At 47.9% G+C, this 141,570-nt stretch overlaps 4 protein-coding genes across 16 annotated transcripts in view; 1 reads left to right on the top strand and 3 right to left on the bottom strand.

Annotated features, from left to right (window-relative positions):
* The window catches only part of CRTC1 (CREB regulated transcription coactivator 1), a 47,101-nt gene extending 4,201 nt beyond the window's left edge, over positions 1-42,900 (bottom strand). For 2 of the 6 annotated variants that reach the window (XM_060275397.2, XM_035116961.3), the window contains exons 1-11: positions 42,653-42,900; positions 14,962-15,069; positions 13,859-13,996; positions 13,002-13,063; positions 12,321-12,415; positions 11,860-11,945; positions 11,560-11,603; positions 10,305-10,525; positions 8,660-8,790; positions 7,749-8,009; positions 366-452 (exon numbers count right to left, since the gene is read on the bottom strand). In XM_060275397.2, the coding sequence (XP_060131380.2) occupies positions 366-452; positions 7,749-8,009; positions 8,660-8,790; positions 10,305-10,525; positions 11,560-11,603; positions 11,860-11,945; positions 12,321-12,415; positions 13,002-13,063; positions 13,859-13,996; positions 14,962-15,069; positions 42,653-42,781 (1,362 nt within the window). In that variant the 5' untranslated portion in view covers positions 42,782-42,900. Of the gene's footprint in view, positions 1-365; positions 453-5,038; positions 5,141-7,748; positions 8,010-8,659; positions 8,791-10,304; positions 10,526-11,559; positions 11,604-11,859; positions 11,946-12,320; positions 12,416-13,001; positions 13,064-13,858; positions 13,997-14,961; positions 15,070-42,652 lie in introns of all 6 variants that reach the window. The other 4 variants (XM_060275398.2, XM_088672940.1, XM_035116960.3 and 1 more) reach the window with 3 other exon arrangements.
* A 2,904-nt stretch (positions 42,901-45,804) lies between these two features.
* Positions 45,805-63,027, bottom strand: KLHL26 (kelch like family member 26). 3 transcript variants are annotated; one of them, XM_088672939.1, is made up of 4 exons: positions 62,816-63,027; positions 55,716-55,898; positions 53,378-53,442; positions 45,805-50,102 (listed from the first exon to the last, which is right to left on the bottom strand). In XM_088672939.1, exon 4 carries the CDS (start codon positions 50,096-50,098, stop codon positions 48,521-48,523), a length of 1,578 nt encoding a protein of 525 aa, XP_088529065.1. In that variant the 5' UTR covers positions 50,099-50,102; positions 53,378-53,442; positions 55,716-55,898; positions 62,816-63,027; the 3' UTR covers positions 45,805-48,520. The 3 variants fall into 3 exon arrangements, with proteins under 3 accessions (XP_088529065.1, XP_034976051.3, XP_088529064.1); XM_035120160.3 differs by lacking the exon at positions 53,378-53,442; XM_088672938.1 differs by lacking the exons at positions 53,378-53,442; positions 55,716-55,898; positions 62,816-63,027 and adding an exon at positions 52,080-52,232.
* Positions 63,028-71,220: 8,193 nt separating this feature from the next.
* On the top strand, positions 71,221-113,163 carry CSNK1G2 (casein kinase 1 gamma 2). 2 transcript variants are annotated; one of them, XM_035119450.3, is made up of 12 exons: positions 71,221-71,537; positions 88,761-89,364; positions 98,703-98,743; positions 99,068-99,137; positions 100,756-100,904; positions 102,725-102,959; positions 103,400-103,485; positions 104,717-104,801; positions 105,509-105,657; positions 106,793-106,876; positions 111,836-111,942; positions 112,289-113,163. In XM_035119450.3, the coding sequence occupies exons 2-12, from the start codon at positions 89,178-89,180 to the stop codon at positions 112,341-112,343; spliced, it is 1,248 nt and encodes a 415-aa protein (XP_034975341.1). In that variant the 5' UTR covers positions 71,221-71,537; positions 88,761-89,177; the 3' UTR covers positions 112,344-113,163. The 2 variants fall into 2 exon arrangements, with proteins under 2 accessions (XP_034975341.1, XP_034975342.1); XM_035119451.3 differs by lacking the exon at positions 71,221-71,537 and adding an exon at positions 86,924-87,088.
* Positions 113,164-117,421: 4,258 nt separating this feature from the next.
* Positions 117,422-138,621, bottom strand: BTBD2 (BTB domain containing 2). 5 transcript variants are annotated; one of them, XM_060275403.2, is made up of 10 exons: positions 138,130-138,620; positions 135,233-135,352; positions 131,697-131,853; positions 130,764-130,869; positions 128,634-128,831; positions 124,340-124,532; positions 122,934-123,021; positions 121,697-121,843; positions 121,003-121,091; positions 117,819-119,860 (listed from the first exon to the last, which is right to left on the bottom strand). In XM_060275403.2, the coding sequence occupies exons 1-10, from the start codon at positions 138,585-138,587 to the stop codon at positions 119,818-119,820; spliced, it is 1,599 nt and encodes a 532-aa protein (XP_060131386.1). In that variant the 5' UTR covers positions 138,588-138,620; the 3' UTR covers positions 117,819-119,817. The 5 variants fall into 5 exon arrangements, with proteins under 5 accessions (XP_060131384.1, XP_060131385.1, XP_088529068.1 ...); XM_060275401.2 differs by lacking the exon at positions 121,003-121,091 and having other exon boundaries at positions 117,422-119,860; positions 138,130-138,621; XM_060275402.2 differs by lacking the exon at positions 121,003-121,091 and having other exon boundaries at positions 117,422-119,860; positions 122,946-123,021; positions 138,130-138,618.
* Positions 138,622-141,570: the final 2,949 nt, after the last annotated feature.

Here is a 141,570-nt window from a genome sequence, read left to right as displayed (position 1 = left end):
ACATAACAGCTTGGGAACCCCAAAGCGCCTCCTTTTCGCCCTACGGGGTGCCGTGCGCCTCAATTCAGGCATCGGGGGGGGGGGGGGGAAGGGTCGTCCTTCTGACTGCTCTCCCGTCATTTCCTCCCTAGCTGCTTCCTTCTCTACTCAGTGTTGAGGCTCTCTCATGCTGTCCGAGCCTCTTCCCTCCCTTCTCTACTTCCTGATTCCTGTAATCTGATCCGCTACTGGACTTGCTGCTCTGAGAGGAACTCGACCTGATGAGGGGCGGGGGGCTGTTCCCTATAAGCCCTCCCCCTTACACCACCAATCCCATTTGAACCTCCAGTCAAGGGGGGATTGGGAGTCACAGAAAGCACTCTCACCTGATGAGATAAAGCGTTTGCCTGCCTGGCCGTCAACTGCTGGTCGTAACAGGAATCCCCAAAGACGCTCCCGAGGATAGATGTTTGCTGCAAGGAGGAGGAGGAGGAGGAGGAGGAGGAGGAGGAGGAGGAGGAGGAGGAGGAGGAGGAGGAAGAGGTGGATCAGTGCAGAGAAGAGCCCTTTGATGAAATCCAGAGTGGGGGCAGCAGACAGTCTGCCAAGACCGCCCTTGAGGACGCTGAATGATGCCAGCTCCAGGCTGCTTGGTGAAATCCCCCACCCCACCCTACCCTGCTGGCTAACTACCAACCAGCCCCAGAATGATGAATTCAAGAGCAGAGCAGAGCTCTAGAGGAGAAGATGGGACTCGGAGGGGGGGGGGGAGAAGATGACGGTAACCTGGTTTCCACCTTAGATGAGGGCTATGCCGCTGCCACCACCATGCCAGAAACACACAAGCCAGAAAGGGGGAGAGAAGGGGACAAAAGTGAACGGGTTGCACATGGTTTGAAGAAGCATGTTGGCTCCAGAGGGTGGGAGAGGCGTAGAAAGGCTTTGATGGATGAGATAGTTTGCAAACTGTCCTGACCAACATGACTGCATGCCAGCAGAGCAATGGAGAGAATAAGGGGCTGTGCTACCCAAAACAGCAGCAACTGAGGTGCCCCCCTCCCCCTTTGGTTAGGGAGTTTGCTTGGAATGACAACAATATTTTTATTCCTACTACCACTGCGCTTATGACTCGTTGTATCCAATGCTCATCAGACACTAATGAGATTTGCTTGGTTGCGGCCCAATAATATTTTTATTTGTACTCCTACTCCTACAGCTGTTATTACTATTTCCATCCAACGCTAGTCATGCACAGATTAGATCAGCTTGGCAAAGCCTGATTGAGAAGCTCCCGAATGCTACAATTCCCCAAATTGCTTCAAAATGAAGAAGGCAAAGCAAAGCAAATCTTTCGAGTTCCTTTTACCCAGCCTTCTAGAGTCCCGGTCTCACAAGGCCTCTTACAAAGTAGGAAAGGCCTAAAGGGGGTTTTTTGGCACAAAAAAAAATCCAGCCAAGTTGATTCTGCAAGCCTCGTCCTGCGCTTAAAAAAACAGCCGAGATAGGCAGCAGCGAGTGAGCCTCCTCCCCCACTATCGACCTAAATTCAGGAATCCCTCTGCTCGCTTGCCCTAACCTTTCTCTGCTGGGCTATTATAATCCGACCACCTCCTCCCCACCAGCCGGTCTATGAGAAACCACTCTCATTTTACAACTGTGCAGCAGTGTGAAGTGATACAGATGCATTTTTTTATTATTAAAAAGTGCTCCCCTTGAGGATCCTTAACTGCACTGTTTTTAATAACTTTGCCAGCAGAGACCCGGGTGCGTGGGGGTGGAGGAGACGTGATTAAATGGGACGGGCTTTTTTTCATCACTTCAGCACTTTGGGATCCAAGACCTGGCCGCTTCCGCTGGCTGAGGAAGCCAAAGGCTCTCTCTGCAGAACCGCAGAGGGAGAGGGGCTTGCTAGCTTTCGTTAGCTGAATGGCTGAGCGCTGCGGCAAGGAAGGCCAGGAATTCCCCTGAATGCCCAGAGGTCCAGCATTTTGTGTGAGGGAGAAAAATGTTTTCTCTGTCCACTTTCTCATTTTGTATAGGCTTCTATCCCATCGCCTGTTGCTTGTCTTTTCTCTAAACTGAAAAAGAAGAAGACAAATGCACACACTGGAACCTTTCCTCATAAGGTTGGCTCACAGCTTTGTTCTTCCTGCATGAACCTGTCCCCTGCAAACTGTGTTCCAAGTCTTCTCGGCCTTCTGAATCGAGGCAGGCAGAGAGAGGGGGACGAGGCCACATGGCCTGGCACCCTCCTTTCTGCAGATGCCCCCTAACCCTGGCAGGAAGGAAATGGCAGCAGCCACCTGTCGCCACCACCTGGTGTTTGGTGGCAGCGAACAAGGGTTCCGTTTTGCTATGATGGCCGACAGCCGCTGGTGCTCTCTCCACCACACCAGCAGCAGGTGGCATTCAGAGGTAGAGTGTGCCTGAGCAGGGAGGCCCCACATAGCTAATGTGGCTAGGTGCCGATGCTCAGTCTACTCCTCCCCTCTGTAAAAACCAAGGGCTGTAGCCAGCATTCAGTCATCCTCAGAGCAGACCTGGGGAAATCAAATGGGCATGACTCACTTCGGTATACCCGATTTCAGTAGGTTGTGCTCAGAGGAAAACTTGCTTGGACACGATCCCGATTTATTTACAAGGCTATCGAATCAAGTGGCCAGATCCGTACATTAAATTTAACGTAGGGATGGGGGAAAGGCGGTGGCCCTCCAAGGCGCTGCTGGACCTCAACTCCCACCTCCCCTTGCTGTTGCCTATACAGTATGGGCAAGGGGATGATGGGAACTGTAGTCCAGGAACTTCTGGAGGGCGAAAGCTTGGCCTTCCCTGATTTAAGTTGCACTGATGGCTTCAAGTTATAAGAAAGGAGGTTCGGACTCAACATCAGGAAGAACTTTCTGACAGTGAGAGTTGTTTGACAGTGGAACAGTCTCCCTTTTTCTCCTTCCTTGGGAGGTTTTTAAGTAGAGGTTGGATGACCCTCTGTCATGGATGCTTTTGGTTGAGATTCCTGCATTGTGCGGGTTGCACTACATGACCCTCAGGGTCCCTTCCAACTCTACAATGGAGGGCGTGAAAGGTTGGCCACCCCTGATTTTCCCACCAAGAAGAAGAAGCACCCAAGACTGCCTGAGGTCTCCCGCTCTGTGCTGCTTTACCCTGCTTTAAAACCCTTTCTAACTGCTGCTGATTGTTTTAACTACTCCCACATTGTGGGATGAGAGCTGGGAACGAGCGGTGCTTTGCTTTCCCTGAATACGAAGGTACTAAAAGGTTTCATGTGCTCCGGCTGCCGTCAGCTGTGTGGGCAATTAACATGACGCCTACGGCAGGTCTTTGCTGTGCGCTGACTTAGCCGACTCGTTCCGGGTGTGTTAGCAGGCCTCCAAACCCACTATTTGCCGTTTGGGTCTGATTATCTTCCAAGGGACCAGTGGGACAACAAAGTCTTTATACACACATGTAAGTCTCACAATTTGATTCTTCTTTTGGTCTTTCAATACAATTTTTAACTAACCCTCTTCTTCCTATGGATTTCTGAAACCCACTTTTGGAACTCGGACTGTGTGTGAGGGATTAAGAGCTCTGAGTTAAGGGCTGGAGATTCTTTCCCCTCTTTTTGTTACTTGGCCTGTTTTAAACCTAGCAAACATGCTTATTTGGTGTGTGGGGGTTTTTTCCGTTGTTTTTTTTTAAGAACCTACGCTCTCCAGCCCAGCCACCACGGGGCAGCTGTGAGTTTTAGCCCAAACCATCTGTATACATGTCTACTCAAAAGTAGGTGTCACAGGTGCGGTAGCGGCTACTCTAGAGTAACGACTCCTCACAGCGTTGCATTTTCATGCTTTTATTAAGTGCACACTATTTACAGTGCAGAGTCATTACTATGTACATGTTGTCAGTCTAGGTCAGAACCTCCGAATGGAGATTTGCGCGTCTTTTTCCAGCAAAGTAGTCTGGGAATACTGAATCTCCGCCCCCGTCGCTTATTGTGCAATTCCGGGACCGGCGGGAGCGGTCTTCTTGCCGCGCTTTCCCTGCTTCCCCCTTCCTTTCCTAAGCGGAGCAGTGGCTCCGCTACTCTGCCTGAGCCATGCCCTCTACTTCCTGATTCCCCGCTGGAGACATCCCCCTCCCCGCTCCCACTGGCGCTGGGAGAAGAGCTTGTGCTTAAGATGGGAGGAGGCTGTCTGTAGCTTCTGTCCCTCACAGTAGGTCTCTGTGTGTTTAATGTAGGACAAAGTGCAGGAAATTCATGGCACTAATAATATTAATAGTTATTATACAACAGGCACCCCCAAACTGCAGCCCTCCAGATGTTTTGGCCTACAACTCCCATGATGCCTAGCTAACAGGACCAGTGGTTGGGGAAGATGGGAATTGTAGTCCAAAACATCTGGAGGGCCGAAGTCTGGGGATGCCTGTTATACAATATTGCTTCCAGTGACCACTGAGAAGCCGAGTAAGATTCGTACTTAGTGCAGAAAACAGTGCTGGACGATACTGAAGAAAACCAGAAGCTGCACCTTCTACTCTGAAGTGTGTTGTTTACAACTTAACAGCAGAAAGTTGCCACCCTTCAACTTATGTCATCTGAAACCCACTTATATAAATCAGTGTGTGCTTTAAGGGGGGGAACCCGCTTGGATTATCAAAACAGTCTGCACATTTAGAAAAACCTATGCAATAGCTGAAGCAGTATGAATCTACCCGCATTGTATAGGTTCAGTGCAAACCCTATTTTTACACCTTATTTAAAAACAGGCAAGCACTCATCTAGACCTAGCTGGAAGTGAGGGGGGTATTGTTTTTGTCTGTTACTATGTTATGTATATTTGCGTTTTTATATCATAAACGGCCCTGGGCTCCTCAGACGAAGGCCTGGTATAGAAATTCAATAAATAAAGATATATATATTTAAAAATTGGACAATGTGAAATTAAGAGGGAGTGGGGAGAGAGAGAAAATAAGACGGACCCATTGAGAAGCATGGAAGCGAAAGGCAGAGAGAGAGAGAGAGAGAGCCACACACACATAGATGCAGTCAGTCCCTTACTTGAGGGGAGCTGCCAGGAGAGAAAGCTTGATTGGAGACAGGAGAGGTGGGAGACTGGTTGGCCGGGGAGCCAGCATTGTTGCGGTACTGCTGGAGTGAACCCTACAGAAGGACATAGAGTTAGAGAAAGAGAGAGAGAATAGGGTAGGGGGGAGGAGAGAAGGCAGATGAAATCACAGGGTTCTTTCATGGAGAGAGAGAGAGAGAGAGAGAGAGAGAGAGAGAGAGAGAGAGAGAGAGAGAGAGAGAGAGAGAGAGATGGGAGGGAAGAAAAGCCCTTGTATGAACACCCAGGGAGTCAGCTAGTACCGGTTAAACAATGCCCCGAGAGATCATGGACAGAAAAAAAGTGGGGGGGGGTTTACAATCATTTCTGGACTTCCTCCCCAGCTTCCTGGAGAGCAAGGTGCAGCCAGGAACCATACACTGTATTCCAAATGCCTCTGCTCCTTAGAATGACAGGAAAGGCATTGGAGAGACACTGCTGGTTTTTAAACATCCCTTTCCTAGTCAGGCTTCCCCCAAAACTCCTGGAGGGAAAGGACCCACATGGATGTAAGAAGAGCGCTGCCGCTGGGTCAGGCCAAAAGCCCATCTAGCTCAGCCTCCTGTTCTCACAGGGGCCAACCAGAAGCCATTGTGTCGGGTGGGGTGGGGAGAGTTGCCATTTTGTTCAGGTCATGCTTGCTGGTTTCCCATGGGGGCATCTGAGTGGCCACTGTGAGTACAGGAAGCTGGGCTAAGTGGGCCCCCTTTGGCCTGATCCCGCAAGCCGGACCTGAGCACAAGACCACCTTCCCCTCCTGTAGTTTCTCCCAGCCACAGGTATTTCTATGCATTTACATTGGAATAAATAAGCATACATTTATCTATGCAGGGCTTAATTTCAGCGCTGCCACCGCCCCATCTACTGATGAACATAAGAGCAGCCTGCTGGATCAGGCCATTGGCCTATCTAGTTCAGCATCCTGATCCTCAAACAGGGTCTGAGCACCAGGTCTCCCCTCCCATAGTTTCCAGCAATGGGGATTTAGCAGCATGGCTGCCTCCAACTGCGGAGGGAGAACACTGCCAGCATGGCTAGTGGCCATCAGTAAGTCCTCTCCTCCACAGATCCCACTTAAGAGGAGTGGCTAGCACACTGCTTTTGGACCTGGCTCAGCCCACTCCGGAGAATGCAGCCCCTTCTTTCGCTTTCTCACACCTGCATCTAAAATTGGGGAGATCTGTGCTCAGTGAACTCTCCATTCCTGTCTTGCAGCAAGGTGCTTCTCCCCCGCCCACCCGACCCAACTTGTCCAGGGGGTGTAACAACAACAACAACAACAACGTTGCTGGATGTGGATGCATGCACTGAAATCCCAGGGAAAAAAGGACAGGGTGTGTGTGTGCGATTTCGGACTTCCTGGGAACCTCAGTGTCAAACGTTAAACACACAGACCTCACTGGTGCAAAGGGTTGCTTGGAACAGTGTGTGACCCTAAGAAGAACCTGCCAGTTCAGGCCAGTGACCCATCTAGTCCAGCGTCCTGTTCTCACAGTGGCCAAGCAGATGTCCCCAAGCGAAACCTGCAAGCAGGATCCGAGCACAAGAGCAACTCTCTCCTCCTGTGGGTTAGACCCCCCCAGGCCTGAGGGTTGGGGCTGGGGAGAACCCCATGCCAATTCAGAAGCAGGGTGTCAAGAAGTTGGCATCATTTAGAAAGGCTGCAGAATTTTCTGGTCCCCTGCCTTTAAAGAAGAAAGAAAAGCCACACATACACAAGCTCTGCTTCGTAACACTAAAAAGAGCCAACGCTTCCGCCCCACCACTCCAACGCATGAAGAGGAGTTTGGGAAAGATAGAAAGGGAGCAGAAGGGGAGGGTTGCAAGCTCAAGCCTTAGCCAAGCCGCTCCTGCCTCCTCTAGGGTCAGTGGGGGCTCAGGGGGAACCCTGAGGCTCGAAGCCAGGAACTAAGACCAGCCTTTGCCATTCGCTGGACAGCGACTCCCCAAACCACCCCACCCTCCCAGCTAGCACAACTGTAGGATGCCAGATCAGTGAGAGGGCCTGGTGTTGGCAGAGGCTGAAGTGGGAGGCTCCCCAGGAGAAGCTGTCTTTGATCAAGCCAAAAGCCTGGAGTAGAAGGCATGAGAGTTTCCTGTACAGACTGACAACCCACTCAGGCGGATGTCCTGAGAAGCTAGCATGCCCATTTCCTTTTGCCAAGGCAAGGAAATATACGGGCACTGGCAGCTCTCAGGGGCTCCCCGAAAGTCACCCTGAGCAGAACGACAGAGCGCACGGCCGGACTTGGGAGGCAGGCCTGTCCTCTGCCTTGAAGCGGTTACCTAAAAGTCTGCTTAGGAACGCCCAACGCAGACCCCTTGGAATTGCAGTCCTTTCTCCTAACACGCGCCCTTTTGGAGAAGTCTCTGTAGCGACCCATTTCCCAGAGGCAGGAGCGGTGACTGCCAAAATGGGCTTGGAAGCCATCTGCTTTGTCTACAGAGAAGCAGTTCAAGTTCTAAAGAGGTTAGACACCTGCGAAGGAGATGGCAGACCAACGCTTCTACAAAGGTGGTTGTGCACCAACTTCTCGCTGCCCTATTCCTGCATGACCCAGGAGATCTTGCAAGTCTTCCGCATGCACACCTACCCAAACCTAGACCCACCCCCACACAGGGCTCCCTACCTTGCCCGCCCAGCCCTTCCCCAGTCCAGCTTACCGAACTGATGTCTATCCCCATGGAGGTCTGGGTCTGGCTTCCTGGCGGAGACTGTGGGATTGTGGAAGGGACGGTGACGGAGAGCGGGGGCAGCTGCACCCCTCGCTGCAGGCCGGACGTCTGCATCAGGGAGGCATTGGGTGGGAGAGCGCTGGCGACCTGTGTCTGCTGCTGTTGCTGCTGCTGCTGCGCGCTCGTCTGGGTAAAGAAGGGGTAGGGCGGGAGCTGCTGCTCCAGGGAGAGGGCGTCCATTGCCACAGCCTGGGGAGGGGGACAGGGCAGGAGAGGGCAGTGAGGAATAGCCTCCCCTGGGTCACAGGACAGGCAGGGAGGCCAGGGCGCTCTCCTTCAAATGACCCAATCCGAGAGCAGGGGTCCCTACTAGTGGTCTGTGGAAACAGCCAGCACCTGGCAGAAATAAGTGATGCTCAAACGTATGTGTGCTTGTGTGTTTAAAATGTTCCAAAGTGCCCAGAGGTCTCACTGGGCCACTTAATAAACTTTGAGAGTCTTAATCTCAGGGTCGTGGGCTGGAACCCCACGTTGGGCAAAAGATTCCTGCATTGCAGGGGGTTGGTCTAGATGACTCTCGGGGTTCCTTCCCATTCTACAATTCAACGATTCTAAAGCTAGGATATCAAGAGCTGGGATATGAGACAGCCAGCAGTGGCACATTGGTTGGAATGTTGGACTGGGACCTGGGAGACCAGGGTTCAAGTCCCCACTCAGCCACAAAGTTCGCTGGCACCAGTAACTCAGAACAACATCAGATCTTTTCTGCCACCCCTCTTCAGTGCCAGCGTTTCTGTCAAAACTAGCACTGGATTATGGAAACCCCAGACCCAAGCCTCGTCCGCCTACCCCACAACATGCTCCAAATAAAAGCGTTCCCCATCTCATCCCTTGCGTACCTGAGTGATTGGCGACAGAGGCGAGAGCGTGGGGGAGACCTGCTGGGGCTGGTTTCTCCTGGAGTCTGCGTTCAGCGAAAGGGAGGGTGGCTGTCGGTGCTGCTGGGAAGAGGCCTGCGTCGTCGTCATCCCTGCAGCAAACAGAGGGAAACATCAGCACACGGGCTCCCGCGGGGGGTCTTCCCATCACTCGTTCCCATGCCAAAGGGTAGTTATGGCAAGGCTAACCCTGAAGACGCTTCAAAATACACAATCTGGACTCCCTCGGAAGGCGGTGGACTCTGTCATTGGAGGTTTGGGTGGCCATCCGTCAGGGATTCTTCAGCTGCGATTTCTGCATTGCAGGAAGTTGGGCTGGATGACCCTTGGGAGTCCCTTCCAACTCCTAAAGGTTCTACGATTCTATGGGCTCTGTATAAGGCAGCTTCTTCAGGATTGTCTACAGTGACAGATATTCTAAGACTCTTGGCCACCGTCCACATCAACTGTGGCTGAGTCCAATGACTTCTAGAGGGCAGCAGGTTCCCCCAGGCCTGGTCTGCAATGACCGGCAGCAACTCTACGATCTCTCTCCACCCACATGGACCGAGAACTATTACCATGCTCAGCTGTCCTGGCAACCTAAGAAACTCAACTCCCAAACAAGATGACCCCCTGGGCAGCAGGAGAGGGGCTAAGTCAGGTTACATCTGAGGCTGCAGCTGCTTTTCCTGCTGCATGCTGAATGTGCCAGGTGTAGACAGGGCATCCTACGCATTCTGAGATGATCTCAGGGTTTCCATCCTATGTTATACTCCATTATATCCTAACACCCTGAAACCTGCATGCATTAGTGGCTCTCAGTATGTTTCCAAGCACAATTCAAAGTGTTGGTACTGACCTTTAAAGTCCTAAATGGCCTCGGCCCAGTATACCTGAAGGAGCATCTCCACCCCTATCGTTCTGCCTGGACACTGAGGTCCAGCTTCGAGGCGGTTCCCTCCCTGCGAGGTTACAGGGAACCAAGCAGAGGGTCTTCTCAGTAGTGGTGCCCACCCTGTGGAACGCCCTCCCATCAGATGTCAAGGAAATAAAGAACTATCTCACTTTTAGAAGACATCTGAAAGCAGCCCTGTTTAGGGAAGTTTTTTAATGTTTGAAGTTTTATTCAGTTTTTAGTCCTCTGTTGGGAGCCGCCCAGACTGGCTGGGGAGACCCGGCTGGATGGGCGGGGTATTATTATTATTATTATTATTATTATTATTATTATTATTATTAGTTTTGGAAGGACTAGCCAACTCCTCCAATAGCTGATTGGATGAAGGGCCTTTCCTATCTTGCACTGTATGAAAAAGCTACATTTGCCCAGCATCATCCCAGGGGGTTGGACTAGATGACCCTCTAGGTCCCTTCCAACTCTATGATTCTGTGGGCCTCCGTCTGCTAACTGCCACTCCCCATCGCCTGATACACTTGGCTTCCTGTAAAATGGAATTACTTCACAAAGACAGGGTTTGGTTTTCAGATCTCCCTCCACCCAGAATCACAGACTAGACAAAGGAGGTTTGCAACAGTGAACCGCGAGCTTAGACAGAAAGTGGCATTGCAGCACAGTAAGTGAAGTCACGCTGTCATTCTGGGCAGCTGCAGCCGCAACACCCCTTACCCTGATTGGCTGTGCTGATGCCCATATGCGTCAAGTTGGCCGCAAGGTTCCCGGTGCTGTTGGAACTGCTGAGGGATGGGAATGGGGATTCTTCTGGGTCCAGCGGCGTTGGGAGAGGAGAGGGGAAGTGGATGTTCGTCAGGTCCGGCAGGGAGCCACCCGTGTTGTGAGTGGCGGGGATAAGTGTGGTAGTGTTTTCCTGGTCAGCTGACGGAAAGATGCTGTGCTCAAGAAGAAACCAGAAGGGGAGGGGGACAGAAAACTGAACCTTTTGACAGACAAAAATACCCCAAGACCACATAGTTATCTCAGTTCAAGCACCGTGCCACACGACAGTTAGGCTTTCCCATGGTGTCTCAACTAAGCCTTGCCTCCCATTGTTCTTGGGACTCCCCAATGAGTTGCAACTACAGTGATATTTCTGGATATGTATACCTCCGGTTGCGTATCCTTCAGGATGCAAATGTGGGAAACCCAGAAGTATTTTTTCGGGTTTCGCTGCGTGCGCATGCGCAGAAGCACTCTACCACACTGCGCGCATGCGCAGAAGCGGTGCCCCCAGTTGCGGAAACCTCAGGATCCGACCGGAGCTCCGGAATGGATCCCATCCACAACCGGAGGTACCACTGTACCTGTTTCCAAGAGTTGCAAAAGCAATGACACTGAACTTTCTTTGTTGTCAGTTACACAGGAGACACAATAACCATCTTCCAAAATCTAAATGGGCTGTCACATGGAAGACGGAGCAAGCTTGTTTTCTCTTGCTCCGGAGGGTAGGGACCCAACCCATGGCTTCAAGTTGCGAGAAAGAGGAGATTCCGATTAAACATTAGAAAGAGCTTTCTGATGGACAGTGGGACAGACTCTCTTGGAAGGTGGCAGACTCTCCTTCCTTGGAGGTTTTTAAGCAGAGGCTGGATGGTCATCCATCTGGGATGCTTTAGCTGAGATTCCTGCCTTGCAGGGGGTTACGCTAGAATGCTAGATGACCCTTGGGGTCCCTTCCAACTCCATGATTTGATATGATTCTTCCCAGCACACCCACAGGAAGGGACAGCAGACCACGGGGAAGGATCCAACTAAGTTATACTCACAGCAGACCTCTCTGAATTTAATTCAGCTTAGGATGTTCACCAATTACAGTGGGTCTGCTCAGAGTATGACCAACGGGGGATATAACCCTTTGTTTCTACAAAAAGCCAGCCCAAGTGTCCTACCAATGCAGAAACCAAACAACCCCAACTCTTTCACGTACTTGATTCCTGGAACCTCACAGGATTTAGGCCTTGAGGATCCGGTCTGAAGGGGAGAGAGAGAGAGAGAGAGAAACAGAGTCATTCCTTTTCTGCATCATTTATATAGGCTGCAGAATCTAATCATGAGCTGTCTGGAAGCCTTGTTTTCAAAAGAGAGCTCTGGCTTATAAGTCAAAAGGTATCACCACCCTGAACACTCTTAATTAAGCCTTAGAAGCAAACCCGACTTTCCCCAGGGGTTGGAACAAGTTTATGCAGCTGTGCAGCATGTCACACTGGGGCAGAATCAGCGCCTTTACCTTCTTAGCTTCCCACCCTTGCTTCGAGAGGTTCTTCTCTGTATCCGCTGTGTCTTCCTCCATGCCTGGGACGGCCAATAGTAAGACTACAAGAAATTAATTGAAAGGTGGGGGGGGGATCTCATTATGGATCAGCAAAAGATGCCCTGAAAAAGAGACTCCGTTGGACTCAAGCGGGTAAAACTAAACTGCATTTTAAAAATGAACATGAAAGTCTATGCATATTTGTTGCTTTCCCTTGTTCTTCCTTTTTCCTAAAGAAAGGTCATTTATGGGTACTGACCTGACTTTCGATATGTCTATTTTTAGGACCAACCTTATTTCTATGGTTGCAATTTGCATTGTGTAATTTACAGCTTTTATTGTTTTATTGTTTTTGTTTCAGTCTATTCACTAAAAGCCCTTTCTGCCTCCCTCCCATGTTCAAAGACAAAACAGATATATATATATATATACTTCACCTCTTTTTTGCTGCATGTCCTGTGACCCAGCTAAGAAAGGCTCCGCCTGAGTGGGAGTCATCGTACTCTGGTGCAGGGCAGAATCTGAATTGGTCCTAGTTGAGAAAGGGCAGACAAAAACTATCAGAGCTGGAAAGTGGCCAACCTCCCACCCGGTTTTGAAAAGGAGTGGGGGAAATCACTAGCAAAGTAGCTTGACGTCTGTCTGGATTTTGGCTTAATGTTAGGGGAAATTTCCTAATGAAAGGAGTTGTTCGACAACAGGACAGAGGCTGCCTTGTGGGCTCTCTGTGGTTGGAGATATATAAGGAGCAGCTGGGCAGAAATTTGATGAAGGGAGCTCAGAGCAGGATCTTGCCAACGCCAGCATCCCTAACTGGCATTTTTTCTGAACACCAGTTGCTGGAAACCACCAGAGTGTGTGAACCTGTGCTCAGGTCCTGCTTGTGGGTTTCCCATTGGGGCCTCTGGTTGGCCCCTGTGAGAAGAGGATGCTGGACTCAATGGGCCAGTGGCCTGATCCAGCAGGCTCCCTGTTTGCAGTTCTCTCTCCCTGCCTGCCCACCCCTGTCCCGACAAAGAATTGCAGTTTTTAAAGCAGGACTGTGATAGACAGGAGGAGCATTAAAGGGACATTTTGCAAACGGAATACCCCGAGTTCAAAAATCAGCGCTTACGTACCTCCTCCAGCTTGTGTCTGAAGGAGGCGATAGATAGACGGTACCATACGGACAGCTGTCCACGTGAGTCGGGCAGTCAAGGAAGAAGGGAAGGTATCCAGAGCTTCTTGGGAAAGTTTCAGCAATAAAAGTTTTAAGTGTTCGACGGAAAGGAACAAAACCCAGAAACAGGCCTTATTGGGCATCATATATTTACACACAGACACCTCGTGGTGTTTGATCAGCACAGGGCTAGAGGAAATGCCTACTTCACCAAGCTCGCAGTTTTGCAAAGAAACCCACTGCACTTAATGGGGAAGAGCTACAAAACAGTGTTCGGACGGTGTTTGCTTTCTGTTCTCTCTCCCTCTCTCAATGCCTTGCTTCTTCTTTCCTTTCACCTGACATTTCCCTTCACCTCTGGCTAAAGCTGATCTCAAAGCACTGCTTCATCCTTCTCTTACGAATGGCTTCATGGCCTTTCAGATGAAAATTAACTAGGGCCACGCCACATCCCACCTCAGAATGAAAGGGGGGCTTCTAGCGGGGCCCTAAATGTGGGAGAAATGGGAAGCAGGGCACGTTAAGTTGCCTCTGCCGAAAGACCAGCTTCATCAATTGCCTCCTGCCCCCGGGCTGCTTCTAGGCCAGATAGCCATTCTCAGAACTACTTTTTAAAGTACTGAGGCCTGAGCTTGCTTTCCCCCCTCTTCCTTCCTGGTCTCTCTTTCCTTGTGCGCAGTGTATTTTTAATGTGTTACCAATTCAGGTTTTTGTGTGTTCCCAGCACCTACTGATAAGCTGCACCTTCCTAAACATCTCCCAAGCACATGCATCCCCTCCTATGCTCTAGTGCCACAATGCTGAGCTAAAGGATATCTGCCTGCCGTGCTTATCCACGGATAGCGGGCGCCGGTGGGGCGAGCCAAGGCGGTTCCGGTCGCGATACACCCTGTCCACCAGGCCATGGTGCCGGGTCGTCCTGCTGGTGTCCAATCCTGATGACTGAAACGGAGTCTAAAGAGAAAGGCAAATGGGCATTAAAAGGACGGAGAAAACAATCCTGTGATAACATTGTAGGGGATTTGACCAGATGACCTCAGGGGGTCTCTTCCAATTCTACCAGTGTGGCAACTTGCCTTCATGCATATGGTTAGCGAAGTTTAACCTGGCTTCATAGGAATAATGGTGCACTTGCAGTCCATCAGTTTCAAGGATACTACAAACGCTTTCAAATCTTTTATATAGTCTTTCAAAATTGAGAAACAGGCTTGGCCTCTCTCCTGTATAATAGCTAATAATTTCCGACAGACCAAGCAAGAATATTTGTGGGGTATTATTCATAGAATCAAAGAGTTGGAAGATATCCCCAAGGGTCATGTAGTCCAACCCCCTGCAATACAGGAATCTCAGCTAAAGCATCAGGACAGGTGGCCATTCAAAACTGAATTACTCATATTACTAGTAATATTTGCATATTGCACGCACGCACGCACGCACGCACACACACACACACACACACACACAAAACAGAAAACAAAACAAAACACCTTTGCAGTCTGATATCTATTTATGGAACCTGAATATAGGTGTCTGAACCAATTAGGGAGGTTTATAACATTGGAGGGTTTTTTTGTTTTGATATTTTGTTGGAAGCTACCTAGAGCGGCTGGGGCAACCCAGTCAGGTGGGTGGCTTATAAATAATAACTATACAGTATTATATTATATTATTGTTGTTGGTATATAAATAATAACTTTATTATATTATGTTGTTGCTGCTGTTGTTGTTGTTGTTGTTGTTGTTGTACACGATGCCCTGGGTTCCTTTGGAGGAAGGTGCAGGATTCATATATATATACGAAAGACAAAATAATGTATACAGCTCCTTTTAATGTAGCGTTTGGATACTGCTTTTTAGATGGAGGGGGGGAAAGAAATTAAGAGAAATATCTGCTATCGGGCAGAAAGGGCAACCCTCACCTGGAAAGGCAGGTCCATAGCACTGCTCCCAATCTGATTGACATTTGGCAGGGATCCTCCATAGTACTGGCCACGGGTCTGCAAATACTGGTTTTTCTGTAGCTGTAGCTGGAAAACAGAGAAAGAGGAAGATTAATTAAGCTGTGCAGGTTCCAGATGGAGAAGGAACAATCCTGGGCTGGCCAGGAGATATGGAACCCAAGCACCTGGCAAGGTTTGTACCCAACTAACCTCACGACTGGATTTCTGCAATAGATTTGCCTTTGGGGTTAGTTCAGAGGATTCAACTGGTGCAGAACGCAGGGGCTAGGTTGCTTGTAATGCCCTGCTGGCACTGACTGCCAATCCACTACTGGGCCAGGTTCAATGTGTTGATACTCAAGACCCTACATAACTGAAAGACCAGATTGCTTGAGAGACCGTCTTGTCTCTTACACAAGCAGTAGATCACTGAGGACTGCTGGAAAGCTTCTCCTGTGTGCTCCAAAGGTCTGAGAAGCCTGCTCCATAGTAACTTGCAGCAGGGCTTTTAGTGCTGCTGCTCCTGCCCTGTGGAATAGCATGCCCGTTGAGATACAGCAGGTGCCCATTGGCTGTACTTTCTGGAAGTGACTGCATTTCTTTGCCTTGGAATCTTGTAAACATCTTATTGCAATCAAGTGGCATATAAACTATGTTAAATGACTGAGTAGCAGATTTACATATTTATTTTTAAAAAAGCAAGGCCAATTTGAAGAACACATGCCCGTGGGTATCTGCTCGCCATGAGGGCTGGTGCAGATGCAAGAGCCACATTTCCGAGGCAGCTTGACTCTGAATGCCCATTTAAAGAGAGAAGGTGGAGTCCTTTCTTCTGGTCCCTGAGTTTGTGTGGAGGCATCCAATTGGGCAGAGCAGGGAAAAGAGGGTGCTGGTCTAGACATCCACCTCTGGCCTGACCCAGTGCGGCTCTGGCATGAACAGGAAGGACGGGAGCAAGGAGGAATTTTCAGTGTGTCCCCGTGGTTCCTCAACTTTTGGGGGGTCCTACCCCCTCAGCTCCACAAACTCATCTCCAGTGACCCCCTACCCTACACAAAGCATAATTAAGAATAGCAGTTTGCACAACACACTAAGGAAGATAAGAATACAATAAAATTCAAAACCGTAACAATCAATTGCACATGTATTCAATATCCAATCAAAACTATTTCATTTTATTAATTCAACAAAACTGATGAACTTGATCCAGCTTTTCAAAGTATGATAGGCATTTACACCCCACAGAGCCCCCTGCCTCTTAGGGTCCCCCTAGATAACCCCACTTGCCCCCCAGGGGACGAACCACCCATTTTGGGAAACACTAGCCAATGCTGAAAGAAGCATCACCATTCCTTACAACCAAATCCTGACGCCAAGTTCCTGACTAGCTGGACAAAAAAAGGAAGGGGAGGGGATATTATACATTATTAAGATTTATACCACGACCCATTTTAAACACATAATGAGGGCAGCTTCCAATAAGGTATTTTTCAACACACCAGTACGCAAATATAAGCTCGTGATAACACAGGTCAGTCTTTCCTGGTGCCTTGCAGAAGTCTTGGATTACAGTTCCCAACAGCCCTGGGGACACATGGCCATGCTGGCTGATGGGAGCTGTAGTCCAAAACAGATTTCACATACTAACCACCCAATGAATATCAGACAACCAGTGAACACAGAATGGTTACCATATTAGCTTTGTGGCCCCCACAGATGCAAAGAGGAGTTTTGAGATTGTCTTGGGATTTAATCCACAAATTAAACCACACAAACACCATTCCTAAAGTCTCAAAAGGTTTAGGAAGCATTTTGCTTCCCCTCCTTAAAATAGGGCCAGTTGGTAACATTATCATTATGATGATAAATTGTAAGCTGCCTTTAGGGTAAAGGGCAGGCAAATAATAATAATAATAATAATAATAATAATAATAATAATAATAATAATAATAGAAAGAAAGAAAGAAAGAAAGAAAGAGTTGTAAGCTGCCTCCTTTACAGTAAAGGGCAGGATGTAGTAATAAATAATAATAATAATAATAATAATAATAATAATAATAATAATATCCAGCCCTGCTTGAAGATGCCAGGGACTGAACTGGGACCATTTGCATGCAAAGCTTGTGCTCTGCAACTGAGCGACGGCCCTTCCATATGGAACATGCTGAAATCAGCAGACCATTTTTACGCAGGAGCTGTAAGCAAGCCATTTAAGCAGACATAACCAGGAGCTCTATTAAAACAAACACGCACAGACCAGCAGCCCCCTGCCAATTACACCCAGAGCCTAGAAACGTCCTAAGAGCTTTTACATTATTAATGCAGCTTAGTTGAAAAAGAAAAAAGAAATGAAATGTAATCAATACAGGCCGCTGGAAGTCAGGTCGGAATGGACCAGGAGCCAGAAACATTTTATCAATCAGCAGATGCGCTGCTCTTGCCAGGCCGGGCCCTGGACCTAATGAGGCAGCCGTGGCACACCTTCCCATCCCAGAACAAACATAAGACTCCCGCTGCCCCATCGATCTGCACAGCCCATTGCTGAGGGCTAGGTGGCGCAGAGAACCCTGTAGGCGGATGAGAACAGCAGCCCGTTGCTGGCTCAGGCCGGCCTGTTCCAGCAATCTGCTTCTAAGAGCCAAAGAAAAGAAGGCATTCTCTTTTTGCTGGGGCCCAACACCTGTAACTCCCCAAGGTAAACTGCCTTGGGAGGAGGAGGTTCTGCTTATGGGTGGTTTTGCTGCAACACTTAGGGAGTGGCAGAGCACATTCACGACCTGCCTCTCTTATTACGGTATTGCTGTTGTTGTTATTTATTGCATTTAAATATCACTTATTTTATCCAAGGAGATCTAGGTGGCGTGCATGGTCCTCCCCCGCCTCACTGACCCACGCGGCAACCCTGTGAGGTAGGTTAGGCTGAGAGAAGCCTTTAGGATCATTACCCAGAGAGCTGCATGGCCAAGTGGAGATTTGAACCCTCATTTCCCAGGTCCTAGTCTGGCACTGTAAACCCTACCTCAGTGCTGGCTCTCTTCTGTGATAGGAGTGCAGACAGTGCCCCTCCAGGCATGGAGTGTACACAGGTCTGCTTGGCTCCGGCAAAAAATGGATGCATCTCAGGCCTTCAGGCTATGCCCTGGGGCTTCGGCGTAGAGAAGGTCCCAGGCCCTCCTATCGCAGAAAGAGATGATAGCAGGGGAGGGCCACATTCTCTCAAAGGGAAGCCTCTAAGGGCTGTATTGCAGTGACAGGCAGGAAGGGAATAAAAAAAATTCCTTCAGTAGCACCTTAAAGACCAACTAAGTTTTTATTTTGGTATGAGCTTTCGTGTGCATGCACACTTCTTCAGATACAGGAAGGGCTGAGGAAAAGGAGACAGAACAATGCATGAGACTCTTATCTGTGCATCTGAGGCTGCACTCCAAGCATGCAAAAGACCAAAGTGTCTATGCATCCCTTCAATCCAGGCAACCAAGAGGCATCATCAGAGACCAGGGACACAGTCTAATCAGGCAAAAGCCCTCAAGGAGAACAGAGAAGAGGGACGGTGACAATCCCAAGGGCCATACAGAGAGTATCGGAGTAGCACATTTGGCCCCCAGGGCCTAAGATTTCCCACTCCTGCCAGTCAGTCGAACAATTTAGGTTAGACAATATGCCGAATATTGATGTGTGTTTTAATCCATTTTAGCTTATTGCCCTGTTTAATTTTTTCCAATGCTTTAAATTGTTGCTTCTGATTGTTTTTATCAACATATTCTTTTTGTAAACCGCTTTGAGGCATTTTGCTTGCTTACTTTTTTTGTTTCACAATCAAGTGACGCATACATTTTATGGTAGAGTTGGAAGGGATGCCAAGGGCCATCTAGTCCAACCCCTTGCAATGCAGGAACCTCAACTCAAGCATCCATGACAAATGAAATAAAATAAATGAATTTAGCTAAACGCCTACTCCTGAGATGAAAGGAGTGACCAAAATAAAGCGTCAACGCACGCACACACACACACACACACACACACGAGAGATGCCCACTGCCGAGCGGGATAAAAATAGCTTTTTCTGTTCCTGGTGTTTTTTTAATTATTTTTAGCTGCAGCCATGAATATGCAGTTATGTAACCGGGCACAGTTCCTGATAAATCAGAAAGCAAACAGGAGGGAATGTTTACATTCTTCGCGGAAAAGCATAGTGGCTGGATGGCAGAAAGGCAGCACGCGCAGGCAGGTAGTGGCGGGGGGCGGGGGAGAAGGAGAGAGAGAGAGGGAGGGAGGGATGCGCCCATCGCCAGTCTGGTGCTGATTGGCAGCCAGCGGGTGTAAGATAAATAAAGCTGCCAGGAAAGCACTCCATTGAGGAGTAGGAAGATGCTGGCCTTGTCAAGTGACCAAAGAGAGCTAAGGTGGGAAAGGACCTTTTAGAGGAGGGGTAATAAGAGGTGGTGCCCTTTCCTTTCCACCAACAAACTCCCCGAAATGTCCCCCCCTCCCACCCTGACATCTGCTGGCTTGCTTGTTTTTCCCCTAGGAAAGGGCCCTTGCCTAACGTTAAAGCAGTGTTGGCAGCCCTGGTGGGCAGCAGCTCAGGCTGAGAGGTCTCACTGGGAGGAGCTGGGGACCTTCTGCATGCAGATGCTATGCAGTGGGGTTCCGGAGAGCGTCTGCCAAAGGGGATTCTTGCATTACTTAAGAAAGGAGGAAGGCTGGCTCTGATACGTGCAGGCCTGCTCCGTGAATGCGTCCATTTCCAGGAAATGAGCCTGTTCAGGAAACTCTCTGCTCTAATCTCTGAAGGCTGAATGAGAAGCAGCCCAAAGCAGTGTTAGAAACTCCAATATATAAGCTAGGTGCCAAATGGCTCCTTAAATCAAGGTTGCAGTCGTCAAAACGTAATGCCTAGTTGCTATTTTGGGGCCAGGCGGCTCTAAAGTCTTATTTTTCAAATGACTGTGATTATTAGTTAAACACTGGCTAGTTCAGATGACAACCTTGAGCCAGGTTAAGAACTTTTGAGAACTGAAAGAAGAAAAATCAACTTTATTCAGGGACAGTCCACGTATCTATTGGCCTATTCCTACCTATTTTTCTTCATGGTGACATGGACCATTCAGAATGTGAGAATATTCTTCACAACTCTAAGCAGGGCAGGGCAGGGCAGGGCAGTGAGGGAAGTGAAGACAACCAATAACCACTCACTATAACATTGTTCACTGCTTCTGCTCAGACTGCATGGGAAAAACATGTTGGTTCCAGAAATTCATTCAGATTGTACAGATAAAATATAACTGATAGAATTCTACAGGAGTGGGCATTAGTGTGTGAAAATAGTCAAGATTCAAGGATCCCCAGATGGTGGGGATTTCAGGCTTCACTTGGTTGCATGTGGCAAGTTGCCGAAAGCCAGGTGCAAAATGTGCCTGGCTGATTTTGAACACTGGCCCAAAGACTGTGCGAAGGAACAAGTAAAGGAACTTTTTCACATCTTAGACCACTCGTCAGCCTGTTCTCTCAACCTGCAGTTCCAAGGCTGTGAGCACCAATCACCAAGGTACCATGCAAAGAAAACTCACGACTATGTCCTTCTAATTATACTGCACCACTGGGAGGCTATCTTGGCTGGAAACTGGGCATAAATCCGATAAATGTAGGCAATCATCCATACAGCTTTGAGAACTTGAGGTCATTCCATTTCCAGTCAGAGACTCAAATTTAGATGTCTGACTCTGCTAACCACACCTCGTTTCTGGAGAGTAACATGCAGGGTGGGTGGATAAATCCATTCACCATGTTCGCTTAATCTGTTCCCTCACTGATCAAGGAAAAGCAAGCAGCCAGGCACCATAAAACAGGAACTCTTTATACGCTCTCGAGTGCTTAAACTGCTATGCTCCGTTTAGTGAAGCGTACATTAAGAGTCTCAAATAAGAAACGCACAGCTCAATTAAGGCAGCCTGTTTAATTCAGTGGGTTTGCCCAAGAAGAACAGCTTGTTCTCAGCCCCACGGAGCTATGGTCCTGCGGCTGAAAAAACACAGCTGGTCCAAGTTCAAGCAAAAGGCAATGAAATTGGTTTCTGGACTAATACGGATCAGAACCCCAGGACCTCAAGGACCACCTCTCCCCATAGGAACTGATCCGAACCTTGCGCTCATCATCTGAGACCTTCTTCACATGACCTCTCCAAGGGAGGTCCCAAAAATGGCAACATGAGAGCGGGTCCTTTCAGTGGTGGCTCCCTGTTTGTGGAATGCTCTCCCCAGGGAGGCTCACCTCCCATTACACAGATTTAGGCGCTAGGCCAAAAGTTGTTTTTCCACTAGGCCTTTCATTACCTGCGGCCTCCCTGAGTGGGTGGAATGCTCCAATCAGTGTCTGAAACTCCCCAAGTTCCAGGCACATTTTGCTACTGTGGAAGTCCAATTGCGACTACATGGAGATTTCTGGGTGCCAGGTTGGCGACTGACCAACCTGACCATCTCCATCAAGACAGCTGACACTCATGAGCAGCTACAAAAGGGCATCCTGTGCTTCTGTGTAGCCACGCAAATCAGGAACCCCTTGCTGGGCACCTTAGCCCTCCATCATCACATCAAGGAAAGTAAGTGCAGGGCTGGGTACAGAGATATTTGACTTGCTGCAGCCCTTCCACAGGCCACCCAAATGGATCTCACAGACCATAGTTTAAAAACCTCTGCTTTAGTCCATAGTTAATGCCATCTCCATTTCCATTGTGCATGTTTCTCCTTCTTGCATATGGGGACAAGTGAATTGTTGTAAGAACAAGCTACAGTCAAACACTGTAGCTGAGATCACATAACCATAGAACTATAGCATTGGAAGGGACCCAGAGGATCATCTACTCCAACCCCTGGGCAAATAACACATTCTGTTGTGGTGACCGTAACCATTTGGCGCCTAGTTTAAATAGCTGAGTTTCTAACACTGTTTTGGACTGCAACTTGCTTTGTTCCCAGAGGTAGCATACAGCCATCGTGACTAGTGGACCCTGACAGCTTTATCCTCCATGAATGAGTTTAATCCCTTTTAATGCCATCTAAATTGGTGGCTGTTGCCACATCTCGTGAGAGTGGGCTTCATAGCTTAGATATGTGCCATGCCAAGTCCTTTCTTTTGCCTGCCCTGAATCTTCCAATATTCAACTTTTCTGGATGGCTCCAAGATCTAGCATTGTATGAGAGAGGGAGAAAAGCTCTTTATTTTCGGACAGTAGTCCAAAACATCTGGGGGCCAGCAAATTGGGGGAGGCTGCAATACAAGGAACCACAGCAGGCCAATTCTGCTCTCCGTTAGCAAATGTATAATGCTAAAGATATATAGCAGCAGCAGCTATTGATATTCCAACAGCTGCTGCAGCGGCCTTCTTGCTCTGAGCAAGCTGCCCTGGACGACAGATTAAAAAGTGGAAGATACAATAAGGCTTCTGGAACAATGAATCTGGGGGGGGGGAGAGAATCTGCCTTTCCTGGTTGCCAACAAAACACTGTTCTTAGCCACTGAGGTGTGAAAGAGTTAGTCATTTCAAGGCAGCAACATACACACACCAGTTCAAAAGGCCTAGCTCAGCACCACCCGACTGCAGAGGACAAAATATCCCTTTAATATTGTGCTTGCAGATCCATTTACAAGGATTTATGGGGAGGAGAAATTCAATCAAGGAGAAAGTAGCCAGTCACAGCACTTAGGAGAAAGTTGACATGTTACTTGCTATTTCTGGACTGTCTGAAGAAGAAGAAAGCCTCTCCATGTCAGCTCACTTGGCACCACAGAATCTAGCTCTAGAACAACACACACACGGATGTTGATGCAGCCCATAACTTAACTGCAGGCTCTGCAATGAGGTAAGTCTTGCCAGGCTCCTATTTGCATACAGTTAAAAGTACATTTTGTTCTCCGCTGGCTTTACAGACAATTGTATCTACACGCGCTCACCTCCTTGGCGGAGATGCACCTCCACTCAAGTTTCATTTCCATCACCCACACGGTGGGCGTTGCTTTCAACCTGCCTGTGCCAACGTTGGGGGAGGGGGAGTTTCCCAGGCTTCACGTAAACCGTATCAACACAAACCCAGTTTACAGTCTGAGCTGCACATGGCAAAGAGTCCACTCTGGGGACAGTTAACATTTTCCTTCGATGACACAGATGTTTTGTAACCCAGCTGAGTTGCCTGGTAGCCGCAGGCGATTCCATGCAGGCGACCGAGGGAGCTGGTGGAGGAAGGAAGGATCGTCCGCACTCAGCATGGAAGTCAAGTAGGTTCGTGGAAGGAGGACAGGGTGGCATGCCCCCCTTCTGCCAGTTCACATGGTAAAGTCTTTTCTTTTTTTAAAAAAACTAGCCTCTTCTAGCCTTCATCTCAAAGCTGACCCATCAAGGATTTCCATTTCTCTGTAGCCAGCATAGAAATTACTTGGTTTTTGTTGTTGCTGTTGTTGTCAGTGGCATAGCGTGGGAGGTGGCAGCAGGACTGTTGCCCCCGGATGCACAATGGGGGGAGCATGAACCAGGCGCCCCCCAAAAAGATCCGCATCGCACCCTGGGGAGCAGAGGGTAAACAGCACCCTCTGTGCCTTGTCCAGCACTCAAGCACCTGCCCATCACTGGCAGGGGTTGGGGAGCACAGAGTATGAAGAGAATCCTCTGCACTCCCCAGCACCCTGCCAGGCAAGCCCTCACACCCTGGATGGGCGCAGAGGGTGCTCTTCACTCTCTCCACCCGGCAGTGAGGGCGAGGACTGGACGAACGCACTCTGCCCCCATCTGTCCCAGGTACCGGCAAATGGCGCTATACCACTGGTTGTTGTAATTTCTTAACTGCAGCAATTTAAAAGGACAATAGTAAAATCAGTTTAAAACAAATTATTGTACAATTAAAAAGAATGGGGTGGGTCCACTGATATAGTGATGTAGAGATATATATCAGGTGTCAAAGACCGGGGCGGGGAGTTGCACATACACATACAACCGCCCCCTAACAAACTAGAAACTAGCAAGTATGTTTGTAGGCTGGCAACTTTTGAAGGCTTACTAGAAAGCTGTTACAGGACCATGTTCATTCCCCAAAGCTGCTTAGAAACTTGGAGAGAAGCTGCCAATCAGCATCATGTTAGGTCCTTGCGCTTCAGACTGCAAATTGCTCAGCACCTTATAGAAACAGTCACCACTGTTTGCCAGCAAGCCGATGCAAATGAATGGCAGCCCCAGCTGAGCCACGGGAGGAATGAACTCAATTCAAAAGTTCTCTCCAGGCCCAAAATGGCATTTCCCAAGGCTAGTAGTAACTCCTAATTGCCATTTCTTTAGTAGTAGTAGTAGTAGTAGTAGTAGTAATACGGTAATAGAAATGATCTGCAATTAAGAGGACATTTGTTGAGGAAGGGGAAGGGGAAGGAAGGAAACACATTCACATAAGAACTTAAGAAGATAGAGTATCTGCTGGATCAGGCCAGTGGCCCATCGAGTCCAGCATCCTGTTCCCATAGTGGCTGACCAGATGCCAATTATGGGAAACCCAAAAGTAGGACCTGAGCACAAGAGCAACACTTTCCTCTCCTGTGGCTTTCAGCAACAGGCATTCAGAAGCATTACTATCTCTGACCGTGGAGGCAGAGCACAGCCATTGTGGGTAGCCGCTGTTGATAGCCCTCTCCTTCATCACACACAAAGGCCTGAATGTTTGACATGGTTGACGGCACAAGCCATGAGACTAGAGAAGGTTTGCATGTGGCTCACACCTGAAGAGGCAGCGCAAAAACTGGGTGGGTGGGACAGGCAGCACTGGAGCAGGGAGGCTCTGCCCAGTGTGGCAAGGCTGGTGAGGACGATGAGGCATGCTATTTCTGAGTGAAATCAGCTCTTCCTCTCACCCCGACTGCTTACAAGCTGTGACGTTCCAATCACAAGGGAACCACTAAGTTGTACTCTGAGTAGGCCTACTGAAATTAATGGGCCTCAGTTAATCATGCCAATTAATTCCAAAGGATCTACTCTGAAGAAGACCAATGCTGGATACAACACCCCTAGAGCCTACTCACCTTAGCGTGTTTAAAAACACCTGATACCCGCCTTTCAGTTCTTCATTTCCCAGGGTGGGCTTGTGATCAAAATTAAAGCAATCAGCGTATCACAGAAACAAAACAAAGGAGAAAACCTTTGCTAACGAATCCTTACTAGCAATTGGCTCCTCCTTCCCACCCCAGATTTCCTCACAGCAAAGCAACTCACCAGTAACTACTGGAGATAGAAAAAGGTGCCTGGCTTCTGGAAGACCTCCACCCCATTCCACTTTGCCAGTCTATCACTTCCTGTCTGGGTGTTGTGGCTTATTAGTGCCAGCCTGCAACAGCCATTCTTGGTTTTGGCATCAAGAGGAGATTCTTCAGGCTTAGGGAAGAAACTCACTGCCTGGGATGTCTCTTTGCCAGGACCATCCAGGGAAACACTCAGGGAGTCTGTTCCACTCTAACACCTCTTACTATCAGACAGTTCTTCCTGATATTTAGTCAGAATCTCCTTTCTTGTAACCTGAATTCATTGGTTCAGCTCCTACCTTCCAGAGCAGGAGAAAATAAGCTGGCTCCATCTTCCATGTGACAGCCCTTTAGATATTTGTAGATGGCTATTATATATCTCTTCTCAGTCTCCTCTTCTCCAAGCTCAACATACCCTCAACCACTGGTTTCCAGACCCTTGATCATCTCAGTCACCCTCCTCTGCATACATTCCAGCTTGTCAACATCCTTCTTAAATTGTGGTGTCCAGAACTGAACACAGTATTCCAGGTGTGATCTGGCCAAGGCAGAATAGAGCGGCACTATTTCTTCCCTTGATCAGGATGCTATACTTCTGTTGATGCAGCCTAGAATAGCATTCACCTTTTTTGCTGATGCATCACCCTGTTGACTCATGTTAAGCTGGTGGTCCATCTAGAACCCTAGATCCTTTTCACATGTACTTTTCTGAATGCTAAACAGAGCTTTAGATTAGGGTGGGGAATCATTTCCAGCCCAGGAGGCCACACTCCATCCTGGGAAACTTTCCCAGGCGGTGGGGCAATGATGGGTGGGACAAAAATTAGGGAGCATCTCTGAGACGCAGCTCTGCATAACAGGCTACATTCCAGCCATGCAGGTAAGTCATCTGTGCACCTCTCTCGATACAAGCAAGCAAGAGAGAATATCACAAATCCAGGATGTGCTCCAGGCTAGGCAAAAGCACTTGAAGACAGCAAGGCCTGTGAGGCATGTGGCTTAGGAAGAGGAGGTGTGGTCTGAAGAGAGTCTGAAGGACTAGCTAGACCAGGCATAGGCAACCTTGGCTCTCCAGATGTTTTGGAACTACAACTCCCATGATCCCTAGCTAACAGGGCCAGTGGTCAGGAATCATGGGAGTTGTAGTTCCAAAACATCTGGAGAGCCAAAGTTGCCTATGCCTGGACTAGACAGAGAATTCTGGAGGGTAGCATGCAGCCCCTTGAGCCTGATTGCTTAACTAAGCTCTGTCACACAAGTAAAAACACTACCACCATTTTATCGTTTACAATTTTTTAAGAGAAGTAGAAAGATGTGAGGGGTGAGAGAATAGGGAAAAGAACAAGGAAGAGGAGGAAGAAAACAGAGACACCTACTCCTAGTTTGCAGATTATAAAACTATTGTTAAAATTAATGATGGTTTAGCAAGAACACCTGGCGTGCTGGTGCATACTGTTCAGAAGTTTGCTAGTGGCTCTTTCCTTTCACACACAGAGGAGGCAGCAAACCAGTGGCTGGCTTGCTGTTGCACACAAAAAAGCCACAATTGTGGTTTGTTTCTCTGCTAGCAAACCACAATGGTAGGCCAAGAACAAACCTTGGTTTACCATCATGGTTAGTTAGGAGAGAAACAAATTGTTATTATTTATTAGATCCCTTACCTGTCCTTGTGGTGAAGACTAGGGCAGATTGCGGCAATGAGAGCAAAAATCGGAACAGTTGACAACTAGAGTAAAAGGGTGGGCACTTTCTTTTTTCTTTCTTTCTTTCAGGGGAAGGGCACACATTAGCTCAGAAAACCAAGTATGCATGAAGCGCTGTATGCAAAGTGCTGTATTAGCTTGCCGTATTAAGTGATGTATCAAACAGCAAATCTCAACACTCCCTTTACTCTGCCATTAACAAAAAAGCTGAAGTTGAAGCACAGCAGGTAGCAGGTGCTGATCAAGCTGGGGCAACTGGCATCATGAACAGAGCAGAAGGTCCCAGGTTCAGCTCCTGGCAGCATATTCAGGTAGGGCAGGGAGAGAATCCTGCCTGGAACCCTGGAGAGCTAATTGCTGCCAGTCAGTGCATACAACAGGGAGCCAGGTGGTATGAGGCAGCTTCCTTTGTTCATTGTGGGGAAGTGGGGGGGGGGAGAGACACTCTCGAAAGCCGTGTTCTCAATATGGGCGATATCACCCCCGGGGGGGGGAAGGCTGGAACGATCCAGGGGGGTGGTAGTCGCCTCAGGTGCAATGGGGGGGGGGGTCTTGAATAGAAATAAGAGGCGGTGGAAGCATAAAGAAGAGAAGAAAAAATTGAGAAACAGTTCATACATGTTTCATCTGTTGTGTTATGCTTATTGCCAGGTCGGGCGCCGTTGTGGGACAGCGAAAATGCCTCCCCAGGATGTGGAAGTGATGCTGGAGGAAAGGGTTCTTTCTGGCCTTGGGTGAACCCTTTTCGGCTCCACCCAGGCCCAGGAAGTGTTAGTGATTTTTATTTTAATACTATCCTTTGCCATCTCAATTTTCTGTGTGCAATGTGAATGCTACTAGGGTTGATTTAAATAAATACTTTTATAATTTCAAGCTTCAAGGTGTCTTATTTACAACAACGGCTTTCTTTACAATGCTGTAGGGCATAGGTAGAAATACAGGTGCATCAAAGAATGCAAATTTCTCACTGCATCTTTCTGTTTGTTCGCTTAAAGAAGGCAGCTTTCGGGGGGGCGGGGGTGCTGAGTAATTTTTTTTTCTGAAAGGGGGTGTAGGCCAAATAAAGTTTGTAAACCTTTGCTCTAAAGGAACAGCCATTTCTCCCTCCTGTTAAGAGCTTCCCCTTTCCCAATTTAAGCAGAATCTTCCACCACCCCAGATTGGCAAGATGGACTCCCCACCACCCTCTCCCACTTAAGAGATGCGCATCACAGAAGCACATCCTTTCAGGCATCTCTGGTGGCACTGCTGCATGGTCCCCTCCATCAACCATCTGCCTCCCACTCTCAGCATTACAGCAGAAATGTCAGAATACTCCCTGCTAACCGCGAAAGGCGCCTCCCCTCCGCCCCCTCAATCAGAGGCTTATTCGCTCTTCACGCTGAAATTGTTTCCAGGGGAGGAGGATCTAAGAGAATAAGAGCTCCGCAAGCTCAGATTAAAAAAAAGGGGGGGGAATAAGGAGGAGGTATCATAGGCCGCCAACACAAGGCTATACACCAAACAATCGTAGGTGTTTATCCATGTGTGCAATTTGGGGGGGGGGGTTGATCACAAGAAAATAAAAAAGGGTTTGACATCTAAGCGGGGGCACAGCCAACAAGCTGTAGAAAAGCAGTGGCTCACAGCCTCTGCTGCAACCAAGGAAGAATGTGAGAGAGCGAACATAACGGTGAAAGCTCCCAAATTTTATGGTGGTGAGGAAGGGGAGGAATTTAGACAAGAGGGGGGGGCACACAATTGCTAATAATGTGGGAGGGGGCATTTTGCCTCCGCAGAAGCAAAGGGATAGCCAAGGTGCTGGTTCCCAAACAAAAATTTTTAAAAAAAAGGAAGGCACAGAAGAGCAGAGGAAAATAAAGCACAAACTCTGTCTAATTTCATATACTGTACAACCAAACAAAACAGGAGGGTGTGGGGGGCAGGGGGGAGAAGTAGCAGCACAATGGCTGGTGGTGCTGTGCACCAAAGATTGCCATTCACCTCTCCATTAACACCATCATGAAAGCTTGGTCCTGTAGGTGCTGCACCATACACAGCAAGAGGGGTGGAACTGCCTTCCCTGGGACACTCAAAAAACGTGCCTGGTGGCACCTGATGTCTCCACCTTCTGGAGGTGCGTGCCTGGGGATCCTTGGGTATGGACTATTTTCACACACTAATACCGCACACCTGTTATATTTTAACTGCACAATCAGAATGAATTTCAAGAACCAAAAGGTTGTATTGAAAAATATAACTTTCGAACCATCTGGCCCCAAAATGGCAACCAGGTATTCCGTTTTGGTGACTATAACCCTGGGTTAAGGAGCCATTTGGTGTCTGGCTTATATTATTTGAGTTTCTAACACTGAGTGTTAGAAAGGACCAGACAGAGGCTTGGAAGGACACAATCAGCCCTCAGTCTCGAGGTTACCCCACAGTGCTTTAAGTCAAATCTCCCTCTCTCAGCTCCCATAAACCAGCATCTTAAATTCTGAGATAACAACAAAAGAAGTTACTTTATACCATGACAGACTACACCTACCTAGGCCAATATTGTCTACTCTGACTGTTAGCCAGGGACACAAGAGGAGGAGAGGAATTCCTCCATCATCATTTACCTGAGAGATCATTTAACTAGAATTGCTAAGGAACTATATTGAAGCTGGAGCCGCCTGTATGCAAAGGCATTGTTCCTACAGCTGAACTACAGGTTCTCCTGAAAAACACTATTGTGTGGCAATGCCTTTGCCAAGCTGGTGTTCTGGTGATCTTTGGCAGGGGGTGATGGGATCCAGGAGCCGAAGACACCTGCAGGGCACCAGGTTAGCAAAGGATGTTGTACAGAAATAAGATCATGTCCATGATATGAGAGCCATCTTCAGATGCCTGAATATCTGCTACACAGAAGATGGAGCCAGACTGTTTTCTGCTGCTCCAGAGGGGAGAACTCGAGGCAATGGATTCAAATGACAAGGAGATTCCGACTCAACATTGGGAAGAACTTTCTGACAGCAAGAGATCTTCAACAACAGAACTGACTACCTGGGAAGGTGGCGAATTCTCCTTCACTGAAGGTTTTAAAGCAGAAGTTGGATGGCCATCTGTCAGGTCAGGGATTCACTAATTGTGATTCCTGGGTTGCAGGGGGGTTCGAATAGGTGAGTCTCTGGGTCCCTCCCAACTCCACGACTCTATGGTTCTATGAAGTGCCCTAGAATCAGTGCTGAGCTGAAATCTGTTGTGTGTGCAGTGCTTTGTGCACTCCCCCCTGCCCCACATGAAAGACACCTCCCCTTTCTCTCTGATATTTTTTTGCACCCTCTTGGCAGAAGTGTACAGAACTGTTCACAAGGCTGTAGCTGTTAAAGAAAATAGAAAGCAACCCTCCCCCTGCACTGCTGAGATAATTGCTGCCAGCCCTCCCAATCCTGCCAGGCAAGAGTCAATAAGAGCTATGGCAGAAGATAGTAATAATAATAATAATAATAATAATAATAATAATAATAATAATAATAATATAATTTTATTTACACCCCGCCCTCCCCGGCCAGGGCCGGGTTCAGGGTGGCTAACACCAAATATAAATTACAATAAAACATAATAGAAAAAACAAACAACAAACAGTTAATTAAAATACGGCTTAAAATAAAGCTTAAAATGCAGTCTCATTTTAGTAGTAGCCCATAAATCAAGACCATAAAGGGAGGAAACATAATATATTCACCCGAGCCAGCTATCCATGTTGGTCCTACATGGGCTAGCAAAAAAAACAAGGGAAATTTTATATACCAAATCCCATATAAGGGGTCAGAGTGAGTCTAAGCCGAAGGCCAGGCGAAACAACTCTGTCTTGCAGGCCCTGCAGAAAGATGTCAAATCCAGCAGGGTCCTAGCCTCTTGTGACAGAGCGTTCCGCCAAGTTGGGGCCAGGGCTGAAAAGGCCCTGGCCCTAGTTGAAACCAATCTAACCTCCTTGAGGCTCGGGACCTCCAAAGTGTTGTTGGAAAGGGGATGCCTAACCCCGAACCTGAGGTAGTCCTGTTCCACGCCCTGTGGAACACCCTCCCACCAGATGTCAAAGAGAAAAACAACTACCAGACTTTTAGAAGACATCTGAAGGCAGTCCTGTTTAGGGAAGCTTTTAATGTTTAATAGATTATTGCATTTTAATGTTCTGTTGGAAGCCGTCCAGAGTGGCTGGGGAAACTCAGCCAGATTGGGGGGGGGGGGTATAATAATAATAATAATAATTGTTGTTGTTGTTTAGTCGTTTAGTCGTGTCCGACTCTTCGTGACCCCATGGACCATAGCACGCCAGGCACTCCTTATTATTAATAATAATAATAATAATAATAATAATAATAATTAATTGGACACGGCTTAGATCACAGCAAGGTAGGGAGCAATAACTTTTCCAAAACAGAGGATTTTCCAGGGCTTTAATTTCCCCATAGAATTTCTACCTTTTTCTAACTTCATGAGTAACAATGGATGGATAGTGCCCACTTCAAAGATGCTATGAGGCAAGCCTGGCGGTTTTGAAGGCCGTAGCTTTCCTTTGCTAAAGACAAGTAAAATAAATGTACTAAGTTAGATTGCCCTCAAGGGCTTCAGGAAAATATTCCAATGCAAATTACTCTATGCAAGTTACTTGGATATGCATGAGAAAGTTTACTAAAAAAAAAAAGCCAGCACATCCCTGGCGAGGAGTGTACCTCAGATGCCTAGACAAAAGGTGTGTAATCTCCTCTTCTTGCGTTCAGAATGAGGTTTTATTTGTCATCAATGGTGCCATCATGTTACAAAATGAATCAAAGCATGGGGGACCCATTTAGTCCAGAATCCTGTTCTCACAGCAGCCAACCTGGTGCCCAAATAGGAAGCCCTCAAGGTAGATGAGCTCAACAGCTGTGCTCACCCCACTTGTAAGTCTCAGCCATTGTGGTTAATAGCTATTGATAGCCTTGTCCTCCATGAACATGTCTAATCTACTTCTAAAGCCACACAAGTTGGTGCCCGCTGCAAGAACAAATTCCATAGTTTAGCGATGAAAAAGTTATCACTTCTTCCAGGAGGCGGGGGGGGGGAGGCAGATTTTTGAATTTTTGAAAACTGAACCTCACATATAATGGCACAGCACTCCTTTCCATAGAATCACAGTTGGAAGGGACCCTGAGGGTCCTCTTGTCCAATGCCCTGCAATGCAGGAATCTCAATCAAAGCATTCGTGAGAGGGCCATCCAACCTCTGCTTGAAAACCTCTAAGGAAGGAGAACGTGGGAGACTGTTCCACTATCTAACAACTCTTACTTTGTCAGAAAGTTTTCCTGATATTTAGTCGGAATCTCCTTTCTTGTACCTTGAAACCATTGGTTTGAATCTTACTCTCCAGAGCAGGATATTTTGACTTGCTAATTACCATTGTTATTGCTTTTTATTATTAGCACACTGATTGGTCATTCTCCGTTGCCCATCATTATTTGATACCATTAAAATATTCCCAGAGTGCTAAAGCGTACGTGGTTGCTCCCTTTTAAATGATTGTTATTATTTTTCTTTAAATTAAGGGCAAAGCTAGCAGCACAGCAAAGCTTCTCCCACTAGCCATCTGCTCTGCCTGCAGACATCTCAAACAGGAACAGAACATAAGCAGTCATCAGTGACAAAGACTATTTTGCCTAGATGAACTGTCCCCGACCAGGTGCCCTCCAGATGTTCCTGGCATTTATTTTGTTTGTTTGTTTGTTTGTGTGTGTGTGTACAAACACACGCATTGGGAAAGGCTACTTTGAAGGGAAAGCAAGCTTCATACTTCATCCATGATGTTTCCACAGGTATCAAGACAAAGAAACCAGCCTCGAGAGTGAAAAGCTAGCTGGAAAATATAAGCAGCTTGGGCAGAATATCTGCAAATAAGGGGTCTGCAATAGGAAGCTACTGTCCCAGAAGAACATAGAGAGCAGTGTTAGAAATGCAGCTATGTATGCTAATTGCTAACTGGCACCTTAAGCCTAGGTTGCAGTCGCCACAATGGAATGTCTAGGCACCTTCTCTTTTTTTGGCAAGGGGAATCATTTTTATTGTTGTTACTAGCTGGCCCTGCCACGCGTTGCTATAGCTCAGTCTGTTAAATGGAGACTCAGAGTCCCCCTTCAGACTCCCCTCACCTTCAGTCCCCCTGTTTTACACGTGTTCTGTTTACGCAGGTGCATCCCTGTGACTCCCCCCACCCTGTCCTGACCCATGATGTATCACGCCCCCTCTTCCCCCCACCCCCCGGCCGATCCCTGTGACTGGTCCCACCGTGTCCTGACCTATGCCGTCCCCTCCCCCCACCCCCACCCAGGCAAGTCAGTACCTCCGTTTGGCCTAGTCTGTAAAGGATTCGGCCTAGTATGTAAACGGGAGCTGAGGTGCTGTTGAAAGGAAAGGTTTTGTAGGTGCAGTACCAGTGTAGCCGCCGCTAGAGGGTGCTGGTTTGCAACCTGGTTCTTTTCCCAGCATGCACTTCCTATCAGTGTTAGGAATTTCCCAGGTGCCAGGAGAAATGAACTGGACAGGGTGGATAAAAATCAATGATTTTTTTTAAAAAATCAAAAAATCGGATTTTTTTGATTTAAATCGATTTTTTTGATTTAAATTGGATTTTTTTAAATAAAATGCTTTTTGAGGAAAATATATATTACCATCCAAAGGTTATTCCATCATGAAATAAAGATTAGTTTTTTAATTATGTAGAATAAGGTTGTATATGTTTAATTTTTTGGGTAAATAAATTCCATTAATCCATTCACAATGTCATGCTCTTCCAGAGGTTTTTGTAAGATTATTGGGCAGTTTCTCTGCCTACAAGATATTATCACAGATACTTGGTTTACTTTTGCAGTTCTCAAAACTGAATTTGACTCAAAAGAGATCACATGCCTCTTCTTCACAGCAAAAATGTTATAACATGAACAGAGTTTAGAAAAAGACCTTAATCCTATTGTTCTACAAACCTATGAATACAGAAACAACCCCTTCAGTGCTAAGTTTCAAGAAGTTCAGTGAATAGAATAGAAACAATATTTTTCTGATTGTTTGGAGTGGACAGTATTTAAGTTTTTCATGTGTAGGCTGGGCTGACAGTCTAAGTTTCTTAAAATATATATATATATTGTTTTTGTTTAGCCAAATTAGTTAACAAACATGGATGTTTGTTTAAGCAAATAACATATGCTGTAATGTTATTGTTTCAGTTGAATAAATCTATTTAAATTGTTATTATTAAGGTAATGATTATTTTTCAGTATTTTTGGACAGTAAAGTTGTCCAAATATGAATAACCCATTAAACTGGGGATAAAAAAACTAATATGAAAAGTTGTTATTCTAAAAATATTCATCTACTTGCATATTAAAGTTATACCAGCAAGAATTAGTCTTTATGTAGAAAACTATGATTTAAATCAAGCCTTACTGACTAGTGATTTAAATCGTGATTTAAATCGTGATTTAAATCAGATTGATTTAAATCAAATCCACCCTGGAACTGGATAATCTTAATCTATGTAAAAATGTAAAAAGAGCATGTGGGTGGGTCTCCACTTTTCTCTGAAACAGCTTGACCGATTGCGTTCAAATTCGGACACAACGTCCCATGCGAATGTCCGAAGGATCTTAGAATGTTTGCAAAGACAAATGTCACACCTGGGCAACCTGGTTCTTTTCCCAGCATGCACTTTTGGCTGAGTGGTGTGTTCTGGAACAGGGTTTTGGGGGGGTCTTAAGTGGCCCAGGTGTCAATCGGTCAAGCGGTTTCGGAGAAAAGTGGAGACCCACCCACATGCTCTTTTTACATTTTTACATAGATTAAGATTATCCAGTTCATTTCTCCTGGCACCTGGGAAATTCCTAACACTGATAGGAAGCTGCCTGATACAGAGTCATCCGTCCCACTCAGTCATGTCTCCACTGACTGGCAGCAGCACATCTCCAGGGTTCCAGGCAGGGAGTGTTTTCCCAGCCCTACCTTAAGATGCTAATGATCAAAGCAGGGAACTTGTGCAAAGCAGATACTCCACTGAGTGGCAGCCTTTCCCCTTCAAGCCTACCAGGATCCCTTCAATTGCCAAACATAACAAGAGCCTGCTGGATCAGACCCCACTGCCCACCTAGTCCAGCCTCCTCTTCTCACAGGGGCCAACCAGGTGACTTTTCTGGGAAACCCACAAGCATGATCTGAGCATAAGAGCAACTCTCCCCTCCTGTGTTTCCCAGCAGCTGGCGTCCAGAAGCATGTTGTTGTTGTCGTTGTTGTTACTGTATTATTATTAGTTATACCCCGCCCATCTGGCTGGGTTTCCCCAGTCATTGGGCGCCTTCCAACAAAAGATTTAAAATACATTAAAACATCAGTCATTTAAAACTTCCCTAGCTCGGGTGGAGAGGAAGTCCACCATGTGACAACTTTGGAGGGGGGCTTGGCCCTCTATGTCCGTACCCCTCCTCAGAGTGTGTCTCTGGCAAAACTAACAGCTGATCAAGACGACTGAACACTCTTCAAAAAGTTCTGCTATCACAGCTTCCAGAATAACAACAGATTCAAAGTCAACAGAAGGGTTAGGCCGCTTCAGTCACCAAACACCTGATACCACCTAGGTCCATCCACAATTTCAGCCAAAGAACCATTGACAAAAATATATAGAAAAAAGTAAAATGTAATCTTTGTTCCTTATCTAGGCTTATCTCCGAACCCCTGAAAAGCAAATATTGACACTATCCCGACACCAGGAAGTCAAAAGAGGAAACTTCTTTTTGACAGATTCAACACTATGCTCAATTGTTCCTGGCCTATTATAATTTCATTTTGCGCTCTCTCTCGCTTTCTCTGTCTCTCTCTCACACACACATGTACAAAAGCACCTGCGTTTCCTTGCACACGTAAGAGAATGGCAGATCAAAGAGGGGTGATTTCGTTTTTTAAACCACCTATGACAGATAGTGCCTCGGTAGAAGACCGGGCCGGAGGCACAACCTCCATAATCACACTATAATTTGTAGTTACGTGTTTTTGCCCAAACCGCAAGAGACTAGGCATAGCTGGAAGAGGTGTGCTTTGGAGCCCTTGGCACCAATTAAGGTGCAGCAGGGACGTTATCCATGGGGTATTTGCAACCACAACCCCCACCTCTTGACTCAATGTGCAGGTGGGAGGAATGAGAACAGATTGCTAGGCAGAAGAGACCCCTGTCACACACTGGTTCTGCAAATGCAGAAGAATTTCACATTTGTAGATGCAAGGGAGAGAGAATACTACAGGCTCAAGGGTGCATGAAAGATATTCTTTCCATGTACTGGCACACTGAAACAGAACATGCACCACTATACTTTCAGCCCACTGTGAAAACATCACACAATAAACACTCACCCCCTGCAACAGAACATCACGCCACAGCTCCTTTTAAAATCTCTTATATCTATCACACCTGCTTTTCTGCTATAGTCTGCCCCAGTGTGAGGGCAGTGAGAAATTCAGAAAGAGCCACCAGCTATTAACTTGTCTGCATCAAGTTCACACCCTCTAGGTGATTTGGACTACAACTGCCATCATCCACAGCTGCACAGCTGATGGGTGCTGCAGTCCCCAAGCAGGAAAAGGCTACTAGGCCGACCCATGGGCCTACGTAGCAAAAGCCCCTTGAACCCAGACCCTCTGAGATGACATGACATTTCCACAAAGCTTTACAAGGCAGCACCTGTGACAGAGACAGCAGCGTTAAAGGGAGCGTGCTTAGACTGCCGAACCTGCCCAGCAGATGAAAATGAATTTAGAGAGAATATGTTAAATGGGTATTACGCTGCATCAGCCGACTAACACATATTCCCAAGGGACACCCCCACACACTCAATCGGCAGCGAAGATTGAGCTTCATTGCTACCCTCACCGTTTCTCCTCCTGCCCCAAAATGTTATCTCCCAAACTCAGTCATCTCATCCTCAGTGCCTTAATCTGGATTGCCCCCCCCCATTTTTTTTTAAAAAAAGATGTAATGATCACCAGCAGCCCAAACAGAACAAAAGCCTGGCTGCCCACCTGACCCCAATACAGGCCAACGATTGTATGCTTGACATGTGGGACCCGGGGAATCCAAGTGACAAATTCATGCTATGATGGCTATGCTGCGCCTCTACAGTTGGAGGCTGAGGAATCCTAATTGCTGAAAACCACTGGAGGGGAGAGGACTTTTGTGCTCGGATCCCGTTTGTGGCCTTCCCACTGAGGCATTTGGTTGGCCACTGTGAGAACAGAATACTGGACTAGTTGGGCCACGAATCTGACCCAGCAGGCTAGTCTCCTGTTCTTAAGAGCCCCGTTTTCTACCCTTAACTGCAAAGATTTGAGATAGCACCCAACCCTGCTGCAGTCAGTCTGTTTTGGGGTGACCCCGAGTAATACAGGGGGTGCCTAGGCATTGGATACTGAAAAGCAAGCCTTGCTTTCCATCAAGAAACAGACCATATGCATAATCAACTGATGATGATCCCTATGCCAACTAGGGTATTGTTAGGGATGAGGGAACCTGTGGTCCTCTAGATGGTGTTGGATTCACGGCAGCCAGTGTGGGAGGCAATGTTAGAAACTCAGATATATAATCTAACTTAGGTTACAGTCACCGCAACGGTATGTCTTGGCACCATTTCCCCCCAATGGTGATTATTATTGGTACAGTGGTACCTCAGGTTACAGATGCTTCAGGTTACGCATTTTCGGGTTGTGCACCGCGCCAAACCTGGACGTACCGGAACGGGTTACTTCTGGATTTTGGGACTCGCGCATGCGCAGAACAACTAAATTGCGCTTTGCACATGCGCAGAAGCACCAAATTGTGACCCCCCATGCGGTGCTGTGGGTTGCGAACGTGCCTCCCGCACAGATCACGTTCGCAACCTGAGGTTCCACTGTATTATTATTCATTTCATTTCTATACCACTTTATATTTTAAAGAACAAATCTCAAAGCAGCTTACAACACATGAAAACATCAAAGCAAACAATCCAGAATAAAACAAATTCAAGCTTCGAGGAAAATCTTTCAGATCCTTCTCTAAGTGGCATTTTGCTTTGCCCAGTCACCATCCTGGCATCCAGAATCTTCACTTGCCCAAAATTGGACCTGCACCAGTCGCAAAACATGCCTGGCACCTGCCTAATTTCTAGCACTGGCGGGAAGTGGTCAGGGTAGACGGACAAAGAAATCTAACACATCTGGAGGAAGGCAAGTTGGTGAAAGCAGCTGTAGGTAGTGAGCTCTCTATTGCAGCTGATATACCTACCTCTCAGGTGATGCCAGCCACTACTGTCATGGTGTGTTGGTGTGTTAACAGTGCCATCAACTTTGCAAGAGCACAGTCGTTAACACACTCTAGTACAACTGACTCTCCTAACCCTAGAGGTAGCTATTAACTTTCCACCGTTCGTAAGAAAATGCCAACAATGCCTTATTACTAAGAGAGAACTTTCTAAAATTAATTATAAGGTGCCAGCTTGTAGGTGCATCATTGCTGTTGTTACTTATTAATAACAGCCACACCACACAAGCTAAATTCAAATTCAACAGCAAAGAAAGCCCACACTAAACCAGACAACTTGGTGCATTAAAGAATTGTGCACACCACACATTTTTAGCAATGCTGAAGTGCTGTGATGAGGAGCCCGTATCGGCCTTCAGCTGCTCTACACACAGAGAAAGGCATGAGGATGTGTAGTAAACAAAACTCCTTTCCCAGTATGAGCTGGGATTTCCCAGCGTGTATTAGCTGTCCGTCCTCTTATAAATACACCCCTTTGATACCTTTGATACAGAATGATTGGCACTAATGGCTCCACATCTGCTCAAATCCAGGCCCCCCACCTGGTCAAATAAAGTGGCATTATTTCAGAAGAAATGTAATGTTTGTGCCCTCCTACTCTTGGATAGAGGCAGCAACTTGATCGCAATCCATGTGCACTCATGGCCATTACGAAAACCGGTCATAGCACAAGCACACAAATCAGAGAAGACACCGAGTCCGCAAAGCACCCCCACCATAACTCCTCAACTATACACAATATTAACTGCAACAGACTCACCCCCACCAACAAAAACATCTATGCTAACAGGAGTCATATGTTATCTCCTCATTCCGACTGAGCTTTCTTTTTTTTTAAAAAAAAAGGTTCATATAGGCTTTACTGGACAGCTGCAAGTTCTCAAATTAGTAAATATTATTAATGATTTCCCCTGTTCTGAACGCATGCACAAAAACATGCTCATAGATTTAGAATCAAACCTTTTGTTTACCGGAGGTGTGGCTAACCCGTGGCCCTCCAGATTCCATCGTTTGGCTGATGGGAGTCGTCGGACTATAACATCTGGAGGGCTACAGGTTAGCCGCTCCCCTCACAACAATTTACACACACATGTTCATAAGCTTTTCTCCTTTTCCTCACATGAGCACAAGGGAACTTTATCAACACCTGATATTCAACTACAATGAGGAGGGGGTTACATAAACTCCCCACTCTCACAATTCCCCATGTTAAATTAGAAATCAGCACACAATCCCCCTGCAAATAAAAACACCCCTTAGGTTCCTTTGGGTGGAAGGGTGGGCTATAAATTTAAATGCAGGAAAACATTATTCATATCCCCATAACAAAACACATAAGCACTGGGAGAATAATTCAGAACCCCTCCCTCACAATTCTCTCCCACACCCTTATAGGGAGAATTGATTCATTTGTTGCTTTTGTATTTTTCACTGTTTTAATTATCTTATGTGTAAATCGCATTGAGCCAATGTTTTAGAAGGTGATTAGGAAATACAGGAAAGCAGAATAAATAACGATAATAGAAATGGGTCATTAAATCCTCAACACAGACATGAACTGGAGAGCTCATTAGCAGTTCCCACTCCCCAAAATAACCCCCCATGGTGACCTCCCCACATGCAAATAAATGGAAAGGGCTCCTTAATCTCCCTTAAGAATTTTCATTATACTGTACAGATAACAAGAAGGGAGTAAATTATCCACTCCCACTCACAGCATAATAATGGGAGAATTTAGTTAACCCCATATATGCAGCATTGGTTTGTTTTCGTCCCCAATTCATAAACTGGAAGGGGGGTTATTAATGCCTCCCCCTATACATCAGGGCAGGAAAGCATCTTCACAACTTTCCCACATTCTTCAAAAGGGAGTGGAAATGAGACCTTCCCTTACCTGTCAAAAAAGAAGGAATGCACCAATAACAGTCACATATTGGAGGGGGGGCAACTAACCTGCTTTCATATTCCCCCACAATTCCTCAAACCTTCAGAGAAGGGAAAGTTATTCAGGTCTCTCTCCCATCAGTTCCCACTTACCTCTACACTATCTTTTTAATGTTTATCTCCCCTGTCCCCCGGGTTAAGAGTTCCATTGAACTGGTGGTGTATTCTGTCCCAGACTTTCTACTGGGGTGCACGGGGGGGGGAGTGGAGTCACCCCACTCTGCTTGCTAGAGTCACCCAACCCATTTCCCCCACAGACAGAAAAAGGAAATGACATAAAGAGCCACCCCCTCTGAAAGTAGTTGGAGGGGTCCTTTCCACTCACTCCCCCCCCCCAGTTTTTATTTATTTCTCTTCTGCTCCCTTTCATTTAGTAATTCCAAAGCACTGGGCGACAGGATGGTCACTGCCCCCCCTTGTTTCCTTCGGAGGAGGTGTCAACCCATTCCTATGGGTCCCCTTCACCTAATTCCCCTCTTTAATTTTTCAAACCCCTCCACTATAATTTGAGAAGGCGGGGTCCTTGACCCTACACACACAACATTTCTGAGCAGGGAGAAAGAGGGGAGACAGCAGTTCTTCCCCTTTTGTGAATTAATCCCCCATTTCAATTCTTGACCCATGGGTTTGAGGAAGGGCAATTCTTGATCCTCCCTCAACCTGGCACACATTTCTGAATTCAGAAAGTGGGGAGAGGGGGTTCTGTTTGCTGCCCCGCTACATTTAGCTACACCCTTCCCCCCCTTCTAATCACACCCATAAATTGGGGCAGCAGTCCTTTAGTCCCTTACTGAAGAATGGGAAGGGGGATATCACACCCTAAATCAGGCATGTCAAACATGCGGCCCTCCAGATGTTTTGGCCTACAACTCCCATGATCCCTAGCTAGCAGGAGCAGTGGTTGGGGAAGATGGGAATTGTAGTCCAAAACATCTGGAGGGCCGCATGTTTGACATGCCTGCCCTAAATTATCTCTCTCTCTCTCTCTGTCACACACACACACACACACACACACACACACGTGTCAATACTGTAACCTCAAACCACCAAACAGGCTTTTAACATCTTTTCTGGGGGGGACAACAGAGGCCACTTAATTCTCTTTCTAAGGAAGTCGAGAAAGAAAGGGGGGACAGAACATCTTGTCACCCCCTTAACCCCGTTTCCCCAAATAGCTAATTTTCCTTCACATCCGCCAATAACCCTTCCCCTCACACCCATAAATGGGGTGTGTTTGTGTGTTGCCTTTAAAAATCCTGAAAAACGAGAGGAAAAATGGGGAACGTAACCAGTTCCCTAAATTCAAAGCACCCCCATTTGCCTCAAATTCCCTTTTTAGGAAGGGGGGAAGGGATAGAGAAAATAGGGATCATGTGTCGACCTCTCAGCAACCTCTAACCTCCCCAATAGGATATAATTGAAAAGGCAGTCCTTCAACTCTCCTTTCTGAAAGGGTATTCTGGGCTTACCTCCCAAAGGGGGTGTCAACCAGTTAGGGCATCACCATGTCCTCCATCTTCCTCCTCAGCCCCCAAAACCCCACTACTACCATTGTCCCCCCTCACACCAGAGACAGAGGAAGGGGCCATTCTGGGCTCCCCTTCCTAAGGAGATGTCAGCTGGGATGCCTGACAACCAGCCAACATCCCCCATCCCTCCCTCTCCCCCCCCTTCTCTCTTTCCTCTATCCTCTTCCTTGCCCCTCAATGACTTCCCCACACCAATCATTTCACCTCTCTCACACACACACCCTTGAAGGCTTCCTAAGTGGGGGGGTATGTCAACTAAGCGCATCCAACCCCCCAACCCCGTTTCTCACCCCCCTCCCTCGGCCTTCCTCCTCCCACAACCTCTCTCCTCTTCCTTCACCCAGTCAGATGGGCAGCATGCGCGTGCGTGTGTATATGTATGCCTGAATGTATGTATACGTTTTCCCTAACACACGCATATGGGGTGATGCTGAGCTTCCCTCTTGGGGGGGGTGTCTTCCTCCCCCTCCTCCCCTCTCTCTCCTCTTCCTCACCCCTCAAAGACCCCCCTCCCAAATACACAAACACATAATATTCCCCTCGCACGCAAACGTATGAAGTGATGCTGAAGCTTCCCTCCCTTCTGTCAGTCAGCCAGGCGCCTCCATCCCATCCCTGCCCTCCTCTAACCTCCTCCCTCTTTCCTTTCTCCTCCTCGCCCCCCACTTCCCCCCCCCCCCGCGCTTAATTTCCCCTTCACGGACCTGAGGCGAGCACAGGCTTCCTTCCCTGAGGGGCTGCCAGCCTTCCCACCGCCTCCATCCCGCGTCCTCCCTCACAGAACTATTCCCCCCTGGCGACCCCTGAGGCAGCCGTGAGGGGCTTCCCTCCTTCCCTGAGGGGGCGTCCGCCCAGCGCCTCCACCCCTCACCCCGCCGCCCGGGGCTCACCCGGTGGGCGCGCGTGAGGCTGAGGTCCTTCATGACCTCCTCGAAGGCCGCCGTCTCCTCGGCCTGCTTCTGGTTGTGCAGCGCGATCTTCTCGCTGAATTTCCGCGGGTTGTTCGACGAGGCCGCCATCTTCCCCCGTCCGCATCCCTCCCGCCGCCGCCGCCCCCTCCCGCTCCGGGCACCAGTGCGCCTGCGCGCCCTCACTCCTTCTCTCCCTCCTCCCCCACCTGGCCGCCGCGCCGCCAACCAAACAAGCAAAATCTGGGCAAAAGCCCCCAACTGCGCAGGCGCGAAGTCAGAGAGGTCTGGCAGGAGAGGCGGCGCAGCCAACTGCGCACGCTCCGCCCACAGGCGCGCAACTGCGCAGGCGTAGGAACGGGCAGAATAGAGGGAGGAGGGGGGAAGGAGGAGGACGGCTTGCGGATCGGAGGCTCGGATTCAGTGCGCATGCGCAAGCGAGAAGGGGGCAGGACGGAGAGAGAAAAGAACTCGGGATGCAACAATGCGCACGCGCAAAATAGAAAGAAAGGGAGGGAGAGGGATGGAAGGGCAGGCTTGCGGGAGGAGGAGGCGCGGCGCACACGCGCAGACTAAAAGGTGGGTAGCGAGGAAGCGAGAGGATCTGTTGGTTTTGCGCACGCGCAAGCTTGGAAATGGGCAGAATAGGTGGGAAACGAGGAGGGGATTGGCTCGCGAGAGACGAGTAGAGCCACAGCGCGCAAACTCGGCGGCGGAGGTGAATGAAACGAGGTGACATTGCGCATGCGTCGGGCTTTCTCATCTCTATCTCCAGCTGCTTTTCGCCGCAGGCGCAGAAAGCTGTTTTTGCCCCTCCCATCTCAAGGAGGCTTAATAGCGCATGCGCAGTGCTTTATCTCCTTTCTCAGCCCCTCCTTGCTTGGTAGGCCGGCTCCCCCCCGCAATAATTAAACCTCCCCCTCTCTCAATTTCTTGATTAGCTTAAGCCTCCAACACACACACACCCTGCTCTTGTTGCTCCATATCTGACAAGAGATAGGCATGCTAAGTTATAATAGTGGAGCCTCCACAGACAGGAGCAGTCTACCCCCCCATGACAGCACTAAAATGAAAAGCCACAGCAGGGGGGCCTGCTTCAGTGACAGGCTGCCTCTGAACATTTTATCATTTTATTTAACAATATATGTTTGTCATTTAGTCAATTAGTTGTGTCCAACTCTTCGTGACCCCATGGACCAGAGTACGCCAGGCACTCCTGTCTTCCATTGCCTCCAGGAGTTTTGTCAAATTTATGTTGGTCACTTCTATTAACACTGTCCAAACATCTCATCCTCTGTTGTCCCCTTCTCCTTGTGCGCTCAATCTTACCCAACATCTGAGGGTTTTTTGCAGTGTCTTCTCTTCTCATGAGGTGGCCAAAGTATTTGAGCCTCAGCTTCAGTATAACAATATAGATATAAATATATGGATTGAAACCACTCATTTCTGCTCAGTCAGACCCATTGAAATGAGTGGACTTAAATTAGTCCTGTCCATTAATCTCTGAGCAGGGCTAGCTCTGGATGCAGCCCAGCATCTCTTAAGTGGTTTACATAACATGGTGCAAAATAGCCATTTTAAAAATAAAAAAGCAATTAGGAACACATATAAAATGATCAAAATACAGATAAATCCTATGAATTCTCTCTGGATATGGAGACTACAGAAATAGACATTTCAGATATCGGTTTCTGGTACCACCATGAATTTCCCATAATCCTCTTTGGGAGACATCTCATTAGAAGAGACCACGGCAACATGCAGTGGCGGAGTTCTGCAAGTCAACCTTTCTGCGTATTTGAAGCAGTTTCCTTCATCGAAGCAAAGCGCACCTTGCGTCTGACTCCAGAGTAGAGATGGTGGGCTAATGCTAAGACGAACTCTAGCCCCAAGTTAATGGACCATTAATGTCAGTGGGTCAGATCCATGGACTTGTTAGCCATGCCAATTCTATTTTAAATGTGTAAACTCCGAGCATGACTAATTTTGGCGACAACCTCATGTTCTTATTTCTAGAAACCTCCCATCTTTTCGCGTTTTGTCATGTTTTGTTTTTCACTCGGAGTCAGTCCTCGGCCAAAATGTCACAGAGGAGGCAGGACAGGCTTTCTCAGTGCCGCAAATGTGACAGAAGCACAATCACACTTTTGTACCCCTTCTGCACTGGGAACTTAAGGAGAGTGCTGTTGGCCCCACCATCACGAACGGAACTCTGGCAGAAAACACCCCAGGCACTTTTCACAGAGCTGTATCAAAACTCATTTTTATTGTAAATAAATACCAATGAGTTGTTGCAGCATGGAGGTTGCAGTTTGAAAGGAGGCAAAGTGGTTGTAGACCCACAATGAGGCCGTTCTCCACGGGCGCAGGCATGCTGTGTGAGAGAGAACAAGCATACTCCTCCTAAACTGACTTAGATCTTATCCTCCCATACTGTTCCCCAAATGCAGGGAAAGAGACCCAGGAAAGCAGGATTGAGGCAGTCACAAAGCTACGTGAGAAGTACCTTACACCTCCAATTTATGTTCCTTTTGATACACTGTTGTCAAGTGCTGCAATTTCCCTGCAGTAACTTCCCTCTCTTTTGCACAGGCCTCCTCAAAGTGGTGTCCACAGGTTGAATTTTTACTAGTCAGCTCCAGTCTGTGCTGGTTGGGTCCAGTGTTTGAAATTCCCCAGAATTTTGAAGTGGGGTGACTTTTACCCATCACAACCATGTGGAGATCTCTGGGTGCCAGACTGGCAACTGACATCTCCCTCTGACTGGCCCCTCCAGCTTTCTTAAGCAGGTCAGCAGAAGAGCTGGGGGGTTTTTCCATTTAATTCCCACCTTTTCCTCCAAGGATTGCATGCTTTAAATACACACACACACACGGTTAACCCCTACAACGACCCTGTGAGGTGGGCTAAGAGGCTGGGGCTGACTCCAAGGTCACCCAGTGACATTCTTGATGGAGTGGGGATTGGAACCCTGATCTCTCAGGTCCTCATACGCCAGCCTGTCTTCCTAGAGTACTTCTGCTATGGGGCAGCTCTATAAATTAAGTAGGTAGGTAGGTAGGTAGGTAGGTAGGTAAATAAATAAATAGAGGGAAAGCAAAATGTCACTTACAGAAGGATCTGAAAAATTTCCCTTGAAGCTTGAATTGATTTAATTCTGGATTGTTTCATTTGCTGTTTTAATGTGTTGCAAACCATTTTAAGATTATTTCTTTAAAATATAAACCAGTATGGAAATGAAATGAACAGTAATAATAAATCTCATTGGAGTACAAAAATTGTGCGTTTTAAAACTCTCAAGTTATAGGGGGCACCACACAAAAAACCAAGTCTGTTGGTTAGAAATCTCATCCCTCTTCAAAGTTCTGGACCACTGATACATGCAGAACACACCCTCTGAAAAAAAAATGCTGCATTTCAAATAAGTAAATCTCTGCATCTCCCCTCCCCCTTACTTTACTTTCCTGTGAGAGGGGAGGGGAGGCCAGCCTGCCACTTGAACATTTTTAAGTGCATCAAAATAATTTGGAACGTCAACACATCAAAACGTGCTTAGAAAAGTCTGCTTTAATTTCGCATCTTGGCAGGGAAGGACGGGAAATGCTCCAGGAGTCCACGAACTGTTAAACAGAAGTGAAAAAGCTGACTAGCAAAAGGCATGAACGGTCAGGGATGCATTCTCGCCTGTTCCAAACGGCTCGCTTTGTTTTGTGGGTTTACAGCTTGTTCCATCCTATAAGCCGTGGCTCAGGCCTGTGCGGTTAAAATGCATAAACAGTCTCAGCTGCACCCAGCAGCAACACTACAGCACAGGGGCTGCTATAGCTCAGGAAGCAACTACAGAGGAGCTGTGCTAACTCCACTCCGTGAAATATAATCATGGCTGGCTTCAGGGATAAGGCAACCTCTGGCCAGCTCCACTATGCAGCAGGACCACTCTAGAGAAATAGCAATCTAAGTACAGAGTAGGACGTTTGGTCCAATTAGGTTGGTATTGTCTACTCTGACCAGCAGCAACAGCTGTCCACGCTTTGAGGCAGGGAGTTTCCCCCAGCCCTACCTGGAGTTGCCATTGGCATTGAACCAGGGACGCTTTAGTGGATACTTCTCCATTGCAGGGGGTTGGACTAGATGACCCACAGGACCCCGCCCAACTCTACAATTCTGTTTTTCTACAACCAATGTGCAAAGCACAAAAATGTTTCCCGTCTTCTGAGCAGCAAGCTTGCCACCAGGCGAAAATGTTCCCATGATACCACAGAGCAGCAGTGCACTATAGGCATTGAGGGAAATTTTAAATGGCAGGTTCAAGGCCAGTTTAAAAATTAAAGGGGAGGTCGGCCCTAGGGTGCGGGGTGGACTTTGCCAGGAGCTGGCAGTTGCCCAGGGGCACTGTGTGGTGGTGCAAGACCTGGCAGAACAGGGTCTTGTCTACAGTGGCTCCCTGTTTGTGGAACACTCTCCCCAGGGAGGCTCACTTGGCACCTTCATTATATAGCTTTAGGCACCAGGCAAAAACGTTCCTCTTAAACCAGGTCTTTGGCTGATTGACAATGCCTTCCCTTTTAAATGTGTTGTGGGAGGGGGGATAATTAGATTGTTATTGTTGTTATTTTTATTAAGTATTTTGTGTTTTTTATATTGTAATTTTACATTGTGAACTGCCTGGAGATCTTCCAGCAGAAGGAAGCATACAAATTTAATAAATAATAATAATAATCTACAACACTTATTCGGAATCAGTCCAACCCAGAAAGCACCTCCTTGGCCCATCTCTGGCCGAGACCAGTGTTACTTCTGCAGCAACAGAGTTAAGGTGTGTTGCCGGGGGGGGGGGCAGCCAGCTGACTTGGGAAAGGCAGCACCAAGCAGCTTAAAACTGGGAAATCTGGGAAAGCATTGCTGTCATGCGAGAACAACATGGGGAAGCAGGGTGGCAGCACCAACTTAAGCTCAATTTCCTTTTCTGCCCATTACCGTGCTGTGCTAGGCGCTGTACAATTGCTAATTGCATTTGAATTGCTTTATTCCTTACATGTTGTTTTGAATATCCCAATTCTAGCTTCCTGTTCCATTTTGCTGCTAACCTCCCCACTCCTCTCAGGTCACTTAAGGCGACAGAGCAGCAGCTTCTCCTGCCGTTCCTTCAGGGACGCACAACGGACCACTGGGATGAACCTTGTGGGCCGCTGGTGGCCCATAGAACGCGGTTTGGGAACTCTCCGGTTTTTGAGAGAGAGAAAGAAGACAACCCAAACTAGTGTGCAATGTACTTGTGTTTAAAATGTGCTTTTCGGGGGGGGGGGGGACAGGCGCACCTGCTAGGATGAGATCACACATTTTCATCTCCTCTTCTGAGTTACCCCACCCCACCCCAGCCAGCTGCCTCATTCTCCTTCATTGCTTTTTCGGAAGTTCAGGCCATCCTTAGTTTTTGTTTGTTTTTTCAAACTGTCCAGACCAAACAAACTCACATGCACCAATGCTTTGGTGTGCAGTAAAAACTCTGCAGTTCATAATTTTGGGGGGTGGAGGGGAGGAAAAAGGAGCTTCTTTTTAAAATAAAAAATACTGCAAGGTGGGGGTAGGAGCTAATGGGGAACACCACCCATCCCTTCTCACACAAACCCCACCACAATCCTAGCTCAGTCTTCCTTATAACCTCCTCCAAACCAGCAGGGACGGAACACAAATTGCCGAAAAGTTACGGAGCACAAGAGGGTAGGGTGGAAGACCTTGCTCGCCTGCCGTGGACACAGAACATTTTATTTTCCAAAATGGGGCAGGCCAGAATGTACATCTTTGATGGCATGCGATGCCTCGGGAGACTGGGCAGAGGTCTCAGGGTGGTCACCTCCGAGCTGTGGTCTGTGGCAGGATGACTGGCACGCAGGCAATGCCAGCGAAAGACTCTGGGAAGTGAAGGTCCCTCTCCCACTCATCCGTCTCCGTGTTGTACACCTGTATGATGCTGGTTACGTTGTTCAGGTGCCAGTTGTAACCCCCGACGATGTAGATCTTCTTCTCCAGCAGGCAGCAGCCCGCCTCGGACTGCCCCGCCCGCATGGGGCTGACCGTTGTCCACTGGTTGGCTTCGGGGACGTAGTACTCCACCGCCAGGACGTCAAAGCAGCGGTCGACATGGTCCATGCGGCCTCCGAGCGAGTAGATCCTGCTGTTGGCGCTGACCATCGCGTGCAGGACTCGTGGCTCGTTCATGGGGGCCTTGAACTCCCACTGGTCCATGGCCGGGTCGTAGCAGTGCAGGGCCTTCTTGTCCTCGACCGAGATCCCGTAGCCACCCGATATGTACAGCCTGCCCCCCACCGCGGCCCCGGCGTGTCCCCACGTCCTGCGCTTGAGCGAGCACACGTAGCTCCACTCGTTGGTCCGCGGGCAGTACCTCTCCACCGAGGCCAAGCTGCCAGAGCGGTTCCTTCCCCCTGTGGCGTAGACCATGCCATGCAGGACATTCAGCTGGAACTGGATCCGGCTCTCCTGCATGGCCTGGATGCGCAGCCACTGGTTCAGGTGCGGGTCGTAGCGGTAGCAGGCGTCGACCGCCCCCTCGCCGCTGCGGTACTGCAGGTGCTGCCCGCCAACCACGTAGACAAAGTTGTCCAGCAGCGCCACGCAGGTGTGGCTGCTGCCCACCTCCATCTCCGTCAGCTCCTTAAACTGCCGGGCACTGCCATCCGGCAGGTAGTAGACCTTGCTGCTCACAGTGCGGTCATTGTCCGTGTAGGGCGTGCCGCCAAAGGTGATGAGGGAGAGCACGTCCGAGCGGATGGCAGTGCGGGGCGATTGCATCTCGTGCTGCCGGAAGGGCAGGATCTGGTAATTGAAAGCCTCCAGGAGGTACTGCCGGCACAGGACGTCTTCCACCATGATGTCCAAAGTCTGGACGTGGTCCACCAGCTCGGAGGACTTCATAAGCGGGAAGCGGATGTGGCAGAGGACCTGGCTGGCATTGCCACGGCGTGCTGGGTCGTACTGCAGCCAGCGGATGGCGGCCCGGAAGAGGTCGATCTCGCTACAACTCTTGAGCTTGTTACTCTGGAGGAAGAAGACGAGGCGCTCGAGGGGCAGGTGGAGGAAGTCCTCCTCCTCGGAAATCTGGAGGAAGTGGCGGAAGGTGAAGGCGTCCACCGACTCCTTCAAGGAGGCAAGACTGAAGGTGGTGGCCATCTGCCCGATGTTGAGGCAGGTCTCGACGCTCATGGCAGACTTGAGGAACTCCTCGCACAGCTCCACCACCGGCACCATCTGCAGGAAGACGGCTGCCCCAAGGACGTCCTGGATGCAGTCCAGGTCCAGCGTCACCTCGGCGCTGTAGGCAAACTCGATGATGTGCTTCAAGCCCTTCGCAGAGACGCCTTTCAGCTCAATCACATCCTGGTTGGCTTCCCGCATTCCGCCAGTGAACATGGCCCTAGATGTGAAAGAGCCCAAGAGAGAAGAGAGTGTTCAGATTCACCATTCCTAGCTGTCAACACAGGCAGCTTCCCCAAAGGCTGCTGAGTGATTCCTGTTTCCATCAAGTAAAAGTTATCCTTTTAACCCAACTGTTGTTGTTGTTGTTATAATTAATTAATTAATTAATTAATTAAACAAATAAGCAATTCAGTAACATTTTAAATTTACCAATCAATTATTCCAGCTATGACTTCCCCTCCCACCCTCCCTGGTTCCCTCAAAATTTGAATTTATGTGGCATATTATAGTTACTCTATATCAGGCATCCCCAAACTGCGGCCCTCCAGATGTTTTGGCCTACAACTCCCATGATCCCTAGCTAGCAGGACCAGTGGTCAGGGAAGATGGGAATTGTAGTCCAAAACTTCTGGAGGGCCGAAGTTTGGGGATGCCTGCTCTATATGTTCACCCTATCTCACAAGAAAAACAAAAAAGTTCACCCACCCTGCTATTCTTACTCATATCCTATTTGCCATTTTAACATCTTTACACTGAGTTTTTAAGTATTCTGCAAGCATCTTCCAATTGTTGCATATTATTTAGGCGCTAGGCAAAAGTATTCCTTTTCTACCTTTTCCTTTGACTTTTAGTTATCCGTAGCCTCTTTGATTTGGCGTGCTATGGTCCATGGGGTCACGAAGAGTCGGACACGACTAAACGACTAAACAACAACAACAACAGCCTCTTTGATTGGGACGTGGGTGGCGCTGTGGTCTAAACCACAGAGCCTAGGGCCTGCTGATCGTGACGGGGTGAGCTCCCGTTGCTCAGTCCCTGTTCCTGCCATAGCTGCCAAGTTATCCCTTTTTTACAGGGATTTTCCCTTATGCTGAATAGGCTTCCTCGCGAGAAAAGTGTAAACTTGGCAGCTATGGTTCCTGCCCACCTAGCAGTCCGAAAGTACGTCAAAGTGCAAGCAGATAAATAGGTACTGTTTCCGTGCGCTGCTCTGGTTCGCCAGAAGCGGCTTAGTCATGCTGGCCACATGACCCGGAAGCTGTCTGTGGACAAACGCCGGCTCCCTCGGCCTGTAAAGTGAGATGAGCGCTGCAACCCCAGAGTCGTCCGTGACTGGACTTAACGGTCAGGGGTCCCTTTAACTTTACCTAGCCTCTTTTGATTGGGTGGGATGTTTCACCCCTGCTTTTTGTGTTTTCTTTTTGTGCTGTACATGTATGTTTTAAGTTACCTTGGTAAAGAAAGTGGCCAATAAATTTAATAAATAATAACAAAAATAAAAATTTTTAAGAATCTTTGCAGCTGCCCCATTGCTAAGGAAACTCCCTCCCTAGAGAAATCTGCCCTGACTCTTCTCTGGTGGCTTTTCACCACTTTCTATTCTGACCAGCATTTGGCTTTTCTGGAGCCCTGACATTGTTGGTCATATTTAGGCGAAATGTCCAAGCATCCTCTTGAGATGCTACCAGATAGAAAAGGGCTGGGCAGACAGGTAAATGAAAAGGGAGATGACTAACAACAGGGGTCTGTGGGAAGAAGAGAATTTGTTGCTCTTTTGTCTAAGGCCAGCCCAGATCTAGGTCAATTTTACTCTGGGAAATCGAAGTGCCGAGTTCCCTCCCCACAAGCTCAGTGACCGGCTAAGCCACTAAATGGTTATTGTTCATCTGGGGCAACAAATGGAAGCTTTATGCATTATGATGCCGGCATATCTTAAGCTGCTCCATTGTTGTGGAGCGGGAGGAAGGCTTTTTATCAACAACGGCAAGCTAAAAGTCTGGGGAGGCACAGTCAAATAATCCTGGTGTTGTTAGAAGACAACACTTCGAAGCCCTGAAATCCAGATTAAAGAAACGAGGCGAAAAGCTTTTCAGAGCCGCCTCTCCCTCGCCCCCTTAATCTGAACCTAAATTGGGGCAAGACGGGGAGACAAAAAAGGAGGAACATGCTACTAGATCCTCCTTCCTCTACATACCCAAGTTATTGAAGAAGCTTTTGATGCACTTATGGCCCAACACCATAAATGCACAAATTCAGTCGGACAAGAGCCATTAGCATCTGCCTCCGATAATCACTCGCCTGTTAGAAAGAGCAATAAACCTCTGGGTTTTGATGTTACTAGGGAAATGGACGCCAATAAAGTTAATAGTAATAATAGTAATAATAAAACCCACACACAAATCTCGCTCGCCAAAAAAGCAAGGAGGGTGTTAGCACCAGCAGCTGCAAGAAGGCGGATAAAGGGTCGTAATTGCCAAATACGGAGTGGCCAGTGTGGGAGATGGGTATTGAGGTTCACCACTTCTGTATGCTCAGAACAACACCCCCACACACACCCAGCAGGGACGTGGCAAAGGCTTTGACCCTAGATCCTCTGCCCCAATGGTGGTGGTAGTTTTCCCCAGACCCCCAGATATCAAGTCTGAAGGGGAATGCAAAGTAAGTCGCCAGGCTCAGAAGCGGGAGCACAGATGAAGGAATAATAATAATAATAATAATAATAATACAGTAATAATAGTAATAATAATAATAATAATAATAATAATAATAATAATAATAATAATATGCTGCCCATCTGACTGGGTTGCCCCACCACTCTGGGATGCTCCCAGCAAAATACTGAAAATACAATAAAACACCAAACATTAAAAACTTCCCTTCAGATGCCTTCTAAAAGTCAAGATAGTTCTTTATTTCCTTGACAATCTGATGGGAGGGCATTCCACTGGGCAGGCGCCACTACCGAGAAGGCCCTCTGCCTGGTGCTTTGTAACTTCACTTCTCAACAGTGAGGGATCCGCCGAAAGGCCCACCGAGATGGACCTCAGTCTCCGGGCTGGACGATGGGGCTGCAGACACTCCTTCAGGGCTTTGAAGGTCAGCACCAACACTTTGACTTGTGCCCAGGAACATGCTGGAAGCCAGTGTAGATTCTTTAGGACCGGTGTTATATGGTCTGACGGCGCCCTGCTAAATCAGAGCAGAGGCCCGTCCGATTCAGCCTTCCCCAGCCTGGTGCCCTCTGAACTACAGTTCCCACTGCAGCAGCCGCACAACTCTATGGAACCCACGGCCTGCCGCTGCAGCGAATCAGGTGCCTCCAGGAAGTTTACACAATGCCGGCAGCCCTCTGCAGAGGCTGGGCCAAAACATTCCTGGCAATGCTCCTAAACATCACAGCCAATAAGCCACAGGTGCCTCTTTGCTCCTCTTCCACAAAACTCTCCAAGCCCCCTTTTTAAAAGCCATCTAAACTCACGTCCATCGCCATACCTCTGTGAAGATGTGTTCTGTGGAACACTTTATTTCGTCTGCTCTTAGTCGGTGCCAATTCAGTTCTTAAAAGGGGATTAGAAAAACAGGGTGTTCAATTCAGTTTTACTTATAGAGTAAACCTGCTGAAACCACAGGGCCTAATTTCAACGGCTACTAGCCAGGATGGCTGTGCTCTGCCTCCACAGTCAGATAGACAGTAATGCTTCAGTTGCTGGCAATTGGGGTGAGGGGAGTTTTTTTGCACTCGGGTCCTGCTTGTAGGTTTTCCTTCCAGATGTTGTAGAACTACAACTTCCATCCAGGGGCGCACCCAGGATCAAAATTAGGGAAGGGCAAGGGGCGGGGGCAAGGGGTGGGAGGGGAGGGGCCACAGTGGGAATGTGGGCGGGGCTACGTTGCCTGCACCGCCCAGCTCTTCCGAGGAGGCGGCCCCAGGCTCCCGCTCCCGGCGCGAAGCTCCAGAGGCGCGCGGGGAACGTGAGCCTGTGGCTGCCTCCTCGGAAGACCGGGGAGGCGCGGAGGAGGCAGCCACAGGCTCGCGTTCCCCGCGCACCTCTTGAGCTTCGCGCCGGGAGCAGGAGCCTGGGGCCGCCTCCTCGGAAGAGCTGGGCGGCGCAGGCAACGTAGCCCCGCCCACATTCTTCCGAGGAGGCGGCCCCAGGCTCCTGCTCCCGGCGCGAAGCTCCAGAGGCGCACGGGGAACGCGAGCCTGTGGCTCCGCTTACGCTCCCCGTTCCTGCTTAGCGCTCCTCCGCTTATGCTCCCCGCGCGCCTCTGGAGCTTCGCGCCGGGAGCGGGAGCCTGGGGCTGCCACGCCTGCGCCCCTCAGCTTCTAGGGGAGGCAATTGCCCCCTCCTGCCCCCCCTGCCTACGCCCATGCTTCCATCATCCCTGGCAATCCCTGGCCACACAGCAGCTCCACATGGGCTCCAGCTGCCTTCTCAAGGACACTGGAAGCTGCCTCACATGGAGTCGGATTATTGGCCCATCTAGCTCAGTAGTGTTCACACTGATTGGCAGAGGCTCTCCGTTTCAAGCAGGAGCCTCTCGCAGCCCTGGAACCTTCCACATGCCCTGCGTACCACAGACTTAGGGGCCATTCTAGGAAGAGATGGTCTCCCTCCCTCCCCAACTTCACCTAACACCAACAGGGACTGTTTCCTGCACTGTTTCCGGAGAAGACAGTCAGCCTCCCCCGGTGGAAGAGCAATGTTTGAACTTCCCCGGGAGCCAGTCACGTGTCCAACTGCGCCAGGGTGGAGATTTCCAGCAACTGACCTCTCCATCAAGACAGCTGACTCATGAGCAGCAACAGACACATGTCCTGCGCTTCTGCTGCACGATTCATGGACCCCTTTTCTGGGCACCTTAGTCCTCAAGCACCACATCAAGGAAAGTAAGTGCAGGGCTGGGTACAGAGATATTTGACTCTGCTGTAGCCTTTTCACAGGCCACCCAAATGGAGCTCACAGACCACAGTTTAAAAAACCTCTGCTTTAGTCCATAGTTAATGCCATCTCCATTTCCATTCCCACTGTGCGTGTTTCTCCTTCTTGCATATTGGGACAAGTGAACTGCTCTAAGAGCAAGCTACAGTCAAGCAGCTGACTGTGGTTGAGATCATAGAATTGGTAGGGAACCGGAGGGCCATCTAGTCCAACCCCCTGTGATAAAGGGTCTTTTTAGTTCTTCTCTCTCTATTCTCTTTTTTTCTTTTTCTCCTTTCCATACAATTGTGTTTTGTATTTTCTTATGTGAATTTTATTGTTTAATATGTTTTAAAACTTTCAATAAAATTGTTTTTTTAAAAAAAATAAAATAAAAAGTATCTCAGTCAGGGTGGGAGACTGGGAGAAGAGGTAGGCACCTAGGTGAGAGCTGGGGGAGCCTGCCTTTCGATGGTAGCCATGTTGGTCTGGATCAAAGTAAAATAAAAAAATTCCTTCAGTAGCACCTTAAAGACCAACTAAGTTTTTATTTTGGTATGAGCTTTCGTGTGCATGCACACTGAAGGAATTTTTTTATTTCGATGTGTGGGTAAATGATAAGATATGCACAATATAAATGTGATAAAGGGTCTTTTCAGTTATTCTTCCAGTCTATTCTTTTTTCCTCTTTCTCTTTTCTGTACAATTGTGTTCTGTATTTTCTTATAAACGAGTTTCAATGTTATTGTTTAATATATTTTAAAAAATGCTTTCAATAAAATTGTTATAAAAAGAAAGAGGCATTCTGTTGTGGCAACCGTAAGCTAGGTTTAAGGTGACATTTGGTGCTTCTATATCTGAGCTCCTAACGATGGCGCAGAGGTGAGGGGGTACTCTGGGTCTCTCACCTGAAGTAGTCACTGCAGGCAGCCAGGACAACTTTGTGGACCTGGAACACCTCGTTGTTGATGGTGAGGATGACATCAAGCAGCTGGGCCTGAGCCCGGAGCGAGGCCAAGCCATGCAGGAGTGTCGCGCTGTGGCCCGGGGCGGAGAAAGTGCATTTCAAAGTGCTGCTCTTGTCTGCCATGCTGCAAGGACGAGGGGTTGATATGGGTGGAAAGAGGAAACAGAGAGAGAGGCTTTCAAACTGCTGACCTGTAAAACTGAAACAATCAGGGCCGTACGAAGGCGAGCAGAGCAGAGCAAGCCAAAGGGTTCAGCCCAGCATCCCCTCTTCCACAAGGTCTATGATGCCCTCCTGGAATCATGGAATTGTAGAGTTGGGAGAGAGCCCCAAGGGTCATCCAGTCCAATATAATAATAATAATAATTTATTATTTATACCCCGCCCATCTGGCCGGGTTCCCCCAGCCACTCTGGGCGGCTTCCAAAAAAACAGAAATTCTAAAATACAGAAATCCATCAAACATTAAAAGCTTCCCTAAACAGGGCTGCCTTGAGATGCCTTCTAAAGGTCTGGTAATTGTTCTCTTTGACCTCTAGTCCAACCCCCTGCAATGCAGGAATCTCAGCTAAACCATCCAGGACAGATGGCCATCCAACCTCTACTTAAAAAACCTACTAGAAAGGAGAGTCCACAAGCGACCCAGGGAGACCATTCCACTGTCAAACAACCCACACTGTCAGGAAGTTTTTCCTGATGCTTATTCAAAATCTCCTTTCTTGTAACTTGAAGCCATGGGTTCAGGTCCAACCCTCCAAAGCAGGAGAAAACAAGCTTGCTCAAACTTCCATCTGACAGCCCTTGAGGCAGTTGAAGATGGCTATCCTATCTCCTCTTAACTCTCCTCTTTTCCATGCTAAACATACCCAGCTCCTTCAACCATTCCTTACAAGGCTTGGTTTCCAGACCCCTGATCATCTCCTCTGCACCACTTCCAGCTTGTCGACATCCTTCCAAAATTGTAGCGCCCAAGACTCCAGGTGTGGTCTGACCAAGGCAGAACAGAGTGGTCTTGCACTCAGAGGGTCGCTGGTTCAATTGCTGGTGTCTCTAGGCACAACTGGCAAAAACTTCTGCCTGAAACCCTGGAGAGCTGCCGCTGCCAGTCAGCGTAGATGACCTTGAGCTAGAGGGACCAATGGTCTCACCTGGTATAGGACAGGTATCCCAATATATTCCTAAGTAGAGCTTGTTTCCCCAAGACTGCTTCAACCAAAGAGCAAGCAGGGACCTTTTCACAATTCAGCCACAACTTCTCAGACTGGCACCTACCTGAACAGTCCAGGACCAGCATTGGGTGCCATGAGAAGCACAAAAGCAAAGTGCAGCTGCCAGCTGAGGCAGATGGATTCCACCTGCTCCCTGACCTGGGCTGAAGTGGCCATTGTGACAGCATCCAGGTGAGGTGCCCTGGCTAGCTCACAGGACCAGGGCTTGGAGGCAGAGAGCAGGGTTCCCAAATCTCTCCCGCTTTGCTTCAGAATATGCTGGAACATCCACAACCCCTTGCATCGGCTAGCTTTTTGTGATCCTTACCAGAAGACTTACCAGAACCTTCTCTCCTAGAAGGTCCATTTGGCTTCCTCTTTTCTGGAGAATTTAGTGCCCAGGGTTTCCCAAACTTGCATCTCCAGCTGTTGTTGTTTTTTTTAAAAAAAACTACAATTCCCATCATCCCTGACCACTGGCCCTGCTAGCTAGGGATGATGGAAGTTGTCGTCCAAAAACAGCTTGAGAAGCATATGTTTGGCAAGCACTGATTTAGGCACATGGTAAACATCTTTTCTGGATTGTTTTAATTCAGTGATGGGGAACTATTTTTTTCTGGGGAAGGCCACATTTCCGTGGGATAACTGAGGGGGAGAGTAAAAAAAAAAAAGGCAGGACACCCAGTTCTCTCTCACACACACTCACACTCTCTGCTACCCCATGTCCCTTCCTAGTGCCCAGAATGAAATTTGACGCCCTGTTAATTGGGGGGGACCGGGGGACTTTTAAATGAAGTTTTCAAAAACACAGTAAAAGAAACAAACCAATTACAGAAAAGAAAGAAAAGAAACTAAAGTAAGAAGAAACAGAAGAAGAAAGGACCAGATCTCCCTTATCACTATACAGTGGTACCTCGGTTTATGAACACAATTGGTTCCGGAAGTCTGTTCATAAACTGAAGCGTTCATAAACTGAAGCAAACTTTCCCATTGAAAGTAATGGAACGTGGATTAATCCGTTCCAGACGGTCCGCGGAGTAACCGTTCATAAACTGAAGCAAACTTTTCCATTGAAAGTAATGGAAAGTGGATTAATCCGTTCCAGACGGGTCCGTGAAGTACTTAAACTGAAGCGTTCATAAACTGAAACATGGGTGTAATTGGTTCCGGAAGTCTGTTCATAAAATGAAGCGTTCATAAACTGAAGCAAACTTTCCCATTAAAAGTAATGGAAAGTGAATTAATCCGTTCCAGATGGGTCCGCGGTGTTCATAAACCGAAAATTCATAAACCGAGGTTCCACTGTATCTTAACTTTCATCCCCTACAGAGGAATGGCCCACACCATTTCAATTAACTCTTTCTTCCCTGCTGCTTTTGGATGGTATTAGTGACGTTATCCACTTTCCCCTCCCAGTTATTAATCGTGTTCTATTGATTTTACTGTACTCTGCATTGCTTACTGTTTTGGGTTTCCCCCACAGGGCCTTTGTGGCTGAAAGGAGGCAGAGAAAATCCTAAACAGAACAAGTTCAACGAACAAACTCATAAGACAGATCAGTACCGAAATGATCCCATTAAGATACAACAAAGCTATGATGACGTTTGTGAACAAGCTATCGTAAATTTTCTTTCCAACTCCTTTTGATTGGAGATGTGCGGAAGCAGTTAGAAGACTAAGGGAAATTGTTTATAGAATGATAGAATTAGAAGGCACCACTAGAGTCGTCTAGTCCAACCCTCTGCAACTCAGGAATCTTTTGCCCAAGGTGGTGCTTGAGCCCACGACCCCGAGATTAAGAATCACAAGCTCTACTGACTGAGCTCTCCCAGCTGCTCAGTAGAATGAACTGTGGCTTGGTTTAATGCACATTTCGTGTGCATGTGGAAAATAATCCTAATCCTACCCCACAACCCTTAACTTTTTTTCCTTCAGATGCTTTGATGAGCACAAGATGCATCATTTGTGAAGAAGAAGAAGAAGAAGAAGAAGAAGAAGAAGAAGAAGAAGAAGAAGAAGAAGAAGAAGAAGAAGAAGAAGAAGTCGTCTTAAACTTTATCCCAAGCATACAAACCGGAAAATAAAGGAGGGAAGCATTAAGCATACAGTACTTAAAATCTAATGCTGTTCTACTAAAGGCTGCTCACTTAGTGCCTCAAGTTACATGCCTGTACAGAAGGCACATTTTCCATTTCTAAAATGGCAATTTGAATTTTTTTTTAAAAAAGCATATATACATATAATACAGTCAGCCTCCTTCAGATAAATTAGCAGTATCCATGGTTACTGAAACAATTCAGATCTTTCACCACCGTACAAAACAAGAGCACAACACCTCTCTTGAGCAAGTGCACGGAGGGGGGAGATTCTTAAATCTGGAAAGGATCTTAGAAGCCCAGTGGTGGGTTAAAACTTAAGTTTAAGCACAGAGTCTCTCCTTTGGCAGGTGTGTGTTTTTTTTAACGTCCACCAATATGTTTTAAATTGACAAATCGAGAATGCAGGACACTCGGGAACTCTTAAGAGCTAAAGCACAACTGACCTGTGTTAGGAGGCTGCAGGTTTTCACTCTTGCTTAGGAGCGTAAGAAATTCCTCGCTCCATAGATCAGATCAGACCCATCTACTCTGGTATGTGCCCTAGCTATCCTCCCACTCGGACTACTGCAATGCGCTCTCCGTGGGGCTACCTTTGAAGGTGACTCAGAAGTGACAACTACGGTAATCCAAAATGCGCCAGCCAGACTGGTTCCTGGAAGCGGCTGCTGGGACCATATAGCACCGGTCCAAAAGGATCTATACTGGTTCCCAGTACTTTTCAGAGCACAACTCAGTGTTGTGCTGACCTTAAAGCCTTAAACGGCCTCAGCCCTGTATACCTGAAGAAGTGTCTCCACCCCGTCGTCGATCCCGGACAATGAGGTCCCTATCTGAGGGTCTTTTGGCAGTTCTCTCACTTTGAGAAGTGAGGTTACAGGGAACCAGGCAGAGGGCCTTCTTGGTAGTGGCGCCCGCACAGTGGAATGTCCTCCCATCAGATGTCAAGGACATAAAGATCTACAGTGGTACCTTGGATTAAGAACTCAATTTGTTCCGGAGGTCCGTTCTTAACCTGAGGTACCACTTTAGCTAATGGGGCCTCCCGCTGCCACCGCGTCGCCGGAGCACAATTTCTGTTCTCATCCTGAAGCAAAGTTCTTAACCCGAGGTACTATATCTGGGTTAGCGGAATCTGTAACCTGAAGCGTCTGTAACCCGAGGTACCACTGTACCAGACTCCTAGAAGGCATCTGAAGGCAGCCCTGTAGTAGGAAGTTTTTTAATGTGTAATGTTTTATTATGTTTTTATAAATGTTGCAAGTGTGGCTGGACAACCCAGTTGGATGGGCAGGGTGCAATTATTAATTATTATTATTATTATTATTATTATTATTATTATACAAAACTTATATACCACTTGATCATTTGTTTAAAAAAACTAAGAAGCTCTAAGCAGTTTGCAACAATATAAAAGAAAACATTAAACATTGTCAATTTTTTTAAAAAAAGCAGGTGTTAAAAATATTCAAACAATGATTAAAACAAATGGTAGTACGTTCTCTCTTTAAGTCATAATCTACTTGTCTAGATAGGCTAGCCTAGAATAAAATGTTTTAAGCAGGTGCCGGAAAGAATACAGGGAAGGCGTCGGCCTGATGTCAACAGTCCAGCTTCCGGTCAACACACAGCAGGCAATACCCTGAGTGAAATCGACTCATTATCTGACCTGGGATATAAAAGGTCATTTCCTGTGTTGTCTCTCAAGGAGCCGACTGGGGCTTTTGCAACATGGTGGAGAACAACTATCTCCACCTCCAACATCCAGCCTGAAGTACTCTGTGAAACCAGAAAGCTTGCTCATTTTTTAGCAAAATACAACAAAGCGACCTACCACTGAACTTACCTACAACAAAGGGGGGTAGGGGAGGGGGGTAGCTCAGTTGGTAGAGCATGAAACTTTGAATCTCAGGGTTGTGGGTTTGAATCCCATGTTGAGCAAACGATTCCTGCATGGCAGAGGGTTGGACTAGATGACCCTAGGTCCAGTATACCTGAAGGAGCGTCTCTACCCCCATCGTTCTGCTCGGACACTGAGGTCCAGCACCGAGGGCCTTCTGGCGGTTCCCTCGTTGCGAGAAGCCAAGTTACAGGGAACCAGGCAGAGGGCCTTCTCGGTAGTGGCCCCCTCCCTGTGGAACGCCCTCCCATCAGATGTCAAAGAGAAAAACAACTACCAGATTTTTAAAAGACATCTGAGCGCAGCCTTGTTTAGGGAGGCTTTTAATTTTTAATAGATTATTGGATTTTATTTTTCTTTTGGAAGCTGCCCAGAGTGGCTGGGGAAACCCAGCCAGATGGGTGGGGTATAAATATTATTATTATAGGGATCCCTTCTAATTCTACAATTATATGACTCTATGCTGTTTGATGGGCTGTGTTTTAGGAAGGGAGAGTTTATTTACTGTATTATTATTATTATTATTACTACAACACCTACTACTACTACTATTCTGTGGTTAAGACAATCACGATGGTCAAGATGACAACAATAAATGTAACATACGGTACTAAAATAAAAGACTAGTAGTAGTAGTAATTATTAATAATAGTAATAATTTATTTATATGCTGCCCCATCTGACTGGGTTGCCCCAACCACAAATTAAACACAGAAAGACACAGTAAGTAACAACAACACAACACAATAAAAATATATTGTGATGAAATAATAAATAATATAAAGTAATAATGATAGGAATAGAATAAAGCAGTAACAATGATATGATGATAAGGATAATAAATGTAAAATAACAGTGATAGGGACACAATAAAATTTTATAACAATATAAAACAGGCATCCCCAAACTGCGGCCCTCCAGATGTTTTGGCCTACAGCTCCCATGATCCCTAGCTAACAAGACCAGTGGTCAGGGATGATGGGCATTGTAGTCCAAAACATCTGGAGGGCCGAAGTTTGGGGATGCCTGATATAAAATAATTAGGCAAGGCATATGATAAAATAAAGCCGTGAGAATGATATAAATGTAATAATGATAAGTGATATAAAATAGTAATGAGAGTAACAGGATAAATTCAGAATAGTAGCGATATAATAAATTGTAGAATTGTAGGATCGTTGAGTTGGAAGGGATCATGGGGATCATCTAGTCCCACCCCATGTAATGCAGAAATATGCAGCTGCCCCATACGGGGACTGAAACTACAACTCTGACATTAGCAGCACCAGGCTCTAACCAACAACATCAAGTACTGCAAAATGATGATATGCATGTGATAAAATAAAACAGCAGCAATGGTATCCCAAAGACTGGGATAGCTCACCACAGCACCCCAGGGTTGTGGGTTGGAGCCCCACATTACCCTCGTGGTCCCTCCCACTTCTACAAGTCTATGGTTCTATGATATACTGTACTAAATACGATGATAGTATGAGGATAACAACAAATAATGCAGAATAATAGCGATAGAACAGCAACAACGATATGCTAAATGCGATAACGACTATAATAACAAAAAATGTAAAATGAAAATAAAGCAACAACTAACCGATGCACTAAGTATGACAATAATAGCAATGCGATAGAGCAAAAACAGCCGCATGAATGCAATGCGCTAAAAAAAATATAAAGAAAAATCTTAATAAATGATGTACTGCAACGAAAGCAAAGCTGCAAGAACAACGGGTATCAAATAGTAAAAGTGCAGGGAGTTCCCTCATAAAGAGCGGGCGCCCCTCTTATTCTTCCTCCTCCCTCCTCCTCCCTCTTTCCTCACCTGCTGCTTCCGCCGCCGCCGCCGCCGCTCCCTCCGCCTCCCCCGGCGATGCTGGGCGTGGGCGGCCGCTCGGCGGAGGCGAAAGCTTCGGCCCCTCCGGACTCCGCCATCTTGCCCGCCGACGCCGCCTCAGCGCGAGGCCAGGCCCGGCCTTAGGCCTTCGCGAGGCCCGGCTTCCCCTTCCAGGCGACGCCGACGCTGCGCCTCAGAGTAGGCCGGCCGGGAGGCGGGAGGACGACGACGAAGACGCGGCGGAGGGGGCGGGGCGAGAGGCGAGAGGCGGGGAAAGGGGCGGAGTCGAGGCCAGCCCTCCTTTTTCTCGTGTTCCCTCAGGAGAAGAGAAGGCTGCAAAGGTCCCGTAAGGCACAGGCCGCCTTCCCCCCCTCTCTTTATATAAATATCAGTTAAAAAACACACAGGCGCAGACTTGCCTGTCCCTCTCTCTAATATAAAATATAATATCTCATGTCTCTAGATACACTATATCAGGGGTCAGCAAACGTTTTCAGCAGGGGGCCGGTCCACTGTCCCTCAGACTTTGTGGGGGGGCCGGACGATATATTGAAAAAAATATATGAATTAATTCTTATGCCCCACAAATAACCCAGAGATGCATTTTAAATAAAAGGACACATTCTACTCATGTAAAAACATGCTGATTCCCGGACCATCCGCGGGCCGGATTTAGAAGGCAATTGGGCCGCATCCGGCCCCTGGGCCTTAGTTTGGGGGACCCTGCACTATAATCCAGCATCGCCTGAACTCTGCAAGTGCGGCTTTCTCCCGATTGAAGTGCAGAGTGTTTGAGGACTGGGACATTCGCAGGGAAACCAAAACGCTCGTTTACAAAGCTACTGTACTACCAACCTTACTACCGGTATATGCTTGTGAAACATGGACCACTTATAAACGCCATCTCCAACTCCTCGAAATATTCCATCATCTCCAAACAAAATTTCATGTCACTTGGGAAGACAGGCGAACTAATATCAGTGAACTGGAATAAGCAAAGATCACCAGTGTTGAAGCAATGATTCTTCAACATCAACTTTGTTGGACTGGTCATGTTGTGCGGATGCTTGATTATTGTCTTCCAAAGCAACTACTCTATTCCAAACTTAAAAATGGAAAGCATAATGCTGGTGGTCACCAAAAGAGGTTTAACGACTGTCTCAAGGCAAATCTCAAATCTTTAAAAATGTAGTATAAACACTGACAACTGGGAAACTCTGGCCTGCGAACGCTCCAGTTGGAGAACAGCCTTTACCAAAGGTGTCATGGGCTTTGAAGAAATTGGATCTCAGGACCCAAGGGAGAAACGTGCTAAGAGGAAGGCACGCTTGGCAAATCCACACCATGATCAACTCCCACCTGGAAACCAATGTCCCCACTGTGGAAGGACTTGTGGGTCCAGAATTGGCCTCCACAGTCACTTACTGTTACGTTTCCAAGCACAATTCAAAGTGTTGGTGTTGACCTTTAAAGCCCTAAATGGCCTCAGTCCAGTATACTTGAAGGAGCGTCTCCACCTCCATCACTCTGCCCGGACACTGAGGTCCAGCACCGAAGGCCTTCTGGCGGTTCCCTTGTTGCGAGAAGCCAGGTTGCAGGGAACTAGGCAGAGGGCCTTCTTGGTGGTGGCGCCTGCCCTGTGGAACACCCTCCCAACAGATGTCAAAGAGGAAAACAACTACCAGACTTTTAGAAGACATCTGAAGGTAGCCCTGTTCAGGGAGGCTTTTAATGTTTAATAGATTACTGTGTTTTATTTTTCTGTTGGAAGCCGCCCAGAGTGGCTGGGGTATAAATAATTTATTATTATTATTATTATTATTATTATTATTATTATTATTATTATATCGTGTTTATGGAATACAATCTTACTTGGCTACGAGTGATCGCCAAAGAAGAAGAAGAAATATCAGTTTAAAAGCACACAGACACAGACTTTCTATCTACTATATAAAATATAAATGTTAAGTTTGAAAGCACACAAACACAGACTTGCCCATCTATACACAATATATAATATGTAAATATCCATTTGAAAGCACACAGGGGCATTGCCTTTCTCTCATAATCTATATATAAAAATGTAAAATGTCCATGTTTGTGTGCGGCCATTTTTCTCCGAAACCTCTTGACCAATTGCGTTGAAATTTTGACACAACGTTCCATTCCAATACGCGAGTGTTTGCATGAACTTAGATTACATAGATGTCACACCTGTCACAGGTAAAAGCATGGTTTGTGTAAAAAATAGCGCCCTCGGTTGGACGTCAAAGACACCTCGGGAACCCGGGGGGGGGGAGAGAAAACAATGTTTCCACACTCCTGCCCCCCTCCTCTTCTCTCGCCACCGAGGCCTCTGGAGATCCATAGCCGCTGGGGGGGGGGGGAGAGGGAGGCCAGCAGGCAGCCCAGGAGGCCAGCCGGGCCTTATCGCTCCTCAACTCCCATGCTGACACCACGAGAGCCGGGCCAGGCCGGGCCTCGCCTATCCTCACCCCTGCCGCGGGGGGAGGGGGGAGAGGGAGGCTGGCAAGCAGCCCAGGAGGCAGGCCAGGCCTCACCGCCCCTTACCTCCCACCACCCGCAGCTGCTGCCTTATGTGAGGGGGAAACAGAGAGGGGTCAGGGTGGAGGGTGACATCTTCCCCCTGTCCTAGGAAACGGGGACCCTGACTGAGCAACAGCAACGCGTGGCCGGGTACAGCTAGTATGAAATATAAATGCCAGTTTGAAAGCACACAGGCTTGTCCATTCTCCCTACACAGCAATATATAAAATATAAGTGTCTGTTTAAAAGCACATCTACTTGCCCATCTCTCTTAAAATATACATGTGCATTTTTTATAATCTTATCTATCTATATCTCTCGTCGCAATTAGCAGCGCAAATGCCAAATGTTTCCTATAAAACGCAATAAGCACGCAAACGGCACTATTCACAAAGGGCCACCTTCTTTTTATTGCAATCTCCTTGCATTTTACTTCTGTTGAGAACAATTCAGTCTGTTTCAGTGTTGCTGTTGTTATTGTTGTTTGGCATGTATTTAAATGAGGGTTGTGAATTAATTCATTGAGTAGAAGAAGAAAGGAAGAGGAGGAGGAGATGATGATAATGGAAAACGCTTCCTGGGTGAAATAGTTATATTATAGACAGCTTACCTTATAAATGAGTTATATATTATAGTATCTATCTATAGCACAAGTTACATGCACAGTATACATGAAGGAGCGTCTCCACCTCCATCATTCTGCCCGGACACTGAGGTCCAGCACCGAGGGCCTTCTGGCGGTTCCCTCGTTGCGAGAAGCCAAGTTGCAGGAAACTAGGCAGAGGGCCTTCTCAGTGGTGGCGCCTGCCCTATGGAACGCCTTCCCAACAGATGTCAAAGAGGAAAACAACTACCAGACTTTTAGAAGACATCTGAAGGCAGCCCTGTTCAGGGAGGCTTTTAATGTTTAATAGATCACTGTGCTTTATTTTTTCTGTTGGAAGCCGCCCAGAGTGGCTGGGGAAACCCAGCCAGATGGGCGGGGTATAAATATATTATTATTATTATTATTATTATTATTATTATTATTATTATTATTATTACATAAGTGCTATAAGCAGAGACTGTATCACAAGGGTAGGCAGAATGCACAATATATATTTTCCATTCAACATAAAGCATGCTATCTTACCTTGATGTTCTTCTTTATTTGCATCAGCCACTAGCCCTAGCAATAAAATAAATAAAACGATAGAGGTAAAAACTTAACTATAGAAAATACATATAATCTATTTATTTATAGCCAAATAGAGAGAGCACATAAACTAAATAGTATAAATTATTGCTTCATTTAAACATACGCTATCTTATATATAGTATAGTTTATCTTACAAACCACTCCTGTGAATATGTAGATAAATATATTGGGGGTGTGCAGTGTAAATAAATGTTTGCTTTAAAAGCGCTGTTTCCTAGCTAGGTAGAGTTCATAAGGTAAATAAAATAAGATATAGTGCTTTAAAAAAGATTATTCCATACCATGTGGCAGCTCGATAAAATTAATGTAATGTTTTCGAGAGGGGTATTTATGGTTTATTTAAAAATGTTTGTCTCAGGGTCATGGGTTCAAGCCCCAGGTGGGGCGAAATATTACTGCATTTGCAGGGAGGACTGGATGACCCTTGTGGTCCCTTCCAACTCTACAATTCTTTGATTCTATGATTCTTTATCCATGAAAAGTCTTTTGAGGGAAGGATACATGAAACAACATTTCCCATACTTTTAAAAAAACAACAGGTGTGAAGTATGAATGGACCAAATGTGATTTTGCTTAAAAATAAAACAACCACAAAGTTAGTTTTGAGGGGGCAGGCAAAAATAATGGGGGGGGGCATTTGATATGTTCACATGAACACTGAAAAGGGGTTGAAAGTGGGGAGGCTTTGAGTGGCCTCATTCAGAGAATGTGGATCTATGGGGATAGAGACACCCAGAGTTTGGAAGGTATGTATCCCTTTGTGGGGTGGATCAATAGGGTTAGATATGCACCCTTCTGCACACAGGGAACCCCTGAATTATGGGTCTCCCAGCAACACCAGTCCTCTAGATCCTGACAGCCCACCCACACCGTATGCATACTTATAGAATCATAAAATTATAGGGTTGGAAGGGACCCCTAGGGCCATCCAGCTCAACCCTCTGCAATGCAGGACTCTTTGGCCCAACATGGAGCTCGAATCCTGGCCCTGATATTCAGATCCTCATGCTCTACTGACTGAGCTTCCAAGGCGGAAGTGCTCCCTGTTTCTAGGATACTCTCCCCAGGGAGGTTCTCCTGGCGCCTTCATTACATATGTTTAGGCACCAGGTGAAAATGTTCCTCTTCAACCAGGCCTTGGGCTGATTAATATTAATATTGGGCTGATTAATAAAGTGAGGTTATAGGGAACCAGGCACAGGGCCTTCTCAGTGTTGGCAACCGCCTTGCTGAACACCCTCCTGTCAGATGTAAAGGAAATATACAATTATACAACTTTTAGAAGACATATGAAGTTTTTTTATGTTTGATGTCTCACTGTTTTTAATATATGTCGGAAGCTGCCCAGAGTGGCTGGGACAACCCAGCCATATGGATGGAGTATAAATAAGAAGATTGTTGTTGTTGTGGCTTTATAGATCAAAACCAGCACTTTGAAGACGAAAGGCAGCCAGTGCAATTGGTCAGGATCACTGCAATATGCTCAGACTGTCTTGCCACCAAATTCTGCAACAGCTGAAGCTTCCAAACTGTCATGAGATCTAATCTCAGGGTCGTGGGTTCGAGCCCCAGCTTGGGCTAAAAATTCCTGCGTTGCGGGGGGGGTTGGACTAGATGACCCTAGGGGTCCCTTCCAACTCTGTGATTCTGTAATTCAGAGGCAGCCCCACGTATAGCGTGTTGCAGTAATCTAACCTAGAGGATTCCTAAATCAATAGAATAACAAACTGCTGTAGGAAGTAGCTGGTAAAATCAACTGGAAAGGAAAGTGTTAACGAGCTGCCGTAAGTCCCGACACTGTCGCAACCACCCTCCCACGCTTTGTTGCCGCAAAAACCTTATTTCCTTCCCAGCGCCTCCCACTTTACGTCGTCTCTTCCGCCCATTCCTCAAAAAGAAAGAGATAAAGAAGAAGCGAGAATTTCCAAGCAGCCATTACACCGGGATTCGATGGGACGCCTCCCATACGAGAGTGGAGAATGCAAAATTTTGCCTAGCAGGCAGAATAACTTTTTGTTGCAGACATTAAACCGAAACACACCGTCTAGCTTTTTTGGCAGGGCGGCAACTGTTTCTAATTCCCTCTTTCGTTTTTCCGCCCGGCGTTGAAGAGCTGTGAATGGGGGGGGGTGAGGGGGCTGGGCGGCCCCCTCCCTGACTGGGGCCTGCTTCTGACTCAACTTCTCCCTCTTCCTCTTCCTCTGAGGAGTGCCTCCAACCAGTCTTCCCCTGGCATGAATTCCTCACATTCCTCTGTGGGTGCCCCTTCGGCAGGGGGGCTGTGCCACCACTCTTCCCCCTCATCTGTCTCAACCCTGACATATACGTATTATGTCCCAGATCTTAAGAGTCTTTATCTTTAAGTGACATGACCACAGTTCAGTGCTGCAGAGCACGTGTTTTGCAGGCAGAATATCCTAGACTGAACGTCCCCAATCTCTAGATATGGCTGCGAGAGACCCCAGGGTCCGGAACCCTGGCAGTCCATTCTAGACAATACTGAGCCAAAGGGGACCAACTCTGTATGATATAGCTTTACAAAACTATGCACAGAGTGGAGAAGAAAGTGGGTCCAGTGAAGTTTTCCTCCCTCTTATGTTAGAAGGATTCTAAGGTGTTCTAAATAAAATGAATGTTCATAAGTGCACAAAGTATACATATAAGTACATAATCCACTCAGACCCACCAGGTGTCCTTATTTTCCAGGGACAGATTTGCAGAAGCCATCCTGGTTTCTGATTTGATCCTGGAAAGTCTCACTTTTCCTTAGGATGTCCCTATTTTCATTGGATAAATGTTGGAGGGTATGGAGTTAATTGACCCCTGAACCAAGGAGATAAGTAACTAGACAACCATTAGATGACATTTGAAGGCAGCCCTGGATAGGGAAGTTAAAAAAAAAAAGTTTAATGTTTTATTATGTTTTCATATGTGTTGGAAGCCGCTCATAGTTCGTTGTTGATATGGAATAGGATGCCCCTATTTTCATCAGATAAGTATTGGAGGGTCTTCTTCATCATCAACATCTTCTTCTTCTTCTTCTTCTTCTTCTTCTTCTTCTTCTTCTTCTTCTTCTTCTTCTTCTTCTTCTTCTTCTTCTTCTTCTTCTTCACCATTTCAAAAGATGGCCCAGACTGGGCAAGATAATTCTATCAACAAGAGTTATCAGGTATCTTGACGAACCGGAGACAAGCAACACACTCAAATTTTTGCTGTAGGTAGTCTACTCTTGATGTTCCTGCCAAACTAGCAGTTCGAAAGCACATCAAAGTGCAAGCAGATAAATAGGTACCGCTACATCGGGAAGGTAAACGGCGTTTCCATGTGCTGCTCTGGTTTGCCAGAAGCGGCTTTGTCATTCTGGCCACATGACCTGGAAGCTGTATGCTGGCTCCCTCGGCCAATAACGTGAGATGAGCGCCGCAACCCCAGAGTCGGTCACGACTGGACCTAATGGTCAGGGGTACCTTTACCTCTTGATGTGACGCTTGTATGATGCTTTTGGGTGGTCTTTGGCTAAGGAGCTTGGCAATTTCTAAAGTCTGTAAAATCTGCTACACACCTTTGTTTTTTGGGGGGGGGGTGTCCCTTCTCACTTCCTAGCAAAGGTGGGGGGACTCTGTTGCAACTGGAGAAAAAGATCTGCCTTGCTTCGACTGTTTCCTGCCTCCATCCATTCTTCTCTGACCGATAATGGATTTCAGGGGATGCTGAATCCCTTGGTGAAGGGTTGTGCTGTAAAAGCCAACCCCAGTTTTACATATAATACCTAACACCGGAACTCGTAGACACCCAAGGAAGCTGCATGTTGGGAGACACAGAACAGAGAAAAAGAAACAGCTTATTCACGCGGCGCAGAGTTAATCTGCAGAACTCCCTTCCATAGGAGGCAGTGGTGACCACCAACTTAGATGGCTTTACAAAAGGTTTAGAATTTATTACTATTCCTTGGCGGAGTGATCATTTTTATTTATTCTTACACCCATGGCTTTTTTTTCTTTTTTGGTAAATGCTTTTTAATTTCATTTTATCGGTTATTAAAATTTTTTTTTCTTAGGTTACAAAAGTACGCGCTTTGTCATTTTTTTCAGGTTGCAGGGTCTTTTATACAGATCAGTTACGTTTGATGTGAGACATTTTATCGCTTATATAAAACAACTATATGTAACATGAGAAAACATATATATAAAACTACATAGAGAGAGAGGTGGGGGAGAGAGATAACTATAAATAACTGAAGAAGTGTGCATGCACACATACCAATTACAAACTTAGTTGGTCTCTAAAGTGCTACTGGAACTAATTTTTTTATTTTATAAATAACAAGAGACACTTATTTATTTATTTTCAGGTTTATACATTTCAATAATTTTACAGTCATTTTAACATTTCAAAACCCATAAGATTAGGCGCGTAAAATAAGCAGAGTTTCATATGGGTTAAGTTCTGGTCATGGAATTATTCCAAAGGCCGAATATTACTCGATGGTACAGATTTTGCCCCGCACATGGACGATTCCCCCCTTCACCGTCCATCGGGAATCCGGAAGTGTCTCTCAGAGAACCACCGATCTCTCACCCACCCTCTTTGCTCGCCGGCCTCTTCCTCTTCCCATCCCGCCCCGTGCCCTGCCTCCCGCCCGCTCCTTTCTGCGCCTGCGCGTAACACCCTTACGGGAGGGCCCCCCTTGAGGGCCAGGGAGAGAGCGAGCGAGAGTCGCCTAAGCCAGCTCCAGAGCGGAGCCCCGTATTCACCAAGGCGGGTTGCGCCGGCGGCGTGACGTCAGCGCCATAGAGCGCCGCGAGGCCTTACGCCGCTGGCGCCCCGGGCGTCCCTTCCCTGCTTTTCTTGCTCAGAAGGCGAAAGAGGTTTAAAGAGACCAGAGCAGAAAATGGGGCGCCTGGAGGGGGGCAGGCCCGTGGGCCCCCACCCCTGAAGAGCCAGGGGGAGGGGGAAGAAAGCCAGGTGAGTCTTTTAATTTGGAGGGGGGTTAATTTTGGAAGGGCTTAATTGTTGCTTTGGAGGGGGGGCTTCTGCCCAATCCCCCCCATTTGCATTGCTTTATATAGGTGCAAATTGGGGGGGCGCGCGACAACGACAGAAAAAGAGCCAGCAATGCAAGGCTCTTTTGAGGGGGTAGGAAAGAGAAAGGTGCATTTTGGACCAAGGGGGTCTTAATCTTTTTGCACATTGAACTAGCCCTACTGCAACACTTTGCCTCACATTTATAGACATTTTATTAGAAATTTGTTGGTGGGGGGCTGCTGGCGGGAGGGGGGAGAAAGAAGGAGGCTTAGCTGGGTGTGAGTTAAACTTGAAAACGGGGAGAGAGAGAGGCCTGCCGGCCCTGTTGCTGTTCTCTCCTCCACACACACCAATTTCTCTCTTCCACCCTAGGAATAAATAAAGCACCATAGCAGCATTCCTTTTTTTGTAGGGTGGATTTTCATTTAGGTTGGAGGGAATTTCATAAAATACCCACCTCCTTTCCACAAGCCTTTCCAACTTTAAAGGGGGGGGGGACCGGTTTTTTAAAAAGTGGATTTTGGTTGTGTGAGACAGAGACATGTGTTTGTGTGAATTGGAAGAGGCTTGTTCTTCGTTTTTTACCCCCCAAAAGAAGTAACTGTGACCTGGGCCTACTTATTTGTTTTGCTCTTAACTTTCCTTGTCTTCTTTCTTTTGTTTTGCAAAACGAAACAAAGAGCTGTTTTATATTTTCAGTGCAGAGACCCCGCCCCCCAAAAAAAAACTTTTAAAATTTTCTTCTCCAATTTGAAGAGCAGACGAAAGTGGCTCCTGAACTGTGGTGGTTTCTAACTTGGAGGGTTATCTTTTGAAACAGCAATGATACGATGATGATGATGATTGCAACTGAAAGGAAAGAATTCCACGTAAACAGTTGTTATTCTGGGATTCTGGTTTTATCATTTTCCCCCTTTCCTCCGTTGGGAACTGGGCCTCTTTCTCAACACCCCCCCCCCTTTTCCCTTTTTCCAAAACAGTAGGTTAGCAACATCCATAGCTTGGGTGTGTTCATGGAAAAGGAAGGGAAAAAGAGAGGTGAGGGGGAGAGGAGACAAAAGGAGGAAATGAAAGGAACCTTTAACAAAAAATGTAGTTTTTTTGGGGGGTGGGGGATGAGGGTCAGTGCAGCTGTAGCTGAGTGCCTTTGAAACCCCCCCCCCCAGGTTGGGGAATCCACCTCATTTTCCTTTCCACTCATCTCAGACCAGGCCTTGTCTTTTCTCTTCCTCCGTCCTCATTTATAGTTTCTCTTTCATCCCTCCTTAGTAGCAAAGCAACCCCCCCTCCTTGCATAAAGAAAAAGTGAAAATCTAACTGTTGCAGTAACTGGTTTGTTTTCCTCCCCCGAACCTTCTGTTATCTGTAGCAAGTCTTTTGTTTTGTTATCAAAGCAAAGAAATGCTTCTTTATTGGTATCTTTCCTTCATCTTGCCACTTCCCAACCTCCCAAAAAGAACCCCCCCCCAAAGTGTTTTGATGTGGAACACATAAAGTGATTTGGAATCCTTGGGGTTTTTTATGCAGGGGACATTTCTTCTTTCTCTCTCTTTCTCTGCTTGTCGTCCTAAATTGCCCCCAGACAGACAAAAATGAAAATGTCTCATGGGTTTTGGAGATGGGGGAATAGGGAAGAATTCCTTCTGGTGGCAGGCCTGTGGCGCTCCGAGCGAAGGGGACCACCCATTTGGAGGGATTCTTGCGCTCTCTATAATTTTATTTTCCGAGCACTAACCTGTTATGTTTCTGCTTCTGTGTGTGCGTGCAAAGTGTATTCGTGGCAGGTTTATAAAGCAATCTGTTAGGCAGGCTGTATATAAAAACCCTGATTTATTTGCCCGGAACTGTGTTTGCAAAGTCACTATCTTGGGTCTTGTTATATTCTGGCGAGGCCTTTCTGGAACAGATAAACTAAAGCGTGCGAATCCGTCTGGCAATAGAACATTTGACCAGGAAATACATCAGATTCCCCTCCTCCTCCTCCTCCTCCTCCTAGCAAGTGAAATGCTGAGAAACAGCTTCAAAAATAAAATGTGGGGTTTAGGAACTTCTGAAACAAGGGGTTGGCTTATGAGGCCAGTTGTGCTCAGTTAGGATTTTTTTTTTCCCCTGAACAGCTTGACAAGACACTGGAAAGGTTTTGTTTTCTTCCCATGCAGACTAAGGGAAATTGTTTATAGTATCATAGAGTTGGAAGGGACCACAAGGGTCCTCTAGTAGTCCAACCCTCGGCAATGCGGGAATCTTTTTGCCCAATGTGGGACTCGAACCCACAATCCTGAGCTTCAACATTTGCATTACACAGAAGAATAGAAATCTGCCTTGGACAGAGTCGAACCATTCACCTGCTGCACTGACTGGCAGCCGCCCTCTGGGGTTTTAGGCAAGGGACCTCTGCCCGCTGTGCCTGGAAATGCCCTTTTACATGCAAAGCAAGTGCTCTACCCCTGAGGTACACCACTTCCTTTGAAAATAAGTTTAAGACTCTAGTCCTCAGGGTTTTTGAGGTTTTAAGCAGGAAGGTGGGGGCTGAACTTGCCACCCTGTCACAGAGTTACAGCCTTTCCCATCAGCAAAGCCTCTCCCCACTGCTTATGTTTCGCCGTAGTTCTTAAATCTCCTGATAAGCCTGCGAGGTAGGCTCTGTTGGAGAGGCGCATTTGAATCTCCTGCTCCACAGCGGTTAGAGCTTAAAAGCACTTGCACGTGGGAAACAGTGACTTGGTTCTAGTGCTGTGGTATCAGCTGATACAGGGTTGGAAACGCAATATACAGTATTAGCTTATCCCAAAATGGCACCTTAAACTTAGCTTGTGGTCGCCACGACAGAATGTCCAGGCACCATCTCTTTTTTTGCAATCTTTTTTTGCAGCAGCTAAAAAAGCCAATGCAATTCTGGGCTGCATCAATAGGAGTATAGCATCTAGATCTAGGGAAGTAATAGTACCACTGTATTCTGCTCTGGTCAGACCTCACCTGGAGTACTGTGTCTAGTTCTGGGCACCGCAGTTCAAGAAGGATCCTGACAAGCTGGAACGTGTCCAGAAGAGGGCAACCAAAATGGCCAAAGGCCTGGAAACTATGCCTTATGAGGAACGGCTTAGGGAGCTGGGCATGTTTAGCCTGGAGAAGAGAAGGTTAAGGGGTGATATGATAGCCATGTTCAAATATATAAAAGGATGTCATATAGAGGAGGGAGAAAGGTTGTTTTCTGCTGCTCCAGAGAAGTGGACACGGAACAATGGATTCAAACTACAAGAAAGAAGATTCCACCTAAACATTAGGAAGAACTTCCTGACAGTAAGAGCTGTTTGACAGTGGAATTTGCTGCCAAGGAGTGTGGTGGAGTCTCCTTCTTTGGAGGTCTTTAAGCAGAGGCTTGACAGGCATATGTCAATAATGCTTTGATGGTGTTTCCTGCTTGGCAGGGGGTTGGACTGCCAACTCTATGATTCTAGTTTCATTTCTATACCGCTTTATATTGTAAAAAGAAAAATCTGTGTGGTTGACAACACATTAAAACATTAAACCGCATGGAGATCTTTCGGGGCGCCAGGCCGGCGACTGACATCTCCCTCTGGCTGCCCCCCCCCAGCTTTCTTAAACAGGTCAGCTGAAGTGCTTATTGGTTGCCCTTATCTCCCACATTTTTCTCCACCCCCTCCCTCAGTTAATCCCTACACTGACCCTGTGAGGTGGGCCAAGAGACTGTGACCGACTCCAAGGTTGCCCAGTGAGCTTCATGACTGAGTGGGGACTCAAACTCTGATCTCCCAGGTCCTCGTCTGACACTCTAACCACTACACCACCCTGCCTTCCTAGAGGAGTCCTGCTATGGGGCAGTTCTATAAATTAAGTATGTAAATCAATTGGGGGGGGGAACCAAATGTCCCTGAGAGAAGGATCTGAAATATTTTCCTGGAAGTTTGGATTTGTTTTATTCTGGGTTTGTTTGATTTGACGTTTTAATTAATGTGTTGTCAACCGCTTTGGGATTTCCCCCCTTTAATATAAAAAGTGTTTTACGGTTCACTATTATATTATAATGGGTTGCTGAATATTGCTTTATTTGACATTGCTTTGTTTTCTATAAGTTGCTTATTCTGTAAAGTTGCTGTGATTTTGTCTCGGATCAGGTGCTTATTAGGTGTGTGATCTTTGCTGCCTGTTCTGTGGTTTCTTCAGCTCACAAACCACTTTCTGTATAGTAATATAGAAAGGAGGTACAGTGGAACCTCTGGTTGCGAACGTGATCCGTGCGGGAGGCACGTTCACAACCCACAGCGTTCACAAGCTGTAGAGCCGCTTCTGTGCATGCGTGGGTCGCGCTTCTGCGCATGCGCAAAGCACCATTTAGTGCCTTTGCGCATGCACGAGCGCCGAAACCCAAAAATAACCCGTTCCGGTACTTCCCGGATTGGCGCAGGGCGCAACCTAAAAACACATAATCTGAAGTGCCTGTAACCCGAGGTACCACTGTATACAAATTTCAATGAAAGCAGTATAGAAATGGAATTTTATTATTGCAGTGGTACCTTGGAAGTCAAACGGAATCCGTTCCGGAAGCTCGTTCGACTTCCAAAACGTTTGGAAACCAAAACGCGGCTTCTGATTGGCTGCAGGAAGCTCCTGCAGCCAATCAGAAGCTGCGGAAGCCACGTTGGACGTTCAGGTTCCAAAGAATGTTCTCAAACTGCAACACTCGCTTCCGGGTTTGTGGTGTTCGGGAGCCAAAACGTTCGACTCGCAAGGCGTTCGGGATCCAAGGTACAACTGTAGTTGTAGTAGTAGTAGTATCAGTGCTTTTTTTCTGGGGAGGACAGAGGGGTACGCATACCCCTAAACATTTTGTGAATCTTAAGTTTGGCCACATTGAGGGACAGTATTTCAATATGAGTAGGAAAATGAGAGTTCCCCTAAACATTTTTTTTAGAAAAAAAAGAGCACTGATTAGTATTAATTCATTGGGGGGAGAATGATGCCTAGCCAGTTCAGTGTGGCGACTTTAGCCTAGATTTGAGGTGCCATTTGGTGGTTAGCTTATATATCTGAGTTTCTAACCCTGTCCAGAAGGTCCCATTTATCTCCCCAGGTAGCGCTGGAAGGTCCCCTGCCTAAAACTCTAGAGAGAGCTGCTGCCGGTCAGTGTTGACAATATTGAATTAGATGGTTTTCTCCTGGTTTGTTAGAACTGCCAGGCCTGGATCCTTACAGTGCCGTTGGTGAGAATAATACAGTCGTACATTGGAAGTTGAATGGAATCCATTCCAGAAGTCAGTTCGACTTCAAAAATGTTTGGAAACCAAAGTGCGGCTTCTGATTGGCTGCAGGAAGCTCCTGCAGCCAATCGGAAGCTGCGTCAGGCGTTCGGGTTCCAAAGAATGTTCACAAACAGGGACTTCTGGGTTTGCGGTGTTTGGGAGCCAAAACAACTTGCAAGTCGAACGTTTTGGCTCCCAAACACCACAAAAGTGAGTGTTCCGGTTTCCGAACATTCTTTGATAAGATATCTTTATTGTCATTGTCCCCTTGCGGGAGCAATGAAATTACTCGATTGCTACATCCACTCAGATAAAGCATTCCGCATAATCCAAAATTACAAAACCTAATTAAAAACAGTAAATATAATACAAATAACAAATAAAATAAGATGACTTCAAAGTCCAGGCTTTCCATTTAGGGCCAAAATCGCTCTAGAGAAGAAACTGTTCCTGAGACGGCTCGTTCCTGCCTGCATAGTTCTATATCTCCGTCTCGATGGCAGGAGCTCAAAGAAATGGTGACCAGGGTGCGTTGGATCTCTTGATATGTCTAGAGCTTTTCTACGGCACCTGGTGGTGTAGATTTGTTCTAAGGTGGAGAGTGAGCAGCCAATAATGCTCTCTGCTGTTTTAATAATTCTGCACAGCTCTGCTCTATCCTGAGAAGTACAGCTTCCGTACATAGGTGCCAAGTCTCCTGTATTCCCCGGGAAACCCCCATTTTTCCAGCTGTCCCCAGCCGAAAAAACTGATTTTTTGTTTGTTTTCCCATGGTTTATTATGGCGCGGTGGCCATTTTGGAACTGGGCGGAGCATGCTCAGAAGTGACTTTTGATGCTGCTCTGCCCAGTTCCAAAATGGCTGCAGCGCGACTTCTGGTGCGGCGGCCATTTTGGAACTGGGCAAAGCAGCATCAAAAGTCACTTCTGGGCATGTTCCGCCCAGTTCCAAAATGGCGGCAGCGCTACTTCCGGTCCTCTACTTCCGGTCCGGTCCCTTATTTTTCAAGAAGGAACTTGGCAGGTATGCTTCCATACCACACACATAAACCATTCGTGAGCATGCTCTGTATGGCACAGTGATAGAAGGCCTTATAAAACAGAGTCAGACCCTTCTTTGGAACCCGAGCTTCCTGATACAGGGCTATGTCCGATGCCTACTCAGACTCAGTCAGTGCAGACAGTACAGAGGGTCTGACTCTGTTTTATAAGGCAGCTTCCTGGGAGCAGGTGGCTTTGCAGCAGAGACTCCTTGGCAGAAAGTTTGAAAGCCTCTCCACGCCTCCAGCCAGCTGCCCCGCACACGCCGAGTTTCGTAAAGCCGTCTTGGCGAAGTTTGTTTATTTTTTTTTTAAAAATATTTTTATTAGATTTTATACAGAAAAGAAAAAAAAGATATAAAATATAAAAAACAAAAAAAACAAAAAACAAAAAACATTTCTTTAACAATATCCATTATAAATCTTAATCTGTTGACTTCCTCCTTCCCCCCCTTCCACGTTTCTATTCTTGACTAGTACAGCACTCTCTACTTCTTAAATCATCTCTTTTTCTAAAATACACATTGTCACTGTTAATCACTTATTCCTAATATTCAATATTTCATCATATTCTAAAAATCTTGTTGCTCATTTTACAATTAAACTTGTTCCCTTCTTATTATATCTTATTGCTTCTTCAGCCTCTTTGTACTTCCACTTCCCTTATTGTCTATTTTTAATTTTATAATTCTTTTCCAAATAAGTCTTAAACTTCTTCCAGTCTTCCTCCTCCGCCTCCTTTCTCCTGTCACGGATTCTCCCAGTCAGTTCAGACAGTTCCACGAATTCTATCAGCTTCATCTGCCAGTCGTCCACCGTCGGCAAATCTTCAGTTTTCCAGTTCCTCGCTAGTACAATTCGAGCTGCTGCTGTGGCATACAGAAAAAAAGTAACATCTTTCTTTGGCAGTTCTTTCCCTATAATTCAAAGTTTAATAAATGAAGTGGCCCAGATGAATTTTTAAAAATTACAATCACCGAAAAGCTGAAAAACCAGGTTAAAGCACATGTCAGCGTTGCCTAAACAAAACTGTTTTAGCAAGTGAAGGCGTCAATAGGCAGGGAGTTCCAAAAGTGGGGAAGGCACCACACTAGAAGATGAATTTATGTTGTCAACAAATAGCAACTGAAAGGCTTTTCCAAAAAGCTTCCAAAAGCCTTTCTCCACTCCTCTCCATTGGTGGCTTGCTTAGTGGTTCTTGGTGAATCTGTTCCTTCAAATACTTTTGCAGTTGTACCTGAAATCAAGCCAGGAAAGGAGGGGAAACCCAGTCGTCATGGCCAAGTTCCTGTGTTCAGAGCCCTTGTCTTAGAATCATAGAGTTGGAAGGGACCCCGAGGGTCATCCAGTCCAACTCTTTGCAATGCTGGAATCTCAACTAAAGCATCCACGGCAGATGGCCATCTAACCTCTGCTTTGAAACCTCCAAGGAAGGAGAGCCCACCACCTGCCAAGGGAACCCGTTCCACTGTCAAACAGCTGGTACTCTCAGAAAGTTCTCCCTGATATTTAGTCAGAATCTCCTTTCTTGTAAATCGAAGCCGTTGGTTTGGGTCCTACCTTCCAGAGCAGGAGAAAACAAGCTGGCTCCATCTTCCATGCAGCAGCTGGCTCTCCTATCTCCTCTCAGTCTCCTCTTTTGCAGGCTAATCATCCCCAGCTCCTTCAACCGTTCCTCATCAGGCCTGGTTTCCAGACCCTTGAGCATCTTGGTCTGCACACCTTCCAGCTTGTCAACATCCTTCTTAAACTGAACCATCTGGAATTTGCAGACACTCTCCAAGGGCTGCCCCACACAGTGCAGTGATCAAGCTTGACAAAGAATGGCAGAAGTATTTCTTGGGCTGATTTTTTTTTTAAAAAAAGATTCTTTTAGGGACAGGGTGGGAGCAACCGAGCAACCTCCTCGCCCGCACAAACCTAAAATGTTTTATGCCGCGTCAAGAGCTTAGAAAAGAAATGGGAGTGCCACTCTTCTTCCAACTTCAAGGTTGCCTAGAGGTAGACCTGACATGCCGCAAGGCAGACAGTTAATAATAATAATAATAATAATAATAATAATAATAATAATAATAATAATAATAATTTATTATTTATACCCCGCCCATCTGGCTGGGTTTCCCCAGCCCCTCTGGGCGGCTTCCAACCGAATATTAAAACAGTACAGCATTAAACATTAAAAACTTCCCTAAACAGGGCCGCCTTCAGTTGTCTTCTAAAAGTAAAATAGTTACTTATTGCCTTGACATCTGCTGGGAGAGCATTCCACAGGGCGGGTGCCACTACCGAGAAGGCCCTCTGTCTGGTTATAAACCTGGTCTAGGAAAACTTAGTGCAGAAAGAGAGAAAAGAGAAGTGGAATGTGTGCAGGGGTTTTTTTGGGGGGTGCGGAGGGCAGGTAAGACATTCACAGGAAACACCTGGAGGTCTCCACCTGTTTGCAATTGCAAACACGCCAGGCGCCTGGGGGATTTCTAGCACTGCCCTGAAGGGCACGGAGACGTTCAGATGTTGCTGGGCGCCAGGCTGAACCAGGATGGCAGAGTTTGCTCCTTCGAAAGCGGCGCTGCCAGTTTTGAGAATGGCACTGGGTTTCCTTTTTTTCCTTTCTCTGGTTTCTTAGACTTCCCGATTGGCCAGGAGCCTGTTTGGAGAGACCAGTAGCATATCTGTGTGTCCTGCAAATAGTTGTTTTTCTTTCAGGAGCCCGAGCACACAGGCATGTCTGTCGGCTGCTCTCCTGCACGGACAGCATGCATGAAACACCTCATTCACAGCCGCCCTGAGCCACCCGCCCTGAGCCAGATCTCAGGCATCACATTTATACAGGGCCAGTGGGCGGGCGGCTGCAAGCGCTCCTGAAAAAGCAGCTGGGGAATGAGGGCTGCGAAGGGGCAACATGGTGGGGCGACTCTCAGTTGGTCCTCTTTTCTGATGGCGGAGCAAAGGCTTTGTGGTGCGGAGGGGAAGGCCAAGCTCTCCCAAAAAAATGCCCTCCCCCCCCCCTTTTAAACACCTCCACTGGCAGGTTTGCAACAGCTAGACTAGATGCACAAAACTGGCTTGAAGTCCATATAGTGATATTCATTTCGTAGTTTTTGATTTGACCTGGCAATATATCACGAATTGTGATGTGTGTGTTTCTGTGTGCTATGCAAAAAATGCGGGAGAAGCCATGAAGCCAGCCAACTCCATCCTTATTTCAGACATTGCGCTATATTCAGATATTGGTATATTGCAATGTTTAGTTGGTGATATATTGGGTTGCTGGAAAACAGACCTCAGCCATTGCATTTTTTACGCCTTTCTTAAAAACTAACTTTTCTCCTAACGCTTGCAGCGGGTTGGGCTAGACTAGATGATCCTTGGGGTTCCTTCCAAACCCACCATTCTGTGATTCCTCTGTTCTCTACCTTCCTGTGTGTAGAGCTCAAATACAGGTGGTTCAGTATTCAAAGGGCCACAAGGGAAAGGGGGGGGGAAATAACGGAGGGAAGAAATAATTGGTTGAAGAGTATTGCTCAAATGCTTAAGCAAAACAGACACATTATTTGTTCAGGAAAAAAGGAGATACTTTGGAATTTGACACAGGGGAAGCAACCCTGGTTTTGCCAGTTTCAAGGTGGCAGGGCATCCCTTATGTAATGTCATGCCTAGTTGCTCATAAGAGCGTCATAAGAGGCTGCCGAATCAGACCAGTGGTCTGTCTAGTCCGCCAGTGGCAAAATACCCATGAGAAGCTAAGAATCCAGATAGACTGTCTCTGGCTGTGGAGGTTCCACAAGAAGGATCTGAGCACCAGAAACCAGAATCTGAGCACCAGAAACCCTTTCCCCAATTGCAGTTTCCAGCAACTGCAGTTAAGAAGCATTTGCTGTCTGAAAGTCGAGGCCGAGCATAGCCATTGTGTCTAGTAGTAACCCTCTTTCAAAGCCATCCCGACCGGTGGCTGCCTCCTTTGCCAGTGAGTTCCACAGCTTAACATTCAGCTCCGTCGGACGCCCAGGGTTCCAGCGTTGGGAGAGATGGAGGAAAGCCTTTCTCTTCACGCTTTCTGCACGCCATGCATAATTTTATGAACTCGGGTACCGTGTCACCTTTATGTTTGGAGGAAACTTAAAAGCCGCTGCCGTTCTTTGCAGGGGAGTGTGTTTCTCGCGCCACCTGCGACCCAAAATCCTGGGGCAGCTTGTTTTGCTCCTCCGCTTGATCTCATGGAGGAGAGAACCTCTGATTGCTTGTCCCGGGAGATCGGGGAGTGGAGATTTGCCGAGCCTTGTTTAAAAGACTTGCCGACTTCTCTCCTGGGGTGGGAGAACCTGAAACCCTCCTGGGACGGCATCCTTTTACTCACCACACCTTCCCCCCAAACCCTCCTCTTCCTTTATTTTTCCAGCATGGGCGGGGAAATGTTTTATTTAGACCCCTGGCTTATCCAGTGCTGCAAAAATCTGTGTGCGCTCGTTATTTTTAGTGCTTTCCTGTTTTCTTTGCGATTCCCGCATGGCGCTTCTTAAAGATCTGTGTGCTTTTTTTTTCCCATTGTGACATCTCGTCTCTCCCTTTGGTATTGCACTGCATAACATATACTGTAAATATCTGTATATTCCAACCAGGTGTGCTGGCTTGTCTGGAAAGGGAGGAACCCAGGAATCATGGTAGGCGGGGAGTTAGAGCTGGCCTGATTTTTAGCATCTGGAAGAAACACAGGCGGCATTCATGCCTCTCCCTCCCCTCTTGTGGTTGTTGAGAGTTTCTGTGTCGTCCTGCTTTTGCAGGGTTTGGGGGTGTCAGGGATGTTCCTTTGGGAAAAGTAGCAGAATATTTGAGTACAGCGCAAAATACAGAAGCAGTTGTGTTTCAGTGGGTTCAACTAGATCAGTGTTTCTCAACCACTGTTCCGCGGCACACTAGTGTGCCGCGAGATGTTGCCTGTTGTGCCGTGGGAGAATTACTTTATATATAGTCAATATAGGCACAGAGTTAATTTTTTTAACATTTTCTAATGGTGGTGTGCCTCGTGATTTTTTTCATGAAACAAGTGTGCCTTTGCCGAAAAAAGGTTGATAAACACTGGACTAGATCATGGGTAGGCAAACTAAGGCCCGGGGGCCGGATGCAGGCCAATCGCCTTCTAAATCTGGCCCACAGACGGTCTGGGAATCAGTGTAGAACGTGTCTTTTTATTTAAAATGCATCTCTGGGTTATTTGTGGGGCATAGGAATTCGTTCATCCCCCCCCCCCAAATAGTCTGGCCCCCCACAAGGTCTGAGGGACAGTGGACTGGCCCCCTGCTGAAAAAGTTTGCTGACCCTTGGACTAGAAGTAGATGATCCCCGAGTTCTCTTCCAGCTCTGGAATTCTATGATTCTGTCAGTCATACCTCGGAGGTCGGAACAGAATCCGTTCTGGAAGTCCATTCGACTTCTGAAACATTCGACTTCCAAAGCGCTGCTTCCGATTGGCTGCAGGAAGCTCCTGCAGCCAATCGGAAGCCCCGTCGGATGTTCAGCTTCCGAAAGGACATTTGAAAACCGGAACAATCACTTCCGGTTTTTGATCGTTTGGGAGCCGGAATGTTCGACTCCCAAGGAGCCGAGGTATGACTGTATTGTTCTGGCAGGAGGACCACGTTCCCCACTGCAAAAATATTCTGGGGTCCACATGCTTACTGGTGAGTGCAGGGTTAGAAACTCAGATATATAAGCTAGGATGCAAATGACTCCTTAAGGCCAAGGTTGCAGTGGCCAAAACAGAATGTCTAGTTGCCATTCTGGGGCAAGACGGGTCTAATGTCTTTATTTTCCAAATGATGGGCATCAGTTAAACATCTGGCTAGTTCAGAGGCCAACCTTGAGCTCGCTTAATAGCTTTGAGAACTTAAGAGAGGAAAAGTCAACTTGATCCAGTGATAGTCTGCATATCTATTGGCCTATTCCAACCACTTTTTCTTAATGGTGACACGGACCATTCATAACGTGGGAATATCCTTCCCAACCGTGAGCAGCGCAGGGAGTTGGGGGAAGCGAAGAAAAGCGACAACAATTCACAATAACGCTATTCCCTGCTCCTGCTCAGGATGAACAGAAAAAGCATTTTGGCTCCAGAAATTCATTCCGATCGTGCAGATAATAGATAACGGACAGACTTTTACAGGATGGGGTATTAGTGTGTGAGAACAGTCCAGATTCAAGGATCCCCAGATGGTGGAGATGTCAGGTGCCACCCTGGCTCCCAGACATCTTCACTTGGTCGCAGGTGGCTGATAGCCAGGTGCAAAATGTGCCTGGCACTGGGCTAATTCTGAACAGGTTAGAGCCGGATTCCAGGCTGGTCCATGGGTGGACCAGCCTGAGGGATAAGGGGTCCTGAGCCATCTAGGGATTTTAGAGGTTGAAACCAACCAGAAACCTAATTGGGTAGTCAGCGCAGTTCAGGCAAGAACTGGTGCAATACACCCAGACCTTCTGATCCTACTTGTTAATCCTGGTGGCTGAATTCTGCGCAATCAGGTTATCTCCAAGGGCAGCCCCACAGATAGTGATCTGCAGTAATCTAGCCAAAAGGTTACCAGAGCATAGACAGCGGAGGTTAGGGTCACTGGTGGTGGAAGGCGCAAGTGGGTACAGAAGTACTTGTCCTCCTCTGAATAAAGCTCCAATAATAATAATGATAATAATAATAATATTAATACCCCACACATCTCACAGGATTGCCCCACCCGCTCTGGGCGGTGGATGATCAGTTTAACCCAGAAACGCTGGATAAACGTTTCTGTGTTTTTAGGTGGCTGGGGAATTAGGGAAGGAGGGTTATCTGCTGGCCTGCTGCCAAAATTCTGGCTTTTGGAGAAGGGAATTTTAATATTTATTGGCTGGGTGGTGAGGTGGCCGGGAGGGGGGGGGGGTGGTCCTGGCAATGCTTGCTTTATAGACACAACAGGCTGCAGGCAGGAAATTATTCCAGTCAACACACAAACATTTGAATTAGTCCTGGAAAAAGATCAACTGTGCTAAAGACAGCTCCAGAACCTCCCCACCAGCTGAAATGCACAATTTCAAGAGTGCATGAACACACACACACAAAAACAAAATTTTTGGCACAATTTTATTCCTCTGTTCATTTTATATATAGCTTCTTTTTAGCCAGAGTTTTATTTAAAGACTATATATGGTCATTTCCCCTGCTTATATATTTTTAAATCGTTAGCAACCACCTTGCGAGGTGGGACCAAGTGGGAGAGAGGGAGGCCGTCCGTCCCCCGAGGTCTCCCAGCAGTCTTCAGATGTCGGGCAGGGATTCGAACCCGGGCTGCGGCCTTTGGTTTTGGTGTGCTGTTTGCACCCTACTTTTGCAGCCGCAACACTGAAAACAAAACAGCTGGCTGTAAGGACAGACAGTGTGAAAAATTGTCAGATGTTGGAAGCCAGGTAAAACAGATAAAAAATGCATAGCCCATAAATAAGGCAGAAATCCATCAAAGGAGTGTTAAAAACTGGGGTAGAAAAGCTAGGAGCCAAATGGCTCCTGGAACCTGGTTTGCAGGCGCCAAACAGAATGTCTAGTTGCCCGGGGTGTGTGTGTGTGTGTGACAACACTTTATTATTTTGATAAGCATGAACTAATATGCAATTCACATAAATGACACATTGTTAATATCACATTTTTAGCGGAGGTGGTTAATGCATGTTTAATTTGGTGTTTATAGTGAAAATATTGGTACCATACTTCTGTTTTCAAAACACTCTTTATTGTTAAATTCCTTAACATATTGTCTATTTTTAACATATGCTTCGAGGCTTCAAAGCACATACATTTTAGTAATCGTTGAGTGTCAGCCAGACACAAAAAATGGCACCCAGACTTTTGGAGGTGCTTGCAAATGGAGAATCTTTAGGTGCAAAATGTGCCCTGCTAATTTCAAGCAATTAATTGCAGCGCAATGTGAACTCAGTAGTGATTTGGAATAAACTGGAATGGCTGCTGAACACCAGCTCAGTCGGTAGAGCATGAGATTCTCAATTTCAGGGTTCTAGGTTTGAGTCCCACGTTGGGCAGAAGATTCCTTCATTGCAGGGAGCTGGACTAGAAGACCCTCGTAGCCCCTTCCTACGCTACGATTCTATGATCTGCACTATGCATTTAAAGTGGGATCATGCCTCGTTAAACAGTTGCAGCTTCCTGCAAAGCATTCTGGGAGCTGTAGTTTGCTAAGAGAAGCAGAGAGTTGTTGGGAGACCCCATATTCCCCTCCATGAACTACAACCTCCAGAGTTCCCAGCGAAGAGGGGACGATTATCAAACCACTCTGGGAACTGTAGCTCTGGGAGGAGGATAGAGCGTCTCCTAACACCCACAGAGCTACAATTCTCAGACAATTAACTCGTATATCAGTGTTCCTTACACCGGACGGCTGATACGATTACTAGTAACATTTGAGTACCGCCTTACATCGGCAGATCTCGGGGCGGTTTGCAGCATAAAAATACGCAAACCTGGCTCCATGACAGCTATACTTTTTGTGTTGATATTAACAGGAAAAACCAAAAGAAAATGGGTTGCTGTTTTTTTGCTGGTGGAGGGGAGAAAGTACTGTATGTCTGAAACTGGACGAAGACTTTGCAAAAGTCGCAGCTCCCTACAAGCTCTTGGGGACAGCTTGATATATTTTGAGTTTCTAACATGGAACAGAACGTGGCACATATTAGCCAAAGCCCCTGTGTGCATGGATTTGTGGAGGGAGTAGCATTCCCTTCTGGGCAGCCCCTCTCTTCGCCAAATCTTCGCCCTCAGTGCTGCCGTGGTCCTGCCGGCACCGTGGTTCCACACTGTTTATGATGTGGCTTCCTTTCCCCCCAGAGGCCGGCCTCCTCCTCCTCCTCCTCTTTGACGTAGAGTCTGCCGATGCTCTGCTTGCTAGGTCTCCGAGAACTTGCTTGGCGCTTCCTCCCTCTCCTCTCCCCGCCTGCTTTCAGCAGTCAAACCAGGAAATAGAAAAAGCGTCTCCGTTTGCTGGGTTGGAGACACACACAGAAGCTTTTCTCTAGGCTGTTCCACGGAAAAAACCCCTCCCGCCAAGGTGTGCCTTCCTAAGAAAAACCACGCTTGTGCAAATCGGGAGATAGAGAGATATATTTGGCGAAATTGCAGCCACCACCCCTCTGGAGACAAGGAAGGAAGAGCCAGGAGGGTAAGGAAGCTGGGAAATGTGTTAAACACACCGTGGGAACAAGTTGCACTTCCGGTGCCGGTTTGGACCTGGAAGAATCCTGCTTCCAATGGGTCACCCGGGTGCCTTGGGGGATGCTCGCAGGGGTGACCCCCGGCCGAGACCCCCAGCCCTTTCGCCTGTTCTCTGCTTCCTCTTGGTGTGTAGGAGGTGACCCCCCCCCCGGTTCTGTGTGTGTTTACCGAGCTCAAAAACTTTGGTAATTTCCTCGTATCTTGAATCTTGGGGAGAACTTTGGACATGCGAGGCTATTGGGTGGCAACAGTGTTTGTTCACTGGATCTGAAAAACTTCCCTCCGCAACAAAAACTTGGAAAGCTAGCCCATCACCATTCCCGTCCCTTTGTCATGCTAGCTTTCCCCTGGCGAGAACATTATTTTATTCCTGTGCTTCACCTCATTTTTATTTCCATGCATGTAGAAAGCTAGTCTTTCAGCAGCCCTCTCTCCTTGACATGCCAGCTTTCCACTGGCGAGAAGAAGTCAGAACTTTATTTAAGAACAAAAATAACCCTCTTTAGCTCCCTCTTTAATTAGGGAGGATGATCCCGCCTTCCTACACCTCGCTGGCAATCCCTTGGGAGTTTACTGCCATTTCTCCCCTCTTCAGGAGAGGCCTCTCCTAATCCAGATTAACAGAGCACCTTTTTTTTTAATTTAAAAAACCGGTAGTTTGGTTCTTTGGGGGGGAAGTTCCCCCTTTCCCCTTCCACCAACCACAACCCTCTTCACTTTTTATTATTATTATTAATTGTGAAATGCTTCCCTAAGGGAGAAAATAAAAACTGCAATTCTGGACCATATTTTCCTGGGATCTTGAGCGCAGTTGCATTCCGAGGGGTTTCTTGAGAAAGCGATGGCGCTGTGAGACACTTAGCACACAGCTAACCTGTGGAACTCTCTGCTGCAGGAGGTCAGCAGTGGACACCAACCTTGGATGGCTTTGCAAGAGGGTAGGACAAATCTGTGGAGGAGGAGAGGGCTGTCGGTGGCTACTAGCCACAAGGCCTCTGCTCTGCCTCCAGGGTTGGGGGAATAAATGCTTCTGAATACCAGTTGCTGTGGGAGGGAAGGGAGCTCTTGCACCCAGGTCCATTTTGGACCCTGCAACCGAGGTTTCAGGGGCCATTTGGCAATGAGCTTCTATATCTGAGCTGCTAACTCTGCTCAGATAATGACTCGGCCGTTAAGCTCACCTCGCAGGGCTGTCGTGGGAGATTGAACACGGAGGGGGGGGCCCATGTACACGCCACAGTAGGAATGCAATAGAACAGGGACGTCCGACTCCAAATAGACTGCGATCTGCTCACAGTATTAAAAAACGGGCAGCGATCTACCCAAAGTTGTGGAGCTTTCTTTAGGAAGCCAAAGTTTTGGAGCTTGAACTTTTTTTTAGGAAGCCAAAGTTGAGTGGTTTTGTTTTGTTTTGCTTTGCTTTGCTTTTTCTGCTTTTTTGTAAGGAGATCGCTGAGGGGCCAGAGGTCAACCAGGATCTACCAGGAACACCCCACGATCTACCAGTAGATCACAATCTACATGCCTGCAATAGAATTAATGGCTCTCATGACGAATCAGCTTGTACCTGCGGATGTTTGTTTCCTACGGTAACCTGCACTCTCTGTTTCCCCTTCCAGCTAGGACGTGAAGCGTTGCCTCAGGACAGCCCCTCTCATTCTCCCCCTTGCCGCCATGTCGCCGTCTTCGGAGAGCAGCCCGCGGCAGGCGCCGGAAGGAATCCCCACGGCCCCTTCGAGGAGAGGACCCCCGGCCCACTAGCGCAGCACATGCGGGTGACGGTCCACCCCCTGGCACCCTCCCCTCCTCCTCCTCTTCCTCCTCCTCCTCTACCCGGGATGGTTTACTGACCAAGAAGAGAGAACCGGCATTTTCGACCTCCTTTTCTTCTTCTCTCGCTTTCGTGCTCCCCTTCCCCCTGACCCCCCCGCCCTCTCCCCGCCCTGACCCCCCCAGCCACCACCCCTGCAACGTTTCGGCCCTCGGATTTGCATGGCAGCAGCGTAACCGTGGAGAGGCCAGGGTACCACAAACTTATGGATTTTGATAAGAGAGGAGGCAAAGGGGAGGCAGAGGAAGGGCGAAGGATGTCTAAGACGGGGGGCAGCCGCAACACGCACGGGAGCCGGACGTCAGGGACCAACTCTGGAGTCTTAATGGTCGGCCCGAACTTCCGCGTCGGGAAAAAGATTGGGTGCGGGAACTTTGGGGAGCTTCGACTAGGTGAGTTTCTACACCTTCCCATCCGTGGCCTGTTTTCAAATTCCGCCTGGTTTTATTTTGTTGATTTGTAATGAGGTCCATGTGTGTGTTAAATTTATACTAATGCCCTGCTTTCTGAACACAATGCATTCCCAGGAAATGGTTTGCTCAACGAGCTGGCTGACGAGTCCCATTATTTATGGGGACATTTCTGATCTGTAATTCATTTGATGCATGCTTTCTGTCCCAAAGCAGACCCCCCAGCAAAAGTCAAACAAACAGGGGAGGGACCTGATCTGTCTCATTTCGCCTGTTACCTGGTTTGTTCCATCTCCCTCCCTCTCTCCCTCTGTGGTTTCTGCCCGAAAATGGCTTCCGCTGACCAGCGAACCACAAGCAGGTGTGGAAGTGGGCACACTCCGGCGGTTCGGATACCTGAATCAGCCACTCATGTATCAAGGTTTGGGTATGATTACTTAACTGAGATTTTGGGTAACGGGCCTTTCCTGCTAGCGGGAGCTGTGCGTGTATAAAATGGGGAGGATGATTAGAACGACAGGTGAAAATGAAAAGGCGGGAGGCAAAACTGTGAAGCAAGGAATGCAGAATGAGTGCAGTCGCACATGGGTTGAAATAGCACAGTAAAGAATCTCGGCGTAATGCGATGGTCAAGTATAAATCCAGATCTGACAAATTTACGATGAGGGTTCTCTTGGAAATTAGGGTTCCACAGTGAATGCCAAATCATATAAAATCTTAAAAAGTTGAAATCTTAAATTGCACATGATTTTCTCCATTAAAAGGTAAAGGTAAAGGGACCCCTGACCATTAGGTCCAGTCGTGACCGACTCTGGGGTTGCACGCTCATCTCGCATTATTGGCCGAGGGAGCCGGCGTACAGCTTCCAGGTCATGTGGCCAGCATGACAAAGCCGCTTCTAGCAAACCAGAGCAGCACATGGAAACGCCGTTTACCTTCCCCGCTATAGCGGTTCCTAATTATCTACTTGCATTTTGATGTGCTTTCGAACTGCTAGGTTGGCAGGAGCTGGGACCAAGCAACGGGAGCTCACCCCATCACAGGGATTCGAACCACCGACCTTCTGAACAGCAAGCCCTAGGCTTAGTGGTTTAGCCCACAGCGCCACCTGGGTCCCCTATTTTCTCCATTATGGCTACATTAATAATAATAATATTTTTATTATTTATATGCTGCCCATCTACTGGGTTGCCCCAGCCACTCTACAAAGTATTAAAAACACAACAAAACACCAAGCATCAAAAAGTTCCCTATACAGGCCTGCCTTCTGGTGTCTTCTAAAAGTCAGATCTTTTTTATCTCCTTGACATCCTATGGGAGGGCGTTCCGCAGGGTGGGCGCCACCACCAAGAAGGCCCTCTGCCTGGTTCCCTGTAACCTCACTTCTTGATTGGGGTGGAGACGCTCCTTCAGGGATACTGGGCCGAGGCCGTTTAGGGCTTTCAAGGTCAGCACCAACACTTTGAATTGTTCTCTGAAACGTACCGGGAGCCAATGTAGATCCTTTAGGTCTGGTGTTATATGGTCCCAGTCCCCAGTCTAGCTGCCGCATTCTGGATTATATGTAGTTTCCGAGTCACCTTCCAAGGTAGCCCCACGGAGAGCGCATTGCAGTAGCTCAAGAGGGAGAAAACCAGAACATGGTCCACTCTGGTGAGACACATAGCAGGCCAGGAGTGCAGAACTGACCTGCGCCTCCATGGACAGCTGTGAGTCCAGAATGACCCCCAAGCTGCGTACCTGGTCCTTCAGGGGCACAGTTACCACTTTTAGGACCAGGGAGTCCCCCACACCTACCTTCCCCCGTGAAACAACACTCCAATCCGTTAGCCGCCATCCATCCTCCAACTGCCTCCAGACACTCACACATTCGACAGTGAGCGATGCCAAGATTTTGGGCTGTTTCCCCATTGAGTTGCAATTACTAGTCAAACTGCCCAGATCATTCTGTTGCGGCAACTGCAGCCGAGGTTTCAGGTGGCATTTGGTGATTTAGCTTATGTACCTGAATTTCTAACGCTGTGATCCTGCCGCCTAGCTGAGCATCAGCAATGTTTGCAATCCCTGGCAGCACCATTCTGTTTTCCTGGGAGGATTTCTCCCGGGTGCCAGCTGGAGAGTAGCCCCTCTCCATCGCTCGCTGCTAAGGCTATATTTTCCGCTACATCCTCCCAAATGCCAGGGATTATCTCTCCTCCTTTATCCTCTGCCGCCCCGCAGGCCCAGCCTCTCGTTCCGGCCACCCGCTGCTAGACAGACAGCCAGATACCCCTCGGCTGGAGCTTCCGCCCTCTCATTTTTATTTTATTTTTTTACTCCTGCATTCACACCACCCAAGCCCAGATCAGATTTCCTTTTCCGGGTCGTGTTCCTCAAAGTCGTGGTATTTTGAATGTCGCACTCGTCCGTTCCCCAACCCCGCAAAAATCCCAGCTTCTAGACTTGAGAGCAATCCTAGAATCGTAGAAGTGGAAGGGACGCCTGAGGGCCACCCAGTCCAACATCCAGGCCATCCAGTCCAATCGAGAGCTCAAGCATCCGTGACAGAGGGTCGCAGGGAGAGATATCTGTGGCCATGGAATTGAGCAGGATTTTTTCAAAAAATCAGGTGTGCCTGAGCAAAGAGCATTATTATTCTCTGTGCAAATTAAATTTCTGCAAACCCCAAAAGTTTGTAGACCTTAAAAGAGTAAAGGCAGCCCACCGCGAATTGAGCTGAATTTTACAGAAAATGAGTTCTGTCCGTGTGTGTGTGTCAGGAAGTGTCGGTGAACATATGCAAATTAAATTTATATAGAATCAAATGTTTCTGGAGCTTTTAGACTAAACGCATTCCACACAGTGAAGTAGCAGCCGCTGTGGAATTGTGTAGGATTTTTCAGGAAGGCGAGTGGCATGTCTCTTGTTTGCAAGGAGCGTGGCTGTCTCTGCATAAATTAAATTACCGTTACTTAAATTAAATTTTTAGACCTTAAGACGAAAGGCCACGAGACCCAGCAAAATATCACAGGACTGAGCAGAGGAGTTGTTGTCGTTGATAATAATATTTATTTACTTTTAACAATTTTTTGAAAGTTTTTAACATACTGAGCACTAAGATCCTAACACATTTATAAAAATAATGAAAAGCAATACATCCAAACAGAAGAAGAATAAGGAAAGAGAGTGTGAGACTCTTAATCTCAAGTTGTGGGTTCGAGCCCCACGTTGGGTGAAAGATTCCTGCATCGCAAGGGGTTGGGCTAGATGATCCTCGGGGTCCCTTCCCACTCTACATTCTCTGAGTCCAGTACCCGCTCTGCACCCACCCGAGAGAAGCACCCTCTCCTGCCTCTCTTGCAGGCCCCTCCCACCTCCAGCTGCCCCCTTCCTGTGTGTGTGTCCTCCATAATTCAAAATAAAAGGAATCCCAATATAAAAGAATAAAAAATAGATTTTTTAAAAAAGAAAGCATGGTTTCTTTCCCTGTGCAAAACAAACTTTATGCAAATGGACGGCGTCATGCATTGCAAATACAGGTCATGACCCCTGTGCTTTTAATTCCATTTCCCTTTTAATTTGCTTACCTCTTTTCTATATTGCCCGGCCTATAGATTTGAGTTTGTAACAGTGTGGGCATCATATTTTTGTCCTATTTATTTATAAACAGACACACACACACACACACACATTTTTTGGGAAAGCTGCTTTCTCTTCCTCCGGTGGATGTTTCCAGGCTGTCTCCAAGGGCGGCCCCACGGGCAGAGCATTGCAGCAGTCCAGCTTGGAAGCGGCCAGGCGGCAAACAAAATGGCACCCTCCCAGCGCTGCTGGACTACAACTCCCAGCGGTCAGCATAGGAAATACCCAAGGACAATGGGAGTTGTAGTCCCCCCTCCCCCCAAAAAACCTCCATGCCGAGTGCCCAAAATCCATTTTCCCCCAGGAAGGGGCAGAACTGGCTGGCACCCCAGAATCCTTTGCAACACAGAGAGGTTATGGGCACTCTCCCGAGCAGGCAAGCGAACACGGCAAAGGTATTTTGCCGTGTGGGAATTTCTTTCCAGGGAAGGCGGGGGGCGTACCTCATATTTCTGCTTGGCGGCAGCGATGAGCCCTAGTGCAAAAGCTTCCCTCTGTTGGATGCCCTTGAAGTAGAACCCTTGAGGTCCGTATTCGTTTATTTCCTTCATTTTTATTTTTTGAATTAAATGCTTGGAACGCCTCTGGAACAGGAAAGGTCAGGAGGGAAGCCAAGCCCTGATGCCTGGGAGCAGGTGCAAGAAGGGGGGGAGAGAGAGAGCTTTGCACGTACGAGAGCCACAAGGACAAATTGTTTTGAGGGGGACAGCGAAGGAACGTTTTGGCTTTTTAACCGTGACCTCATAGCATTCCTTGCCCTCCGCTCGGGAAGAGACAGGATGCCAGCTTTCCACGGGGGCCCATCGAAGAATTGGAAATATGTCCCCCCACCCCTTAATAACACATTGAGAAGCATCTGTTGATCTTGCGAAGCCCTCCACTCTCTAGCAGAGGATGCTAAGCGGAGCGTCTCTGTGCGAGTCGCTGTTCCTGAGCTGTTGCTCCTTTAATTAATTAATTAATTAATTTCCCTGCTTTAAAATGTGAACTATTTTTTAAAAAATGTATTCATGCAGTTATTTTCGCAACCCTGAAAAACGACTTGGATACTTATTTATTGCATGGTATATAAATTGCCTAATAAGTATTTTCTTAATTTTACTTTTATTTTTTAAGTGGCGTAAACTGCTTGGAGACTCCTTTTTGTTGCACTGTGCACACATTATCTTTTTAAAATTTTTAAAATGTGTCATGCTGTCTATTCCTATGCTTCGTTTCATGTTTTGATTATTATGCCCAGTAAAATGTGGTTTTGATGTTGTACACCACCCTGAGATCTTTTTATGAAGGGTGGTATAATGATGATGATGATGATGATAATAATAAATAGATGGTGGTGATGATGATGATGATGATGATATTTTTACCCCTCCCATCTGACTGTGTTGCCCCAGCCACTCTGGGCAGCTTCCAACATATATAAAAACATAACAAAACATTGCAAAACGTCCCTTTACAGGTCTGCTTTCAGATGTCTAAAGGTTATATAGTTACTTATCTCCTTGAATAAATTATTATAATTTATTTGATTTATATATCACCCTTTATATATATAAAAAATCCCAGGACGGTGTACATTAAAAACACATATGATGGAATCAGTGTGTGTGTGTGTGCTATGTAAAAATCACAATGTGGAAAAAACTCTGAAGCCAGCCAGTGCCTCTACATAGCTCCACCCTTATTTCAGACATTGTGATATATCAGTATATCCGTCTATCGCGATGTTTAGCTGGTGATATATCGCAATGTTGAAAAGCAGGTATCACCCAGCCCTACCACCACCCTCCCCCCACCCCTAGCTTTAACAGGCCATAGATTAGATGGCCAAAGGGGAATGCTTTTGCTTGACACCTGAACACATGTAATGAGGGCTCCAGGCAAGCCTCTCAGGGGAGAGCATCCCACAGACAGGGAGCCACCACCAAAAAGGCCCCGGTTTCGTGTTGCCACCCTCTGAACCTCTTGGGGAAGGAGGACACATTATTATTGTTGATGGGATTTATATTGTGCTCTTCCTCCTCAAGGAGCCCAACAGGGGCAAGCGGACACACCGTATAAATGCGAAAAACGCTCAAAACATTGCAAAAGCCATTTGCCACCTGGAAACATTCCAAAAGCAGGTTGCAGTTCAAAGCATTTTCCCCTCGAATGATCTCGGGGTGGGGTGGTGGTGGTTCCAGGAACAGGCTTTCTTCCGCCACCAAATGCCTGGGTTAAACCAGAATGTTTTCAAATTCCCACGCTACTTTTTTCTAAGTGTGTGCCTACCTCTGGGGTTGCTGTGCTGTGCTTGGCTCTGTTTAAGGGATTTCAAGGCTGTGCTATTCATGGACGCCCAGCTTCCCCCAGCAAAGTAAGATGCTGCAAAACAGTTGCTCGCTGCTGCTCATGGCCCGTGTAAAATTGCCAAATACTGTAACTTAATCCCGAGTTTGCTTCTTTCCTCCTCCTGCCGAATCCACTTTCCTTTCATGTTGTGTACTTTTAGATTGCAAGCCTAAAAGGCAGGATTTGTTTCTCTCCTCTTTTAAGTGGTCTGTAATCTACTTTGGGAGCCAACTATTTAAATAACTGAATCAGGTGCACATTGGACGAAGGAGAAGAATTTTGGTTTGGGGAAAGGCAATTATGGGTTCCAGTGTTGGCACAGCATTTCCTTAGCTGCCTGTTTTGTTTGATGACAACCAAATATTTTAAAATACTCCATGATGTCAAGGATTTTTTTCAGGCAGAACACTCAATGCGTCTGACGAGTTACTTTTAAGGCAATTATGTTAGGAGATTCTGCAAAGAAACAGAAAAGAGGATTGTAACTTTTAAGGACCTTTTCCGTGAGTTCTGGGTGTGGTTTTCTAGACGGATTAGACACAGCTGGTGATGTGTATAAAAGAAAATAAGTCGCAGTTTGAATTTTGGCTGCAGAGAGAGAATACCCACATGCTTTGTGTTTGTTGTTTTCGTAATAAAACCTTTGTTTGAGTGTTTTACACCGGGTCGCGTGGTTCTGTCGTCTGCCACCAGAAGAAAAACGGCCTCCAACAAATTATGCCACAGGCCAAATGAAACTAGAGGTCTCACACCCTTTACCTCTTGCAAGGATTATGTAATCTGAGGTGCGGAAGAACAAGAAAAGAAAAACCTGGATATAATCAGGAAATTATGAAGGCAATTGAATATGATTACGCCAACGTATTCTTGGTGCAGAATGTGAATAAATATGTCACCTGGATTTAGTAACTGGAAACCTTTTTTAAAAAAAGAATTGGGTTGGAATATCAGGAGAACGTGTCGCACTCTTTATGATCTTGAAAAGATTATTTATATGAAAATGTTGTTGTTGTTGTTGTTGTTTAGTCGTTTAGTCGTGTCCGACTCTTCGTGACCCCATGGACCAGAGCACGCCAGGCACTCCTGTCTTGCACTGCCTCCCGCAGTTTGGTCAAACTCATGTTCGTAGCTTCGAGAACACTGTCCAACCATCTCGTCCTCTGTCGTCCCCTTCTCCTAGTGCCCTCAATCTTTCCCAACATCAGGGTCTTTTCCAAGGATTCTTCTCTTCTCATGAGGTGGCCAAAGTATTGGAGCCTCAGCTTCACGATTTGTCCTTCCAGGGAGCACTCAGGGCTGATTTCCTTAAGAATGGATAGGTTTGATCTTCTCGCAGTCCATGGGACTCTCAACAGTCTCCTCCAGCACCATAATTCAAAAGCATCAATTCTTCGGCGATCGGCCTTCTTTATGGTCCAGCTCTCACTTCCATACATCACTACAGGGAAAACCATAGCTTTAACTATACGGACCTTTGTAGGCAAGGTGATGTCTCTGCTTTTTTCCCCCATAAAAAAGCAGTTTACAACAAAAATACAGTAAAAGCATACAAAAAATGGTTAAAATATGCATCAGTTCCACCTAGACACCATTTAACCATTGTGGGAAAAATGTCTTCTTAACTGCCTACATAGGCCTGGCAGAATAGACAAGTTTTCAGCAGCTGTTTAAAAGTTGGCACAGAGCACACCCGCTGAATGTCAAGTGGCAGAGAGGTCCGTAGGGCTGGGATGATAACACTAAAGGCTCCGGTTCCTTGTTGTCAAATGAACCTCAACAACCCTGGGAATGATCCAACGACACTTCTGTGGGTAATCTTTGCGATCAAGCTTGGGCTACGAGGGTTCAGCTGAGTCCTGAAAAGCACTTAATTTTCAACCATCTATATAAATTTTGGAATGGTTGTTAAGTGTGGATATGGAATGGTTGTTAAGTGTGGATAAACAATATGATGAAAGATCTTTTCCCATAAACTTCCATGAGGTTTTTTTGTGTGATGCTGCAAATTATGGGTTGTCCTGCTCTAAGTAGACCCATTGGACCAGAGTTGAGTCACACCCACCCAGTTTCAATGGATCTGCCCTGGGCAGGATTTAGTTGGGCACAACTCTATCATGGTATGTTTTACCTATTCATATGTCGTATATTTAAGAATCGATTCAATTAAATTTGCATATTTTTTAAAAAGATGCCTCTGTGTAGATGATGGGCTAATTTTTCAACTGCCTTTAGGATCTGCCTTCGAAAATCTTCCTTCTTAGCTTATTTTCAAATGCATTTGAGAACAACCACCACCTTCTGTGATTAGATGTGATTGCTGCATTTCAGGGGGTTGGACTAGATGACTCTGGGGTCCCTTTCCAGTTCTACAATTCTGTGATTCAGTGACAAATTATAACTGTTCCTGGTTACAGTGGTAGCTCGGTTTACAAACACAATTGGTTCCGGAAGCCTGTACTTAACCTGAAGCGTACTTAACCTGAAGCGAACTTTCCCATTGAAAGCAATGGAAAGTGGATTAATTCATTCCAGATGGTCCGTGGAGTACTTAAACTGAAGCGAACTTTCCCATTGAAAGTACAGTCATACCTCGGTTTCAGTACGCCTTGGTTTGAGTACTTTCAGTTTAAGTACTCCGCGGACCTGTCTGGAACGGATTAATCCACTTTCCATTACTTTCAATGGGAAAGTTCGCTTCAGGTTAAGTACGCTTCAGGTTAAGTACAGGCTTCCGGAACCAATTGTGTTTGTAAACCAAGGTACCACTATACTGGAAAGTGGATGAATCTGTTCCAGACGGGTCTGCGGAGTTAAGTACTCAACCTGAAGCGTACTTAACCTGAGGTATGAGTGTAATTGGTTCCGGAAGTCCGTACTTAACAACACCCTTATCGTGCAATAGGCTTTTCATTCTTTTTTTTAAAGAGATGCAGTGGTTCTGGGGAGTGGTTAGTACCTTATTAACATGGTTTGGAAGAGGACGCTTTTTATTTATGGGATGTTAAAAAAGCGGGTGGGGGGAGCATGGTATTTGTGGGCAGAATATTATAATCACAACAGACAGTGATTCTTAAATTGTAAATTCCCTTTAAAAAAAAAGCAATCGTAAGTGGGCTTATACCATCTTTTGCAGACATAGGTCTCTCACACAGAATCATAGAGTCGGCCTCCAGAGTCATGTAGCCAAACTCTCTGCAATGCCGGAATTTTTTCACCCAATGTGGGGCTCAAACCCACGACCCTGGGATTAACTGTCATGGAATTTTCTAGTGTGGAGATCCTAAATTAGGAGTGTGTGTGTGTAAGTAATTGTCTCTTTTTTGACTAAATTCTTCTGTTTTGTTTTGTTTTTTAAAAAAACCTTATAGGGAAGAACCTCTATACGAACGAATATGTAGCGATCAAGTTGGTAAGTGATCTTCTGATAATAGGTTGATTCTCGGGGTTTGTCTGTTTTTAAACGGGTCTGTCTCTTTTTCTCCCCATCCTCATCTTTAGGTAGGGACCATTTCCCCCCCAAAATACTATTTGTATTGCTATTATTATTATTATTATTATTATTATTATTATTATTATCATTCATTACTGGTATTTATTATCTGATTGGCCACTGTGAGACCAGGAAGCTGAAGTAAATGAGCCCACTGGCCTGATTGAGCAGGCTCTGATGTTGCAACGAAAAATAAAGGGAATTTTGCAACTCTCCATTCTCTCTCCCTCTCCCTATCTCCAGGAACCCATCAAGTCCAGGGCTCCTCAGCTCCACCTGGAATACCGGTTCTACAAACAGCTGGGAAATGCAGGTGGGTAGCAGGCTGGCCGGTCTTGTGTGCAATAATGCACTCCCCAGAGGGGCTTCGGACGAAATGGTTTCAAAACGGGTGCTGGTCCTCATGACGGTCCGAGGAGTGGCTTGGAAGGGCTGTTTTGCAACACAGCCTCTGGAGCAGCTGTATAGGTTTGAGACTGGTGTTTTCAGGATGCCCCTGGAGAAGATGGTAACTAAAAGACGATGGGGCTGCTTTGCCCCCAGTGTTGATTTTTCGCCGTAAACTGTGCTGCTGCCTCGCTCTTTTTCTCAGCCTTCGCTTTCCCTGTCCGCAGGACGGGCGACAATCGTGCTGGCCTACCTTCCAAGGCGTTTGTTAAGTATTAATAATATTGACAGTCTCTCTGCTGCTGTTCTGCTTCCCGTCAAAGCCAGGCAGGGACGTTCCCTGAATTCAGTGCCTCCCGAAAATACGTTTGCTTAGGCAAGTCAACCCAGACATTGACATGTTTCAATCTCTTGTTAATTCTGCTGCTAATTTTAACGATCTCTTGAAGCTTAAAGCCTACTTTTAACTCCTTCTTTTTGTCGATAATTTTAATGCTCCTTACGAAACTGCTCAGCTTTCGTTACAGCCAGCAGTGGGTGAATTCTGTTAGGTAAAAGAAGTAAGTAAAAATGAAAGAAGTCAATACAGATAAACGAAGTAAATAAAAATGAAACTGTGTGTTGATAGCCCTTAACCTTTTCACAACAGCACTTGGGGAAGACGCTGAAATAATGGGACTCAATTGTTAGTGAGATTACTATTTAACTTTTAAAATGGGACTTAAAAGCCTTTTTTAAAAAAAATACATCATGGTCTTGGGGGCTGAATCTAGGCAGTGTTATAAACTCAGATATATAATAAGCTAGGTGCCAAATGTCTCCTTGAACCAGGCTTACAGTCACCAAAACGGAATGCCTAGTTGCCACTTTTGGGCAAGACGGCGCTAAAGTCTTGTTTTCCAAATGATGGAGTGACTGTGATGGATTCTCAGTTAAACATCTGGTGGTTCAGAGGACAACCTTGAGCCAGGTTAATAACTTTGAGAACTTAAAAGAAGAAAAGTCACTTGATCCAAAGACAGTCCACCTATCTATTGGCCTATTCCGACCTCTTTTTCGTAATCGTGACTCAGACCATTCATGATGTAGAAATATTCTTCCCAACTGTGAGCAGGGCAAAGGGGGGGGGACGGGGGACTGAAGCAAGTGACAACAGTTCACTATAACGCTGTTCACTGCTCCTGCTCAGGCTGCACAGAAAAAGCATTTTGGTTGCTGAAATTCATTCCGACCGTGCAGATAAAATATATTGGAGAGAATTCTGCAGGGTCCCTATCCTGGCACCCAGGCATCTTCACTTGGTGGCCGATAGCCAGACGCAAAATGTGAATCTCATTAAACGCTGCTCCCGAGGAAGCATGCATCATAGTGATTGCTTTTTAAAAAAACACACAACCCGGAAAAAAAGTTCTCAGCCATAAGGAACACCCTGGAAATTCAACTGATCTTGCACTGAACCGAAATTGTCCCTGACCCCACTTCGCGGTATTCAACCGAGAAGCTCTAGAGCTCTCCTCTTCACTGCCTCCCCCTCTTCTCCACAGAAGGGATACCTCAGGTCTATTACTTTGGGCCCTGCGGGAAATACAATGCGATGGTCTTGGAGCTGCTGGGACCCAGCCTGGAGGACCTCTTTGACCTCTGTGACCGGACCTTCACCCTCAAGACGGTCCTTATGATCGCCATCCAACTGGTGAGCAGACAACACGACCTCCCCCCTTTTTGGGGAAGGACCTGTGCAACACACCCCGATGCCTTTGCCAACTGTGTAGAGGAAGCAGGATGTGCTCTCTGCTGGCAGGCAGCAAAGCACCTCGGTCGCCAGCAGCCCCAAACTCCTGGCGGTGCCTTGTGCACCTGCCTGGGTTATTCTGCCCACCCCTCCTCTGCCTGCTTTGGCAGCCAGTCCAACACATGACCTTTCATTTCATTTTATTATTTGGATTGGTTGGATGCAGAGGAGTGGCAGAAGGAACCGGTTGGGGAGCCACCAAAGGAAGAAGGCTCAGAGCCCGAGGAGGGGTGGTGGGACGATGATGAGTGGTCAGAGGGGGAAGACTGGGAGGAGGAGGTGTTGCAAGCTGAAGAAGCAACAGGACTTAGTGAGCGGGGAGAGTTTTTGGAGGAGAGCAGTCCAGAATCAGAGGCAGGAGAGGGGGGGGGCCAAGAGGCAGAGGTGGCAAAGAGTCACAAGTGTCTCCTACTCCTGTGCCTTTGGTTCTCCCAGAACCAGAAGAGGTATGAAAAGAACGGAGAAGTCAGCTTCATGCAGGCCCAGTCTCCGATTGCTTGGGGAAAACCCTGAGAAGGAAGGAACTTAGACGACTGGGGGGGGGAGGCGGGGACCTTGAGTCTTAGCAAGTGATTTTCATGGAGTAAGAGTTGCTGTGCTCGTTAGGCCTGCCTCTCCTTTGCAGATCCTAGGGTTTTTCCCCCTCTAATAAAGAGTTAGCTTTATTATAATAGTTAATGTGCTCAGTGTGATCTACTGCTGGCTGGCTCCTGATGTTATTTATTGGTTGAGTTTGTATACCACCCTTCATCCATAGATCTCAGGGCAGTTCCCTATGTAAAAATACAAGATAAAAACACAATATACATAACAAGAACAAAACAAAACAATAACCCTCCACCCCCTCCCGCAATAAACATTTGAATGGGTATAGGACAGGGGTCAGCAAACCTTTTCAGCAGGGGGCTGGTCCACTGTCAGACCTTGAGGGGGGGCGGACTATATTTTTTTTAGGGGGGGTGAACGAATTCCTGTGCCCCACAAATAACCCAGAGTTGCATTTTAAATAAAAGGACACATTCTACTCATGCAAAAACACGCTGATTCCCGGACTGTCTGCGGGCCGGATTTAGAAGGTGATTGAGCTGGATCCGGCCCCTGGGTCTTAGTTTGCCTACCCATGGTATAGGATGTCAGCCAGCCAAAGGCCTCATTAAAGAGGAATATTTTTGCCTGGCGCCTAAAGGTGTCTAATGAAGGCGCCAGGTGAGCCTCCCTGGGGAGAGCATTCCACAAATGGGGAGCCACTTCAGATAAGGCCCCGTTTTCCTGTTTCCACCCTTTGGACCCCATGCAGAGGATTCTGCAAACGGGGAGCCATTGCAGACATGCGACCCCTGGGATGTTGCCCAGTCTAAAAAACAACAGATTCCCCATCCCATGAAAATACATACGCCTATGTGGAAGAACGGGACACGGGTGGCGTTGTGGGTTAAACCACAGAGCCTAGGGCTTGCTGATCAGAAGAAGGTCGGCGGTTCGAATCCCCGTGACGGGGTGAACTCCCGTTGCTCGGTCCCTGCTCCTGCCAACCTAGTAGTTTGAAAGCACCTCAAAGTGCAGAAAAACCTACGTATCTGAGTGAAACTTTTGAACATTTAATAAAATATAACTGGGGGGAAAATGCATAAACCTACAAGAAGCCCCAGTTTTCCTGGACACAGAATCTCAAGTGCTACTTTGCACATGGCACAGAGGCTCTGTCTTTTTTTTTCCTGCAGATCACCCGCATGGAGTACGTCCACACCAAAAGCCTGATCTACAGAGACGTCAAGCCGGAGAACTTCCTGGTGGGACGCCCCGGGAGCAAGCGCCAACACGTCATCCACATCATTGACTTCGGCCTGGCCAAAGAGTTCATCGACCCCGAGACCAAAAAGCACATCCCGTACCGAGAGCACAAGAGCCTGACCGGCACGGCGCGGTACATGAGCATCAACACGCACCTGGGGAAAGGTGAGCAGAAGGAGGCAGCCCCTTGAAAGGGGGAGGGAGGCTGGGGGGGCAAGGAAAAGGAGATTGGGTATGTGTAGCAGAGACAGAAAGAAAGAGAGAAAAAATGTTGCAGAGAGAGAAGAGAGCATAACACTATAAATTGTGCAGCCCTCTCTGAATCGCTTCATCCGTGCCGGACACAGAAACTAGAATCATAGAATCATAGAGTTGGAAGAGACCACAAGGGCCATCCAGTCCAACCCCCTGCCAAGCAGGAAACACCATCAAAGCATTCTTGACATATGCCTGTCAAGCCTCAAACTGTTATTTTAAAGAGGGGTGGAGGGAAGCCCAGGCAGCCAGTGGAAAGATATTGTTTTTTGGGTTTTAAAAAGAAAAAAAGTTGTTGAAATGATGATAAAAGCAGCAACTGAAGATGTCCGCTGTTGTCTCTTGCACAGAACAAAGTCGCAGGGACGACTTGGAGGCGTTAGGTCACATGTTCATGTACTTCCTCCGGGGGAGCCTGCCCTGGCAGGGCCTGAAGGTGAGTTTCGCTGTGAAAATGGAAAAGCTTTTTCTCAGCCGCCACTGAGCCTCTTGGGGTTGCCGATCGGAAGGTCGGCGGTTCAAGTCCCCACAATGGAGTGAGCTCCCGTCGCTCTGTCCCAGCTCCTGCCAACCTAACAATTCGAAAGCACACCAGTGGAAGGTAAACAGCGTTTCTGTGTGCTCTGGTTTCTGTCACGGTGTCCCATTGTGTCAGAAGCGGTTTAGTCCTGCTGGCCACATGACTCGGAAAGCTGTCTGTGGACAAACGCTGGCTCCCTCAGCCTGAAAGCGAGATGAGCGCCGCAACCCCAGAGTCACCTTTGGCTGGACTTAACCGTCCAGGGGTCCTTTAACTTTATCTTTTAAACCCCCCCCCCCTTTCCCGGCCGATTCTGCCTTCACTTATCCCTTTGCAACTCACCCACTCAAATAAATAAGTAAATTATTGAAGGTTTAGTGCTTATTGAAGCACTAAAATCCAAACACATTTGTATAAAAGGGCAATAAAAAGCATATCCAAAAAAGAGAGAAGAAGAAAGAGAGAGAAAATATAAAACAGAATACCGGTACTCATGATCCTTCCAAAACACAGTTATATAAAAAAGAGAAAGAGGAAGAGAGGAAAAAATAAGTGAAAGAATAGAAAAACAGATAAAAGGATAAGAAGCCTTCCTAGCTGACCATTATCTGTAACAACTGTTATTCAAAATGTTTTAACATATGCCCCCTTTAAAAAAAAAAAACCCACAACCCTACACAAACAGTTTACAGTAAAAGATAAAACAAGATCATCAACAAGAAAAATTGACAACAATAACTTAAACCCTTCAGAAAGTTAAAATAACGATAGACTGAAAACAGATAAAAACTAGCCAACAGCTTTCTAAACATCCAGGTAGGCTTCCCTAAACAGGACAAGGAGCTGAAAAGTGTACAGTGACATCAAGGGGCAGGGAGTTCCGAAGGTCACGTGCCCAAAGCCCTAAAGATTAGAGGACTGCTGGTTCTATCCCTTCAGCAATCAGAGCATTGGGTGAACGTTCTGTGAGGTCACAGAAACTCAGCCAATGCCTGAAGAGGGGGGAACGGCCAAGCAGGCAGGTAGATCTTTGTAGCTGGGGGCAATTACCCATCCCTCGGCTGTCACATTCCCACGCGACGTGATCTGGGGGACCTCACAGATGTGTTCCTTTCGCCCTCTCTCCCACCCCAAATTCTCATTGCAGGCGGACACACTGAAGGAGCGATATCAGAAGATTGGCGATACCAAAAGAGCCACCCCGGTTGAAGTGTTGTGCGAAAACTTCCCTGGTAAGGACTGGGTGGAGGAAGGAATGAGAGCTGGCCTGGCTGCGATTCCCGTGTTGAAGGGGGTCAGACTAGATGGCCCTCGGGGTGTGTGTGTGTGTCCGTCCGTCCGTCCCTTTCTGAGTCTACAGCCCTACAATTCTGCAACCTTTCTTAGAAAGGGGACCGGAGTAACTTCATGGAGGGAGTGGGAGGAGACAAAAACCGGCCACTGAATAGAACCTCCATGTTCAGGAGCACTCTACCACCAAATCCCTGTTTCCTCAGGATGGCATGTGTTGGGTGTTGCCTTTGGCTCCCTCTGAAAGGCTTCCTCAGGTACATCCAGGTAGCCACAAGATGCCATGATGCCCCTCCAGGTGTGTTGCCGGACGCCAAGCTCCCAGCAGTCCCTGCATGGCTGACAGCAAGGGATGTTGGGAAAAGTCTGGCGAAAATCTGATTTAAAGGCCACCCGGCACACAGATCTCCCGCTTCCCCTCTCCCTGCAACAGGGTTTCCCCAAACTTGGGACTAGCTTGCAGGTCAGGAATGATGTGAATCATAGCACCGAAGCGGCTGGAGAACCAAGTTTGGGAAACCCTGCCCTCCAATTTTGCCCTGCTGATCCAGTTTGGCCCTTTAGATCTGTTTCCCTTGGTGAGATTGTGTGTGCTCTGACCATTGGGCAACCGCTGCCTCTTCCGCCTTCCTCCCCTCCCCTTCTGCAGAGGAGATGGCCACGTACCTCCGATATGTCCGCCGCCTGGACTTCTTCGAGAAGCCGGACTACGACTACTTGAGGAAACTCTTCACAGACCTCTTTGACCGGAACGGCTATGTCTTTGATTACGAATACGACTGGGCAGGGAAGCCTTTAGTGAGTTTTTTTTGGGGGGGGGGCTGGCTTTGGGTTGGAGAACTGAGGGGCCGCATTTGCTCATAGGCAGCCCTTTCAAGGGCCGGAGCAAATGCAAGCAGATGCAGCTCTTGACCCTTAAAAACCACAGGTGGATTTTAAAAATAAAAAAATAAAAAATCAGCTATATATTTCGAAAAGTTGGTTGTTCATTCTGCGTTTGAACACCTCTGGATATATCGCCACCAAATTTTGCTGGACACAGTTGGATGCCATGTTGAATCTAGGCTCCCTTTGCGGGCCTTTAGAAACAGCAATTCTGTCCACCAGCTTTTGCACGGTGGTTCGTGAGATCGAAGAGCAGGAGTTTGCCTCTATGTGGTGGAACAGGCATCCCCAAACTTCGGCCCTCCAGATGTTTTGGACTACAATCCCCATCATCCCTGATCGCTGGTCCTGTTAGCTAGGGATCATGGGAGTTGTAGGCCAAAACATCTGGAGGGCCGCAGTTTGGGGATGCCTGTGGTGGAACCTTTTGAAACGGTGGTGATTTGAAGCTGCGCAGGTGGTTTGGTTTCTTAGAAATCTCAAGTGGGTGGGTAGAGAGAGGGGAAAGAAATATCTCTCTTTTTAGATAATTGTTGAGTTGGAAGGGACCCCCAAGGACCCGCTAGCCCAATACAGCAGTTATTGAATTCCGAGTGGACCTTTGCTTGAAGATGTCCAAGGAAAGAGAGCCCATCACCTCTTAACACCCCTCTCAAATTTCTATCCTCTCTGCCCCTTATTCACCTTCCCCCCCCAAAAAAACTTCTCCACCTGTTTGGGAGGGGCTGTGGCTCTGTGACAGAGCAGCTGCTTGGAATGCAGAAGGCCCCAACCCCCTGATTTCTCCCAAGTACAGCCGGGAATGCCCCTCACACACTGATACAGAATAAAACATTTTGCACGTAGCTCCATTGGTTAGAGACCATCAGACTCTTAATCTCAGAGTCATGGGTTCGAGCCGCACGTTGCGCGAAATATTTCTGCATTGCAAGGGGTTGGGCTAGATGACCCTCAGGTTCCCTTCCAAGCCTGCGATTTGCAAAGGAGCGCGGTACCGTCGGCAATCACAATCTCAAGCTCCCGTCTCCTTTTCCTCCTCCCTTTGCAGCCGACCCCCATTGGCACAATTCAGAGCGATTTACAAGTCCAAGCTCCAAACAGGGAAAAAACTCAGCAGTACATCAAACAGCAGGTAAGTGGGGTTCTCCCCCCCCTCCATGCCCCAGGGGTTCATATGGGGTGTGGGGCAGTTAGAGGGGTGGCGAGGGGGTGGGAGAAGAGGCCAGCCAGAGCCAAAGTGAGTTGTGGGCAAGCCTGCAAAGTTCCTCCACTTCTGCCAAAACAGGCAGCGGTTAATCTCTTCTTAGATCCCCCACTTGAGTGAATGGGGATCAGAGGGGTAAGGCTGCCGAAGCCTGCATGGAGCATGGTGAGCCATGAGGGCCAGCTCCTTGCGGAGGCGGGAACAGAGGCTTGGCGCCACCTGGTGGAAAGAGACAGAGGTGCCTTGGTGGCCCAGGAAAAATCATTTCTGAATAGGAGTGAGCACGATGGAGGAATGGTTCCTTGGGTACGGTGGAAAAGCATTGGTCCATATATCTTAGTTCTGTCTACACTGACTGGCAGCAGCTCTGCAGGTAGAGAGGGCTGTTTCCCTTTCAACAACCTGAATTAATTGCTTGCTTTTAACGGATATGCAAAGGATTGATTCCGTGTCCTTCTGCATGCCAAGCCAGGTGAGCTGGTGGCTCCTTCCATTAAAACAAAGGCAGATTCTAGTCCTCATGGTGTTGAGCGGTGGGCTGATTTAACGGGAAGGTGCGGAGCAAAGTTTCGGGGGCTTCAGACCAGGGACAGCCTTACCTGGGGATACCGGGATTTGAACCTGGGACCTTCTGCATGCTGAGCAAGTGCTCTGACCCCTGAGTTGATTTGCTAGGGACATAGCCTTATTCTGAGTCAGCCCTTGGTTCTGTCTAAATCAGGCATGGCCAAACTTGGCCCTCCAGATGTTTTGGGACTACAACTCCCACCATGCCTAGCAAACAGGACCCAGTGGTCAGGGGTGATGGGAGTTGCAGACCCAAAACATCTGGAGGGCCGAGTTTGGTCATGCCTGGTCTAGATCAAGGTTTCCCAAACTTGGGTTTCCAGCTGTTTTTGGACTACAACTCCCACCATCCCTAGCTAGGCAATGGTGGGATGATGGGAAATGTAGTCCAAAAACAGCTGGAGACCCAAATTTGGGAAATGGTGCTCTAAATCCACAGGAGCCTATCCTTTGGGGATCTTTGTGCCATTTCATTGAATCATAGAACCGTAGAGTTGGAAGGGACCCCCAAGGGTCATCTAGCCCAACCCCTTGCAATGCAGGAATTCACAATGTGTGTTTTGAGTGTGACCTGGGTTTGTGTGGTGTGTGTGTGTGTGTGTGTGTGTGTGTGTGTGTGTGTGTGTGTGTGTATATATATATATATATATATATATATATATATATATACCCCTGGCATCTCTCGAAGGCTGTGCCATTTGTCAGTTTCCCAGACTTGGGTCTCGGGCTGTTCTGGGACTACGATTCCCATCATCCCTGACCACTGGTCCTGCCAGCAAGGCATTCTGGGATTCATAGTCCCCCAAAACAGCCAGATACCCACGTTTGGGAATCCCTGGATTTGGAGGCACACCTGCCCTGCGTGTGCTTAGTGAATTCAATGGGGTTCGGTCACGGGTGCTCCGATTGTTGACCCTTCTAGATGGCGCCGGTCACTTTCAGGGTTGGGGTACCTGTGGCGTTGCAGATGTCAGGGTGCCAGCAACTGGCAGTCCTCTGGGAGCTGGAGCCCAGCCATGCTGGGAAACCCCCCTGCAAGGCAAGACGGGGCATTCCCTCTGGAGAGCAGCAGAGGCCTCGTTCCCGGTTTGGGGCAGCAAGGGAGCAGAATCTTTATCCCTCCGGAGATTCCTTCCTTTCCGAGAAAGTGGGGAATGCCTCTTTTCAGTTCAGGGATGGAGGAGGGTGGAAGACCTCCAGGTGCACTTGAGCCCAGTGGGCGGTGGAGGGTGGGGGTTGTAGTTCAGCCGCACCTGGCGCCCCACACGCCCCCTGCCCCCTCTTTTGGGGGAATTGCGTCCAGGCCTGTTTTATATTCTTTCGTTTTGCATGCTTTTTGTTTTGTTTTTTTCTTTCTCTTTTCTTTTCCTACTCCCCCTTTGTCGCCTCCCCCCCCACAAACCCTCTCATCTTTTTCTGAACCTTCTCTCGCCTTCGTCACCCCCCCCTTTCGTCTCCTCCCTCCGTCGCTAGCAGTCCCCCGAGGGGACAGAAATGTGGGACCCTCAGGCTGGCCAGCAGCCTGCGGAGGAAGCTCTGGGAACCCACCTTGCGGCCAGCAGGCTTGGGGGGTCCGTGCAGGTACACTAGACGGGCGTATGGGGTGGGGAGGGGGCTGGTGGGGGGGTCAATGACCTGCAAACCGCTGTTCAAGCCCCAGCGGCGCCTGCAAACATTGTCACCGTCCCAGATTTCTCTTTGGCTGACAGTGGGTCTACTCTTGAGTTGGACTTGCGTGGGCTACAACCCTCTCTTTAGGTCGTCCTGCTTTCTCTCACCTGTGCCCCCCCACCCCCAGTGTTGCTTGGAGAAAAGGAGTGCACAGCTCCTCCCGTGATGGTGGATTGGGTCCGCCCATGTGTGCTGCTGAGTCGCCCCTGTCTCTGCCTGTGTCCGCGCATGATGTGGCTCCCCCCACCCCCGTTTTTCTGGGAAGGGGGCTAGCGCGAAATGTCTTTGGAGCTCTAGTGGAAATATTGCAAGCCTTCCCCGGGGGGGGGGGAGTGTTGCGCATTACACCGATAAATCCTACTTGGAGTACACCTGCAGAAATTACTAGGACTCGTGCCTGTTGACTCCAGTGTGTCTACTCTGAGTAGGACTAAGGTTGGATGCAGCCCAGCGTCTGTTTTCCTCCCCGCCCCCCATGGCAAGCTTCTTTGGTGAAGACAGGGGGGTGGGTCTGGGTATTTTTAATTTTTAAAGAAAACCTTGGTCACCCTCCTGTCTGTTTTACTTATTTCATAAAACCTACATACCATTTGATAATTTTTTTTAAAAAAAACTTCACAAAGCTGTGTAGAAACAGAATAAAATAAAATTACACACACACACACACACACACACACACACAAAGAATTCAGGGATTCTCTCTCTGTCATCACAAATCTGCAGCAGGGTTTTTAAAGGTGGTTTTGCTGTGACAGCAACTTATTCCCCGAGAGGCATGATTCAGGGGGAAAAAACCCACTGTTTTCTATCTGCAAACCCAGAATGAGGGTTAAAGTTTCACTATCAACAGGGTTGATTTTCTTCCAGGATCGTGGTTTCAAGAGTTCAGCGAGATATCCTTCCAGCTTTTGCCATTTATTGCCAAATACATACAAATAAGATTTCATTTTCTTACCACACAAGGAATAATAATAATAATAATAATAATAATAATAATAATAATAATATATTACATCATTTAATAATACAGTGGTACCTCGACTTACGAAGACGATCCGTTCCGCGGCTGTCTTCATAAGTCGAAGTCTTCGGTTGTCGAAGCGCCCGTTCTGCGCATGCGCAAAGCGCGATTTCGTGCTCCTGCACAGGTGCAGAACACACACCTGCGCAGATGCAGAACACGCACTCGGCAAAAAGACTTCCGGGGTTGTCGACTTCAGAAGTCGAAACCTTCAGAAGTCGAGTTGTTCAGTTGTCGAGCTACCACTGTAGTATTAACGATAACACTGTTGTTAATAATAATAATAATATTATTTAACAGCCGCAATAATAATATCCCTGTACCCTGCAAAATTCCACTGTTGGTACGGCCTTTTATGTAAGAGGCGAGAGCTCTGGAATTCTGCAAATGGGAAACTAAAACTGCACAAGCTTTGTCCTGTTGCAATGTTTTGGGATATTAATTGTTTGTGTCCACAAAGGAATTTTAGAGATTGAAGCAAGCTGTTCTCAGATGAGGGGCTAGAGAAGAGAAGTTGGGGCATGTAATGGAATATTATTTGGTGGGAGGGCACCCAGCGATAGGATGGGCATAGGAGACACATTGAACACCCCAAAAAGTGCTAAACTTGGTTTCTGGCAGTGGTTTCTTAATCCTTACAGGTTTGCACATGAAATTCAGAATTTCTGATGTTAAGAGTTTCCCTCTCCATGAGGACTGAAAACTTGTTGTTCTGTTTGGTTTTCAGTTCATCTTCCGACGTTCTTTAAAACCCAGAACGATGTAATTCAGTGCAGCGAGAGCCACAAAAATGTTTTCAGGATAAAGCTAATAGCAAGGTGGTGTTGCTGGTTAATTGCCCAGCCTTGAGAGGGATTTGAACCACCCACAGTTCTCTGTAAAAAGTGGAGTATAAACCTGGTTGGTTGCAGCTGTCCTGTGATTGAATATGGTCTTTGACGAACCCCTATGTGGAACTAAGAATAATTGTTTTAAAATGAGCTGGCCTCTTACAGTAATGCACCCCCCCACCCAAATCCCACCCTCTCCTCCCTCAGGTTCAGATCTGGGCTGCTTGTGCATTTTGCAGAGTGCAGCCTGCTTCAACACCAACCAGGCTGGGTCTGTGCAGAGCGGCCGCTCACCCAGCAATCAGAAACCATGGCTTGGCTTGCAAACGATGGATTGGAGGGGCAGCGAGGTTGCTCTCCTCGCACAGCAGGCATCAAAGCGAAGCCTCAGGTGCACATTTGCTCCTGAAGGAAGAGTACTCAACTCCCGATTTCTTCCCCGATCCACAGTTTGCAGGGAGTAGCCAAACCGCGGCTTGCAGTACCAGCGGTTCCCCAGGGAGCGTTTTCGAAACCTTGTGCAATTGCTTTAGAGGCGGTGGAAAATGTCTTTGACTTTTTGACTCTGCACCCCATGTTTCTACCCAAATCTGGTCGCTGTTAATCTCCGAACCACAGAGGGCCCTTGAATTCTTCGCTTTCCCCCACTTTGCGGAACAGATTTGGCTCCAAATGCCAGGCTCACTGCTTTTGGGGAAGGCCTTTCTGTGCAAAACCCCAGGGGCAAAGGGGTGCAAGCACGGCGCACCCCTGTCCCTCCCCCCCCACCTCACCTGCCTCCTGTTCCTTCCTCCTCAGGTCATGAGTTCAACCAACGGGGAGCTGAACACAGATGACCCCACTGCCGGCCACTCAAATGCTCCCATCACCGCCCCTGCTGAAGTCGAGGTGGCGGATGACACAAAGTGAGTAAGCCAAGTCTTCTTGCACGGGGGGGGGGGGCACCCAGAGACTCGGTTGGCCTGAGGGTCCGGTGCAAAAATCCAGCCCCAAGACCCTCTGAACTCTTCCCCCAAGTCCTGGCCCTGCTTTGCACCCCTGCATTGCAGTGGGTTGGACTAGATGACCCTGGTCAGAGGGACACCCTCGGATTCTACCGTTCTGTGATTCCACGAGTGCTTTTGCCTCCTTGTAGAGCTTGGGTGCCTGTTTCTGGAAGCGGCAGGAGGAGAGTTTTGCTCTTGTGCTCGGTCCCAGCTTGGGCCTGATCCCCCTGGAAGGCTCTTAACGCCCCCTCTCCTTGATTCCCAGGTGCTGCTGTTTCTTCAAGAGGAGGAAGAGGAAAACCATTCAGCGCCACAAGTGACGTGCTCCCCTTCCCCGGTTTGGCCGAAGCCAGCATCCACTCGGGACTACGTTTCCACCCTCCGCCCCTCTTCCTTTTCACTTCCTGTCTGTGGATAATGGATCTTGATCCTTTGGTCGGAGGGGAGAGGACAGGCCTTCTCCCCTCCGCCTGCTCCAGATTTGCAAGGGGTCCGTGTGGCGTACAACCTGCTTTTGACTCCACTCGCAGGCTTGTCCGGGGAGAGGAAGGGAAGCCTCTCCCCCACTCTCAGCCTGAATATATATATATATATATATATTTCTTTTATTTTATTTTCCCTTCCTCCAAGAGACACAGCAACAGAGGGAAGCGGAACCGGCAGGAGGAGGAAGAAAAAAGCACGTCGCTGAACTTTCTTTGGAAGTGCCCACGCCTCTCCTTGGTTTTGCAAAGAGAAAAAAAAGCATTAACTATTTATGCAGCAGCAGCAGCCCCCTCCAAGGAAAAAAAACCCCACACTTGTCTGGGCTCTTCTCTCCCCCCTTCCTCACCTTGGTTTCATGGAATTATTTTTTTTGGAAGCAAAAAAAAAGAACCCGGGAATAAGTTCTTTGCAGAAGATTTGCTGGGACGATGCTGGGAATGTCAGCTGCAGCTAATATTCCCTCCCCTCCTCCCCCCCACCCTTTGCTGTTTCTTTGTCTCTTTAACTTAATTTAAAAATTGCATCTTAGTCATTGTGTTTGTGGGACAGTCTCCTTATTTTCTTTCTCCCCCTCCTTCCCTCTGTTTTTGTAGCGATGCAAACTTTTTTTGCATCATGTGTTTTTTTTAATTTCATAAAGTATCTTGTTTTAGATTTGTGCCCCCCCTTCCCAACTCTCTTAAGTTTCTCCCCCACCCCCTGCCGATTTAGTTGTGGCCAAGGTCCTTTTGGGGAGACGGAGGGAAGTCCCTGGGGAATGGGGTGTCCCCTCCGTCTCCAGCACAGCGGGGGGAGGGGGGCAAAGTGGGGTTTTGTGTCTGGGGAGGAAAGCGGCTCGTTTACACTTTCATTTTTCAATGCACTTTTTTGGGGTAGCAATACAAGGAGCACCTGCGTCTTGAAATTAACCAGGCTTTAGAGAATTCTTTGGGGTTTGTTTTGAGAAAAGCTAAATACTTTTTTAATTAAAAAAAAAAGACTCGCTGGGGGTGGGGGGGGCCTTGGATCTCAGGAACAGCTGCCAGCCAAGATGAACCCCCAAAATGACTTCCATTGCTATGAGAATTTATTTTTTTGGGGGGGGGGAGTTCAGAAAGGAGAGGGTTGGGGGTGGCCAGAGCCAAAAATCTAAACCTGAATTATCCGTGCTGCTATGTCCTTGCTAGGATCCAAAAGGATCTGCCACTCTGCGGGGGGGGGGGGGGGACGAGCCTAGCCCCTAAAACTTCCAACCGGAACAGATCTGTAGCAAGAGCTCCTTGGGGAGGGGGTGAGAAGGAAGCCTTGGCTGAACAAATTCATGAGAGGACAACCCACCCTCTTGTTTTCGTGTCCCCCCCCCCCAAATACAGATCAGACACTCACAGTGGCGAATTCCAGTTTCTGCTAAACTGCTCAGCTACGGGATGTTGTCCGAGAAGTCAGGCTCTCCGTCGCAGTTTTAAATCTTGTGCATTTTGCTGCAGGTAGCCAGGAAATGCATAGAAGGAGATTGCCTCCTTGGTGGTTGTTTTGGGGCGGTGGGGAGCGTGCCCCCCTTTTTCCTTCTGGGTTTCTTGCCCACCTTTAAATCCCACCCAGGCTGCGCCCAGTTAGGACAACACCTTGGCGAAGGCATGTTTGTGCCCCCCCTCTCTTCCAGCCAACCGGATGACCCCCCCAAACACCACCCTTCTTGGTCCTGCAAAGTTTCTGGGCACGCTGGGGAGGGGGTGTCCCCGTTGCTTCCAAACAAGGACTGAGAAGCCTCACTGCTTCTTTATAGACAAATATATTTTTATACAGAGAAGAGGGGGAAGGCATTGCCTTTCCCTGCACCTATTCCAGAGTAGCATGTTCTGTTTCCTTTAATAATAATATAAAAGCCTGTCCCGTCCCCCGCCCCTCACCTACAAATGATGTAATCATGACACTTGTTAATGTCAGGCTATGGTTGGGTGAGGGCTCCTGTGATTAGACGAGCAGGGAAGTTTTTTTGGGGGGGGGGTCCCTTGGTCTCTTGCACTAAATGGCACCCACGTCGCTTGCGACAAGCCCAAGTTCTACATGTCTTAAAACTGCCGTACCTCCTCACCATTAGTAATACCCCCCGTTGCGTCGATTCCCCCCCCCCCACGGAAAAAAATTACCCACCAAGCTGTGCATGCTTGCCCTTGTCTTGTTCACTTGATTGTGCTAGAGTCAAATTGGTTAACAGTGGGATCTAGGTTTCTAGTCCTCCTCGTTCCTTTGTGGCCGGACAGCAGACCCACCCACCCACCCCAAGTTGCGTTGGGAGTTAGTGCCAGAATGCAAGGCCGACCCCCCCACCCCGCCTCTCTCTCTACAAAAGCCGAAATTAAGTTTTCAATTGTGTGTGCTTTTAAAGATGGGTTTCTTGGGGTGTGTGCCTCTTTTTTTTTAAATGACTCCATGTTTCTTTTACGGCTACTTGGAAGAAAAGGCAGGGTGTAGGGAGGAAAGAACTAAAAAACAAAAATTCAAATTATCGTCTTGCTGTACCAGTCTTAGGTTTATAAACTCAGTGCCTCAAAAGAGGGAGGTGTGGTTTCTTGGGGGGGAAGGGGGCATTGGAATGGAAAGATGGGAGGAGGCGTTAAGGTAAAGGGCAGAAAAAATTATAATCCTCGATTCTGGTGACTTTCACTAAAAATAGGGTTACTTAGATACGTGTAATGTTTGAGCTTGTTCCCCAAACACTGCAAAAGAGGGGGGGGGAGGGAATTTTAAAAAATCAGCCTTAAATGATATGCTGGGGTGGTGGTGGTAATGTAGTTCCAGTCCCTGGAGGGTGTAAAAGAGAAATTAAAATTAAAATGTTTATGTAAAAAGAGTGCATGTGAGTGTGCTTGGATTGCCAGTTGCAATGTGGACTATTCTGGTTTTAATAGGGGCAGACTTTGAAAAGATTTACGTTGACAGAACAGAGGTCGACATCAAGGTGTGGTTTTTGCCGTTTGGGCCCCGATTGTCAGAAGCTTGCATCAAAATGCATCTTGCAGACCCAGCAATGGTGGTTTGTTTGGTTTTGTTTTAGAAAATAAAATGGCTTTTTTTGCTTAACATAACGGGGTGGGGATGGGGGAGGTGATCGATTTGAGTTGCCGTCGTGATTCCAAAAATGCAAGGCAGCGAGAGACACTCTTGCGTTGTCAGTTTTTAGTTAACTGCTTTAAGCACAACAAAACAAAAATGTACACAGGTAAATGACATATAAAAGTTTTCTCTGAAGACTCTTTGAAAGCCATAGAGGTTTAGGGGCTTTTTTTTTAATTAAAAAATTCAAAAAACGAGAGGAAAAAACCCGAAAAACAAAAAAAATTAAAACTTTGAAAAATAAATTCTGCAAAGATGTTTCTTTGGGTTTTTGGCTGAAATGGGTGTGGTACTCTAATGTTTTGTTTCCGGAAGTTCCTATAACCCAGGGTGTAGCGTAGGTTAGAGCAGTGTTCCCCAAACTTGGGTCTCTAGCTGTTTTTGGACTACAACTCCCATCATCCCTAGCTAACAGACCAGTGGTCAGAGATGATGGGAATTGTAGTCCAAAAACAGCTAGAGGCCCAAGTTTAGGAAACACTGGGTTAGAGCACTTTCCCAGACCTGGGCCTCCAGCTGTTGTTAAGACTACAACTCCCATCATCCATAACTAGCAAGTCAGGGATAATGGGAATTGTAGTCCAAAAGCTGCGAGAGACCAAAGTCTGTCATACTAGGACCTAGAAGACCACACTATTTGGGGTTTCAGGCAGCAGACATTCCTGGCCATACTAGTCCTCATGATTCTAAATACAGTACAGGGCTGATTTAGCAGGAACCAAGAGTCGCTAGTTCAGTATTGTCTACACGGATGGCAGCAGGTCTGCAAGGTTTCAAGTCTCTCCGAGCCGTACCTGGAAACTGAAGCTGGAATCTTGCTTTTGCAAAGCAGATGCTCTTAAGGACTGAACTACAACCCCCCTCCCCACAAGCACTGTGCATGAACCAGTCTTCCCCCTCTGCACTTGGTGGCAATCCAAAGTAGACTTGTGCCAGCAAAGCACATAACGTCTGAGCTGCTTGCAAAAGGAATGGTTGGCCTCACGCTGCCATCACTGCTTCCCGTTGGCCAGGAAGTTGGGAGTCCAGTAACATCCAAGAGAGCTCCAATTGCAGAAAGAGGGGAATTATTCCACCAGGGTTTCCAACACACGTTTTCAGGCGGAGGAAAAATCTGGGACCGAAGTACTTTTGTGAAGGCTGAAATGCTCCTTGGCTGTTAAAAAAAGGACCTGAGAGGCCATTGATCCTGGTGTGCGTTGTACGTTCATAAAAGCCGGATGCTAGACCTGTGTTTTGATTTTTTTAAAAAAATGAAAGATCAGGTCCTGCAAGCGTGAACATTTAGACATTTACACCCAGCAAAGTGGGGTTTCCCTTGAGGTCCATGCTGAAAGTGAGCTGCTCCTGTGAAACTCGTTCCCCCCTCACCCCCATTTTTTGCCAGAAGGAACATTTCTCCTCTCCCACCTATGCCCCAGCTGATCCACTCAACTGGTGCAGTCCCATGGCTTCTTAAAATATATTTTTATTATGGTTTTTCAAGGGTTGTAGCAAATTTACTTCACATACAATATATATTCACTTACATTTTTCTAACTAACCCCCCTAACCCACACCCCTCGAATCCTCATTTCATATTGCTATAATACTTTTGAGATGGTCCAAGAAAGGCCTACAATTTTTTAAGGGCTATCGAGACGGGGAGCGCTGCACCCCCATACAGCTCCCCCCTCCCCGCCAACAAAGATGTGAAGGCACCATTATCTTTGCTTCCAGGGTGGCAAGAGTAGGAGTGCCTGTGCGCAGGTGAGCAAAATCCTGGGTCGCGCTTCCGAAGCTTCCCACGACAAAGCAAAAACATGCAGCAAAACAATACTTTTAAAATCATTTTATTATTTATACCCTGGCCCATCAGGCTTAAGAGTTCTGGAGGCTGTGGTTTCCTTTTTTTAAAAAAAGAAATGGACACGTCTTCTTTCGCTTGCCAGGAAATGCAACCGACCTACCTTTAAAGTCGTACTGGGGAAACCCCAAGTACTGGAGAGGAAGTTATTAAGTCGTGCTGGGTGCTGACATTGGTATTCCAAAATATGTGGCAGGCGGAGGCGGCAAAGTATTCAGCACCAAGTTTCCCTCTCCCTATTGATGCGCAAAGGGCCAGGCCTGGTCTGCGAAGGAATCGCCCTCTGCCGTTTTTAAAATTTCCCCGCTTTTGCAGTGTGTGTGCTTTTATTACCTTTACCTTCTTCTTTCAAATCACAAAGAATCCCTTTCTGAAAGACAACCTGCCTTTTATTGGATTTCCTATTTACAAATCGGAAAGCAAAGAGAAAGAAACCAGGGTGAACACTGTATATTATGTATATATAGCACATCTGATACATTCATTATATTTCTGTCATAATTAACATGAGCAAATTTCCAGGCGCGTCGGACCTTCAAGAGGTTGGGGGCTAGGCATGGCGGGCAAGCGAGTTTGTGAACGGCAGATTCGCACCAGGGCCCAAGAACCACCAACTGGGCAGGATTCTGCCTTTGAGCCTTGTTAACAAACACCATCCCAAGCACATCCTATAACCAAGGGCACACTATTGAGAGTCCAACGGGGTGGGGTGGAGGGTGGCCTGCAACAGCAGTTAAATTTAAGCTACCCAGCCACCCAAAAGGTTTGGAGCCTATTCAGTGATCTCTATATACAGACCGTCGGGGGGGGGGGCTATGTACACAACTCAAGAGGGGGGGGCGCGTGGAGAGCAAATGGAAGAGAGCCCCTCCAAAATTGATGGGCCACTTCTGTAGCAACATGCACAAGCGCTCTCTTCGGGAAGAGCCGGAGACACACAAAGGCTTTTGCACCCGATGAGAAGCTGGCAGCTGAGGAACGGCTCCATTATCCATACTGGCCATACTGAGGCTCACAAGTGCAGATGGCAAACATAGGGACTTGCACTGGGTGCTCTACCACAAAGAAACTTTTTGCATTAAAAAAAAAGCCCAGCGGCGCCAGGTTTCAAGCACAGCTAGGGTTCAGGCGACCATGTGATGACAACTCTGTACCCAAGGCAAATTGCTTACTGGTTTCCACAGGCAGGAGATTTCACAGTGGGGGGGGGGCGGTGAATGGGCAAACGAACTGTCCCATCAGTGCTGGTGGGGATCCTACCTATAGCACAAAAGCCTTCTAGGTTTGATGCATTTCTGTCAGGTCATCGAGATCCCCAGGATTTTCTAGGGGTGGGGATTCTTATACCCCTGTTTGGCTGCTGGGTTTTCAGGAACCGCAGCTCATCGAAGTCCTAGCGAGACGGCTCCCAGCTTGAAAACCAACCCCCAAACGAGCAAATCGGCAGTCACAGCACCAGCTTGTGAATGGGAACCAGACTCAAAAGAAGATCGTAGAAGAGTAAAATGCATTGTTGAGTTGCACTATATTATTATTATTATTATTAGCAGCAGCAAGCAACATATTGATGATCAGAGTCCAAGGACTTCAGCCACTCCCGTTCCTCTTCAAACAAGGCAAGTTTTTTGTGGCTGCGAATCACCCTCACCGCCTTGCGGTCAGGGACGAGTCCCTCCCAAAACGATCCAATAATCATAATTAAATCTGTCCCTTGACACGATAAGATAGTTGTCCGGCGAGGGCTGGCCAGGGTCCTGTAGAAAGTGCGTCCTGGGTCAAGCCTTGCCAGGCGACAGCCATCAGAAACACATTTCCTCCTTGTCCTGCCGCATCGCCCTGTCCGGCCTGATCCTGGCATAGAGGGGGGCTTCCTTTGGCAGGGACTGTCCAACCGCAAGAGCGAGTTTGCCCCCACCTCCCCACTGCAACAGCTGGATGTAGAAGCGGCTACGTTCACGATGCAATGGTAGAGCCGAGCTGCCGACATGGGCAGAAGGAACTGCTAGCCGCCGTCCCGGCCCAACTCAGGCCAGCAAACACGTCCCATCCGTGGGCTCCTGGTGTCGGCCCCACTGGGCCCCCAGCCTTGGCTAGCAGCCCTCCTGCCAGCATGGCAGAGGACGGCCTGCGGTTTCAGCTGGGAAGGACACGCAAGGGGTGTGCATGGAGGGGGAGAGATGAGGCGGGAGGAGGGGAGGCGGCACGTGCCTGTCCGCCCGGCAGCAAGCTATCCCCCCGCGATGGCCCCTATGTGTAGAAGATGATCTCTGGAATCTGTCCGTCCTCCACGGACGTGCCATTGTTGTTGCCGGCGGCATAGCAGAAGGTGAAGCAGGTCTTGGCGCCCGTCGTCGGCGACTCGTGGATCACTTTGCGGAGCCCTTTGGTGCCGTAGTGGGAATCGGGGCCCTGGGCGAGAGAAGGGAGAGAGCATGTAAACAGACCTGGAGTCAGGCCCCAAGGAGGCCCACCTAGGCCAGCATCCTGCTCTCAGTGGCCGACCAAAAGCCCCAGGGGTAAACCCTCACACAGCAACAATCCCCTCCTGGGGTTTTCGGAGGCATTTTCCAAGGCCATCAATAGATTTCTTTGCCACAAATATGTCCGATCCTCTTTTCAAAGCTGCCTAAGCGGAGGTTAGTGAGCTCCACAGCTGCGATTTGGACCTGAGCAATTACAAGGCTGGCGACTCCACACACGAGAGACCTGCGTCTGATATTGGGGCTGAACAGTTCACTAGCCGTAAAGGGTGGTCCATGTTGGAGGGGAGGGGGACATTTAGGAACCACTGTTAGAAATTACCCAGGCGCCAGGCACGTTTTGCGACTGCCGCAAGTCCAATTGCGACCCTATGGAGATGTGAGCTACTGACATCTCCACTTGGCTGCCCCCTCCAATTTCCTTAAGCTTGTCAGCAGAAGAGTTTATTGGTTGCAATGATCTCCCCCCTTTTTCTCCAAGGATTGCATGCTTCAACCCCCCCCTCCTCAGTTAATCCCTACAACGACCCTGTGAGGTGGGCTAAGAGGCTGGGGCTGACTCCAGGGTCACCCAGTGAGCTTCATGAGTGAGTGGGGATTTGAACCCTGATCTCCCAGGTCTGACACTCTAACTCGGGCATCCCCAAACTTCGGCCCTCCAGATGTTTTGGACTACAATTCCCATCATCCCTGACCACTGGTCCTGTTAGCTAGGGATCATGGGAGTTGTAGGCCAAAACATCTGGAGGGCCGCAGTTTGGGGATGCCTGCTCTAACTGCTACACCAGCCTGTCTTCCTAGAGCCCTTCTGCTGGGGGGAAGCTCTATACATTAAGTAGGTTAATAAATAAATAGGGGGAAAGCCAAATGTCCCTGAGAGAAGGATCTGAAATATTTTCCTTGAAATTTGAATTTGTTTTATTCTGGAATGTTTTATTTGATGTTTTAATGTGTTGTCAACCGCTTTGGGATTTTTACTTTACAATATAAAGCGGTATAGAAATGAAATGAAAACAACTATTACCGCTATACAAACACCATTGGGGGGGGGGGAAAGGCACATAGACATACCTCTGTTTAAGGTACCTTTTGGCGATTGGCTTATATATTCGAGTTTCTAACACCGTTAGGAGCCCACTTGCTATTCTACTCGCCCAAGACTACGAAAACAAGAACAAAACCACAGAAATGGGTGATTTGGGGCTAGTCACCATCTCTCAGCCAAACCTACCTGGCAGGTTTGTTGTGAGGATAAAATGGAGAGGAGCAAGAAGCATGTACAGTGGATGCTCGGGTTATGAGCATGATCTGTGCGGGAGGCATGTTCGCAACCCACAGCGCGGCATCTGCGCAAGCGCGGGTCGTGATTTGGTGCTTCTGCACATGCACAACGTGAGATTTAGAGCTTTTGCGCATGCACGAGTGCCGAAACCCGGACGTAACCCATTTCGGGACTTCCAGGTTCGGCGCGGTGCACAACCCGAAAACACGCAACCTGAAGCGGCCGTAACCCGAGGTATGACTTGCAAAATATGTGGATATAAATGGAATAATAAACTTTAAAAATAAAATAATAAAAGGAACAGGCAGCTAGCAACCACAAGACCAGCCTTGGTGGGCTGTGGCGGTCCCCCTCCTCCTCACCTTCCCAAGCCAGGACAAAACACGTCTTCAAAACCAAATATAAAAGAACCTGGAATGTTTGCACACTCTCCCGAAGGGCAGAAAAAGCTCCCCCCCCCAATCAGCCCCCCTGCAGAGTTACCTTCAACGTGGCACAGGCTGTGTAGCTGACAGTGGGCAAGATCTCAACGGGCTCTTTAAACATGACCCGGAAAGTGTTGGAAGACCCATCGCAGCTGAACCCGGTGTCATTCTGGCCCAGGATTGTGTTGCTGTCGGTGTGAATAATCTGGGGGCGGGCAGAGAGAGAGAGAAAGAGAGAGAAAGAAAGAGAGAGAGAAAGAGAGAGAGAAAGAAAAAGAGAGAAAGAGAGAGAGAGAGGGAGAGAAAGAGAGAAAGAGAGAAAAAGAGAGAAAAAGAAAGAAAGAAAGAAAGAAAGAAAGAAAGAAAGAAAGAAAGAAAGAAAGAAAGAGAAAGAAAGAAAGAAAGAAAGAAAGAAAGAAAGAAAGGGGAAACCTTTTAAACTCATGACATCTCTACAAATGAAGATGTAAACTCCTCTCCCTGGCCTAAAGAACCAGAATTCCGAGTCCACCTAGCCCAAACTTGGCCCTCTAGCTGTTTTGGGACTACGATTCCCATCATCCCTGACCACGGATCCTGCTAGCTAGGGAGGATGGGAGTTTTAGTCCAAAAGCAGCTGGAGACCCATGTTTTGGAAACAGATCTCGCCAATGCTGTCTGCTCTGCAGTATGCGTTCACATACACACACAGTTGTTTTTAACAACGTGAAATACTTTAAAAAATAAAAGTCAACCCACCCTGGATTATCCGGGGTTTTCCCTTTGCTATGGAGGCTCCAGGTGCAGCTGCCTTCGGGCCACAGCCGTGCTCTATGGGGTCTGCTGAGCTCTCTGCGGTCCACCCCCCGACTACTGCTCCACAGTCTCAGGCTTGGAGAGGAGGCTTTCCCCCTTCCCTCACAGGGCCAAAGTCCCTTTTCAGCTGAAACGGGGCGGGGCGGGGGTTAACACAGGAATCTTCCAAGGTACGCTCAAGACACTGGGCGCCCCACTTTTCTTCAAAAACAAGCACCTAAAAAGTATTGGTGGAAAAGCTTCCCTCCGTTGCCTCCTGTCCCTGGGGGCCACACCTCCTCAACAACCATCATTTGGTGGGCGGACGGAAAAGTAGATGGGAGTCAGTTATGCCCCTCTCCCTTCCTCTCTCTCTCTCTCTCTCTCTCTCTCTCTCTCTCTCTCTCTCTCTCTCTCTCAGCAGATCCCCCTTTTATCTGTTCACCTGCCTGGCCCCTCTTGTGGATCTTCGTCCCTGCCCCACCTCGCCCCCCCAAGTCAAAACCTAGAGAGTTCTCTACCTGTATATTTACTTGATAATCTGTTGGGCCGTGGATGGATCCGTACAACCCGAATCCGACGATAAATATCCTTTTGTTGACAGAGAACCTGGAGGGTTGGAGAGGGAAAGTTAGCATCAAGCATAGAAGAATCCTGCTGGATGCAGGGAAGCAAAGGTTGCTCTGGGGGGGCTTGGGGGTATCGCAGATGATGCCGGGCTCCTGCTCTCAGCATCCCTGACACAGCGGCCAAGGTGGCCGGGGGGACAACACAAGGAGGAATCCAGCAACTCATGGAGGCAGTGTTAGAAACTCAATAAGCTAGGTGCCAAATGGCTCTTTAAACCAAGGTTACAGTCGCCAAAATGGAATGTCTCGTTGCCATTTGAGAGCAAGACAGCTCTAACGTCTTATTTTTTAAATGAGGGACTGACTGTGGATTCTCAGTTAAACATCTGGCTAGTTCAGATGCCTTGAGCTAGCTTAAAAACTTTTGAGAACTGAAAGAAGAAAAGTCCCTTGACCCAGGGACAGTCCACATATATACTGGCCTATTCCGACCTCTTTTTCTTAATGGTGACACAGACCATTCATAACTTAGGGATATTATTCACAACTGTGAGCAGGGCAGGGGGCCGGGAAGCAAAGACAAGCAACAACAAATTGCTATAACGTCGTTCCCTGCTCCTGCTCAGGATGCGCAGAAAAAAGCATTTTGGTTGCTGAAATTCATTCCGATTGGGCGGATAAAATATAAAATATAACTGATAGAATTCTACAGGATGGGGTATTGGTGCGTGAAAACAGTCCAGATCAGGCATCCCCAAACTGCGGCCCCTCCAGATGTTTTGGCCTACAACTCCCATGATCCCTAGCTAACAGGACCAGTGGTCAGGGATGATGGGAATTGTAGTCCAAAACATCTGGAGGGCCAAGGTTTGGGGATGCCTGGTCCAAATCCAAGGATCCCTGGATGGTGGAGATGTCAGGAGCCATCCTAGCACCCAGGCATCTTCACTTGGTCACAAATGGCCGGTATCCAGGTGCAAAGTGTGCCGGGAACCTCACAAATTTCGAGCACTGCCTTGAGGCTTGACAGGTTTCCCCTCCCCTGGTCTAAGAAGATGCATTCCCTTGTTCTCAGGTGAGACGCTCTTTCATCTCTTGCCTGCAGTAGGGAAATGCTGCCTTTTAAATCCGGGATGGAGAACCTCTTGACGCTCAAGGCGCTGGACTCCTGCCACCCATCACCCTTGACTGCTGGGAGTCGTAGTCTGGCAATGCCTGGAAGGCGCCAGGATCTGGGGAACCCCCCGGTGCCTGCTCCAAGTGTTGCAGAAGCCTCCCTCCTAACCCAGCTGGACTAGCCACGGGAGAAGGCTCTCTGCCAGGGAGCAGGTGAGTGGCATCAGGGCGCAAGGTCCCACCTGATCCGGTCGCTGGTCCCACTGTACCCCCAGCGGCTCTCCACCTGCTGGAAGCGGTTGATGCTGCACTCCTTCCCACGCAGGCAGCAGCGGGGGCGGTCAATGAACTCCACCCGCGGCTTGGGGTTGACCGTGAAGTGCAGGAACAGGCTGACCACTTCGCGGTCGGTCAGGATGCCCGACTGAGCTGGCCCTGGGGAAAGGCAGCAGGAAACGTCAGCCACGGCTCTTCAACAAGGAGAGCGGGAGCTTCAATACCATGTTTACTGATTTTTTCATTTTTTTTTACTTGGTCCCTCCCTGGCCACCTATCCCTGGTCTTTTAATTTCATTTCGCTTTTAATTTGTAGGCTGCCTTTCCATATTGCACGAAGCCGTTTACAAGCTGAAGAACCAACAAAACGTACAACGAAGCTCACGCGGCTTATAACAACCCCGTCCGATGCAAGCAAGTCGTAATGAAAAATAAACCGCTTCCATTGACTAATGTAATGTTCAATAATCCATTTGGAATATAATATTACACAGCAAAAATAACTTTCAAACTATCACCAAATAATCACCTTCAATGATTACATCATTGCTAGACTATAATCGATTAAGATGACAGCAAGTCGCAAGACATAAAGCACTACATTAAAAAAAACCCCGGTAAAAATATTGAATTGTCACAACCAAGTCACACCTGGCCAAGGTTACTCCGGAAAGGAATTTCGTAGTTTAATTGTGCTACCTGTGCAGTTAAAACTATGGGATTTGCTCCTGCTAGGCGCTGGCATGGTCACCAACCTGGGTGACTTCAAACGAGGATTAGACATATTCACAGAGGAGAAGGTGATTCATGGCTATGAGCTCCTACATCTATACTCTCTTCCCAACTGTCGGAGGAAGTAAATGCCTCCGAATACCAGGGTTTGAGAATCACAAAAGAGGAGAGTTGCTATTGCGCCTGGGTCCTGCTTGAGGGCTCCCTTTGAGGCACCTGGTTGGCCAATGTGGGAACAGGAGGCTGGACTAGGTGGGCCCCTTGTTGCCCTGATCCAGCTGCAGGACTCTTTAGGATGCTCTTACCCGAGAGAGAAAGAGGGAGAACACGCCTGGGCGTCATGGAGCAGATTGCTATGGGGAGCTAAAGCCAAGTTTAGTCCTAACTGCCCTGAGACCTGCGGGCATACGGAGATATACTACTACTACTAATAGTATCTCTCCACTCCAAAACTACAATTCACTGCTACCATGTTTCTAGGAAAGAGCTTACAAAGCTGACACACAACATAAAGAAAATAAGGACAGGAGAAATGACCCTCTCTTTTCCCCGCAATGCTAGAAATCGGGGTCATCTAATGAAACTGAAAGTGTTGGGTGTTGAGCTTTAAAGCCCTAAACGGCCCTGTATCACTGAAGGAGCATCTCCACCCCCATCGTCCAGCCCAGACACTGATGTCCGCCTTGAATGTCTTCTGGCAGTTCCCTCACTGTGAGAAGTGAGATTACAGGGAACCAAGCAGAGGGCCTTCTCAGTGGTGGCACCTTCTGTGGAATGCCCTCTCAGCAGATGTCAAAGAAATAAACTACTACAGTATCTGACTTTTAGAAGACATCTGAAGGCAGCTCTATATTGGAAAAGTTTTAAATGTGTGATGTTTCACTGTGTTATAATTTGCTGGAAACTACCCAGAATGGCTGGGTTTATATGCCACCCAGTCAGATGGGGGCTCTGGCCCCACCCACCACTGTCCTGTGCCTCAGAAGGTTGTGAGGCCCTTGGCCTTATCCATACCTGAATCAGATGTCCTTCCAACTTTGTTTCAGACAGAGGGCATTCCCATCCTACCTGGAGATGCTTTGCCACGGAGCAATGGCCCTTCCCCTCAACGATCTCCCTTTCTAACGCAGAGGTGGAATGGCCCTCTGTCCCAGATGCTTTAGCTGAGACTCCTGCATTGCAGGGGGCTGGGCTGGATGACCCTTGGGGGGGGCTCCCTTCCAGCTCTACCATTCTGTGATTCTATGATGGACAGTGTCCTCCTGCCCATATCACACACACTCACACTTTATCCAAAATCCAGGGGGAGGGGGCAGTTGCTTCACAGCTTTTGTGCGCTGCCAACAGTTCCTGGCAGCAAAAACCCTTCAGCAAATATTTGCTTTGGAGGGAAAGGTATGGCGGCAGCACAGCTGCTAGTCTGTTCAGAAAGATCATGACTGCAGAGGCCGGATTCTCCACCCCAAGTAGTGTGTGTGAATGTTTGGCTGGAGGATGGCTGCCGAGCGAGGAACATCTCATCGCGTGCTGGAAAAATACCTGGTCAGAGCCAAGCCAGCGGGAGCTGCATCCACAATATACATTCACAGCACTCTTATACCACTTTTAACCATCACAATTTCCCCCAAGTAATACTGGGAACTGTGGTTTGCTAATAGTTTCCTCGCAGCAGCCACTGTGGTCTAGTAGCTGGAGTGTTGTATAAGATCTGGGAGATCAGTGTTCGAATTCCCGCTTGGCCATCAAGCTCACAGAGCGACCTTGCGGCCAGTAACTGCTTCTCAGCCTAACCTCCCTTGCAGTTAATCCCCTGTGGGGATTAAATGAGGAGGAGGAAGCATGGGCATCACCTTGAGCTTCTTGGGAGAAAATGTGGGATATAAATAGAACAATAGAATCACAGAGCTGGAAGGGACCCTGAGGACCATCTAGTCCAACCCCCTGTAAGGCAGGGACAGGCAGCTGTCCTGTATGGGGATCAAACCTGCAGCGTTGGGAGTTATCAAACAGGCTCCAACCAAATGTCCTACACATTCCTACATGTTCCAGTCACAAACCCCGTCGCTTTTGCTGATGAACCAGTCAATGAACTTGTATCAACACCAGAGATATTGGGAGGGGGGAAGGGGAGAGAGAGAGAGAGAGAGAGAGAGAGAGAGAGAGAGAGAGAGAGAGAGAGAGAGAGAGAGAAGGGGGTGCTACACCCTATCCGCTGAACCCCCTGGTTCTTGCAAGTATCCCCAGCCCTTCTGTCACAGCAGTTGCCCTCCAGAGCCCCACTGATGTGGGTTTTCAGGAGGGGGGGGAATAAATTGGAAAATTTCCCAATGCTGCCTCAAAATCAGCTGGGACCTGATTTAGCATCCTGCCCTCACGCTGGGCCAACCAGGTGTTCATGAGAAGCCTGCAAGAGATCTTTAAAAGATGCCGTTCATTATAACATGGAAACTAACCAGTTTGACTACTGTAGTTTCCATTGTGTTACTAATCCGTTTTTTAGAAACTGAATTTTCCCATGGGAAAAAAACGGCGGCAGCAAGCAGAGGAATATTTTCTGCTCCGCATCACTGCCTGGCTTCCCCCCTGATATCTGCCATCCACAGCAAGCAGCAAAAGTGCCTCTTTGTTTCCAGGAGGCAATTGTGGGGCTGCGCGAGCTGGCAGCACATGTAACTCTGCACATTTATTTTAATGGCTTTTATTTATCCTCAAGCAGCCTTGGGGAGAAAGGGAGCGGGCCGAAACGGCTTCCAGTGAAATAATCCACAGGGCAATTCAGGACTAGCTGTTGCTCTGTGAAAGGGAGCAAGCACCCTGTTTGCGTGCAGAAGGTCCCCGGTTCAATCCCCGAAGGCACCTCCAGGTAGGTCTGAGAAGGACTTCCTTCCCAAATCCCTAGAGAGCCACTGCCAGTCAGTGTGGACAATATTGAGCTAGATGGGCCAAAGGTCTGATTCGGCGTAAGGCAGCTACCTCTGTTCCTGTTTAAGTTGGCCTTTTATGGGTGACCATGAGGACTAGAACCTTAATTTACATTTAAGGGGAGGACCCTAGAGTTTGGCAGTAGAGCACCTGCTTCCCAGAAGGTCCCAGGCTCTTTTCTATATTAATTTTTTATTAAATTTCAGATTATTTTTTTAAAAAAACTTCAACTTTAATACTTATTTTCCTTAACGCTTAACTCCATGATGTTTTTGTTCCCACCCTTTTCTTCTGCTGCATTATGTGACATATTTACATCCCATACTTATTTCCTCTCTTGCAATCTTTCCCTTACGCTGCTTAAATTTTGAATCCTGCTTGCGACTTCATTCAGCTACGGTACTCCCTTCGAGTAGCCCAAAAGGGGACTCTGCATTTCAGTAACAGAAAGTCTGGGGTTCAATCCCGAGCATCTCTGGGCAGGGCTTGAAAGGGCTCCAGGGCTGACACCCCGGACCTGGGATAAGGCAGCCGCACAGGATCCTGTGACATTCAACCGTTAAGTCGCCAGACCCCTTGGGTTTAAAAGGAGGGCTCCCCGCTTACCCGCTGCGAACTCCTCAATGGTCATCAAGGGGAAGCGGATGAGGGAGAGGGCTTTGCCTAGGGTTTTCCGCTTGTTTTCTGGGACCACCTGCAGCTGCTGCCGCTGGCACTCGGCCTCTGACCACCGGACCACCGCGTTGAAGAGGCGCACCTCGCGGATGCCAAGGGTGTCCCTCTCCAGGACAGCCACCAGGGTATCTGTCGGGCAAGGAGAGTGGGGCGTCAGCTGCAGGCCCCGGCCAAATAAGGCTTGAGGGCAGCCACAGCCCTCCACAATGTTGCTGAGCAGCTCTTTCCATCAGCCACACCGGCTGCCTGCTCACGGTCGTTCCCCATCCCTGATCTGAGAAGAGGCATGCTTCCATTTCTTGCGCACAGCAGGAAATGCGACTTCTTTCTTGCAGGATCTAAGATGCTGACGGGACTCCAACTCCCATCATCCCAACCACTGACGATGCTGGGGCTTCTGGGAGCTGGTGCCCCCTGCCCCCTGAAGGGTCACAGGCTCCCCTATCCACACATTAGGGCAAACAGAGATAGCGTGGAGCTGTTTTTATTGCCATTTGTTCTTTCATCCAGAAAAGGAAGGAACCTGGGAGGTTCACTGGTTTTTGAAAGACAGCTTTGAGAAAAGTTTTGCAAACTGAACCAACTGCTCTGAATCGCAGAGAATTCTGGGGCAAATGCAGCTCTCATGTGAGGGCAAAGGCCAGGTCCTGCCAACCTCAGTGCTCAGACCTGAGCGCGTACTCTCCAGACGAGTCCCCCCAAACCCACTAGGGCTAAAAATCCTGCCATCCCTGAGCTGGCTATGGACGATGGGAGTTGTAGTTCAGCAACGCCCAGGGACACCCAAACTAACACATAAAGTGCCTTGCTGGGTGAAGCTGAAGTATCACCAGGTCAGTGGGACAGGAAGCTCACAGAGTTGCAACAGCAACACTCCTGACACAGCAAAGGCTGGCTGTTTTAGCAGGCAGCTTCACTCTCTCAATCTGATCTCCTCGCCAAGAAGACCAGAACTTTTCCCCCAAAGCAGCCTGACGATCGCTGCCACAGAAGAAGAACCAGGGCTCAAATCTGCACTGATCAGTCTCTGCACGTATGCAGAGGTACGCCGTGACGGAAGGAGGAAGGCCGCACATGGGGCAAGCCAGCCACCACTGCTACTGTTGGCTGCCCTGCCCTGTTCCCACTCGCCCTTTTCATCCAGCAAGGCTTGGGAGGAATGTAGCAGCACAAACGAGACCTCTGTTGGCAAGCGTCCTGTGTGCGCCAGACAATGGGCATTGTGGCATTCGGGTGGTGGAAGACGGAAGGACAGAATGTCCTCCCTGAAGCCTGACGCAGGGACTGACTTAGCTGGGACACAAAATACTGACCAATGAGGCTTGTCTCCTGGCTTACGTGTCATTTTGCTTCAAACTTGCATGCTTAAATGCTCCTGCATACATTTAAAATAAACAAACAAGACACACAATGCACATAGAAAAGTAGGATGTAGGGATAGGGCAAGGCCAAAACCCTTGACGCACAAGCTTTCTATGTGCAGGAATTTCTTAAAACAAGATATTGTATGGTGGAGCATTCAATCCTGCTGAGTTTCCCCACCGGCAGCCCAAAGGGGCTTCAGCGCAGACACAAATTGGCACAGCCTCAATCGGTTGTTTCTGGGATCAACTTGGGACCCCCAAAGGCTTGTATCCAAAACAACAAATGCACACACACCAGCACACAACACAACAACCATGAACTCCTGTGCCAATCTGCAGGAATCAGATTTGCAATTATGCACATCTGCCCAGGGGCACAGCAGGAACTCCCTCCCCTTTGCTGGAAGTCTTATTCTGCTACTTCTCCCTGCTGGCTGTTGCATGAACTGTTTGGCAGCATACTTTGCAGCCATGGGGACTAGCAACTTGGAGGTTGGTGTGGTATATATGCACATCATGAATTTGAAAATGCTCAGGGAGGATTCTGTGAATAGGACAGTGTCCTCTGCCTTTTCCTTTATTCACACAGGCTCAATTCCAGCCCTTTAGGAAGCCAGAACCCAAGCAGTACAGAGAATTATCCAAGCGACCGACCGACGCTACGATCCCCACTGAGCCTGCAACATGGACAACTCACCAAGGTCAATATCTGTGAAGCCTTCTGCGTTGATGGCGTCAGATGTGTTCTTATCTATGTTTTCCAGGCAAAGGCTTGCCAGCTGGGGCTCATCAAAGAGTCTGGCCTGAAAGACAGCCATCAGCCAGCAAGTGAAATAAAAATATACAAGGTTAATTAAAATTGGGGAGGGGGAGGGAGAAGGTAACTCTATGGAGGGCAGCAGCCAGAATGCGGCAGCTAGACTGGAGACTGGGAGCGGCCACCGGGACCATATAACTCTGGTCCTAAAGGATCTTCAATGCCTCCTAGTCCGTTTCCAAGCACAATTAAAAGTGTTGGTGCTGACCTTTAAAGCCCAAAACAGCCTCGGCCCAGTATACCTGAAGGAGAGTTTCCACCCCCATCACTCAGCCCAGACACTGAGGTCCTCCTCTGAGGGTCTTCTGGGGGTTCTCTCACTGCGAGAAGTGAAGTTACAGGAAACCCAGGCAGAGGGTCTTCTCAGTGGTGGCACCCACCCTGTGGAACGGCCCCTCCCATCAGATGTCAAGGAGATAAAGAACTACACAACTTTTAAAAGACAACTGTATTGGGAAGTTTTTAATGTGTGACGTTTTACTATGTTTTCATATGTGTTTGAAGCCGCCCAGAGTGGCTGGGGTAACCCAGCCGGATGAGCAGGGTATAAATAATAATAATAATAATAATAATAATAATAATAATAATAATAATAATAATAATTGATATTATCGTCTCTGAACTAAGAAGTTCTCGATGATGCAACCTTTCCCCATAGAGTTTGAAAGGCACTGTCTCAGCAAAGAACTGGGGGGCAGCTGAGGTCGGCCAGCACGGCCTACAGCACCTTTCCCAACCTGCCGCCCTCCAGATCAGTTGGGACTACCACTCGCGACAGCCTCCGCTGGCACAGAACCTCCTGTGCAAGCATACCTGCGTTAAGAGCATGAAGGCGTTATCTGCCCTGAGGTTCTTCTTGAGGAACTCCACACAGTGGGCTTCGAGCGCGGGGACGGCGTATTTCTTAGCGGTGTAAAGGGTCGTCATCACGGTCTCTGGCCCTATCTGAACCTCATCAGAATAGAGGAACCTGGGAGCGAGAGCAGGGAGGGCAGGAAGAAAGCACTGCTGCAATTAAAAACAAGGATTCTGACTTAAGATACAGCACTAGCATGGAATAGGTTAGCTGTTATGTATGAAGGGTTCTCCGTGCCCATAAATGGGAGGTGGGGGGGGTCTCCATTTTGCACCTGACTCAGCAGCAGCCCAGTCACAGCACACCATCAGAAGCCTGAAGGTGTCTGCCTCCTCTTTCTTGTAATTTTCAGGCACAAGGAGGACTAGAAAGCTCTTTTTAAAAAATTAAAGATGGACATCTTTGAGTGGAGAGCATGCTAGGCTGAGCAGAGCAGGTATGCTGGGATGCGTACAGTGGTACCTCGGGTTACAAACGCTTCAGGTTACAGACTCCGCTAACCCAGAAATACCGTGTTTCCCACATTTTAAGACACCGTCTTATTGCTTTTTTCCCTCAAAAAACCACAGGGTGGCTTATTTTTGGTGGCATGTCTTATTTTTTTTACGTTATTACAGTTTTTACAGCACCTTAAGGTCTTCTTAGCCGGGCCAGGCTGCTGGCTCGGGGCACTGCTGGGCACTGCGCGCCATGCTGCTGGGCTGTCTGAGCGCTGCTGGGCGCTCCGCGCGCTCCAGCAGCCATTTCCAGGCGGCGGGACGGCGACGGCGAGGCCGCTGGCTCTGGCGCTGAGCTCCGGGGCTGCTCGGCGCTCCGCGCGCTCCAGCAGCCGTTTCCGGGCGGCGGGGCGGCGGAGCGTCGGCGGCCGGGTGGAGGCGAGGCCGCTGGCTCTGGCCCTCAGCTCCGGGGCTGCTGGGCGCTCCGCGCGCTCCAGCAGCCATTTCCGGGTGGCGGGGCGGCGGCGGCGGCTGGATGGAGCTGAGGCCGCTTGCTCTGGCGCTCGGCTCCGGGGCTGCTGGGCGCTCCGTGCGCTCCAGCAGCCGTTTCCGGGCGGCGGGACGGCGGCTGGATGGAGCTGAGGCCGCTTGCTCTGGCGCTCGGCTCCGGGGCTGCTGGGCGCTCCGCGCGCTCCAGCAGCTGTTTCCGGGCGGCGGGGCGGCGGCGGCTGGATGGAGCTGAGGCCGCTTGCTCTGGCGCTCGGCTCCGGGGCTGCTGGGCGCTCCGTGCGCTCCAGCAGCCGTTTCCGGGCGGCGGGACGGCGGCGGCTGGATGGAGCTGAGGCCGCTGGCTCTGGCGCTCGGCTCCGGGGCTGCTGGGCGCTCCGCGCGCTCCAGCAGCCGGTTCCGGGCGGCGGAACAGCAGGCCTCCTCGGCCAGGCAGAAGCAGGGCCGCTGGCTCCGGTGCTCCTGGGTGCTCCAAGCTGCTGGGCTAGAAACTAGAAACTGGGCTAGAAGCAACAGAGGCCCGGCCGCTGGCTCAGCTCTCCGCCCGCGCTGCTGCAGGCATGGAGATACACTATGTCTTATTTTCGGGGTATGGCTTATCTTTCGCAAATGCTTAAAATTGCTGCCCTGGCTTACTTTATGACTACGTATTAAAAAGGGGGAAACACGGTAGTACCTCAGGTTACTCTGGCAGCCCGGCGGCAGCAGGAGGCCCCATTAGCTAAAGTGGTGCTTCAGGTTAAGAACAGTTTCAGGTGAAGAACAGACCTCCAGAACGAATTAAGTTCTTAACCAGAGGTACCACTGTACTTGCTAAATAACATTTATAGCTTGTTTTTGTATGTGCTAGAAGCTGCCTAGAGTGGTTGGGGAGACCCAGCCATAGGGGCGGGGTAATAATAATAAAATAATAATAATAATAATAATAATAATAATAATAATAATAATAATAATAATAGCTGCTTCCTAAGAGCACAATACTCCTCCATTTCAACTCTCAAGGTTGAGTGTGAGGATAATGTTAGCCTGAGAGGTAGTGACTTGCTCAAACTGCACCTGGCAAGCTTTGTGACTGAGGGTGGGATGCAATTTGAAGCTGGCTCTCTTCAGTCCTAGTCTGGCACTCTAACCACTACACCACACTGCCTCTCAAACAAACCTGGATCTTCAATTTTTGTTTGTTTTTAAAAAGAATATTCACTTGATTCAGTCTGGCTTTCCATGGGTTATTTAAAAGCTCGGTTTCCACGAGCTACACACACACACACACACACACACACACACACACACACACACACACACACACAATCCACCATCCACCCCAGGTACCTGGGAGTAACTTACTCTTATTTGCTTTTATGCTGTATGGCTATGCTTGTTTTATTAGTTGTTTTATTAGTTGGATTGCTTTTAACAACTGTTACATTTTTAGGTGTTTATTGTACTCAGTGAACTGTTGGAAACTGCCCTAGGGGGTCAGGTCGACATGACAAAGGAGGATCGACAAACTGCATAAATAATCAATAAATGAAATAAAACAAACTCCTTGTGGATTGCAGCCAAAAAACATTGGAGCTGAAATGTTCATTGAAACTCGTCTCACACACCAAAATCCCGGTTCTAGTAAAGCAGGAAGCTGCCTCATACCAAGTCAGGAGACTGGTTCTGTCTAACTTAGTACTGTACACACTGACTGGCAGCAGCTCTCCAGGGTTTCAGACTCAGGGTCTTTTCCTCACCCCCTTGCTGCAGATGCCATGGGATGAATCAGGGAGCTTCTCTTATGAGGAATGGTTGAGGGAATTGGGAAAAGAGGAGACACGAGAGCCATCTTCCAATATCTCAGAGCTGTCACATGAAGGAGGGAGCAAGTTTGTTTTCTCCAAACCAAAGAAGCAAGAAAGGAGATTCCGACTCAACATCAGGAGAAACTTTCTGATGTTAAGAGCTGCTCCACAGTGGAATGGTCTCCCACATTCCCACTCTCCTTCCTTGGGAGATTTTTAAGCAGAGGCTGGATGGTCATCTGTCCTGGATGCTTTAGTTGAAATTCCTGCACTGCAGGGGGTCAGACTGGAAGACCCTTGGGGGTCCCTACAACTCCCATCAGCCCCACCAATGCCTGGAATGGCACCATGTTGGCGAAGGCAGGCCCAGTGGTAAAGGGACAACCTTAAAGACAAATCTCTCAGTCTCTTAAGGCTGCCCAGGTCTCAGAAGAACAGCCCTGCTACCTCGTAAGAGAAAAGGACTGCTCAAGGACTTACAGGAAGGAGGGAGATGGAAAAGAGAACTTCAACAGAAAAGCAAAGGCCGGCTGTGGGACAGGAGGCCAGTTTAAGGTGTTGCACAGAATCTGAAGGTTTGGCGTCTTGAGAATCCTCCCCCAAAATTTCTATATAACCATGAAAGCTAATGCCTTTAAAAAAATAAAATTTTAAAAAGCAGAAGGGAAGCAAGCGCTCCGCTGTTAGAATCCAGCCCCTGGAGAGCGATTGGCTGGTGTTTCTTTGGAGAATTGTGTTCCTTCTGAGGAAGCGGGGGCTTACTTCAGCAAAGCAAGGAAAGCAGCCGGTTCCACGTCGGGTAGTTCTATCTCGGAGGACGTTGTAGCCATCCCGCCATTGAACATGGCATCAAAGACCGCGCTGCCCACAGCCAGCACAAACCTGACATTTGGAAAGAACAAACAAGAAGGTTCCGGCGTTGACTGGATTGTACTCTGAACCTTGTCCATTCCCCACAAGAAGAACCACAAATTAAGATTTTGCTATAACCGTATTGCACAGTGTGCTCTTCCTCCTCAGAACCTCTGGGGCACAGCTCACACAACAGAGCAATAAAAACAATGTTTAAAAAAAGGGAACAGGCTTAGATCGGGTTTCTTTACATTGTGGTTGCTATCAACATTTCAGGCACCCTATCAACCATGTGGTATAAAATGATACCTGGATGTTACACAAATGTATTGAAAACTACCCTCTTCAGCCCTTCAAACAGGCTGCCCAAAGGTGTTTTTCAACATAAAAGAACGAAGCATGAATAAAAACATGACTTCCAAATTCAGGCATTGTAAAAAATTGCATGTTTGTTTTTACAGTGCAAGTTATGAATATTTAGATTACATTAAGAACTTAAGTAAAACCCAACAGGCTTTTACTTCATCTAAACCACAGAGAAACATCCACCTGCCATGTGCAACTACCAGCCTTTGCTTCTGTAAAGTTCTGGACCCTCCACCTTCAAAGCAATGATCTTGCTTAGTGTCCTTAACACGTGGAGGGCGAGGGAGAGAGAACCACGCAGAAACTTTCAGACCACAATTTCTGCCCTGACACTAAGCAGATATCAGTTCCATAGTGTAAAAGGGCACAGGAGCTTGCACGATCAGATGGGTTTTTTGATTGCGCTCCTGGGAACTACAAAAGCTCTATTTATCTGCAAACAGATACGCTTTTAACTGCCACAGCAACCAATTAGCAGACAAGGTTGCTCAGAAAACGCATGACGTAAAACACTTGTAGAAATTAATCCATTCCAGCCGAAGACTGGATCATTTTTCTTGCCAGAAAGCAAGGAACAACCAGACACTCAGAATGAACATCCTTGTGGTTCAAAATCGACAAATTTATCTGCCAATAGCAAAGAGTTCTGTAACAAAAGCAAGCAAGCCGAACACAGACTGGCTGCATCCTTCCTGGGGCCTTTCTGTATGCGAAGTGAACACTATGGTGCCCCTCCTATAAAGCTATCAGTGGACCTAGGTAATTTAGAATTATGGTGGCATATTTCTAGGGCAAGTTTCCCCCTAGTTTTGGGTAATAAGTGGGTAACCAGCCACAACTCGGAACCTCTAACATGCTAGAATTGGGGCTCATTCCTTGCTAGCTTAAAGCTCTGCCTGCAGGTGCAACAGGAAAGCCAGCTGCAAATAAGCAAACTGTGTGGGCTCACTCATTTCATTTCTAGTCTGCTTCCCATTCAATACAATCCCACAGCACAGTGCAATCGGATAAATCCTAGTGAGATCCATAATTCATTTTAAAAAACCAATAGCATAAGACAACAACACAGTCCAGCGAGGATGCATTTGCGACCTCTTGGGAACCTAAGACTCAGCCTTATGTAGGGCCTACACTGGCTTGCAGCGGCTCTCTAGGATTCCAAGCAGGGACCATTCACAGCCCTACCTGGAGATGCCAGGGATTGAACTTGGGACCTTCAGCATCCCCCTTCAAACCCCACCCCACAGATGCTCCCTTGTGGGTTTCACAGCCATTTGTCCCTATGGAGCCCTCTTCCACCCCACAGCCCTTCTCAGCAGAAAAAGCCTGCAGCAGCCGCCCCCCCCCCCCACACCCTCTCTCTCTCTGACCCACAACTGCCCCCTCTCCCTAGCTTTCTGTCCCATAACTTTATCCATATTTTCATAACAAACAACAACTACCAGTATAAAGAACAGCCAAGTCCATCACATCACATCCAAAGCATGACGGCCTACGGGAGGGGTGTGTGTGTGTGCACAGCACAGTTCTCTCCACCCCACAGCCATACTCAAAACCCCACTGAATCTCCCCCCCCCCCAATAAAAACTTGCCCTTAAGAGCCCTCCTAATTTAACTGTTCTCGGCCTCCCCCTTGAAAAAGACCCATGACTCTGTAACAGGCCACTACTCCCCATGGCCATTCCCCCTTTCCCGCCCCTTTAAGTAGGTCAGCGGGGGGGGGTGTCCCTCCCCTCTTGCCCCCCAACCAGGGGTGCCATCTTGAATAAAAATGGGGGGGAGGAAGATAAGCCCTGCCCTGTATAATTGGTCACAAGACATAGTGCACTCACACTATCATTGACTTGGGTGTGGGTGGGTGGGTGACCCCCCCCTCAAATATATTATTCATTCATTCATTCATTAAATTTGCGGACCACCTACTCCCGCAGCTCTCAGGGCGGTTGCAACACAAAAACACAATATAAAAACGCTAATACTGTAATACATAATTTATTTGTGCCCCACCCATCTGACAGGGTTGCCCCCAAATACATAAACAACAACAACAACCACCCGACAACCCACCTCCCCCTGCTATGCATTTCTATCGATTTCTATTGATTTTGCGGGGGGGGGCTTGGCTACGCCCATGCTTGATTTTGCGGGGGGGCTCCGACGTAAATAAAATCTATGGGGGGGCTCTCCTGCATGATCGACGTGAATAAAATCCAGGGGGACCGACCCTCCCCAGACGCCGTGCATTCGAATGGCCCGTTACCTTTTTGTTTTGAGGTGGGGGAGGGCCGACAGCCCTCAAACATTTTAAGTGGGGGGCGTAGAGAGAGCCCCCCTTCTTCCCTCCCCCTAACAGCGTTTGAAGGGCGATTTCCCCCCCCCAATCGACTTGGGGGGTGGGGGGGGTCAAGGCTATTGCTGGGGTTTCCGCGCCCCCTTCTTACCTGTGGGCGGGGAGGCGCTGGGCCCCCGCTCGGCCTTTCCCCACCAAGAAGTGGACGTCGCTGAGCACCTCGTTGTTGAAGAGGAAGGCGAAGCGCTCCTGCACCGTCGGCTTCGTCGCCTGCCAGTTGTAGGCCGGCTCGCGGGGGCCCAGCGAAGAAGACGGCGGAGGAGGAGGAGGAGGAGGGGAAGGGGAAGGAGGAGAAGACGGCGAAGGAGGGGAAGCAGCCGCCGGGGCCGCCGGACACGACGACGACGAGGCCGGCAGAGGGTTCCCGACGCCTCCTCCGCGGTGGTTGTGCGTGAGGGGAGAAGAGGCCGCCGGCGGGCCGCCCTGAGGCGGAGGAGGCGGCGGTTGGTGCTGTTGCTGCTGCTGCTGCTGCTGCTGAGGCGACGCCGCGGCTGAGGTAAAAGACGGCGGGAGGCCTCCGCCCGCCACGGGCCCGGCGCCGGCCGCCATTTTGCGAGGGGCGGCGGCCGGCTGAGGAGGAGGAGGGAAGAAGGGCGAAGGGGCCGGCGGAGGAGGAGGGAGGCGGGGAAAGAGGAGGAGGGAGGCGGGGAAGTTCACGGGCGCCTCGGGGAACGTTCAGACGCGACGCCGGGAGGGTCGCCAAAGACACGCGCGCGCGGGGAGGGGGTTACCCCCCGAAGGCCATCCAGTCTGACCCCGCCGGCGAAATGCACACGGAGTAAAGGCCACCTCCCTACCCATGAATCGTCGAATGAGTTGAATCGTCGAATGAGGGGAACTCCCAGGGTCATCCAGTCTGACCCACCCTCCCCGCAATGCAGCTGAAGCATCCCTGACAGATGGCCATCCGACCTCTGCTTACAAACCGCCAGGGAAGGAGGATGGTGATGGTGATAACGATCACAACTTTATTCTTTATACCTCGCCCATCTGGCTAGGTTGTTTCAGCCATTCTGGGCTGCTTCCAACACAGTAAAACGTCAAACATTAAAAAGCTTCCCTATACAGGGCTGTCTTCAGATATCTTCTGAGATAGTTATTTATCTCCTTGACATATAGGGCGTTCCGCAGGGCAGGTGCCACCACCGAGAAGGCCCTCTGCCTGGTTCCCTGTAACCTCACTTCTTGCAGGAAGGGAACCACCAGAAGGCCCTTGGAGCTGGAGCTGGAGCTGCTCCTTTGGGCATAGAGGACCGAGGCTATTTAGGGCTCTAAAGGTCACATATGGAACGTACTGGGAGCCAATGAAGATCATTTAGGACCCGTGGTACCATATTGCCCCGAATATAAGGCGCACCTATAAAATAGGAGTGGGGGAGGAGAAAAGGGGGGGAACCTAAATATAAGCCGCTCCTTTCCTCGCTGCTCATGACTCGTGAATATAAGCCACACTTTAACTTTTCACAGTCAGAATTTGTGAAAAAAGTGAGGCTTATACTCAGGCCAATACGGTATATGGTCCCGGCCTCTCGTAGTCACCAGTCTAGCTGCTGCATTCTGGATTGGTTGTCATTTCTGAGCCACCTTCAAGGGTAGCCCCACAGAGAGCGCATGGCAGTAGTCTAAGTGGGAGAAAAACAGAGCATGGACCACTCTGGTGAGACACAGAGCAGGCCAGGAGGGTTTCAGATGGAGCTGGCAGACAGCCGCCCTGGATGCAGAACTGACCTGGGCCTCCATGGACAACTGTGAGTCCAAAATGACCCCCAGGCTGCATACCTGGTCCTTTAGGGTCACAGGTACCCCATGAAGGACCAGGAAGTAAACCCCTTGTTCGCCCAAAACAGCACTTGTCAGGATTCAACCTCAATCTGTTAGCTTAAAGGAAGGAGAGTCCACCACCTCCCAAGGGGGAACAATCCACTGTTGAACAGCTCTTCCTGATCTTTAGAGTTGGAAGGGACACCCAAGCATCATCTAGTCCAACCCCTTGCAAAGCTGGGATCTCAGCTAAAGAGTCTCTGATACCGGTAGGCAGGGGTACCAACTTGAATAAAATATTGTCGGGGGGGGGGGGTTGAGATGAGCTCCACCCTGCATAATTACATAACATAACATCACACACACACACACACACACACACACTTGAATGGAAACTCAGCTCAACTTTTTTTGGGGAGCAGATCCCTCAAATATTTTATTTGGGGGGCGCGCAAAGGGACCCCAATCCCTAGGAGTTGGCTCCTATGCTGACTGGTGGCCGTCCAACCTCTGCTTAATAACTTCCATTAAAGGAGAGTCCTCCACCATGCAAGGGAGGCAGTTCCACCATCAAAACTACAGTTACCAGAATTCTTGAAAGCCATAACTGCTTTAAATAGTTTGATACACCTTTCAATGCATAGTGCATATGAAGCCACAGTGGAAAGGAAATGTAATGGGAGCACCATCCTTCCTTCATTAAAGAAACACACCAACTGAACACTAGAGGTTGCTGCAGACCGCAGGATGAACAGACGTGGTAAAGGAGAGCTAGCTTCTGCCTGCAGATTAAAAACATCGTAAAAATAAATCTGGAGCTGCCAGGTGGTACACACACAAACACACACACAGGGACTATTACGTTGCAATCCCTATGCATACATTTCACTTGGAAGCAAACCTTGTTAACTTCCCTATCACTTGATGTACAAAATCTCACAGCTACAATTCAGCAAACCTTCTCATGCCATTTTAGACCAGCGTGCAGTGTTTTTGCGTAGCTGCTCCCCCTTATTTTGACATCCATTTTTCTTCCTCCTCCGAAAGGGAGGTGCTTTGTCCCCGGTTTTGTTTGTGTGCATCACCGAGAGCGCTTTCCAAGCAGTATGAAATAAATACCGCAAGATTACCTGTCCTCCTGTGTCGGCTCTGGAACTACCACCTCCAGAGTTGTTGCCACCCTAGGAGCAAAGGGGCATTTTAAAGAAGTGCCCCCTTCCATTGGAGGCACAGTGGAAGAAGTGGCAAGACTTAGGAACAGTGAATCATTCCAATATAACGCTGGGAATCTTCTCCAAGTTCTGCAGTGTTCCTCTCCTGATCCCAGGGATAGAACAAGCCAGCACCCGAATGAATAGATCAGACTTAAGGGTTAAGGAAGGCAGCCAACCCTACAAAGATGCAGATTTCTATGTGATTACAGAGGGTTATTTTCAGCGGACTTGTCAACAGTCCTTCCATGTGCCCAGAGGCTCTCCTTGCCGTTTGGAGAGGTGCAAGACACCCATCGTGACATCTAATCTTTCTGCCCAACTCAGCCTGCCTTTGGACAGTTTCTTTTTAAACTTTGTGATTCACGGGTGAACCCTCTGGTAAGCACAAGTTTGCTGGTAACAAACAAACAAAAAACTCTCCAAATGTACTAAAGACACACACACCCGTCTCTCTTGAAGGCAGAGAGAAAAATAAGGTTTTATTACTAAGCAGAAAGCTGACAGCGAAATTACGATATCAAAACGATGAACTTTTCATAGAAGAATACAGGCCTTTC

The sequence above is a fragment of the Zootoca vivipara genome, chromosome 6, assembly GCF_965207765.1.
Source record: "Zootoca vivipara chromosome 6, rZooViv2.hap1.1, whole genome shotgun sequence".
NCBI classification, from domain to species: Eukaryota; Metazoa; Chordata; class Lepidosauria; order Squamata; family Lacertidae; genus Zootoca; species Zootoca vivipara.
Note: the sequence above shows the minus strand (reverse complement) of the source record. Positions and strands in the feature narration are given on the sequence as shown.

Coding starts and splice junctions, on each gene's coding strand:
- KLHL26 (XM_035120160.3), bottom strand. CDS start 62,925: ATGGCGGAGTCCGGAGGGGCCGAAGCTTTCGCCTCCGCCGAGCGGCCG. Junction 55,899..62,815: donor GGCGGCGGCGGAAGCAGCAG/GTGAGGAAAGAG, acceptor TCGTCCTTGCAG/CATGGCAGACAAGAGCAGCA. Junction 50,103..55,715: donor GCCTGCAGTGACTACTTCAG/GTGAGAGACCCA, acceptor TTTCACATCTAG/GGCCATGTTCACTGGCGGAA.
- CSNK1G2 (XM_035119450.3), top strand. CDS start 89,178: ATGGATTTTGATAAGAGAGGAGGCAAAGGGGAGGCAGAGGAAGGGCGA. Junction 104,802..105,508: donor GTTGTGCGAAAACTTCCCTG/GTAAGGACTGGG, acceptor CCCCTTCTGCAG/AGGAGATGGCCACGTACCTC. Junction 111,943..112,288: donor GAGGTGGCGGATGACACAAA/GTGAGTAAGCCA, acceptor CTTGATTCCCAG/GTGCTGCTGTTTCTTCAAGA.
- BTBD2 (XM_060275401.2), bottom strand. CDS start 138,587: ATGGCGGCCGGCGCCGGGCCCGTGGCGGGCGGAGGCCTCCCGCCGTCT. Junction 128,832..130,763: donor CTTCACAGATATTGACCTTG/GTGAGTTGTCCA, acceptor CTTGCCCGACAG/ATACCCTGGTGGCTGTCCTG. Junction 124,533..128,633: donor CATTGAGGAGTTCGCAGCGG/GTAAGCGGGGAG, acceptor GCCTTTCCCCAG/GGCCAGCTCAGTCGGGCATC.